The sequence below is a fragment of the Pseudoliparis swirei genome, chromosome 9 (genome assembly GCF_029220125.1).
Source record: "Pseudoliparis swirei isolate HS2019 ecotype Mariana Trench chromosome 9, NWPU_hadal_v1, whole genome shotgun sequence".
Taxonomy (NCBI): domain Eukaryota; kingdom Metazoa; phylum Chordata; class Actinopteri; order Perciformes; family Liparidae; genus Pseudoliparis; species Pseudoliparis swirei.
In genome coordinates this window covers 759644-896694 of record NC_079396.1, presented here as the reverse complement: position 1 = coordinate 896694, position 137051 = coordinate 759644, and the positions used below count along the sequence as shown (strand labels likewise).

At 51.5% G+C, this 137051-nt stretch overlaps 10 protein-coding genes, 2 long non-coding RNA genes and 1 pseudogene across 13 annotated transcripts in view; 2 read left to right on the top strand and 11 right to left on the bottom strand.

Annotated features, from left to right (window-relative positions):
- Positions 1-10536: 10536 nt before the first annotated feature.
- Positions 10537-11942, bottom strand: LOC130200104 (uncharacterized). The gene is made up of 2 exons (XR_008832931.1): positions 11748-11942; positions 10537-11177 (listed from the first exon to the last, which is right to left on the bottom strand). It is a non-coding gene; the product is annotated as an uncharacterized LOC130200104 (long non-coding RNA).
- Positions 11943-17743: 5801 nt separating this feature from the next.
- nppa (natriuretic peptide A) lies at positions 17744-20048 on the bottom strand. Its single transcript, XM_056423326.1, has 3 exons — positions 19932-20048; positions 18102-18414; positions 17744-18018 (listed from the first exon to the last, which is right to left on the bottom strand). The coding sequence occupies exons 1-3, from the start codon at positions 20031-20033 to the stop codon at positions 18014-18016; spliced, it is 420 nt and encodes a 139-aa protein (XP_056279301.1). The 5' UTR covers positions 20034-20048; the 3' UTR covers positions 17744-18013.
- An 11674-nt stretch (positions 20049-31722) lies between these two features.
- nppb (natriuretic peptide B) lies at positions 31723-32727 on the bottom strand. The gene is made up of 3 exons (XM_056422099.1): positions 32559-32727; positions 31993-32239; positions 31723-31900 (listed from the first exon to the last, which is right to left on the bottom strand). The coding sequence occupies exons 1-3, from the start codon at positions 32661-32663 to the stop codon at positions 31884-31886; spliced, it is 369 nt and encodes a 122-aa protein (XP_056278074.1). The 5' UTR covers positions 32664-32727; the 3' UTR covers positions 31723-31883.
- A 2381-nt stretch (positions 32728-35108) lies between these two features.
- nppal (natriuretic peptide A-like) lies at positions 35109-36137 on the bottom strand. 2 transcript variants are annotated; one of them, XM_056422098.1, is made up of 3 exons: positions 35943-36137; positions 35542-35848; positions 35109-35203 (listed from the first exon to the last, which is right to left on the bottom strand). In XM_056422098.1, exons 1-2 carry the CDS (start codon positions 36024-36026, stop codon positions 35552-35554), a joined length of 381 nt encoding a protein of 126 aa, XP_056278073.1. In that variant the 5' UTR covers positions 36027-36137; the 3' UTR covers positions 35109-35203; positions 35542-35551. The 2 variants fall into 2 exon arrangements, with proteins under 2 accessions (XP_056278073.1, XP_056278072.1); XM_056422097.1 differs by having other exon boundaries at positions 35534-35848; positions 35943-36135.
- A 3638-nt stretch (positions 36138-39775) lies between these two features.
- clcn6 (chloride channel 6) lies at positions 39776-55513 on the bottom strand. The gene is made up of 23 exons (XM_056422069.1): positions 54928-55513; positions 54344-54403; positions 53737-53802; positions 53256-53321; positions 52968-53034; positions 52644-52750; positions 52281-52407; positions 51525-51592; positions 51348-51406; positions 50149-50281; positions 49947-50060; positions 49004-49170; positions 48669-48780; positions 48306-48426; positions 47979-48132; positions 47715-47871; positions 46345-46451; positions 44843-45029; positions 43980-44140; positions 43604-43760; positions 41723-41830; positions 41527-41652; positions 39776-41299 (listed from the first exon to the last, which is right to left on the bottom strand). Exons 1-23 carry the CDS (start codon positions 55000-55002, stop codon positions 41219-41221), a joined length of 2580 nt encoding a protein of 859 aa, XP_056278044.1. The 5' UTR covers positions 55003-55513; the 3' UTR covers positions 39776-41218.
- Positions 55514-55897: 384 nt separating this feature from the next.
- mthfr (methylenetetrahydrofolate reductase (NAD(P)H)) lies at positions 55898-83809 on the top strand. Its single transcript, XM_056423403.1, has 12 exons — positions 55898-56043; positions 57530-57788; positions 61351-61589; positions 61676-61786; positions 61850-62043; positions 63355-63605; positions 64916-65050; positions 65136-65316; positions 70525-70588; positions 81333-81436; positions 82942-83232; positions 83529-83809. Exons 2-11 carry the CDS (start codon positions 57544-57546, stop codon positions 83182-83184), a joined length of 1767 nt encoding a protein of 588 aa, XP_056279378.1. The 5' UTR covers positions 55898-56043; positions 57530-57543; the 3' UTR covers positions 83185-83232; positions 83529-83809.
- A 44-nt stretch (positions 83810-83853) lies between these two features.
- Positions 83854-91910, bottom strand: LOC130198954 (solute carrier family 2, facilitated glucose transporter member 1-like). The gene is given in 9 exon segments (XM_056422083.1): positions 83854-84477; positions 84549-84752; positions 84812-84913; positions 84979-85083; positions 85424-85837; positions 86524-86764; positions 89686-89846; positions 90651-90743; positions 91749-91910. Coding segments are annotated over 9 exon segments (1542 nt in total). The 5' UTR covers positions 91767-91910; the 3' UTR covers positions 83854-84273.
- Positions 91911-101165: 9255 nt separating this feature from the next.
- LOC130198957 (solute carrier family 2, facilitated glucose transporter member 1-like) lies at positions 101166-103487 on the bottom strand (annotated as a pseudogene).
- A 3984-nt stretch (positions 103488-107471) lies between these two features.
- Positions 107472-108799, bottom strand: LOC130198967 (uncharacterized). Its single transcript, XR_008832716.1, has 3 exons — positions 108722-108799; positions 107632-107724; positions 107472-107498 (listed from the first exon to the last, which is right to left on the bottom strand). It is a non-coding gene; the product is annotated as an uncharacterized LOC130198967 (long non-coding RNA).
- Positions 108800-108821: 22 nt separating this feature from the next.
- rcc2 (regulator of chromosome condensation 2) lies at positions 108822-116123 on the top strand. The gene is made up of 10 exons (XM_056423390.1): positions 108822-108846; positions 110129-110260; positions 111919-112007; positions 113594-113708; positions 113806-113972; positions 114049-114229; positions 114339-114444; positions 114561-114633; positions 114885-114962; positions 115258-116123. The coding sequence occupies exons 1-10, from the start codon at positions 108822-108824 to the stop codon at positions 115360-115362; spliced, it is 1071 nt and encodes a 356-aa protein (XP_056279365.1). The 3' UTR covers positions 115363-116123.
- Positions 116124-116203: 80 nt separating this feature from the next.
- LOC130198961 (60S ribosomal protein L22) lies at positions 116204-117380 on the bottom strand. The gene is made up of 4 exons (XM_056422096.1): positions 117299-117380; positions 116804-116920; positions 116549-116673; positions 116204-116398 (listed from the first exon to the last, which is right to left on the bottom strand). The coding sequence occupies exons 1-4, from the start codon at positions 117308-117310 to the stop codon at positions 116254-116256; spliced, it is 399 nt and encodes a 132-aa protein (XP_056278071.1). The 5' UTR covers positions 117311-117380; the 3' UTR covers positions 116204-116253.
- Positions 117381-130421: 13041 nt separating this feature from the next.
- Positions 130422-134246, bottom strand: icmt (isoprenylcysteine carboxyl methyltransferase). Its single transcript, XM_056422090.1, has 5 exons — positions 133512-134246; positions 132204-132292; positions 131620-131789; positions 131331-131548; positions 130422-130991 (listed from the first exon to the last, which is right to left on the bottom strand). Exons 1-5 carry the CDS (start codon positions 133728-133730, stop codon positions 130812-130814), a joined length of 876 nt encoding a protein of 291 aa, XP_056278065.1. The 5' UTR covers positions 133731-134246; the 3' UTR covers positions 130422-130811.
- Positions 134247-134331: 85 nt separating this feature from the next.
- rtel1 (regulator of telomere elongation helicase 1) overlaps positions 134332-137051 on the bottom strand; it is a 27129-nt gene continuing 24409 nt past the window's right edge. The window contains 6 exon segments of the mRNA XM_056422068.1: positions 134332-134557; positions 134671-134760; positions 135107-135286; positions 135460-135555; positions 135942-136043; positions 136118-136222. Of these exon segments, the coding sequence (XP_056278043.1) occupies positions 134502-134557; positions 134671-134760; positions 135107-135286; positions 135460-135555; positions 135942-136043; positions 136118-136222 (629 nt within the window). The 3' untranslated portion in view covers positions 134332-134501.

The window sequence follows — 137051 nt, the reverse complement described above, 5'->3', positions numbered from 1 at the left end:
AGAGAGCTTGTAGTACCATATTAACCCACTAGAGAGCTTGTAGTACCATATTACCCCACCAGAGAGCTTGTAGTACCATGTTACCCCACTAGAGAGCTTGTAGTACCATATTACCCCACTAGAGAGCGTGTAGTACCATATTACTCCACTAGAGAGCTTGTAGTACCATGTTACCCCACTAGAGAGCTTGTAGTACCATATTACCCCACTAGAGAGCTTGTAGTACCATGTTACCCCACTAGAGAGCTTGTAGTACCATATTACCCCACTAGAGAGCGTGAAGTACCATATTACTCCACTAGAGAGCTTGTAGTACCACATTGCCCCACTAGAGAGCTTGTAGTACCATGTTACCCCACTAGAGAGCTTGTAGTACCATATTACCCCACTAGAGGCTTGTGTGCCAATTATTACCCCACTAGAGAGCTTGTAGTACCATATTACTCCACTAGAGAGCTTGTAGTACCATATTACCCCACTAGAGAGCTTGTAGTACCATATTACCCCACCAGAGAGCTTGTAGTACCATGTTACACCACTAGAGAGCTTGTAGTACCATATTACCCCATCAGAGAGCTTGTAGTACCATGTTACACCACTAGAGAGCTTGTAGTACCATGTTACCCCACTAGAGCTGTAACATATTACCCCATCAGAGAGCTTGTAGTACCATGTTACACCACTAGAGAGCTTGTAGTACCATATTACCCCACTAGAGGGCGTGTAGTACCATATTACCCCACCAGAGAGCTTGTAGTACCATGTTACCCCACTAGAGAGCTTGTAGTACCATGTTACCCCACTAGAGAGCGTGTAGTACCATATTACCCCACTAGAGAGCTTGTAGTACCATGTTACCCCACTAGAGAGCTTGTAGTACCATATTACCCCACTAGAGAGCTTGTAGTACCATATTACCCCACTAGAGAGCTTGTAGTACCACATTGCCCCACTAGAGAGCTTGTAGTACCATGTTACTCCACTAGAGGGCTTGTAGTACCATGTTACCCCACTAGAGAGCTTGTAGTACCATGTTACCCCACTAGAGAGCTTGTAGTACCATGTTACCCCACTAGAGAGCTTGTAGTACCATATTACTCCACTAGAGAGCTTGTAGTACCATATTGCCCCACTAGAGAGTGTAGTACCATGTTGCCCCACTAGAGAGCTTGTAGTACCATGTTACCCCACTAGAGGGCTTGTAGTACCATATTACCCCACTAGAGAGCTTGTAGTACCATATTACCCCACTAGAGAGCTTGTAGTACCATGTTACACCACTAGAGGGCTTGTAGTACCATATTACCCCACTAGAGAGCTTGTGGTACCATGTTGCCACTAGAGAGCTTGTGGTACCATATTGCCCACTAGAGAGCTTGTAGTACCATGTTACTCCACTAGAGAGCTTGTGGTACCACATTGCCCCACTAGAGAGCTTGGTACCATGTTACCCCACTAGAGAGCTTGTAGTACCATATTACATACCCACTAGAGAGCTTGTAGTACCATGTTGCCCCACTAGAGGCTTGTGGTACCATGTTACCCCACTAGAGAGCTTGTAGTACCATATTACCCCACTAGAGAGCTTAGTAATTAACTAGAGGCTTGTGTTACCCCACTAGAGAGCTTGTAGTACCATGTTACCCCACTAGAGAGCTTGTGGTACCATGTGCCCCACTAGAGGCTTGTAGTACCATGTTACCCCACTAGAGAGCTTGTAGTACCATATTACCCCACTAGAGGCTTGTGGTACCATGTTGCCCCACTAGAGAGCTTGTAGTACCATATTACTCCACTAGAGGGCTTGTAGTACCATATTACCCCACTAGAGAGCTTGTAGTACCATGTTACCCCACCAGAGAGCTTGTAGTACCATATTACTCCACTAGAGGGCTTGTAGTACCATATTACCCCACTAGAGAGCTTGTAGTACCACATTACCCCACTAGAGAGCTTGTAGTACCATATTACCCCACTAGAGAGCTTGTAGTACCACATTGCCCCACTAGAGAGCTTGTAGTACCATATTACTCCACTAGAGAGCTTGTAGTACCATATTACCCCACTAGAGAGCTTGTAGTACCATATTGCCCCACTAGAGAGCTTGTAGTACCATGTTACCCCACTAGAGAGCTTGTAGTACCATATTACCCCACTAGAGAGCTTGTAGTACCATATTACTCCACTAGAGAGCTTGTAGTACCATATTACCCCACTAGAGAGCTTGTAGTACCATATTACCCCACTAGAGAGCTTGTAGTACCATATTACCCCACTAGAGAGCTTGTAGTACCATGTTACCCCACTAGAGAGCTTGTAGTACCATGTTACCCCACTAGAGAGCTTGTAGTACCATATTACCCCACTAGAGAGCGTGTAGTACCACATTGCCCCACTAGAGGTGGTACTCACCCAGAGGTAGCCCTGTGGTAAAGACGTGCTGGCCATGCAAAAGCCCAGCAGGCTGGACTGAGACGGGCTGTGAAGAGCTGCCTCCAGCTGCAGAGGAAGAGACAATAACTCACTTTAAAAATACAAACATTCTGGTCGTTTCCATGACAACAGGTCAAATAGAGGAAGAGTTCAGGCTCCATTGGGATTCAACCAAGAACATGCACATATTTACATAACAAACATGTATTTATTCAATAACTTATTCATCTATATCACGACACGTTCGCCCAGAGCGTCACAGCCAGAAGAGAGGGGTCATTTATAGATTTGTGACTGTCTCAATTTCATCATCTCCTGGTGTCCACAGCTCGTGTTTCTAGAAGACGTTTGCATGTTGACATGCTCACGTGTGATGTAAACAACACGCTACATGTCACTCTTTTGGGATATTAATACTCCTGCGCTCACCTTCAGAGGGTGAGAGCTGGAGGAGAAGACGGGAAGCTGGCAGGTGAACTCAGGACGACTGGAGGGAGCTTTGGTCTGCACGTCTTCTTCTGCACACTCCCGCCCTGGAGAGTTCTCCTGTCCTACACACACACACACACAGTGATGGTGCTCCATTGAACTGAGGGTCAGGGTGACCTCTGACCTCTGCACACAGCTTACTGTGAGCGATCTTGGCGAGGTGGATCCGGTTCTCCCAGGAGATCTTGCTGAGGGGGCTGGGCGTGTTAAAGACCACGATGACGCTCCCTGGACGACCAGACCTGGGGACACACGAGGACGTGGAAGCACGAGGCGCCTCACCTGTAGCCGAGCCCCACTACAGGTGCAGCCTCCTGCCACTCACCTGTCAGGTCTTCCTGGGATGGACAGGCGCAGCCGACACCTGTTGGCGTTCTGGATCTCCTCCACCTTCAGGCGGAGCAGCCTCTGCAGAGCCAGACACCAGTCCTGAGAGACCGTGGGGTTCAGGTTCTGGGAAAGGAAAGATGAGGAAGACATGACTAATGAACTGATGAGGCGTTCTGTGCATTTCATTTAAACACTGAGGCTCCACAGCAGGAAGGAGAGCTGAGTGGGAGGACCCAGGGACAGGTCGTGCTGCAGCTCCTCCAGCTGCTGGTAGAGCCGGGGAGGACCCAGGGACACGTTACCTGCAACACAGGATCCAGCCTCACACCTGAACAACTCGCATGACACTCCAACAGCATGTGATGGGAAGCACAGGTGATTCAGTACCGGTGGCACTGCAGGTGGCGCTGTGGCGTCTGGCTGTGACGTCGCTGCTCTGCTGGCTGTCCGGTCCCACCTCCACCACCTGGGTCTGCAGCAAGGGGGCGCACCACTTCACAGAGTACTTGGGGCCAACGGGAACCAGGCTGCTGATGTCAGGGGCCCCCCTGGTGGACACATATGGTATACACGGTTACTGAGTGAGGAGCTCCATCATCGGTACAGCGTCCCCTCTGAGCGCCACTCCCCAGGACCTGGACCTGAGACCAGGGAACTCCTCGGGTCAGACGGGTTCTCCAGGATCGGATGCTAACTGCTCTTAGAACTCCTACATTCATAGTTCAATCATCACAGAAATAAACATATAGATCGTGAACTCTAAGAGACTCCAGCAAGTGGAGGAACTCACTTCAGGTTGATGTTGGCACAGATCAGGGTGCCGTTGAGGAGGAACAGCTTCCGCTCCTTCGACTTGACCACTTGACCTTTATCTCCGTACACTAGTTCAGTGAGGAGCTCACTCTGAACCAGCTGCTCAGAGTTCAGCATCTGGAAGCACAGAGGAGCTAGAGCCTCACCTGTCACATGACACCTAGAGCCTCACCTGTCACATGACACCTAGAGCCTCACCTGTCACATGACACCTAGAGCCTCACCTGTCGCATGACACCTAGAGCCTCACCTGTCACATGACACCTAGAGCCTCACCTGTCACATGACACCTAGAGCCTCACCTGTCGCATGACACCTAGAGCCTCACCTGTCACATGACACCTAGAGCCTCACCTGTCGTGATGACACCTAGAGCCTCACCTGTCGCATGACACCTAGAGCCTCACCTGTCGCATGACACCTAGAGCCTCACCTGTCGCATGACACCTAGAGCCTCACCTGTCGCATGACACCTAGAGCCTCACCTGTCGCATGACACCTAGAGCCTCACCTGTCGCATGACACCTAGAGCCTCACCTGTCGCATGACACCTAGAGCCTCACCTGTCACATGACACCTAGAGCCTCACCTGTCACATGACACCTAGAGCCTCACCTGTCACATGACACCTAGAGCCTCACCTGTCACATGACACCTAGAGCCTCACCTGTCACATGACACCTAGAGCCTCACCTGTCGCATGACACCTAGAGCCTCACCTGTCGCATGACACCTAGAGCCTCACCTGTCGCATGACACCTAGAGCCTCACCTGTCGCATGACACCTAGAGCCTCACCTGTCGATGACACCTAGAGCCTCACCTGTCGCATGACACCTAGAGCCTCACCTGTCGCATGACACCTAGAGCCTCACCTGTCGGCATGACACCTAGAGCCTCACCTGTCGCATGACACCTAGAGCCTCACCTGTCGCATGACACCTAGAGCCTCACCTGTCGCATGACACCTAGAGCCTCACCTGTCACATGACACCTAGAGCCTCACCTGTCGCATGACACCTAGAGCCTCACCTGTCGCATGACACCTAGAGCCTCACCTGTCACATGACACCTAGAGCCTCACCTGTCACATGACACCTAGAGCCTCACCTGTCACATGACACCTAGAGCCTCACCTGTCACATGACACCTAGACCCTCACCTGTCACATGACACCTAGAGCCTCACCTGTCACATGACACCTAGAGCCTCACCTGTCACATGACACCTAGAGCCTCACCTGTCACATGACACCTAGAGCCTCAACTGTCACATGACATCTATTGTTCATCTGGTCTCATGACATCTATTGATCATCTGGTCACATGACATCTATTGTTCATCTGGTCTCATGACATCTATTGTTCATCTGGTCACATGACATCTATTGTTCATCTGGTCACATGACATCTATTGTTCATCTGGTCACATGACATCTATTGTTCATCTGGTCACATGACATCTATTGTTCATCTAGTCACATGACATCTATTGTTCATCTGGTCACATGACATCTATTGTTCATCTGGTCTCATGACATCTATTGTTCATCTGGTCACATGACATCTATTGTTCATCTGGTCACATGACATCTATTGTTCATCTGGTCTCATGACATCTATTGTTCATCTGGTCACATGACATCTATTGTTCATCTGGTCACATGACATCTATTGTTCATCTGGTCACATGACATCTATTGTTCATCTGGTCACATGACATCTATTGTTCATCTGGTCACATGACATCTATTGTTCACCTAGTCACATGACATCTATTGTTCATCTAGTCACATGACATCTATTGTTCATCTGGTCACATGACATCTATTGTTCATCTGGTCTCATGACATCTATTGTTCATCTGGTCTCATGACATCTATTGTTCATCTGGTCACATGACATCTATTGTTCATCTGGTCACATGACATCTATTGTTCATCTGGTCTCATGACATCTATTGTTCATCTGGTCACATGACATCTATTGTTCATCTAGTCACATGACATCTATTGTTCATCTAGTCACATGACATCTATTGTTCATCTGGTCTCATGACATCTATTGTTCATCTAGTCCAGGGATTCCCAAAGTGTGGTGCGCGCACCCCTGGGGGTGCGCGAGCTGTCTCTAGGGGGTGCGCGAGAGGAAAAATGTAATGGCGGTCTAATGGTGTAATAATTAATATTAAACATTCTCAGGGCTCTCAAGTGTCACGTATTGAGCGTGAGACTCAGTGGCGTCCCTAGGCTAAAAAACATCCGGGGCTTTTTTAATTAGCCCCGAATGTTAATTTTAAAAAAAAGAAAAGATTTGGCACACAAGTGGTTAACACCTCCAGGTCGCACGTGACGTCATTCACCCAAAACAGCGGAGTCAGACTGGCAGCAGGCGCACGTAACAGCAAGCTGCTGTCTGAGAGTGTTTCTATGTCTACAAATTTCGCTGTTTCACTCCTCTGGGCTAAGCCCAGCGCCGCCGCTCCCATAACGCGCATCGCTCTGCCGTGATACGCGCTGACACATCCGCGCACACAGGTGAGCACACTCTCACTCCAACAACTCTTCTCGGAGCAAAAAAAAAAGAAAAAGTGTGTGGGATTGGGGGTGCGTGAACCCGGTCGGGATGCAGAAGGGGGTGCGTGGCCTAAAAAGTTTGGGAACCCCTGAATTCTAGTCACATGACATCTATTGTTCACCTGGTCACATGACATCTATTGTTCATCTGGTCACATGACATCTATTGTTCATCTGGTCACATGACATCTATTGTTCACCTGGTCACATGACATCTAGTGTTCATCTGGTCACATGACATCTATTGTTCATCTGGTCACATGACATCTATTGTTCATCTGGTCACATGACATCTATTGTTCATCTAGTCACATGACATCTATTGTTCACCTGGTCACATGACATCTATTGTTCACCTGGTCTCATGACATCTATTGTTCATCTAGTCACATGACATCTATTGTTCACCTGGTCACATGACATCTATTGTTCACCTGGTCTCATGACATCTAGTGTTCATCTGGTCACATGACATCTATTGTTCATCTGGTCACATGACATCTATTGTTCATCTGGTCTCATGACATCTATTGATCATCTGGTCTCATGACATCTATTGTTCATCTGGTCACATGACATCTATTGATCATCTGGTCTCATGACATCTATTGATCATCAGGTCACATGACATCTATTGATCATCAGGTCACATGACATCTATTGTTCTGTCCATCCTGGAGAGGGATCCTCCTCTGTTCTCTCCTAAAGGGTTCTTACATTTTTTTTCCCTCAAAGGTTTTTTTTCTGTTTCTTGAGAGTTGTTCCTGATCCGATGTGAGGTCAAAGGTCAGTGATGTGTGTGCGTACAGATAGTGAATGTGTGTTCGGGTGCGTGGGGGTCACCTTGCTGAGGTTGCGGTCCCCCACGCTGCGGGCCAGCTGCTGGATCTCGGCCTCCTGGTCGGCCAGAAGCTTCTGCTCGGCCAGAGTCTCCAGCTCAGTGAGCGCCAGCTGCAGGGGCAGCCGGTCACTGTGGCTCTGTGGAGTGTTCTTCAGCATGTCCTGACGCAACAAGACAACAACAACAACACTGTGCTACCAGGAGTGGAGGGTCAAGAGAAACCATGTGAGGTGCCACCTGATGGGAGGAGCTACCATGTGAGGTACCACCTGGTGGGAGGAGCTACCATGTGAGGTACCACCTGTCCATCAGGACTAATGATGACTTCTCATTGGCTCTGTCACGTTTAAGGAGGATAAGCGCATCATCATCGTGCTTGTGTTTGTTTCGTGGTAGCAGGTGTAGAGGGGGAACATTTCAACGGGCTTTCCATTCACCCACAATGCACTGCTGCATCCTTTCACTTCCTCTTCTCAAAAACCAAAGTGTCAGTAAATATAAAGGCCTGGAAATGAAACTGAACGCTCCTCTGAGGGAGGCACTGCTCCTGAGTGAGTATGAAGACAATGTGTGATCAGTGTGTGTGTGTGTGTGTGAGACTCACCTGCAGCAGCAGGATGAACTGAGGGAAGCGTTGGATGGGTTTCACCATCAGGCCGTACAGAGTGATGCGGTTTGGACTGGAGGCCTGCTGCTTCTGGAGGTCACATGGAGGTCACGCTCCAGTGTTTCCATCGGAGCATGGAGAGAGTTACACACACCCTTCACTGGCTGACTGGTCCTTGCTGGACATCAGCTGCCATGATACAGAACATTTCCCGACACGGTGTTCTCGTCACAAAGTGTTAAAGTGTCCAAACTTCCTCTCAGTATTTGCGTAACTGATTTTATTGATTGCTCTTTTATTGTCTAACACTACATTTCTTAAATCAAGTTCAATGTGTGTGATCCAAAGCTCCTCCAACCCATCCAGTCCACTGGTTCTGACCCAATAACTCAGCTGTTCACCTTCAGGAAGTCCAGGAAGGCCAGTTTGGACATGCAGGCCTTCTTGATGAGCGTCAAGGCGTTGGTGAAGTTGTTGATGTAGTCACTGTACACCTCCAGCACCATGGACTTAGAGAACTGAGGAGGACACAGACTCAGGACCCGGGAGCACAGCCAGGTCCACCAGGGATGAGTCCACCGGTTCGGTTCATGCACAATAACTAAACTCTCTGTTTAATGAGAGATTTCAGCTGAAAGTACCATGGAAGCTATGTGTGGTACCAAATGTGAAGAAGACACTCAGAGAGAGAGAGAGTTACTGACACGGGGACGTGGATCCTGAAAGGCTGGTAACCGGGAGAAGGAAAGGAAAGAAGGAATCAGGAAAGGAAGAAGGAGTCAGTGAAGCGGCGCCGTGACTCACCGAGGCGACGAACAGGTCCCCGATGGTCTCGCTGCGGTCCCACTCGGCCACGCGGGACGCCAAGGCGATCTGGAACATGGAGTGGCACTGGTGGATCTCCTGCAGGCGGGAGAAGATGCGCCGCACCTTCTTGGGCTTCAGGATCCCGTTGTCCAGCAGAGGCTTCTGGTACTCCTGCCGACAGAGGGGTCAGCGCGGGGCTCTGGTGTGGGGATGAACATGTGGAGGCTCTCACTCTGCACGATGGAGCTGACCACCTGAAGGACCAAGTGAGTGATGTCATGCTCAGCACTGGTCAGTCGATGCAGGTAGGTGCATGTTCCGGACACGGAGCTGAATCCTAAAAGCTGCTTCCTGAATAAGAAGTCCAGCGAGTGACCTCCAGACTCACCTGCTGGCCGCTGAGCCGTGCTGGAGGATGCTTCAACCACACACGGACACGTCCAGGTACCCGGCGTCGTCCCGACCCTCACCTGCAACAGCAACACGAGCTCCCTATGAATCTGCTCCGGCAGCTCCGTGACAGACACACCTGCTGCATCCTTTGCCACGAAAGAGATTCGACACGTTCTGCACCTGTGGGCTCTTTCTTCTGCAGGAACGCCACCTTGCGAATCATGGCTAACTTTGTCTTTTCTAAGCCGCCCCTGGTGCCGCTCCTCGCCGCCTTCATCAGCTGCTGCACCTGGAAAACACAACACAGGTGTGTAAGCATCCTAACACCAACGCCGGCTCAGTGAGACTCCTCCTACTTCACTGTCAGACTCCTCCTACTTCACTGTCACAGCCCTAGAGACTCAGACTCCTCCTACCTTAGAGTCGCAGCTCTGTCTGATGTGGGCGACGGGGGGCGGAGCCAGACGCACCACCAGCTCCTTCAGCTTCAGCACGTCTGCAGGCAGCTGGAGGCAGAAAAACAGTGTTCAGTAAAACTACAGCTGCACATCCCATCATGAGGCCAGCGGTCCTTCACGGAGTCCGGTGTCGGCCGCCTACCAAGCAGGAGGTACAGATACGGAGGTCTCCAGAACTCGTTTCAGTGCTTTAAGACGACATTTTAAAGACTCTTCTCCACTTCCTGTGGACTCATGTGAACCAACACACCGCTCTAGCTCACGCCTGAGAAGCAAAGACGCGTACCTCGTGTATCAGAGAACCTCCTCATCCTAACTCCTCCACACCGACTCGTGTTCCGCGTCTCTAAACTCACGGAGAGGGAAAGTCCGCTGACGGAGGAACACGAGGTGGCAGAAGCAGAACACCGAAGTGCCGACGGAGGAAAGAATCTTAAATTCTCCTCGCTAGGTATGCTAAATTCTCAATTATCTTTGTCAGAAGTAGCCTTCTTCTTTGCAATCCACATACACACCATATGGAAATAAAACATGACAACTCTGTACATGTTTGTCCCTAGATTCAATTAGTTTTAAGAATTATCCACTGAAATGATAGGCATCATCTGGGTGAATTCACACAGTAATAGGCCTACTTTGACTGACTGTACTTTTATACACATCTCTGTTGTAGTGAAGTTCACCCTGATACAGGAATCAATTAGCAATTGAACACACAGGCATATTAATTATTGTTACAAACATGCATCAATTCTAATATAAATCAGAAAACGCAATAAGACTACAAAACCTCAATGACAACATTTTATTGATAAAATGACTTACATATTAATATAATCTTCCCTTCCCCTCCCACACTCTACAGCAGCCACCCAGTCCCAGGCGGCGCTGCCGTATCAATGTTGCAATGCCACTGCTGGCGTTGTATTGTGATGGCCACAGTGACATGAGTGTGGACTTCAGGCTCACCGGGAGTCATTCAACGCCCTCATGGCTGTGCTGGGCACTGACTGTGACCACGGTTGGGGCCCCGAGATCTCCTGTCTAGTTTTTATTTGTTGGCTTGCCAGCGCCACCTCCTATCGGGTGGTGGCCAGGGCCTTCGACAGGCCCCGGGCTCAGTGCATGATGCCAGGGTCCTGAATAACAGCCCCATCTTCTATGAGCAGGCATACCCTCCACCAGGATACTGTATCCTTGGGGATGGTGGCTCCCCCTGCCTGTCCGCAACCACCTCCAAGCTACAACTGCTGCCTGTCAAAGGCGAGGTGTGTTGTGGAGAGGTCCTTCGGGATACTTAAGACGCGATGGCGGTCCATCTTCTTAAAGGCCCTGGAGGTGGATGTGAGGTTTGTGCCAGAGGTCATTGGAGCCAGATGCAGATGTCGGGAGGGCAGCAGAGGACCAGCACCAGCACCTCCAGGAAACGTCTCTGGGCAGGAAACAGAAATAGGATAGCCATTCAGTGCTCTGTCCCAGACCACGATTACATTTAAATTAATACATACACGACATTAAAAAAACAACACAACGATGATTGAAAGCTACAATTATTTCAAGAAGGACAAGCTTAGATAGCTATCGTAACGGTATTAATTATCGGGCGGCGTGTTGGTAAACGTTCGCGGTGTCATGTTAACCCGTTATTAAACTGAGCATATCCATTGTTAATCCATTATTAAAATTGCTATTTCGATTGTTTAACAGAACAGCCGTTGTTTAACACTGTCCGATGACTGACATAGCTATCTGTCGTCGGACTTGCCGCTGGAGCAAGCGCCTGGAGCCCGCCACCTGCCCCGGCTCGTCAAGCGAAAAGTGTCCGATAAAAGTGCACCTTCGTCGGACTGGCCGGGTGGTGGATTACCCAGCTAGCTTATCATAACTGCCATGCAGATCCAATGGTATCTAATGCTACCTAGGTATGCTCACTAATCTGAGAATGGCATGTTAGTAGTACATTGTAATACCAGTACAATGTGTAACTACCGCTGATACTTACATTACGGTCTGTAGCTTCGTGGTCTACCGCTTGTGCTGTCCGCCATTGTTTTAGAAATAAAATGAAAAGCTGGCGAAAGGGCTCCTCCTCTTCCGCCACGTCGCCAAGATGGCGGCCGCTTAGTGCGAGTAGTGTCCATCGTTTTACACGACATTTTTGGCCCGTTTGCAGTGCACCATCCGGGTACTTTCAGTGCACTGCATTTTGCTGGTTTTCGGTGTGGCTGAGCACTTCGAGCACTGAAAGTCAGTGCTCGAAGTGCTCAAGTGCGCGGTAGTAGACACAGCCCGTGTATTTTCAGTTTTTATCACGTTCATGATTTGCACTCTAAGACACTGTTTGGCTGATGACCTGAATACCATCTGCTTCAGCGGGTGTGTATTCCCCCTTGTCCTTTATCTGTAAAGCACAGTGACCGGGAAGTATCAAAGTTGTATATTCATCACATTGAAGCCATGTTTTCAGCATCTGTGCAGTAACAGAAATAAATAAAACAAGCATAAAACCCATTCAGGCTCAATGCACATTAACATGTCACATTCTTTCCCAATTGGACTCAAATGTAAACTTCCAGTGAAGCTTTACTAGACGTCAGACACATGAACACCATGCAGACCCAGAGAGTCTCTCCTCTGTACCTCGGTGCTGCGGGTCGGAGGAGCCCAGTCGCCGTCGGACAGCTCAAACTCACTGGAGCTCCAGCCGTTGGAGCCGCGGCGGTCCGCTCTCTGGACGTCGTCCACGTCTGGACGAGAGGCCGGCGGAACACACCGTGTGCAGCTTATGTCATAACGCTGGAGTCAGAGGTCCACGATGTTCAGCGCCGGGTGAAGAACAACGACTCACCTTCCACTGGGTGCCGAAGGTTCTCAGCGGGCACGTCGTCGTAGATGACCTCCAGGCCTCTGACCTCCAGCTCTCTGACCTCCAGGCCTCTGACCTCCAGCTCTCTGACCTCCAGGCCTCTGACCTCCAGCTATCTGACCTCCAGGCCTCTGACCTCCAGCTATCTGACCTCCAGGCCTCTGACCTCCAGCCTCCAGCTCTCTGACCTCCAGGCCTCTGACCTCCAGCTCTCTGACCTCCAGGCCTCTGACCTCCAGCTCTCTGACCTCCAGGCCTCTGACCTCCAGCTCTCTGACCTCCAGCTCTCTGACCTCCAGGCCTCTGACCTCCAGGCCTCTGACCTCCAGGCCTCTGACCTCCAGCTCTCTGACCTCCAGGCCTCTGACCTCCAGCTCTCTGACCTCCAGCTCTCTGACCTCCAGGCCTCTGACCTCCAGCTGCGTGGTGGTCCGCCCCCGACCCCCTGTTCTCCGACCGCCCGCTGCCACGACACACGGCTCTGCTCCGAGACAATGGAGCCTCTGGTTCACGCTGCACAGAGGAACCGTTGTTCATGTCACGTACGCTTTGTGTTCAACGCCGTCTGAAACACGCAGAGTGCATTTCAGAGGCCGCTGCCATCGAGTTCACGCGTAGGAGTAAAAACAGTAAACATGCTCATGATCTATCGTAGAACATGGACTCTCCTTGTTGAGATCCACTCAAACACTTCAACACGGCGTCATCCACCCAGTCACACCGTCTGGGGTTAGTTGTCACATGATGGTCATGAGGATCTTCTGACTGGAGGACGACGCTGCTCAACACTAATCAGCATGTTTTAGAATTATATTTCATAAACTGTATTTTATGGAGAAGCCAAAACAACCACAAGTCACGACTTCAATCCTCCACCAATCAGATGCTAGACAGAATGGTGTGTGGGTGAACACACACACACACACAAAGGACAGCGGGATGGAACATGCTAATGCTAACAGCTAGGTGGCGCTGGGAGGATTGAGCTCTATAGTCCAACTCAACAGGGTGCACATGTACATGTATGAAATGAAACGGTGGAACCTCACTGAAACAGCCTCGTACCTTAGCTACAGGCTAGCTCCAGAGCTAACGCTACAGGTGGTGTACCTTAGCTACAGGCTAGCTCCAGAGCTAACGCTACAGGTGGTGTACCTTAGCTACAGGCTAGCTCCAGAGCTAACACTACAGGTGGTGTACCTTAGCTACAGGCTAGCTCCAGAGCTAACACTACAGATGGTGTACCTTAGCTACAGGCTAGCTCCAGAGCTAACGCTACAGGTGGTGTACCTTAGATACAGGCTAGCTCCAGAGCTAACACTACAGGTGGTGTACCTTAGCTACAGGCTAGCTCCAGAGCTAACGCTACAGGTGGTGTACCTTAGCTACAGGCTAGCTCCAGAGCTAATGCTACAGGTGGTGTACCTTAGCTACAGGCTAGCTCCAGAGCTAACACTACAGGTGGTGTACCTTAGCTACAGGCTAGCTCCAGAGCTAACGCTACAGGTGGTGTACCTTAGCTACAGGCTAGCTCCAGAGCTAACGCTACAGGTGGTGTACCTTAGCTACAGGCTAGCTCCAGAGCTAACACTACAGGTGGTGTACCTTAGCTACAGGCTAGCTCCAGAGCTAACGCTACAGGTGGTGTACCTTAGCTACAGGCTAGCTCCAGAGCTAACGCTACAGGTGGTGTACCTTAGCTACAGGCTAGCTCCAGAGCTAATGCTACAGGTGGTGTACCTTAGCTACAGGTAGCTCCAGAGCTAACGCTACAGGTGGTGTACCTTAGCTACAGGCTAGCTCCAGAGCTAACGCTACAGGTGGTGTACCTTAGCTACAGGCTAGCTCCAGAGCTAACGCTACAGGTGGTGTACCTTAGCTACAGGCTAGCTCCAGAGCTAACGCTACAGGTGGTGTACCTTAGCTACAGGCTAGCTCCAGAGCTAACGCTACAGGTGGTGTACCTTAGCTACAGGCTAGCTCCAGAGCTAACGCTACAGGTGGTGTACCTTAGCTACAGGCTAGCTCCAGAGCTAACGCTACAGGTGGTGTACCTTAGCTACAGGCTAGCTCCAGAGCTAACGCTACAGGTGGTGTACCTTAGCTACAGGCTGAGTGAGGACCTAGTGGTCCTGTTGGTGAAGGAGACGTTTGGCCCCGTGAGGATTGAAGACTGAGGTTTGAAGACTGAGGATTGAAGATTGAGTATTGTAGACTAAGGAATGAAGATTGAGGATTGTAGACTGAGGATTGAAGACTGAGGATTGAAGACTGAGGATTGTAAACTAAGGTTTGAAGACTGAGGTTTGAAGACTGAGGATTGAAGACTGAGGATTGTAGACTAAGGTTTGAAGATTGAGTATTGTAGACTAAGGAATGAAGATTGAGGATTGTAGACTGAGGATTGAAGACTGAGGATTGAAGACTGAGGATTGTAAACTAAGGTTTGAAGACTGAGGTTTGAAGACTGAGGATTGAAGACTGAGGATTGTAGACTAAGGTTTGAAGATTGAGTATTGTAGACTAAGGAATGAAGATTGAGGATTGTAGACTGAGGTTTGAAGACTGAGGATTGTAAACTAAGGTTTGAAGACTGAGGTTTGAAGATTGAGGATTGTAAACTAAGGTTTGAAGACTGAGGATTGTAGACCGTCGAGCTAACACAGTAGACTGGATCTGGGCTCACACACATGACCTGCACCTTTCCAGGACTTTAAAGCACATGACCAAACATGTTGTGAAATCTCCGTGTATACATGAGTATAAACCTTCAATGACAAATGAATGAGACGATAGTTTGATTAAAAGAATAAATATGTCTATAAATGTTTATTCTGCTAATCAAACTGTGTAAATGAACATATGAATATAACACTTTTACAGGACTTTTCCAGGCCTGGAAATACATGTTATTAAATTCCAAGACTTGTCCAGGTGTTCCATGTCCGTATGAACCCTGTGTGGAGGACCCAGTGCATGATGGTCATGATGCATGGATCCTGGTTCCGAGGACCAGCACTCAGACAGAGCAAATAAAAGACGTGACGGTGTGGCCTGGTCCACACTGACCCATCAGCATGTCTGGGGACTCGTAGTCAGGAGGGGTCAGGGGGGGTCAGCCTTCCTCTGGTTGGTCGGCAGCATCTCATAACCTCTTGGCAGGTGAACTCTGACATGATGGAATAGTTGTTGCTCATGTCTGCAGGCTGTAGGGCTGTGATGGATCAGGTGTGAGATCAGGTGAGGCCGTGGACTTTGGTTCCTGCAGACAGGTCTGCTGTGTGCATGGAGAACACACCTCGGGGTCACCTGCAGGTCACGTGCATTCACCAACCTGGTGGCGTCACGCAGCTGTCCTGTTGCTGTCACTCATTTCCAGACTCACAGACTCTCTCTGAGCCTGTTTGTAGGTCACGGTGTAGAATGAGGCTGTTCTTACATTAGAACTACTACACTAAGCTGTTTTTAAACCGGGTCTTCACGGATAATCCCCCTGTTCACCGGGTCACTCACCTGCCCTCTGGAGGTCTTCCCCCGGTTCCCGGCGGCGTTACCCGATCAAAGTAGCAGCTCCGCCGGCTCCACCGGCTCACCTCGGGGCGGCGGGAGCTCCAGCCTTTGTTTCCCAGAGAAACTCTTCTTTCCGGGGGTTTCCTCCTCCTCCTCCTCCTCCTCCTCCTCCTCCTCTCGTACTCCCACTTTCCCGCCGCAGCGCGTGAGCTTCACTTCCAACAAGCTGGTTGTGCTTTGGGACGGAGCTTCATCTGAGACCACGCTCCCCTCAATGTGAGCGGCTGAGCTTCATATTCAAATAAATGAATATATATATATTCATATTTATTTGTGTTTTGACAGTTTAATGAAAGAACACTACTAATATTTTCTACATGGGCATAATAGTGAAGCTATTGAAGAACCAGGTCAAAGTTCACCAGCATAAACATGGCGGCGCTGTAACCATGGTAACTAAAGCGTTATTCGCTTAATGAAGTGAAGCGTTTCCGTAGATATTTAACAAACAGAAGCAGTTCGGTCTTTGGTTTGTTTTGCAACAACGACACACGTTTAGGTTACATTTTATTTAAAATTCATTAAACCGTGGCCAGTTGGATGTCTGTCTATCTTTTGGCAGTTGGTTATTAAAACAGTCGATCCGTCCCGATAGATTATTCCAACTTTATCAATAACTACATCAAGTAAGGGATGCGCGCCGTGTTCCTTCACTACACAAGAATGACCGCCAGATGGCGACCGCGGGTCATTTTCTCCCCTGTGGGTGTCGGAGCCGTACCATTGTATTTATGTAATGTGCATTTCCACCACTAGATGGTGCTGTGGGGCAGCCTGCAGTAATGATAACATTGTTTATGTTTCTCAGAGCATTAAACAATGCACCTTTGTCGTGTTTTCTTGTGTAATAAATGAGCTACAACTACATTTATTAAGCAACTCTGTATTTCTACAATACAATATCTTTGCTTTAGAAATAGAAATGATATAATGATCGGCAATAGAATTCAAATATGAATATGAAGAGCTCCACATGAGGGAGCTCTGTGATGAGCGATGATGAGCCACAGCGGGGAGGTAAAATAATAATATTAATAAATAAATACCAACACGTTGAGTGTTGTTTAGATCATGTTTGTGCAATATGGTTGACGATTGTACAACTATTTATATCAATGTTGTCCAGGTTCAGACTCCAGAGGATTAATCATGCTCCACTAATGTTACTGTAATCATCTCCATCCTCCCATAATGCATCTGGGCAGTGTGATGGCAACGTGTCACAACAATAAACACACCATCAGTCATGTACCTGCATGAATCACCTCCTTACACAAGCATTTAGATATTATGATATATTATGAAATCATGATTTTATGATTTTGATTATATATTATGATATTATGATATTAGCTTCAGTCCGCCCATCCGTTTTATTCCTGATTACCCAGCATGCCTTAGTGATGGTTTAAAGACTCCAGAATATCCCATGGAGGATTCTTTATGAACCTTTTCTTCTTTTCTTTTTCCTAACTTGACTTTATTTATCAGCCCTAGAACCACCAAGTCAGTTAAAATGTGTTTCATGAGATTATAGGAAAAATAAAACAACAAAAGAAGAATTCTTGGTTTGAAAAAAGTTTATTTATTTATTTATTTGTTATCAACAATAAACACATCAGTAGTTAAAGCATCTCCTTGAGGTCTTTATTGTTACACAGGGTATAGTGAGAATGTGTTACATAGATATTGATATATTTAGATGTATAGATAGATATTCACACAGCTGAGCTGTGACTCATGTAAAACCACACGTGTGCATCTCAGTGTTGTTCCTTCAGTTGGAGATCAAACTCTAATCCACCTTTGACCTTTGACCTGGAGGCTGGCGGCTACCCTGAAGGGGGACAACACAAACAGGATCAGTTATAGCAGGTCATGTGACCTGGATCGGTCCTCCCCGTGGTCCCGAGGCCTCACCTCTCCCGGTGTTGCAGCCCAGGCCGCTGGCGTTCCCGATGCGGTCCATGCGGGCCCCGAAGCAGCCGGAGGAGGTCTGCCTCCTGGCTGTCAGCAGCAGGTCCTGCAGGCGGCTCCTCTGGCTCAGAGTCCTGCCGCCGAGTCCTGGAGGCGGTTCTGGTCCGGAGGGCTCTCGGTTCCCCTCCGGGTCCAGGGTCCATCCCCTGCCGGCCGGGCTGTCCTCAGGGTCCCGGTTGGTCCCTTCGTAGTCGGCTTCAGAGGCCTCTTCCTGGGCCGCCTGGGCCAGAGAGTCCTCCAAGCGCTCCAGTAGAGCCTGGTGAGGAGACACAGAATACAGTTATGGGATAGTGAATGTAGCTAAGATAGTTCATATAGTTCATATCGTTCATATAGTTCGTATAGTTCATATAGTTCGTATAGTTCGTAATATTCGTATAGTTCGTATAGTTCATATCGTTCGTATAGTTCATATAGTTCGTATAGTTCGTAAAATTCGTATAGTTCGTATAGTTCATATAGTTCGTATAGTTCGTATAGTTCATATAGTTCGTGTAGTTCATATAGTTCGTATAGTTCATATAGTTCATATAGTTCGTGTAGTTCATATAGTTCGTATAGTTCATATAGTTTGTATAGTTCATATAGTTCGTATAGTTCGTAAAGTTCGTATAGTTCGTATAGTTCGTATAGTTCGTACAGTTCATATCGTGATGTCATGACCAGGGAACACTCCCGAGCCTCTAGGGAACTCGGCTCTTGGTCCTGTTGATGGTGGTGAAGAAAGGAATGGTTCGAATAAAATGTTTTTATATTTTACTCAAGGAGCTCCCCCCCCGACTCGAGTCAGAGCTGGAAGTGGACCGACCCGAGGAGCAGCGGGCGCCCCTGAGCCCCCGGACCGGTGCTTTGTACACATGGTCGGCTCCAGCACACCGTTAGCCGGTTGTTGTGTGACGTTCAGGAGCTTCACCGTTAGCCGGTTGTTGTGTGACGTTCAGGTGCTTCACCGTTAGCCGGTTGTTGTGTGACGTTCAGGTGCTTCACCGTTAGTCGGTTGTTGTGTGACGTTCAGGTGCTTCACCGTTAGCCGGTTGTTGTGTGACGTTCAGTTGATTTCATTTCATTGGACGGCAGAATATTTATTTTATTTTATTTATAATATTACCAAAGTGCTGCCCGCTCTCTCTCTGACTTTATGAAGCACCGTATGGTAACTGTTATTAATGTTATCATAACTTGGGTATGAAATGTATTCTGCCCCCCCCCTCCTCTAAACCCACACACACACACATCAACACCTCCTTATCTCCTTCCCTCACTAAACTCTGACCTCCTACTTCTGACTTGTGTCTTGCAATGTAAACATTTAAAAAATATATTAAACAAATAATATTGGACATAAAATCTCTGTCAACATTTCTCAAGTGTTTATCGACATTTTAGATACAATATTTTTAATTAAATACTTTTAATTTGTTTCTGACTTTTGTCTTTCAATAAATAAATAAAAAGTATTGAATAATAAATACTGGATGTAAAATGTGTGTAAACACTTTTTAAATGTTGAGGTTATTAATCTGGTACTGTGAGAGAGGTCGTGACCTCAGTGACCTCAGTGACCTCAGTGGAGCAGAACACCTGAACTAAGAAAACCCCAAATTACTGCGTAGTTAAGAAAACAGTGTTAACTTCCTGAAGAGCTTCTCACATAGCGTACAGAGAGTTCCTGGACTCAACAGCGCCCCCCGCAGGACCCTGAACACACGCCCTGTCTTTAAAGCCGTCTTCACACACACAGGTGAGGTGACCTCAGGTGAGGGGGTGTCCTACCTTGATCTGGGCCAGCTCCCCGGGGGAGGAGCCTCTTCCCAGGACGTGGCTGTGGATCAGGGCGAGTTGGCTCAGCAGGGCCAGCAGGACCACGGTCCTCATGGTATCCTTCTGCTGCTGCTACGGATACAGCAGCCCGGCCGGAGGCCTTTATATACATGGGGCACACACACACACACACACTCACACACACACTCACACACACTCTCACTCACACTCTCACTCACCGTCAGTGTCAGTGGCTCATCGTCTGGTAGCGCGCCTCAAGAGCATTCTGACACCTCAGCTCACGATAACACGGCTGGTCAGATGTCCCTTCAAGTGGCGCTAGGTGTGTGTGTGAGTGTGAGTGTGTGCGTGTGCGTGTGCGTGTGCGTGTGTGTGTGTGCGTGCATGTGAGTGTGTGCGTGCGTGCGAGTGTGTGTGTGTGTGTGTGTGTGTGCGTGCGCGTGTGCGTGTGTGAGCGTGTGCGTGTGTGTGTGCGTGCGTGCGTGCGTGCGAGTGTGTATCATCACGCGTACCAGCAGCAGTGGCATGACCTCAGGACCATCTCGGAGCTCTGAGCTCAGACGAGTGATGGCAGGAATGCAGCGTTCACACAGCGTACCATAGTAGGTAGAGCTGCTGCTGCCGGGTCAAGAGGTCAGGAGAGGAAGAGGAGGAGGAAGAGGAAGGAGGGGAGGGAGGGAGGGAGAGGAAGAAGAGGAGGAAGAGGAAGGAGGGAGAGGAGGAAGAGGAAGGAGGAAGAGGAAGGAGGGAGAGGAAGAGGAAGGAGGGAGAGGAGGAAGAGGAAGGAGGGGAGGGAGGGAGAGGAAGGATGTGAGGGAGTGAGAGGAGGGAGAGGAGGAAGAAGAGGAAGAGGAAGGAGAGGAGGGAGAGGAAGGAGGAGAGGGAGGGAGAGGAAGGAGGGGAGGGAGAGGAGGGAGGGGAAGGAGAGGAAGGAGAGAGAGGAGGGAGAGGAGGAAGAGGAAGGAGGGAGAGGAGGGAGAGGAGGGAGGGGAGGGAGAGGAGGAAGAAGAGGAAGGATGTGAGGGAGTGAGAGGAGGAAGAGGAAGGAGGGGAGGGAGAGGAAGGAGATGAGGGAGAAGAGGGAGAGGAGGAAGAGGAAGGAGGGGAGGGAGGGAGAGGAGGGAGGGAGAGGAAGGAGGGGAGGGAGAGGAAGAAGAGGAAGGAGAGGAGGAAGAGGAAGGAGGGAGAGGAAGGAGAGGAGGGAGGGGAAGGAGAGGAGGAAGAGGAAGGAGGGGAGGGAGAGGAGGGAGATGAAGGAGAGGAGGAAGAGGAAGGAGATGAGGGAGAGGAAGGAGGGGAGGGAGAGGAAGGAGGGGAGGGAGGGAGAGGAAGGAGAGGAGGAAGAGGAGGGAGAGGAGGAAGAGGAAGAGGAGGAAGAGGAAGGAGGGGAGGGAGGGAGAGGAAGGACAGGAGGGAGATGAGGGAGAGGAAGGAGAGGAGGAAGAGGAAGGATGTGAGGGAGTGAGAGGAGGGAGAAGAGGGAGAGGAAGGAGAGGAAGGAGGGGAGGGAGGGAGAGGAGGGAGAGGAAGGAGAGGAGGGAGGGAGAGGAAGGAGGGGGAGGGAGGGAGATGAAGAAGAGGAGGGAGAGGAGGGAGAGGAAGGAGGGGAGGGAGAGGAAGGAGAGGAGGGAGAGGAGGAAGAGGAAGGAGAGGAGGAAGAGGAAGGAGGGGAGGGAGGGAGAGGAGGGAGAGGAGGAAGAGGACGGAGAGGAGGGAGATGAGGGAGGGGAAGGAGAGGAGGGAGAGGAAGGAGAGGAGGGAGATGAAGAAGAGGAAGGAGAGGAGGGAGAGTAAGGAGAGGAAGGAGAGGAGGGAGGGAGAGGAGGAAGAGGAAGGAGAGGAGGAAGAGGAAGGAGGGGAGGGAGGGAGAGGAAGGACAGGAGGGAGATGAGGGAGAGGAAGGAGAGGAGGAAGAGGAAGGATGTGAGGGAGGGAGAGGAAGGAGGGGAGGGAGAGGAGGGAGAAGAGGAAGAGGAAGGAGGGGAGGGAGGGAGATTCAAGATTCAAGATGTTTTATTTGTCACATACACACACAGGGTGTGCAGTGAAATGAAAGTGGCAATGCTCAGCAGGAATGTGCAAGGGCAACAAGTACACACTATTTACAAAAAAAACAACAACACAATATTTACAGTAAGTGTGTGTGTGTGTGTGTGTGTGTGCCTAAGAGGGGCAGTTGTGTGGGTCTATGTGCGGGTCCTGGTGAGGTCGGAGTTCACAATCCTGATGGCCTGAGGAAAGAAACTCCGTCTCAGTCTCTCTGTTCTTGCAGCGTGACTACGGAGGCGCCTGCCTGACCGCAGCAGCTGAAACAGTCTGTTGTTGGGGTGGTGAGGATCCTTCATGATCCTGCCGGCTCTGGTTCTGCACCTCCTGGTGTACAAGTCCTGCAGGGTGGGGAGTGTAGTTCCAATAGTGCGCTCAGCCGAACGCACTACTCTCTGCAGAGCCTTCCTGTCCTGAGCGGAGCAGTTGCCAAACCAGGCTGTGATGCTTCCTGTCAGGACGCCTCTACAGCTCCAGAGTAGAAGGACTGAAGGATCCTCTGGGAAACTTTAAATTTCCTCAGCTGCCTGAGGTGGTAGAGGCGCTGCCTTGCCTTTCTCACCAGAGTGTCTGTGTTTGTTGACCATGTCAGATCCTCGGTGATGTGGACTCCCAGGTATTTATACCCGCTCACCCTCTCCACAGTAGTCCCGTTAATCCCCAGTGGTGAGTACGTCCTCTGTTGTTGTACCCTCCCAAAGTCCACAATCAGCTCCTTAGTTTTGGTGACATTCATGATGAGGCTGTTGTCCTGGCACCAGAGTGACAGATCAGCAACTTCCTCCAGGTAGGCCTTCTCGTTGTCGGAGATCAGGCCCACCACCACTGTGTCATCCGCAAACTTGATGATGGTGTTGAGCTGAACCTGGCCACACAGTCATGTGTGTACAGGAGTACAGTAGGGGCTGAGGACGCAACCCTGGGGGATCCTGTGTTCAGGGTGAGGGATTTGGAGGTGTCTGCCCACCCTGACCACCTGTGGCCTGGCGGTCAGGAAGTCCAGGATCCAAGCACACAGGGGTGTTCAGTCCCAGCTCAATCAGCTTGCCGGCCAGTCTGGAGGGACTATGGTGTTGAAAGCTGAACTATAATCAATGAACAGCAGTCTCACATAGCCCCCTCTGGCTGTCCAGATGAGAGAGTGTGGTGTGCAGTACCTGGGAGACAGCATCATCCGTGGATCTGTTTGGGCGATAAGCAAACTGCAGCGGGTCCATGGAGGAAGGGAGGAATGCGCAGATGTAGTCCTTTATCAGCCTCTCAAAGCATTTCATGACCACCGAGGTGAGGGCCACCGGTCGGTAGTCATTCATACATGCTGGAGAAGCATTCTTGGGCACAGGGACAATAGTGGATCTCTTGAAGCAGGCGGGGACCACGGACTCAGCCAGGGAGAGGTTGAATAGGAAGAGGAAGGAGGGGAGGGAGGGAGAGGAAGGAGAGGAGGGAGAAGAGGGAGAGGAGGGAGAGGAAGAAGAGGAAGGAGGGGAGGGAGAGGAAGGAGAGGAGGGAGAGGAAGGAGGGGAGGGAGAGGAAGGAGATGAGGGAGAGGAAGAAGAGGAAGGAGAGGAGGGAGAGGAGGAAGAGGAAGGAGTTGGCCTCCTCCTGTTGGGGGAGGAGTTTGAAAGACTCAGTGGTCCATCAGCCCCGCGTCGGGTCTCCATGGCAACCGGTCTGGGTGAGAGTCCAGACTGAGCGGTTCCTCTAGGAGCCTTAGAGATAGAGGAAGGAGATGAGGTTCCTCTAGGAGCCTTAGAGATAGAGTAAGGAGATGAGGTTCCTCTAGGAGCCTTAGAGATAGAGTAAGGAGATGAGGTTCCTCTAGGAGCCTTAGAGATAGAGTAAGGAGATGAGGTTCCTCTAGGAGCCTTAGAGATAGAGTAAGGAGATGAGGTTCCTCTAGGAGCCTTAGAGATAGAGGAAGGAGATGAGGTTCCTCTAGGAGCCTTAGAGATAGAGTAAGGAGATGAGGTTCCTCTAGGAGCCTTAGAGATAGAGTAAGGAGATGAGGTTCCTCTGTAGGAGCCTTAGAGATAGAGTAAGGAGATGAGGTTCCTCTAGGAGCCTTAGAGATAGAGTAAGGAGATGAGGTTCCTCTAGGAGCCTTAGAGATAGAGTAAGGAGATGAGGTTCCTCTAGGAGCCTTAGAGATAGAGTAAGGAGATGAGGTTCCTCTAGGAGCCTTAGAGATAGAGTAAGGAGATGAGGTTCCTCTAGGAGCCTTAGAGATAGAGTAAGGAGATGAGGTTCCTCTAGGAGCCTTAGAGATAGAGTAAGGATATGAGGTTCCTCTAGGAGCCTTAGAGATAGAGGAAGGAGATGAGGTTCCTCTAGGAGCCTTAGAGATAGAGGAAGGCGATGAGGTTCCTCTAGGAGCCTTAGAGATAGGGTTAGGAGATGAGGTTCCTCTAGGAGCCTTAGAGATAGAGGAAGGAGATGAGGTTCCTCTAGGAGCCTTAGAGATAGAGGAAGGAGATGAGGTTCCTCTAGGAGCCTTAGAGATAGAGTAAGGAGATGAGGTTCCTCTAGGAGCCTTAGAGATAGAGGAAGGAGATGAGGTTCCTCTAGGAGCCTTAGAGATAGAGTAAGGAGATGAGGTTCCTCTAGGAGCCTTAGAGATAGGGTTAGGAGATGAGGTTCCTCTAGGAGCCTTAGAGATAGAGTAAGGAGATGAGGTTCCTCTAGGAGCCTTAGAGATAGAGGAAGGAGATGAGGTTCCTCTAGGAGCCTTAGAGATAGAGGAAGGAGATGAGGTTCCTCTAGGAGCCTTAGAGATAGAGTAAGGAGATGAGGTTCCTCTAGGAGCCTTAGAGATAGAGGAAGGAGATGAGGTTCCTCTAGGAGCCTTAGAGATAGAGTAAGGAGATGAGGTTCCTCTAGGAGCCTTAGAGATAGAGTAAGGAGATGAGGTTCCTCTAGGAGCCTTAGAGATAGAGGAAGGAGATGAGGTTCCTCTAGGAGCCTTAGAGATAGAGTAAGGAGATGAGGTTCCTCTAGGAGCCTTAGAGATAGAGGAAGGAGATGAGGTTCCTCTAGGAGCCTTAGAGATAGAGGAAGGAGATGAGGTTCCTCTAGGAGCCTTAGAGATAGAGGAAGGAGATGAGGTTCCTCTAGGAGCCTTAGAGATAGAGTAAGGAGATGAGGTTCCTCTAGGAGCCTTAGAGATAGGGTTAGGAGATGAGGTTCCTCTAGGAGCCTTAGAGATAGAGTAAGGAGATGAGGTTCCTCTAGGAGCCTTAGAGATAGAGGAAGGAGATGAGGTTCCTCTAGGAGCCTTAGAGATAGAGTAAGGAGATGAGGTTCCTCTAGGAGCCTTAGAGATAGGGTTAGGAGATGCGGTTCCTCTAGGAGCCTTAGAGATAGAGGAAGGAGATGAGGTTCCTCTAGGAGCCTTAGAGATAGAGGAAGGAGATGAGGTTCCTCTAGGAGCCTTAGAGATAGAGGAAGGAGATGAGGTTCCTCTAGGAGCCTTAGAGATAGAGGAAGAAGATGAGGTTCCTCTAGGAGCCTTAGAGATAGAGTAAGGAGATGAGGTTCTCTTAGCAGAGCTAAGAGCACAGTGGATAAAACATAACACAAATAGCACCAATGGTAAGACTTACTAGACGGAGGAATTAAATGAACATGGAGACAGACTCTAGTGAGCCTTTTACACAGCCAACAGGGGAATGAGGTCACCCTCCAGTGAGGCTTTTTAGAGACAGAATAAACAGTTCAGGTTCCTCAGGTGCCTTACAATCAGATCAATCAGATCAGGTTCCTCTAGGAGCCTTAGTAAATTAGATAGAGTAAGGAGATCTCAACAGGTTCCTCTAGGAGCCTTAGAGATAGAGTAAGGAGATGAGGTTCCTCTAGGAGCCTTAGAGATAGGGTTAGGAGATGAGGTTCCTCTAGGAGCCTTAGAGATAGAGGAAGGAGATGAGGTTCCTCTAGGAGCCTTAGAGATAGAGGAAGGAGATGAGGTTCCTCTAGGAGCCTTAGAGATAGAGTAAGGAGATGAGGTTCCTCTAGGAGCCTTAGAGATAGAGTAAGGAGATGAGGTTCCTCTAGGAGCCTTAGAGATAGAGGAAGGAGATGAGGTTCCTCTAGGAGCCTTAGAGATAGAGGAAGGAGATGAGGTTCCTCTAGGAGCCTTAGAGATAGAGGAAGGAGATGAGGTTCCTCTAGGAGCCTTAGAGATAGAGTAAGGAGATGAGGTTCCTCTACGAGCCTTAGAGATAGAGTAAGGAGATGAGGTTCCTCTAGGAGCCTTAGAGATAGGGGAAGGAGATGAGGTTCCTCTAGGAGCCTTAGAGATAGAGGAAGGAGATGAGGTTCCTCTATGAGCCTTAGAGATAGAGGAAGGAGATGAGGTTCCTCTAGGAGCCTTAGAGATAGAGGAAGGAGATGAGGTTCCTCTAGGAGCCTTAGAGATAGAGGAAGGAGATGAGGTTCCTCTAGGAGCCTTAGAGATAGGGTTAGGAGATGAGGTTCCTCTAGGAGCCTTAGAGATAGAGGAAGGAGATGAGGTTCCTCTAGGAGCCTTAGAGATAGAGGAAGGAGATGAGGTTCCTCTAGGAGCCTTAGAGATAGAGTAAGGAGATGAGGTTCTAGGAGCCTTAGAGATAGAGTAAGGAGATGAGGTTCCTCTAGGAGCCTTAGAGATAGGAAGGAGATGAGGTTCCTCTAGGAGCCTTAGAGATAGAGGAAGGAGATGAGGTTCCTCTAGGAGCCTTAGAGATAGAGGAAGGAGATGAGGTTCCTCTAGGAGCCTTAGAGATAGAGTAAGGAGATGAGGTTCCTCTGAGCCTTAGAGATAGAAGGAGATGAGGTTCCTCTAGGAGCCTTAGAGATAGAGGAAGGAGATGAGGTTCCTCTAGCTTAGAGATAGAGGAAGGAGATGAGGTTCCTCTAGGAGCCTTAGAGATAGAGGAAGGAGATGAGGTTCCTCTAGGAGCCTTAGAGATAGAGTAAGGAGATGAGGTTCTCTAGGAGCCTTAGAGATAGAGGAAGGAGATGAGGTTCCTCTAGGAGCCTTAGAGATAGAGGAAGGAGATGAGGTTCCTCTAGGAGCCTTAGAGATAGAGGAAGGAGATGAGGTTCCTCTAGGAGCCTTAGAGATAGAGGAAGGAGATGAGGTTCCTCTAGGAGCCTTAGAGATAGAGTAAGGAGATGAGGTTCCTCTAGGAGCCTTAGAGATAGAGGAAGGAGATGAGGTTCCTCTAGGAGCCTTAGAGATAGAGGAAGGAGATGAGGTTCTTCTAGGAGCCTTAGAGATAGAGTAAGGAGATGAGGTTCCTCTAGGAGCCTTAGAGATAGAGGAAGGAGATGAGGTTCCTCTAGGAGCCTTAGAGATAGAGTAAGGAGATGAGGTTCCTCTAGGAGCCTTAGAGATAGAGTAAGGAGATGAGGTTCCTCTAGGAGCCTTAGAGATAGAGGAAGGAGATGAGGTTCCTCTAGGAGCCTTAGAGATAGAGTAAGGAGATGAGGTTCCTCTAGGAGCCTTAGAGATAGAGGAAGGAGATGAGGTTCCTCTAGGAGCCTTAGAGATAGAGGAAGGAGATGAGGTTCCTCTAGGAGCCTTAGAGATAGAGGAAGGAGATGAGGTTCCTCTAGGAGCCTTAGAGATAGAGGAAGGAGATGAGGTTCCTCTAGGAGCCTTAGAGATAGAGGAAGGAGATGAGGTTCCTCTAGGAGCCTTAGAGATAGAGGAAGGAGATGAGGTTCCTCTAGGAGCCTTAGAGATAGAGGAAGGAGATGAGGTTCCTCTAGGAGCCTTAGAGATAGAGGAAGGAGATGAGGTTCCTCTAGGAGCCTTAGAGATAGAGGAAGGAGATGAGGTTCCTCTAGGAGCCTTAGAGATAGAGGAAGGAGATGAGGTTCCTCTAGGAGCCTTAGAGATAGAGGAAGGAGATGAGGTTCCTCTAGGAGCCTTAGAGATAGAGGAAGGAGATGAGGTTCCTCTAGGAGCCTTAGAGATAGAGGAAGGAGATGAGGTTCCTCTAGGAGCCTTAGAGATAGAGTAAGGAGATGAGGTTCCTCTAGGAGCCTTAGAGATAGAGGAAGGAGATGAGGTTCCTCTAGGAGCCTTAGAGATGGGGTAAGGAGATGAGGTTCCTCTAGGAGCCTTAGAGATAGAGTAAGGAGATGAGGTTCCTCTAGGAGCCTTAGAGATAGAGGAAGGAGATGAGGTTCCTCTAGGAGCCTTAGAGATAGAGGAAGGAGATGAGGTTCCTCTAGGAGCCTTAGAGATAGAGTAAGGAGATGAGGTTCCTCTAGGAGCCTTAGAGATAGAGGAAGGAGATGAGGTTCCTCTAGGAGCCTTAGAGATAGAGGAAGGAGATGAGGTCTCTAGGAGCCTTAGAGATAGAGGAAGGAGATGAGGTTCCTCTAGGAGCCTTAGAGATAGAGTATGGAGATGAGGTTCTCTAGGAGCCTTAGAGATAGAGGAAGGAGATGAGGTTCCTCTAGGAGCCTTAGAGATAGAGTAAGGAGATGAGGTTCCTCTAGGAGCCTTAGAGATAGAGGAAGGAGATGAGGGTCCTCTAGGAGCCTTAGAGATAGAGGAAGGAGATGAGGTTCCTCTAGGAGCCTTAGAGATAGAGGAAGGAGATGAGGTTCCTCTAGGAGCCTTAGAGATAGAGGAAGGAGATGAGGTTCCTCTAGGAGCCTTAGAGATAGAGGAAGGAGATGAGGTTCCTCTAGGAGCCTTAGAGATAGAGTAAGGAGATGAGGTTCCTCTAGGAGCCTTAGAGATAGAGGAAGGAGATGAGGTTCCTCTAAGAGCCTTAGAGATAGAGGAAGGAGATGAGGTTCCTCTAGGAGCCTTAGAGATAGAGGAAGGAGATGAGGTTCCTCTAGGAGCCTTAGAGATAGAGGAAGGAGATGAGGTTCCTCTAGGAGCCTTAGAGATAGAGGAAGGAGATGAGGTTCCTCTAGGAGCCTTAGAGATAGAGGAAGGAGATGAGGTTCCTCTAGGAGCCTTAGAGATAGAGGAAGGAGATGAGGTTCCTCTAGGAGCCTTAGAGATAGAGGAAGGAGATGAGGTTCCTCTAGGAGCCTTAGAGATAGAGGAAGGAGATGAGGTTCCTCTAGGAGCCTTAGAGATAGAGGAAGGAGATGAGGTTCCTCTAGGAGCCTTAGAGATAGAGTAAGGAGATGAGGTTCCTCTAGGAGCCTTAGAGATAGAGTAAGGAGATGAGGTTCCTCTAGGAGCCTTAGAGATAGAGTAAGGAGATGAGGTTCCTCTAGGAGCCTTAGAGATAGAGTAAGGAGATGAGGTTCCTCTAGGAGCCTTAGAGATAGAGGAAGGAGATGAGGTTCCTCTAGGAGCCTTAGAGATAGAGTAAGGAGATGAGGTTCCTCTAGGAGCCTTAGAGATAGAAGAAGGAGATGAGGTTCCTCTAGGAGCCTTAGAGATAGAGGAAGGAGATGAGGTTCCTCTAGGAGCCTTAGAGATAGAGGAAGGAGATGAGGTTCCTCTAGGAGCCTTAGAGATAGAGGAAGGAGATGAGGTTCCTCTAGGAGCCTTAGAGATAGAGGAAGGAGATGAGGTTCCTCTAGGAGCCTTAGAGATAGAGGAAGGAGATGAGGGTCCTCTAGGAGCCTTAGAGATAGAGTAAGGAGATGAGGTTCCTCTAGCCTTAGAGATAGAGGAAGGAGATGAGGTTCCTCTAGGAGCCTTAGAGATAGAGTAAGGAGATGAGGGTCCTCTAGGAGCCTTAGAGATAGAGGAAGGAGATGAGGTGCCTCTAGGAGCCTTAGAGATAGAGGAAGGAGATGAGGTTCCTCTAGGAGCCTTAGAGATAGGGTAAGGAGATGAGGTTCCTCTAGGAGCCTTAGAGATAGAGTAAGGAGATGAGGGTCCTCTAGGAGCCTTAGAGATAGAGGAAGGAGATGAGGTTCCTCTAGGAGCCTTAGAGATAGAGTAAGGAGATGAGGTTCCTCTAGGAGCCTTAGAGATAGAGGAAGGAGATGAGGTTCCTCTAGGAGCCTTAGAGATAGAGGAAGGAGATGAGGTTCCTCTAGGAGCCTTAGAGATAGAGGAAGGAGATGAGGTTCCTCTAGGAGCCTTAGAGATAGGGTAAGGAGATGAGGTTCCTCTAGGAGCCTTAGAGATAGAGTAAGGAGATGAGGTTCCTCTAGGAGCCTTAGAGATAGAGGAAGGAGATGAGGTTCCTCTAGGAGCCTTAGACATAGAGGAAGGAGATGAGGTTCCTCTAGGAGCCTTAGAGATAGGGTAAGGAGATGAGGTTCCTCTAGGAGCCTTAGAGATAGAGTAAGGAGATGAGGTTCCTCTAGGAGCCTTAGAGATAGGGTAAGGAGATGAGGTTCCTCTAGGAGCCTTAGAGATAGAGTAAGGAGATGAGGTTCCTCTAGGAGCCTTAGAGATAGAGGAAGGAGATGAGGTTCCTCTAGGAGCCTTAGAGATAGAGTAAGGAGATGAGGGTCCTCTAGGAGCCTTAGAGATAGAGGAAGGAGATGAGGTTCCTCTAGGAGCCTTAGAGATAGAGGAAGGAGATGAGGTTCCTCTAGGAGCCTTAGAGATAGGGTAAGGAGATGAGGTTCCTCTAGGAGCCTTAGAGATAGAGTAAGGAGATGAGGTTCCTCTAGGAGCCTTAGAGATAGAGGAAGGAGATGAGGTTCCTCTAGGAGCCTTAGAGATAGGGTTAGGAGATGAGGTTCCTCTAGGAGCCTTAGAGATAGAGTAAGGAGATGAGGTTCCTCTAGGAGCCTTAGAGATAGGGTAAGGAGATGAGGTTCCTCTAGGAGCCTTAGAGATAGAGTAAGGAGATGAGGTTCCTCTAGGAGCCTTAGAGATAGAGGAAGGAGATGAGGTTCCTCTAGGAGCCTTAGAGATAGGGTTAGGAGAGGAGTTTAACCCTATGTTGTGTCTTGGTCTGAGTCGGTGGTTCGATGCCCGACTCCGCTCGCCCATGTCCATGTGTCCTTGAGCAAGGCACTTGTATGACACTGTGGACCTTGGCTCCTCCCATCAGTGTGAATGATGTCATGTCGTGTTAAAGAGCTTTGAGTGGTTCCATTACCCAGAATGCACCTCTGTAGACTGCTCTGAGGATATGGGGTCAGATGCAACTACAGTGAACGTAAGAAGTGCTTCTGATGTAGGGAGGCCTTCAGCTGTGTGTGTTCGTGTGTATGTCTGTGTCTGTGTGTGTCTGTGTGTGTGTCTGTGTGTCTGTGTGTGTCCATAGATCTGTGTGTGTGTAAGTGTGTGTCTGTGTGTGTGTGTGTGTGTACGTGTGTGTTCGTGTGTATGTCTGTGTCTGTGTGTGTCTGTGTGTGTGTCTGTGTGTCTGTGTGTGTCCATAGGTCTGTGTGTGTGTAAGTGTGTGTCTGTGTGTGTGTGTGTGTGTCCATGTGTGTGTGTGTGTGTGTGTGTGTGTATGTGTGTCCATAGGTCTGTGTGTGTGTGTCTGTGTGTGTGTGTGTGAGGTGTGTGTGTGTGTGTGTGTGTGTGTGTGTGAGTGTGTGTGTGTGTGTGTGTGTGAGTGTGTGAGTGTGTGTGTGTGTGTGAGTGTGTGTGTGTGTGTGTGTGTGTGTGAGTGTGTGTGTGTGTGTGTGTGTGAGTGTGTGAGTGAGTGTGTGTCCATAGGTCTGTGTGTGTGTGTAAGTGTGTGTCTGTGTGTGTGAGTGTGTGTGAGTGTGTGTGTGTGTGTGTGTGTGTGTGTGAGTGTGTGAGTGTGTGTCTGTGTGTGTGTGTGTGTGTGTGTGAAGCAACACTGTAGTTCAGAGATGCAGTTGTAAACATTTATTGAAACACTCGACATAAACAACAGTCCATTATAAATAAATAATACTTGTAATCCACCAACAATATTTAATAAATATGATAAATAAATAAGTTCAAATATAAACGGTGAAGCCGCTGCAGCTCCAGGAGTTAGATGGGGCCGATCAGCTCGTCTTCGGATCTGAGGAGCAGAGGAGAGCAGCGGTTATGATGGTGTGAGTTCCTGGTCCCTGAACGCCTCCCCAGGTGAGCCCAGGTGTGCGGCTCGCTCACAGTATCGGCCCACCGGGGTGCAGCCCAGCGAGCTGGAGGAGCCGATGCGGTCCATGCGGCGCCCGAAGCAGCTGGAGGACTTCCTGCTGGAGTCGGACCGGAGGCCCTTCAGGTCACGGGCCCCGAGCAGCGCCCTGATGGAGGCCTCCTCCTCCGGGCCCAGAGCCCGGTCCACTGAGACCCCCCGGTCCACTGAGACCCCCCGGTCCACATCCGGGACGGACTCCTCTAGTATGTGAAGGAGAACCTGCAACACACACACACACACATTAGGGTCATTCTGCTGATTGAAAATAAGGATTCACATCGAGAGGACCGGCCCCCAGACAGAAGCATGGGAAGACCCCGAGGAGCCGGTGGGGCATCATGATGCCCCAGGAGGTCTGAGCTCCGGTTTAACTTCATGGGCCACGTGTGACCCAGAGGCCCCGTGAGTTTCACTCGTGGCCCCAGAGCTCCGGACAGGAAGTGATCATCTCCATCCAGTCTCTGAGAGAAGAGGCTGCAGAGGTCCTCCACAGGGACCCGGGTCCCCCAGAACCCAGAACCCCCACCTGAAGACTCACCTTGAAGAGGTCCAGGTCGGAGTCCGTGAGCCCGGTGCTGACGGGGTGTGAGCTGCACAGCTGCAGCAAAAGCAGGAGGCCCCACAGGGGGGCGCGGGGCCGCATGTTCCTGGGAGATCCTGCTGGGGTCCGAGATGAAGATGCTCCTCTTCCTCTCTCCTCTTCCTCTCTGGGAGCTGTTTGGATGCCGGAGCCTCAGCTGCTCTTTTATAGCCGGACCCACGGAGCGATGCCGGGAACCGGACCGGCATTCCTGACACCTGCTCTGATAACGGAGCTGTCGGAAACGTCTCCTTTTAAAGCGCTGCCTCCTCCAGGAGGAGCGCCGCGTGGGGGGCCAGCCTCCGGACCGCAGGACCTCCATCCAGACCTCCAGGCCTCCAGACCTCCAGGCCTCCAGACATCCAGACCTCCAGGCCTCCAGACATCCAGGCCTCCAGACATCCAGACATCCAGGCCTCCAGACATCCAGGCCTCCAGACCTCCAGACCTCCGGACCTCCAGGCCTCCAGACCTCCAGACATCCAGGCCTCCAGACATCCAGGCCTCCAGACCTCCAGACATCCAGGCCTCCAGACCTCCAGACATCCAGGCCTCCAGACATCCAGGCCTCCAGGCCTCCAGACCTCCAGACCTCCAGACCTCCGGACCTCCAGGCCTCCAGACCTCCAGACATCCAGACCTCCAGACATCCAGGTCTCCAGACCTCCAGACATCCAGACCTCCAGGCCTCCGGACCTCCAGACCTCCAGACATCCAGGCCTCCAGACCTCCAGACATCCAGACCTCCAGGCCTCCGGACCTCCAGACCTCCAGACCTCCAGACATCCAGGCCTCCAGACCTCCAGACATCCAGGCCTCCAGACCTCCAGACCTCCAGACATCCAGGCCTCCGGACCTCCAGACATCCAGGCCTCCAGACCCCCAGACATCCGGACCTCCAGACCTCCAGACCCCCAGACATCCAGGCCTCCAGACCCCCAGACATCCGGACCTCCAGACCCCCAGACATCTGGACCTCCAGACCCCCAGACATCCAGGCCTCCAGACCCCCAGACATCCGGACCTCCAGACCCCCAGACATCCGGACCTCCAGACCTCCAGACCCCCAGACATCCAGGCCTCCAGACCCCCAGACATCCGGACCTCCAGACCCCCAGACATCCAGGCCTCCAGACCCCCAGACATCCAGGCCTCCAGACCCCCAGACATCCAGGCCTCCGGACCTCCAGACCCCCAGACATCCAGGCCTCCAGACCCCCAGACATCCAGGCCTCCAGACCCCCAGACATCCGGACCTCCAGACCCCCAGACATCCGGACCTCCAGACCCCCAGACATCCAGGCCTCCACCCGTCTGCCCACGCAGCGACAGGAAGTAGTGAAGACGTGACGGGTTTCTAAATGAGGGGAAGACGTCACCTCAGAGGAACTCAGACCGCCAGAAGGTCCTGAGAAGGTGGCATGAGCTCCACCAGCTCTCAGGGTGCTGACCTCTGACCTCTGACCCTGAAGACTCTCATCATGAACCTTACAATCATTTGTCTTACTTCTGAGTTTTGGGGCTCAAATTTGATTCTGAACAACCTGAAGAGATGTTCTCAGGTTTTTTATGAAGATCTTAATGTAAACAAATAAACATATAAACATATAAACATGTAAACATATAAACATATAAACATGTAAACACAGCAGTAGGAGGTGTAGGAGGAGCCAGTGGAGGCTGGTCCTCCTCTGGTTGATCTGATTGGCTCGTGCTCCTCCTCCATCACCATGGATACGTGGTCACACACAGCGGGTCTCTTCTGTTGAGGTGTTGCTCAACACTCAGCCTGATTGACAGGCGCAGGACCAGCGAACAGCGCCCCCCAGTGGACACATAGAGGTACATGACCACGTGGTGGCCACGCCCCCTGCTTGACGGACCATCATGAACATTCCGACACGGAGTTCACTTTATTTATCACCAGTTGTTTTTAGTTTGACCCAGTGACGTCAGAGTCCAACACAAACACGTCTCAGAGAGGAAGTGACGTCAGAGTCCAACACAAACACGTCCAGCTACAGTTGAGATGTGAGGAACGTTCCAGACCAGACACGTGACATTACTGACACGTCCACTTGTCACAGGTGGAACGTGGAAACTCATTCATCGTGTATTAACCGTGACGTCACGTGATCATAAACAAGCGTTTAGAGTGGTTCGTGTTTCAGGTCACAATCTGTTCCCAGTGGTTGCCTCAGTCAGCATCACGTGACGTTGACCCGTCGGTCCTCGCCCTCTCTCTGGTGACCCCTGGAACCTCCGTCCTCCAGCCGCGCATGTCTGTCCGTAGTCCAGCAACGCGTGCATGTCTGTCCGTCCTCGAGCCGCGCGTGCATGCCTGGATGAATCACGCGGTTCCGAGCCGGCTGCACTTATTAACGAATGAAAAGCGTTCCCACAACGCACTGCGCGTTCATGTGACGTGCACGTGGCGCACACAGTCATAACGGAGACACAAGAATCTGACTTAGAAATAATCCAACAATAATAAAGAATAAATACAAGTCCAATAAAGTACCATTTAATACATCAAGAGAAACACAGCTGAGCACGTGCATGAGCGCGAGGAGCTGCGCGCGCTCCCGCGGATGGAGATCCAGCTGTTGGAGAACAAAGACACGTGACACACTATTAATGATGTTTATGGATCTTTAAACAATGATCTTTATCTCTGAACCCTTCAGGTCATGAGGCCCCCCCGAGCGCGCGTCGTCAGGCGCGTGCACGAGGCGGGTATTACACATTTAATACCCAGCACGACATGAATCATCTAATAACTGCTCTCACATCTCATATTATAATTATATATATATATACACACATGAAATATACATGTCTCTTCTCTCAAAGCTTCAGGACCACATCGCTTCTCTTCTGATATGAAAAAAATATGTTTTTGTAATCAGCTATTAAGCAGCTGATTAGAATACCTTCAGACCTTCAGACCTTCAGCACCCGAGCCCGCTGAAGGACCCGATCCTCTCGAGCCGGACCCCGAAGCAGCTCCTCAGGCCGCCCTTCTTGTTCCGGCTCCACGAGCGCTTGGAGGTCCTCTGGAGGTCTTTGAAGAGCCGCGCGAGGAGGTTTTCTTTAGCCTCCAGGACCGAGTTGCTGGGGTCGGAGGGGTCCTGGTCCTGGTCCTCTGGAGCCCCGAACCATGACTTGTCTGTGAGTCCATCCTTCTTCTCCTCTGAGGAGGAGTATGGCGCGGGGTGGATCTCCTCTTCCAGAAGCTGCTCCAGGCTCTGAGGAGTTATTAAAGTGTTAGAGAAGCACCTTGAGGAGGCCACTCACTCCTCCTCGTGTCCTCTGACTCCTCCTCGTGTCCTGGTTCCTTACCTGCAGGTCTGGGGGGGTCCTGGCTCCTCCGGCGCGCAGCAGCAGCATCAGAGCGGAGCAGCAGACCAGAGCACGCGCCTTCATTGTGGGATGTGAGGAGCAGCTGCTCGCGCCTCCTTTATAGCGACCTGGTTCTCCTCCTCTGGGCTCGCGCCAGGTGCGCCTCCTTTATGGCGACCTGGTTCCGTCACGAGGCTGCAGGCCAGTTAACGAGCTGTGACTAATGCGCCTCCACGCGGGAGCACCGGAGACCGGACTGTTGGGAAGGGGGGCCGGGCTCTGAGGGGGACTGGACTCTGAGGGGGACTGGACTCTGAGGAGGACTGGACTCTGAGGGGGACTGGACTCTGAGGGGGACTGGACTCTGAGGGGACTGGACTCTGAGGAGGACTGGACTCTGAGGGGGACTGGACTCTGAGGGGGACTGGACTCTGAGGAGGACTGGACTCTGAGGGGGACCGGACTCTGAGGAGGACCGGGCTCTGAGGGGGACTGGACTCTGAGGAGGACTGGACTCTGAGGAGGACTGGGCTCTGAGGGGGACTGGACTCTGAGGAGGACTGGACTCTGAGGAGGACTGGACTCTGAGGAGGACTGGGCTCTGAGGGGGACTGGACTCTGAGGAGGACTGGACTCTGAGGAGGACTGGACTCTGAGGAGGACTGGACTCTGAGGAGGACTGGGCTCTGAGGGGGACCGGAATCTGAGGGGGACCGGGCTCTGAGGAGGACCGGACTCTGAGGGGGACCGGACTTTAAAGGGGGCCGGGCTCTGAGGGGGGCCGGGCTCTGAGGAGGACCGGACTCTGAGGGGGACCGGACTCTGAGGGGGACCGGACTCTGAGGGGGACCGGGCTCTGAGGGGGACCGGACTCTGAGGGGGACCGGACTCTGAGGGGGACCGGGCTCTGATGGGGACCGGACTCTGAGGGGGACCGGGCTCTGAGGAGGACTGGACTCTGAGGGGGACCGGGCTCTGAGGGGGACCGGGCTCTGAGGGGGACTGGACTCTAAAGGGGACCGGGCTCTGAGGAGGACTGGACTCTAAAGGGTGATGAGACTATAGAGTTTAGTCTGGATGCTAAATGATGAGCATCGTGTCTGAGGGACCAGAACCTCAGAACCAGAACCTCAGATTGAAGTCATCGTGTTGTGTAGGAATGCTTTTAGAAGAATGTGTTTCTATTATCAGTTCATCTGTTCACCTCCTCCTCATGAAGAGGGGATGAGCTGCTTCACCTCCTCACATGGACAGGTGGAGACAGGTGACAGGTGACGAGGGGACAGGTGAGGTGAGGTGGGGACAGGTGGGGACAGGTGAGGTGAGGTGGGGACAGGTGAGGTGAGGTGGGGACAGGTGAGGTGGGGACAGGTGAGGAGGGGACAGGTGGGGACAGGTGAGGTGAGGACAGGTGAGGTGAGGAGGGGACAGGTGAGGTGAGGAGGGGACAGGTGAGGTGAGGAGGGGACAGGTGGGGACAGGTGAGGTGAGGTGGGGACAGGTGAGGTGGGGACAGGTGAGGTGAGGTGGGGACAGGTGAGGTGAGGAGGGGACAGGTGAGGTGAGGAGGGGACAGGTGGGGACAGGTGAGGAGGGGACAGGTGAGGAGGGGACAGGTGAGGTGGGGACAGGTGAGGAGGGGACAGGTGAGGTGAGGTGGGGACAGGTGAGGTGAGGAGGGGACAGGTGAGGTGAGGTGGGGACAGGTGAGGTGAGGAGGGGACAGGTGAGGTGGGGACAGGTGAGGTGAGGTGGGGACAGGTGAGGAGGGGACAGGTGAGGTGAGGTGGGGACAGGTGAGGTGGGGACAGGTGAGGTGGGGACAGGTGAGGAGGGGACAGGTGAGGTGAGGTGGGGACAGGTGAGGTGGGGACAGGTGAGGAGGGGACAGGTGAGGTGGGGACAGGTGAGGTGAGGAGGGGACAGGTGAGGTGGGGACAGGTGAGGTGAGGTGGGGACAGGTGAGGAGGGGACAGGTGAGGTGGGGACAGGTGAGGAGGGGACAGGTGAGGTGAGGTGGGGACAGGTGGGGACAGGTGAGGTGGGGACAGGTGAGGTGAGGAGGGGACAGGTGGGGACAGTCTTCTCTCGGGGTCCTGTCGGTCTCTCCTCTCCACTGGGCCGTGCAGCTGACATTTAAATGTCTTCAGCCCTCCATTAAAGAACTGATGAGAACACATCAGTTAAAGGAGAGGAGGAGTTAACCTTGAGAGAGAGGGGGGAGAGAGAGAGGGGAGAGAGAGAGGGGAGAGACAGAGAGAGAGAGAGAGGGGGGAGAGACAGAGAGGGGGGAGAGAGAGGGGAGAGAGACAGAGAGGGAGAGACAGAGAGAGGGGAGAGACAGAGAGAGAGAGAGAGGGGGGAGAGACAGAGAGGGGAGAGAGGGAGAGAGACAGAGAGGAGAGACAGAGAGAGATACAGAGAGGGGAGAGAGAGAGACAGGGAGGGGGGAGAGAGAGACAGAGAGAGGAGAGAGACAGAGAGACAGAGACAGAGAGGGGAGAGAGAGAGACAGGGAGGGGGGGAGAGAGAGACAGAGAGAGGAGAGAGACAGAGAGAGGAGAGAGACAGAGAGAGGAGAGAGACAGAGAGGGGGGAGAGAGAGACAGAGAGGGAGAGACAGAGAGAGGGGGGAGAGAGACAGAGAGGGGGGAGAGAGAGGGGAGAGACAGAGAGAGAGACAGAGAGGGGAGAGAGAGAGACAGGGAGGGGGAGAGAGAGCGAGATGGATGGATGGATGGATTCATGATGAATGGATGGATGGATGGATTCATGATGGATGGATGGATTCATGATGGATGGATGGATGGATGGATGGATTGATTCATGGATGGATGGATGGATGGATTCATGATGGATGGATTCATGATGGATGGATGGATGGAATGTTCTCCTGGATGCAGCGTGGCCATAGCTCACACTGAGACCTTCACCTTCTGAAGGTCACATGGTGCGCTCCACTCTCTGGTGGCTTCACGTTTAAGCTCCTCCCCCTCCTCCACCTCTCCTGGCTGAAGCTCCTCCCCCTTCATGGCGCTCTGTTCCCGTCCCAGATTGCTCCCGGACTCCCACGCCATGACATCATGGCTTCCCGGCGGCGGTGGAAACACGGCGTGCCGAGGCCCTCAGGCCCCTGACCCCGATAAGCTCCTTCATGAGGCTGCTGCATATGGATGAGTCTATTCCTAGCAGAGGTCACGACCCTCACAGGCTGGGCCCACTGGGAGATGTTGTTCTATTACGCTCATAAGTATGGACATTATCACGTATATCAACATGAACCAATGAGCTGCTTCTAACGGGAACTAGAGATTCAACTGACCTTCATCACATGTAACGACTGCCTCCTCTTCTTCATCAGGCCTTCATTCACACGTGATGTTCATGTTTATGGATCGTTCTGGATATTAATCACACCTCAATAATTCTGTTTTTAGAGGAACTAAAGCTCAATAACACATCGACGTGGACCAATGAAGAGCCGGAACACCACCGGCTAACGAACATGAGCATGAGCACCACCGGCTAACGAACATGAACACCACCGGCTAACGAACATGAGCACCCCCCCCCCCCCTCATTGAGTCTTCACAGGACCCTAATGATCCTCATTAGGCTAACGAGGCCGATGTGGACGACAGTGCTGTGGCTACAGGCTTCATCATAACCAGGAGAGACCATGAGGCTCCGCCTCCACGGAGGCCGTGATGAGGTACTACAGGACCGCTTGCTTCTGGTCCTGTGAGGTCAGCTCTTCCGTGTCTCGTCCTCCTCCACCTAATTGGCTGATGGCCCTCAGACGACATCCAGCCCCCTTTATTAACTCACATGAAGACACTTATGAAGGAGCTTTATTAAACAATAAAGCACAGGAGACGTCTCAGACGTCCTGTGACACACGTTGCTTAGCAACACATCGTATACAAAATAATCTCTTATTAACATGAAGCAGAAACATGAACCACACGAGGAATGTTTGATGGGCATCGTGGTCCAATAATCAGAATGATAATAAAACAACAGGCTTCCACTTCCTCGTACTGGCCTTCGTCCCAGTGTTTTAGTCCCTTTAGTCCCTGAAGACCCTCTAGTCCATGAAGAGCCTCTAGGCCCTGAAGAGCCTCTAGTCCATGAAGAGCCTCTAGGCCCTGAAGAGCCTCTAGGCCCTGAAGAGCCTTTAGGGCCCTGAAGACCCTCTAGTCCCTGAAGAGCCTTTAAGGCCCTGAAGACCCAGGACACCGGACCAGGACTAACGTGTCGTATCCAACGTGGTCATCTGATGAGGACCTCCCCCCCAGAGTCCGGTCCCCCTGCTCGGGGCGAGATGAGGACCTCCCCCCCCAGAGTCCGGTCCCCCTGCTCGGGGCGAGATGAGGACCTCCCCCCCCAGAGTCCGGTCCCCCTGCTCGGGGCGAGTCTATATAATTATGTTCCCGTTTCTTACTCGCTAAAAATGGTACACTTACTGGACCTGTGCTGGTCCTCTAACCAATCAAAGCTCTTTAACACCTCATGACATCATTCACACTGATGGGAGGAGCTAACTATCATTCACACCCTGATGGGAGGAGCTAACTATCATTCACACCCTGATGGGAGGAGCTAACTATCATTCACATCCTGATGGGAGGAGCTAACTATCATTCACACCCTGATGGGAGGAGCTAACTATCATTCACACCCTGATGGGAGGAGCCAACATATATTCACACTGGTGGGTGGAGCTAACTATCATTCACACCCTGGTGGGAGGAGCTAACTATCATTCACATCCTGGTGGGAGGAGCTAACTATCATTCACACCATGGTGGGAGGAGCCAACACATATTCACACTGGTGGGTGGAGCTATCTATCATTCACACCCTGATGGGAGGAGCTAACTATCATTCACATCCTGATGGGAGGAGCTAACTATCATTCACACCCTGGTGGGAGGAGCTAACATTCCCTGTGACTCTGCTGCGTGCTCATGAGGCGTCGTGCCATCAGTCCTCTCGATGCTCATGAAGAGTCATCCGGGTCGTTTGGGGATCTCTGTGACGAGTAGAACCTTCTGAACTAATCTGGTTCTGTGAAAGTGTCCCAGTGTGTGAACCCAGTTCTGCCACTAAAGGTTCCTCAACTGTGAAGACAGAAGACTTGAAATGCAACAGAACCGGGTTCCCTGATGCAGAGAATGTGTGCTAGCTTTTAGGAATGGACAGAGACAGAGGCTCAGGATCGGGACCAGAACCAGGAGCGGGCTCAACAGTCTGGGCTGGAAGGTCCAGTCGGGTTAAATAGTGACGCTGTGCTGCCGCAGTTTGGCCACAAGGAACTCGTGGGTTAAATTATGCCTCGTGATGATTCCAACGATCTGAAAGAGACAACATGAACCACATTAGCTGCATTAGCTACATTAGCCTTGTTAGCCACATTAGCCTTGTTAGCCACAATAGTCACATTAGCCTCGTTAGCCACATTAGGCTAATGAGGCATAACATTGCCTTTAATTGGTGTTTCTCGCTTGTGTTTCCTGATCAAACACTTGGACCTGTAGAGTCCAGCTGGAGGACCCAGACCCCCCTGACCCCCAGGACTCACCTCTCCCACGCCGTTGACCACGGGGAGGTGCCTCAGCCCCATGGTCCTGAACAGGTTGAACACCTGGGAGACGTGGCTGCTGGGCGACACGGTGTAGGGACAGGGGTTCATGTAGGGGGCGACGTCCTGGAACACAGGACAGCGTCACACACACACACACACACACGCATCAGAGCGCTCAGGATTCGGACCGTACCACTATCATGCGGGGGTTGAGCAGCCCCAGGTCCAGGTCGTGGATGTCAGGGTACCGGGGGTAGTCCTCAGTCATCTCTGCATAGGACAACCGGGGCTGCGAGGAGCTCTGATTGGACGAGAAAGATCTGGTGAAGAAGTGTGTGTGTGTGTGTGTACCGACTGGCTCTCGGAGTAGCAGTGTGTGTGTGTGTGTGTACCGACTGGCTCTCGGAGTAACAGAGTGTGTGTGTGTGTGTGTGTACCGACTGGCTCTCGGAGTAGCAGAGTGTGTGTGTGTGTGTGTGTGTACCGACTGGCTCTCGGAGTAACAGAGTGTGTGTGTGTGTGTACCGACTGGCTCTCGGAGTAACAGAGTGTGTGTGTGTGTACCGACTGGCTCTCGGAGTAGCAGAGTGTGTGTGTGTGTGTGTGTGTGTGTACCGACTGGCTCTCGGAGTAGCAGAGTGTGTGTGTGTGTGTGTGTGTACCGACTGGCTCTCGGAGTAGCAGTGTGTGTGTGTGTGTGTACCGACTGGCTCTCGGAGTAACAGAGTGTGTGTGTGTGTGTGTGTGTACCGACTGGCTCTCGGAGTAGCAGAGTGTGTGTGTGTGTACCGACTGGCTCTCGGAGTAGCAGAGTGTGTGTGTGTGTGTACCGACTGGCTCTCGGAGTAACAGAGTGTGTGTGTGTGTGTGTGTGTACCGACTGGCTCTCGGAGTAGCAGTGTGTGTGTGTACCGACTGGCTCTCGGAGTAGCAGAGTGTGTGTGTGTGTGTGTGTTTGTGTACCGACTGGCTCTCGGAGTAGCAGTGTGTGTGTGTACCGACTGGCTCTCGGAGTAGCAGAGTGTGTGTGTGTGTGTGTGTACCGACTGGCTCTCGGAGTAGCAGAGTGTGTGTGTGTGTGTGTACCGACTGGCTCTCGGAGTAGCAGTGTGTGTGTGTGTGTGTGTGTGTACCGACTGGCTCTCGGAGTAGCAGAGTGTGTGTGTGTGTGTACCGACTGGCTCTCGGAGTAGCAGTGTGTGTGTGTGTGTGTGTACCGACTGGCTCTCGGAGTAGCAGTGTGTGTGTGTGTGTGTGTACCGACTGGCTCTCGGAGTAGCAGAGTGTGTGTGTGTGTGTGTGTGTGTACCGACTGGCTCTCGGAGTAGCAGTGTGTGTGTGTGTGTGTGTGTGTACCGACTGGCTCTCGGAGTAGCAGAGTGTGTGTGTGTGTGTACCGACTGGCTCTCGGAGTAGCAGTGTGTGTGTGTGTGTGTGTACCGACTGGCTCTCGGAGTAGCAGAGTATGTGTGTGTGTGTGTGTGTGTACCGACTGGCTCTCGGAGTAGCAGTGTGTGTGTGTGTGTGTGTGTACCGACTGGCTCTCGGAGTAGCAGTGTGTGTGTGTGTGTGTGTACCGACTGGCTCTCGGAGTAGCAGAGTGTGTGTGTGTGTGTGTGTGCACCGACTGGCTCTCGAGTAGCAGTGTGTGTGTGTGTGTGTGTGTGGACTGACTGGCTCTCGGAGTAGCAGAGTGTGTGTGTGTGTGTGTGTGTGACTGGCCTCGGAGTGTGTGTGTGTGTGTGTGTACCGACTGGCTCTCGGAGTAGCAGTGTGTGTGTGTGTGTGTGTGTGGACTGACTGGCCTCGGAGTAGCAGAGTGTGTGTGTGTGTGTGTGTACCGACTGGCTCGGAGTAGCAGAGTGTGTGTGTGTGTGTGTGTACCGACTGGCTCTCGGAGTAGCAGAGTGTGTGTGTGTGTGTGTGTGTACCGACTGGCTCTCGGAGTAGCAGAGTGTGTGTGTGTGTGTGTGTACCGACTGGCTTTCGGAGTAGCAGAGTATGTGTGTGTGTGTGTGTGTGTACCGACTGGCTCTCGGAGTAGCAGAGTGTGTGTGTGTGTGTGTGTGTGTACCGACTGGCTCTCGGAGTAGCAGACCCCTCTGATGAGCAGGGTCACCAGCTGTGACCTCAGGATGAGTCCGTGGAAGGCCAGCGGCCTGAAGCGCTCCTCCAGGGTCCAGTCCTCACTGGGGGACTGGTCTGGGTTCAGGTTCGGGTAGGGGGCGTGTCTACACCACCACAACAACAACAACAAATGAACAATGAGTTCCCTCTCATGTCTCACTTTAACCTCTTCGTCTTTCTCCCTTTCAGACTGAATGAATTGAGTCAGTCTCTGCTGCCCTCTGCTGGACAACATGAGAACTCTGAGGAGGAGACAACTCAGACCCAGGACTCCTTCACGAGGACTCCTACCTCCTCTGTCTCCTCCCTCCTCTGTCTCCTACCTCCTCTCTAACATCTGCTGCAGCAGGTCCTCTCCCTCCTCCGCCGGCTCCAGCGCCGCGTTCTGCTCGTCACAGACGTTCCTCAGCTCGCTGGACGGGTACGACTTCATGGACTGGCAGCGGCGCCGCTGCTCGCCGGCCCGGGACACCACGCTGGACTTCTGGAGAGGAGAACACCAGAAGGCTTTGATAACTCACTGATGATTCACCTTCTCTCTGGATGACCTCTCTGATGACCTTCTCTCTGGGTGACCTCTCTAATGACCTTCTCTCTGGGTGACCTCTCTAATGACCTTCTCTCTGGGTGACCTCTCTAATGACCTTCTCTCTGGGTGACCTCTCTAATGACCTTCTCTCTGGGTGACCTCTCTAATGACCTTCTCTCTGGGTGACCTCTCTAATGACCTTCTCTGGGTGACCTCTCTAATGACCTTCTCTGGATGACCTCTGATGACCTTCTCTGGGTGACCTCTAATGACCTTCTCTCTGGGTGACCTCTAATGACCTTCTCTGGTGACCTCTAATGACCTTCTCTCTGGGTGACCTCTCTAATGACCTTCTCTCTGGATGACCTCTCTGATGACCTTCTCTCTGGGTGACCTCTCTAATGACCTTCTCTCTGGGTGACCTCTGATGACCTTCTCTGGGTGACCTCTAATGACCTTCTCTCTGGGTGACCTCTAATGACCTTCTCTCTGGGTGACCTCTAATGACCTTCTCTCTGGGTGACCTCTCTAATGACCTTCTCTCTGGGTGACCTCTCTAATGACCTTCTCTCTGGGTGACCTCTCTAATGACCTTCTCTCTGGATGACCTCTCTAATGACCTTCTCTCTGGGTGACCTGTGATGAGCATCTCTTGACCTTGAAGTGCACGTTGTTGCTGACCAGGATGTTCCCCTTCATGAAGTCGCGTTGGTTCTGCCGGTTCTCGGTGACCACGGGGAAGGCGTGGTGCACCGTGGTGCGCAGGATGCTGACCAGGGACTGGATCCGGGTGTGAGGGTACACATAGGTCAGGTTGGGCTCCATGATGTCACTGGCCGTCAGCCTGGAGGAGACAGCTCATTTTATATATATACACACACACATATATATATATATACATATATGTGTGTGTGTGTATATATACTAGGGCTGTCAGCGTTAACGCGTTAATCTATGAGATTAATTTGGCCGCGTTAACGCACTAAAATATTTTAACGCAATTAACGCAACTTTGTTTACTTCCGGTGTTCGTTTAAGTTGTTTCACTCCTCTGAGTGTCAAGCCGCGGCAGTACGGTTTAACACTGTTTCCGTTTTTAAAACAATTATTTCTCCTCGAAGATAAGGAGCAGAAATCAGTTTAACTCGTGGATGAATCAGTCGGGTTTCCTCCTGCTCCTCCTTCCTCCCGTCTCCCCCTCTGACACACAGAGGAACGGAGGGGCGACGTGTCGGGGGACGCGGCGCGGAAAGAACTCGACACACGAAACCTTCACCGTGATTGGTCAATCCGTTTGTCTGTCAACATTTTGGGGAAAAAACAACCAATGAACACTCAGTAAATCACAAAGGACCTCCCACCTCACAGGTGAGGCTCATTAGCAGCCTGTCAGTCAGAGAGCAGAGAACACGCCACCAGGACAACTGAGCCTCATTGAATAGAGCTGAGATTGTGCTGGAATGTTTGATGTAGAACACGTGGGGGTGTGTCACATGCAAACGCCTTTAAAAGGTGAATTTAATTTTTTTTAATGTATAAAATGCCCCCAGCCTCCAGAGGGTTAACGTGACATATGTGAATGTCAGTCAGTTACCAAGGCCACTGGTTCTGCTGTTCAGTGGTAAAGATGACAGGACCAATGGGGTCTCAATATACTTTTTTTTTTACTAATCTGATGTTTCACTGAAGAAACAATTTATCATCCACGATATTAAATACCTCGCTGGCACTTTATAGGTAGGAGCCTCTTTGAAACACAGCTCTGTGTGAAGTTTGGTCTTTAAAAAGAATGAACTTTTAACTGCGATTAATCGCGATTAATGAATTTCAAAATGTGCGATTAATTAGTTAAATTTTTTTAATCGATTGACAGCCCTAATATATATATATATACACACACACACGTATATATACATATCTAAATCTCAGTAGCCAACTAAATGGGTAAAGTACCTGTAAAGCTCTAACACTGCATGACATCATTCACACATGGTGGGAGGAGCTACGGTGCCACCTGTCCATCAGGAGTGACTAACACACCCTTAGAGCAGCTACAGGAGACGTGTGGGGTTCAGTGCCTTGCTCAAGGACACATCGACATGGACTAGTGGAGTCTAGTGGAGTCTAGTGGAGCACACACCTGTAGAGCCTCAGCCTACCTGTCCATCTCCACCTCCGTCTCCCACTCCAGCAGCGGGACTCCTCTCAGCTGGACGTGGAGGTCGTAGATGCCTCTGTTGAACAGGTCTCCGGTCCACTTGGCCACCTGGTGGCCAACACACGCCGTTACCACGGACACACAACAGGAAGTACATGACCCACAGACACACAACAGGAAGTACATGACCCACAGACACACAACAGGAAGTACATGACCCACAGACACACAACAGGAAGTACATGACCCACAACAGGAAGTACGTGACCCACAGACACACAACAGGAAGTACATGACCCACAACAGGAAGTACATGACCCACAGACACACAACAGGAAGTACATGACCCACAGACACACAACAGGAAGTACATGACCCACAGACACACAACAGGAAGTACATGACCCACAACAGGAAGTACATGACCCACAACAGGAAGTACATGACCCACAACAGGAAGTACATGACCCACAGACACACAACAGGAAGTACATGACCCACAGACACACAACAGGAAGTACATGACCCACAGACACACAACAGGAAGTACATGACCCACAGACACACAACAGGAAGTACATGACCCACAGACACACAACAGGAAGTACATGACCCACGGAAGTACATGACCCACAACAGGAAGTACATGACCCACAGACACACAACAGGAAGTACATGACCCACAACAGGAAGTACATGACCCAGACACACAACAGGAAGTACATGACCCACAACAGGAAGTACATGACCCACAACAGGAAGTACATGACCCACAGACACACAACAGGAAGTACATGACCCACAGACACACAACAGGAAGTACATGACCCACAACAGGAAGTACATGGCCCACAGACACACAACAGGAAGTACATGACCCACAACACAACAGGAAGTACATGACCCACAGACACACAACAGGAAGTACATGACCCACAGACACACAACAGGAAGTACATGACCCAGACACACAACAGGAAGTACATGACCCACAACAGGAAGTACATGACCCACAGACACACAACAGGAAGTACATGACCCACAGGCACACAACAGGAAGTACATGACCCACAGACACACAACAGGAAGTACATGACCCACAGACACACAACAGGAAGTACATGACCCACAACAGGAAGTACATGATCCACAGACACACAACAGGAAGTACATGACACACAACAGGAAGTACATGACCCACAGACAAACAACAGGAAGTGCATGACCCACAGACACACAACAGGAAGTACATGACCCACAGACACACAACAGGAAGTGCATGACCCACAGACACACAACAGGAAGTACATGACCCACAGACACACAACAGGAAGTACATGAGCCCCCCCCACACACGCGCCATGCCGGTACCATGAGCGTGATCATGATGGGCAGCCCGTATGTGATCTCGTTGGTGGATTCAATGAGGATGACGGTCAGGCTGATGGTCATTCTGACCACGCCCCCCAGGAAGGCAGCTGCTCCAATCAGAGCGAAGGTGCCCGAGTAGATGTCCATCCCCAGTTCCCTGATAGGACGGTCAGAACCAGGACAGTCAGAACCAGGACAGTGAAGCATGTCGAGCCAGTGGGAGGCGGGCCGGGCGTCAGAACATGAGCAGAACTCGGGTCTTACACTTTGAGGATGTTGGCGACCAGACGTCCGAACGCCGCCCCGCAGAGGAGGGAGGGCACGAAGAGGCCGCTGGGCACGGAGACGCCGTAGGTCCAGCACGCCAACAGGAAGTAGAGCAGGAAGAAGACGGCCAGGGTCACCGGGCTGAAGCTTCCTGGTGGGAGACCGCGAGAGGCAATCGTCATCCGGTCTGCGTCGTCGTCATGGTTACTGAGCTACGCTGCCTCACTACGAGCGGCTCGGTGCACGTCGCCGACGTCTACGGCGTTTGACTTCACGGAGACAACGACACGACGGAGCACCGGCACCGACCGGGCCGGGCCTCACCGTGCTGGTGGAACAGCTGGTGGATGGCCGCCTCCTGCGGGTTGAAGAGCAGCGTGGCCATGTCGTTGGACGTCTGGTTGGGACAGGAGAAGCGCCGCACGCCGTGCTCACCGCCGGACCGCTGGGAGCAGAGCAGCAGAACCATGGGGACCAGAACCATGAGGACCAGAACCATGAGGACCATGAGGACCAAAACCATGAGGACCAGAACCATGAGAACCAGAACCATGAGGACCAGAACCACACAGCTAGACCCCTGTGCCGGCGTTATTTCACCGTGACACAGAAAAGTTGAGCAAGAAGGACGTCTGAAAAGTGGGCGGGCTTAGAGGGCGTGTCTCAGCCTGCAGGGGGAGGTGTTACCGTGGTGTTTGGGGTGGCGGGCGAGGACAAGTCACGACACTCGCCCAACAGGATGGACGCAGCGAATATCACCACGGTCGTCACCATGGCAACCAGCAGGCTCTCCAGAACTCTGTGAAAAAAGGCATCGGATCAACTTCTGGAACTAGATTCATAATCACAGAGGAACTGTCCATGTGTCACCTGAGGGGCCATGTGTCACCTGAGGGTCCATGTGTCACCTGAGGGTCCATGTGTCCCCTGAGGGTCCATGTGTCACCTGAGGGTCCATGTGTCCCCTGAGGGTCCATGTGTCACCTGAGGGTCCATGTGGCCCCTGAGGGTCCATGTGTCACCTGATGATCTTGGCCTTGGGGTGGAGGTGCTTGATGCGGAGCTTGGCCAGGATCTTGTTCATGCAGTTGAAGAGCGCCCCCAGCAGGCCGCCCACCACCCCCATCAGCACGAAGAAGGCCAGGTCCACCACGGTCCACAGGTGGCACTTCTTATCTCCATCTGAGCACTGAGGAGGAGGAACACCACCAGGGTCAGAGCACCACCAGAGGAACACCACCAGGGTCAGAGCACCACCAGAGGAACACCACCAGGGTCAGAGCACCACCAGAGGAACACCACCAGGGTCAGAGCACCACCAGAGGAGCACCACCAGGGTCAGAGCACCACCAGAGGAACACCACCAGGGTCAGAGCACCACCAGAGGAGCACCACCAGGGTCAGAGCACCACCAGAGGAGCACCACCAGGGTCAGAGCACCACCAGAGGAACACCACCAGGGTCAGAGCACCACCAGAGGAGCACCACCAGGGTCAGAGCACCACCAGAGGAGCACCACCAGGGTCAGAGCACCACCAGAGGAACACCACCAGAGGAACACCACCAGGGTCAGAGCACCACCAGAGGATCAATACCTGATGAGTCATGGATAGCTCCGCCTGCTTTCGGAAGGCATCCCGACCTTCAGACGGTCCTCAGCTCAGTATTCTGCTGGAGGTCTAAATGTCTTTGATCTGAATTAAACTATTCGTATTTAAAATGATTATACTCAGATTAAAACATTCTATTCAACAACCTCTAAATGTGACGCGCTGGCCCTTTAATGACTCGCAAAACCACAGTTTGTTGTTATAACCATCAGACCGTGCGACCAGAGACACCGGTGACCTTGAGGAGGGTCAAAGGTCACCGGAGACGGTGGGTTACGATGAAAAAGGAGACGACGTGCTCCAGGATTACGGAGAGCCGAAGTGGGTTCTGGTTCTGAACTCTCTGAAGGTTTACCTTGAACTCTCCGAAGTCCAGCAGGCCCGGCAGCTGGAAGGAGCCCCACTGGCGGAAGTTGATCCCGGAGCGGAAGAAGTTGAGCGTGAAGGTGGCCGACATGGAGCAGAAGAGCTGCAACGACACGGAGCGTCAGGGCCGCTCCACGGGGAGCTCTGCTGCACGCCGAGGTCCGTCAGAGCAGCACCCCCTGGAGACGCACCACTTTCCAGGTGAGGGCCTGGTTCCAGAAGGAGGAGCCCTCCTCCAGGCTGAACAGGGTTCCTCCGATCGGGGCCCCGAAGGCGGCGGCGACTCCGGCAGCGGCGCCGGCCGACACGAAGTCCCTCTTGTCCCTGGAGAGCAGTGGTCAGCGTGGCCCCGTGGGAGGGGTCATGAGGGGTAAGGAGGGGTCAGGAGGGGTAAGGAGGGGTAAGGAGGGGTAAGGAGGGATAAGGAGGGGTCATGAGGGGTCATGAGGGGTCAGGAGGGGTAAGGAGGGGTAAGGAGGGGTAAGGAGGGGTAAGGAGGGGTAAGGAGGGGTCATGAGGGATAAGGAGGGGTCATGAGGGGTCAGGAGGGGTCATGAGGGATAAGGAGGGGTCATGAGGGATAAGGAGGGGTCATGAGGGGTCAGGAGGGGTCATGAGGGATAAGGAGGGGTCATGAGGGATAAGGAGGGGTCATGAGGGATAAGGAGGGGTCATGAGGGGTAAGGAGGGATCATGAGGGGTCATGAGGGGTCATGAGGGGTAAGGAGGGGTCATGAGGGATAAGGAGGGGTCATGAGGGGTAAGGAGGGATCATGAGGGATCATGAGGGGTCATGAGGGAAAAGGAGGGGTCATGAGGGAAAAGGAGGGGTCATGAGGGGTAAGGAGGGATCATGAGGGATCATGAGGGGTCATGAGGGGCCATGAGGGGCAAGGAGGGGCAAGGAGGGATAAGGAGGGATAAGGAGGGGTCATGAGGGGTCATGAGGGGTAAGGAGGGGTAAGGAGGGGTAAGGAGGGGTAAGGAGGGGTAAGGAGGGGTCATGAGGGGTAAGGAGGGGTCAGGAGGGGTCAGGAGGGGTCAGGAGGGGTAAGGAGGGGTCAGGAGGGGTCAGGAGGGGTCAGGAGGGGTAAGGAGGGGTAAGGAGGGGTAAGGAGGGGTAAGGAGGTGTCATGAGGGATAAGGAGGGGTCATGAGGGGTAAGGAGGGATCATGAGGGGTAAGGAGGGGTCATGAGGGATCATGAGGGGTCAGGAGGGGTCATGAGGGATCATGAGGGATCATGAGGGGTCAGGAGGGGTAAGGAGGGGTAAGGAGGGGTAAGGAGGGGTCAGGAGGGGTAAGGAGGGGTCATGAGGGATCATGAGGGGTAAGGAGGGGTCATGAGGGGTCATGAGGGGTCAGGAGGGGTCATAAGCTCACTTCATACCTGTCGCTGCGGAAGAACGGGAAGTCAAACGAGAGCCTCTGGAAAGAGATGCTCTGAAACTGAGAGAACACGAGGAGCAGCGGGGGTCAGTACGGGGGTCAGGGCCAGGGGAACCAGCACGGGGCGAGACTACCGTGACTCGGGAAGATACACAGGTGAATCAGAGGGGGGGGGTACCTGAGGAAGACCAGCTCCCACGATGGCTCCACAGTGGATCATCGGACCTTCTTTTCCCACGAACAGACCTGAGGACAGAGCAGCAGAACATACATGACACTGAACAGTGGTACTCCCTGTTCCTACTCCCTGTTACTACTTCCTGTTACTACTCCCTGTGAACTACTTCCTGTTACTACTCCCTGTTACTACTTCCTGTGGACTACTTCCTGTTACTACTTCCTGTGGACTACTTCCTGTGTACTACTTATTGTGGACTGCTTCCTGTTACTACTTCCTGTGGACTACTTCCTATGTACTACTTCTTGTGGACTGCTTCCTGTTACTAATTCCTGTGGACTAGTACTACTTCATGTTACTACTTCCTGTGTACTACTTGTGGACCGCTTCCTGTCACTACTTCCTGTGTACTACTTCCTGTGGACTACTTCCTGTGTACTATTTGTGGACTGCTTCCTGTCACTACTTCCGGTCACTACTTCCTGTGGACTGATTTCTGTCACTACTTCCGGTCACTACTTCCTGTGGACTGCTTCCTGTCACTACTTCCTGTGGACTACTTCCTGTGTACTATTTGTGGACTGCTTCCTGTCACTACTTCCGGTCACTACTTCCTGTGGACTGCTTCCTGTCACTACTTCCTGTGTACTACTTCCTGTGGACTACTTCCTGTGTACTATTTGTGGACTGCTTCCTGTCACTACTTCCGGTCACTACTTCCTGTGGACTGCTTCCTGTCACTACTTCCTGTGGTACCTCCAGCCACACTGAACAGGACTCCAGCAGCTTTGCACAGGAACGTTCTCAGACGGACGATTCCAGGAATCTTCACTCCGTTCAGATAACTTTTGATCTCCGGGATCCCCGAACCGGCCGCGACCGGCTGGAGACAGGAAACAGGAAACCAACATGTAGCACGTGTAGCACCAGGACTCAAATATCACACCAGGTCAAACATTGACTGTAATTAGTTAATTTAAATTTCTAATTAAGATGCTGAGGGAACTCTACTGGACCGATGAGCCGGGTTCAGGTCCCACAGCTGAACCGGTCTCTGAGCCGGTCTCTGATCCGGTCTCTGAGCCGGTCTCTGAGCCGGTCTCTGAGCCGGGCTTCTACCTCGATGAGGACCAGCATGCTGGCGATGAAGACGAAGGTCATGTTGAAGGCCAGCAGCTCCAGCAGAGACACCGGGAGGCAGCTGGAGGTACTGCACTGCTCCACAGCTGGAGAGAAGCTAAGGAGGACAACCACAGAGGAGGAGGAGCCTGAGGAGGAGGGGGAGGAGCCTGAGCAGGAGGGAGAGGAGCCTGAGGGGGAGGAGGAGGATCCTGTCTACAGGTGAGACGAGCTGCCCACCTATTGGTGGCTTACTGTAGCAATAAAACATTTAATATAACATATAATATAAACACTGGAGACAAACAGCATGTTAAAGGATACAATCTCCAACCACAGAGAATTTGATCTTGTTGAAGAGGCGCACAAAGAAGTCCACGAACAGGCCCACCTGAGGAGACCAGAAGACCTGGTGACCCCTGAACCTCTAGCAGAAGACCTGGTGACCCCTGAAGACCTGGTGACCCCTGAACCTCTAGCAGAAGACCTGGTGACCCCCGAACCTCTAGCAGAAGACCTGGTGACCCCTGAACCTCTAGCAGAAGACCTGGTGACCCCTGAACCTCTAGCAGAAGACCTGGTGACCCCTGAAGACCTGCTCCCCACACCTACCAGGCCCACTGTGACTCCGATGGCGAACATCATCATCCACCGGACTGCTTCATACTTTTTGGCTTTCTATGAGCAGATGAAGAAAATAATTAATATTAACTTATCAACTTGAGAATTGTAATTGAAATCTAGATTCATCTATATGAATATTTACACTGGTGTTTTTTTTCTTTGTGTCTAAACTAAAATAATTTATTTTTTAATATTGACCTTAAGCTTTGTGTTTAATGTCTAGTTCATTATTCGTAGAAGTTATTACATCTTCAGAAAGAATAAAACACATTATTGCGACACACATAAAATATTAGAAGCGAGTTTCTAAACAAGACAAATGGACTTAAGGAGAATATCTTTAAAATGAACCCCGAGGAACATTTAGTCTTCAGAGGATTCAGACGTGGTGAAGCCTCAGAGCACACGGCCTCCGGCATGACGGCAAACACCTGGGACACGAGTCCAGGACCGGGTCCACCTGTCTCACCTGGTTGTCCGTCCTCTCCAGAACCTCCACATAGGGCTCGTTGATGCAGCGGTCGTAGTCCAAGCTCTGTGAAGCAAAGGCTGAGTCACACCTGGTCCCTGAGTCACACCTGGTCTCTGAGTCACACCTGGTCCCTGAGTCACACCTGGTCTCTGAGTCACACCTGGCCCCTGAGTCACACCTGGTCCCTGAGTCACACCTGGTCCCTGAGTCACACCTGGTCTCTGAGTCACACCTGGTCCCTGAGTCACACCTGGTCTCTGAGTCACACCTAGCCCCTTTGTCACACCTGGTCTCTGAGTCACACCTGGTCCCTGAGTCACACCTGGTCCCTGAGTCACACCTAGCCCCTTTGTCACACCTGGTCCCTGAGTCACACCTGGTCCCTGAGTCACACCTAGCCCCTGAGTCACACCTGGTCCCTGAGTCACACCTAGCCCCTTTGTCACACCTGGTCTCTGAGTCACACCTGGTCCCTGAGTCACACCTGGTCCCAGAGTCACACCTGGTCTCTGAGTCACACCTGGTCCCTGAGTCACACCTAGCCCCTTTGTCACACCTGGTCCCTGAGTCACACCTGGTCACTGAGTCACACCTGGTTTCTCACCTCATAATCTTTCCGGGGAAGGATCTCATCTTCTTCATCTCGGAATTCCCCGAGGATGGTCTGGAGGAAAAAGAGGAACAGAACGTGTATCGTGACGCCTCAACAGGAGAGTAAAGCACCATAACACCAGCAAACAAACCAACAAACCACTAAACAAACCACCACCCCAGCGCCTGTCGTGACGCGTGAGGGACATCCCTCCACACTCAGCTCTAGTTGATCTGAAGTTGAGCTGCTATGAACACTGACAGGTAACCGGCTCAGAACAGGTGTGCTCAGGCCTCAGCTACACTGAGGGGAGAGGACTGCAGGTGGAGCGGGCTCGTGGTCACGCGCATGAACTGAAGACCAGGACCACGAACTACCGTAGCCAGGAGGACTCGAGCCTGGAGGACTCGAGCCCGGTACCAGTTCCCGGTACAGGTTACATGCTCAATGGACTTCAGGTGCACGAGCCTCGGAGCGGCGGGTGGAGCCAGAGGAGCGCACTGTGCTCAGTGGGAATATAAAGACATATAAATACATATCTGACTATTCAATAATAAAGAGTTCCTCGTTTAATGAAGTATGATACATGTATTTACCAGTTCCTCAGGCGTCCGCGTCTCTCCTTCTCTGCAGCAACATTGGCAACAAAAACAGTTCCCGCAACACGCCATCTTCAATGTTGTGTCACGCTGCGTTCAGGGTGTATCGTAAAACTGGCGAGTTGGTCTAAGTTTGAAAGATCAAGATGTCTCCGATAACCTGAAACGCCCATGTGGCGGTAGTAGATCAAACAGCGTGCTTTATAACGAATAAGTAGTCGCTGTGTCCTAACAGAGGATATTTAAATAGTTGTCCATTCTAGTTTCTCGGTTAACCGTTACATTTCCCATGACCGATAAATGCACCATGAGTAATGTCATGTGACGCAAAAGGCGGAGAAGTGCTCAAAAGAGTCAAAGCTGCGTGAACAAGCCGTTACGTTATCATAAACGCATCATATACTCTTGACAGGCAAAAGAAAGCCATGCCATTAGTTAACGAGCTGACTTTGTAATTGTGCATATCATATATTAATATTAATTCTTTAATGTTGCATTGACGCACATAATACTGCGTGGGATTTGTATAGGCCTATGTTATTTTGTGAGACTGAAATATGCGCACGATCGAGTCCTCCATGTTTAGTCGGGGTCAAGTTTCATCAACTGATTTGTATTTTTATGATGTAAAAAGAAATCCTCTTTCCAACTTTTTCACTTGTTAGTGGAGAACCCTAACGCGTTATTATTATTATTATAAAGACAATAATATTTATTGTTATTATTATTGTTATAAAGATAATAATATTTATTATTATTATACGGTCATATTATTATAATAAAGATAATAATATAATAATATTATTATAAAGATAATAATAATAACCCGCGGTGTTTAACCTTGCTTCCAGCAGTGCTCGAGAGGACGCGGCGGGAAAAAACGCAGCACGCGCTCTTCAACGCAGCTCGCGTTCCTCGACGCAGCACGCGCTGGTTCCCGCCCCCACCCGGCGGCCCCGCCCCGGAGTCTCGGTTTGAGGGGTCCCACTCAGCTCATGCTCAGTCGAGGAGGAGGAAGACGGACTGACACCAGGACGCGCAGACTGACACCAGGACGCGCAGACTGACACCAGGACGCGCAGACTGACACCAGGACGCGCAGACAGCCGGCAGGTGGGACACGCGGTCCGTTCCCCCAGCAGGAACACAGCGTACCCGGGGTTAGCTCCAGGCTCGGGGCGGTAGAACGAGCCCCTTATGCCCGGGAGGGGCACCTAGCTAACGTTAGCTGTGCTCGGCCAAGGAGATAGCAGGCTCTAAATAAGTGGAATGCCATACTTTAATGTGCATGTTGCGTGCGCACCAGTGGCGGCTGGTGATTTTTTTTTTGGGGGGGCGCAGTTGGGCGGCGCAGTTTAAATAGCACTCCACAATGAGAAGAAAAGAGGTTTTGAGTAGAATATTGTAACAAAGCTTTATTTCAAGAACACAGTGCTCAACACTGTCCACAACAACGAAACAAACGAAACATTGGATTCAGAAAGAGATGCATCACATTGTACATTGGCCCCACTACTTGTAAAGAAATTTAGCCCGCCTCTCTTTCAAGTTGGCAAACAAAAAAAGATATGCCCGTGCCAAACCATATACACTGCTTTTAAAGTCCAACAGCATTGCTATCATTGCCAAATGTATTGTAATATCTACAAAGTAACAACATATGTTTAGTTTGCCAGCATTAAAAGCAGTTTTCCCTCAAGTTATTTCACTTAGGTCCTAAAATGGCCTTGTGTAATTAGATACAGTATATTATCATAAATAAAATGTGTACGTGCTGATCTGGAGTCAGTTTGGTAGGATTTGGGTATGAATAAATTATTTCATTTAAAATATGGATTTTTATTTAAAGATATTCATGTAATTTGCATGCAAAATAGGTCTACCCGAACCAAGGACAAAAATTCAACCCGCGCAACACTTCAAAAGTGGCCCGATTCCGCAGGAAAACCGCGGACCTGGCAACACTGCTCTATGGGCTGAGGGAACATACGGGTCTCTGATCTGCCGAATAATCCAATCGCGTGCGCACATTTGTGCGCCCCAAGATTCCCGGTTTCATCCGCCAATGTGAAGCCGGTCATTGCCAAAACGACTGAAATGTTGTATCGATGCCGCACACACACGTTAGACCAGCGCCCCGAAAAAGGGGAGGGGCTTCTCTCCATGATAATGGCGATATATTATATTTTTTCACATTAACTTAAGTGGTTGTTGACAGGGGCTTACGGTCTCCCACACACATTTAGCGCGTCAACACGGTATATTTACTATTTAAATGATTTGGCATATGTTTTTTGACAGGATTTTTTTTTCTTCTTTTTTTTTCATCTCCAAATTTTAAGAGGGGCGGCGCACTAGCGCCCCCTATGGACGAGCCGCCACTGGTGCGCACGTGTGCTGTCCATGGGTATAAAAGGAGCGGCTCGTGGCACTTTGCGGGGCCTAAAGTTACCCGCACACACCTCCCAGAGACCCGCCTGTTGACCACTCATGCTGGTTGCAAAGGGACCGTGACGTTCACCGTCATCGGATGTGTATGTGCATGACTCTGACTGCATGACACCCTCTGAGCGGGTCGTAAAGCCCTCTCCCCCCGCAGTGTGAGGGGCCGTCATGGTGAACCAGGTGCTGGGCCAGGTGCTGCCGCGAGGCGACGGGAGCTCGCGGTCGTGCAAGAGTGACTCCAGCGGGGAGAGCTCCAAGGAGAGCTCCCGGTGCTCCACGCCGGTGCTGGAGGCGGACCGCTCGGACCGGCTGCGGGACAAGATGCGCCGGAGGACGGAGTCCGGGGACCGCTGGTTCTCCCTGGAGTTCTTCCCCCCGCGCACAGCCAGCGGAGCCGTGAACCTCATCTCCAGGCACGTGAACGCACACTGACATGCAACCAGACTCCTGAGGCACTCCAAGGGGGAGCAATGACAATAAAGTCTTCTGTTCCTTTGGTCACGTGTTGGCTGTGTTACCAATGTGCATGATGGCAATAAATAAGCCGGGACTATTTGAAGTACATTTGTACTTTCAAATTGTTTTATCCATCAGGGGTTTTAAAAGTTAATCGTCCTGATCACGAAACTGGTGAAATCAAATGAAACGGAACTAAAACCTATCGGGTCCAATGGACCCTCTGAGACGTGGAGTCACAAGGAGGAAGCAGCGTTAACATGTGTGATGGAGAGATGAACATTCATCCATGAGGAGAGAGGAGAGCAGGGTTTTTCCTGGGTCAAAATGGGTCTTCGGTGCTCCCCAAAACAAATGTTGGCACGCAACGCGCGCACGGTCTGTGTCTCAATATCTATTCGCGCACCTCACAGTTGCGTATTGATCAGACAAGAAGACACGCTTATCAACTGGATTACTATTGATCAAAACAGAACAAGGGTTCGGCTGTAGCCGACTTGAAACATACTATTGAGAACTAGAGATGCACTGATCAGGTTTTTTGTGCCGATCACCGATAATACCGATCACTGAAATCAGTATCTGCCGATCCGATAATACCGATCACGGTGTCGATTGAAGCATTCTATTTATTGTGTAGCATTATTGCCTAGGACTATGAGGAAATACATATATAAAGCAACCAGTGGCGGCTGGTGAATTTTTTTTTTGGGGGGGCGCAGTTGGGCGGCGCAGTTTAAATAGCACTCCACAATGAGAAGAAAAGAGGTTTTGAGTAGAATATTGTAACAAAGCTTTATTTCAAGAACACAGTGCTCAACACTGTCCACAACAACGAAACAAACGAAACATTGGATTCAGAAAGAGATGCATCACATTGTACATTGGCCCCACTACTTGTAAAGAAATTTAGCCCGCCTCTCTTTCAAGTTGGCAAACAAAAAAAGATATGCCCGTGCCAAACCATATACACTGCTTTTAAAGTCCAACAGCATTGCTATCATTGCCAAATGTATTGTAATATCTACAAAGTAACAACATATGTTTAGTTTGCCAGCATTAAAAGCAGTTTTCCCTCAAGTTATTTCACCTAGGTCCTAAAATGGCCTTGTGTAATTAGATACAGTATATATATATCGACAAATTTCCCCTTGGGGATTAATAAAGTATATATCTATCTATCTATCTATCTATCTAAATAAAATGTGTGTACGTGCTGATCTGGAGTCAGTTTGGTAGGATTTGGGTATGAATAAATTATTTCATTTAAAATATGGATTTTTATTTAAAGATATTCATGTAATTTGCATGCAAAATAGGTCTACCCGAACCAAGGACACAAAATTCAACCCGCGCAACACTTCAAAAGTGGCCCGATTCCGCAGGAAAACCGCGGACCTGGCAACACTGCTCTATGGGCTGAGGAACATACGGGTCTCTGATCTGCCAATAATCCAATCGCGTGCGCACATTTGTGCGCACCAAGATCAGTTTCATCCGCCAATGTGAAGCCGGTCTTTGCCAAACGACTGAAACGTTGTATCGATGCGACACACACGTTAGACCAGCGCCTCGAAAAGGGAGGGCTTCTCCGTGATAATGGCGATATATTATATTTTTTCACATTAACTTAAGTGGTTGTTGACAGGGGCTTACGGTTTCCCACACACATTTAGCGCGTCAACACGGTATATTTACTATTTAAATGATTTGGCATATGTTTTTCTTCTTCTTCTTTTTTTTTCATCTCCAAATTTTAAGAGGGGCGGCCCACTAGCGCCCCCTATGGACGAGCCGCCACTGAAAGCAACTCAAACATTAAAGAAATTACCGATTTCTTTAAACATTTAGGACTTTTACTTTGAAAAATTTCCTAATTGATACAATAAAATTGATTGATTGCTATTGTAGGGGATTTCAGAACATGTATGGAACACATCTGCATTATTAATTTCCTGGAACTCTTGGGGAAATCTATGTACAGGTCTTTTTTTAACATACAAAAGTCTGACTTATTTTGATCAACTCTTCCTTGGTACAGTAAAACTGTTTTAATGTTAGCATAATTTAAGCTAAATCTCAGAAACGATCTCTAAAGATACAAAATCAGTTCATTGTTTACTTTTATATGCTAGTGTATGATTTGTCGACATCTTATTTTGATAAACGGATGTTGTTTCACGTGGTTCTTTCCGCTAACTTTAAAGCCTTGCGCTCTCCGGTTCGAATGCGTTTACCGTGAGCATCTCTAGGGGCTCAGAGCCGCAGACATGTGAGAGTCGGCTGAGTCGACCCAGAGATTCAACTCGGGGGACGCCTCGGTGGTGAGGATCCCTCTGACCTCTGCGGCCTCGCTGGCGATCGTTCCGCGATGCGCCACGATTGAAACATCTGATAGTTCTCGCAGATGTTACGTCATCTGATCGGCCGTTTTGAGAACGCCGATCAAAACCGATAATGGGAATATTGGCCGATATTCGCTGACATGCACGTGATGAACAGTTTTTTTTTTTTTTTTTGCCTTAGGCGCTTGGGAAAACGGCTTAGGTGCGCGCCCAAATTTTCTCTATGCAGGAAAAACCCTGGGAGAGAGGAGCTCAGTGTATCCTAAGCGTCCATAAGGAGAGAGGAGCTCAGTGTATCCTAAGCGTCCATAAGGAGAGAGGAGAGAGGAGCTCAGTGTATCCTAAATGTCCATAAGGAGAGAGGAGAGAGGAGCTCAGTGTATCCTAAACGTCCATAAGGAGAGAGGAGAGAGGTGCTCAGTGTATCCTAAGCGTCCATAAGGAGAGAGGAGAGGAGCTCAGTGTATCCTAAGCGTCCATAAGGAGAGAGGAGAGGAGCTCAGTGTATCCTAAACGTCCATAAGGAGAGAGGAGAGGAGCTCAGTGTATCCTAAGCGTCCATAAGGAGAGAGGATAGAGGAGCTCAGTGTCTCCTAAGCGTCCATAAGGAGAGAGGAGCTCAGTGTAACCTAAGCGTCCATAAGGAGAGAGGAGAGAGGAGCTCAGTGTATCCTAAGCGTCCATAAGGAGAGAGGAGAGGAGCTCAGTGTATCCTAAGCGTCCATAAGGAGAGAGAGAGGGAGTCGTATCCAAGCGTCCAGTATCCTAAGCTAAGGCCTATAAGGAGAGAGAGAGAGGAGCTCAGTGTATCCTAAGCGTCCATAAGGAGAGAGGAGAGGAGCTCAGTGTCTCCTAAGCGTCCATAAGGAGAGAGGAGCTCAGTGTAACCTAAGCGTCCATAAGGAGAGAGGAGAGAGGAGCTCAGTGTATCCTAAGCGTCCATAAGGAGAGAGGAGAGAGGAGCTCAGTGTATCCTAAGCGTCCATAAGGAGAGAGGAGAGAGGAGCTCAGTGTCTCCTAAGCGTCCATAAGGAGAGAGGAGCTCAGTGTATCCTAAGCGTCCATAAGGAGAGAGGAGAGAGGAGCTCATTGTATCCTAAGCGTCCATAAGGAGAGAGGAGAGAGGAGCTCAGTGTCTCCTCATCGTCGTTACACCTGGGCGTGTGGTCCTCAGGTTCGACCGTATGGGCGCCGGCGGGCCGCTCTTCATCGACATCACCTGGCACCCGGCGGGCGACCCGGGCTCGGACGAGGAGACGTCCTCCGTGATGATCGCCAGCACGGCCGTCAACTACTGCGGCCTGGAGAGCGTCCTGCACCTGACCTGCTGCGGCCAGACCAAGGAGAAGATCAGCGGCTACCTGGCCAAGGCCAAGCACCTGGGCCTCAAGAACATCATGGCGCTGAGGGGAGGTAGGGGGCGTGGCTTGTGTGGATTTAAAAGCTCGCGCTCCGTGGTTTCTCGATCCTCTCACTCTGGTCCTCTGACCCCTCCACAGACCCGATGGGAGCCGACTGGGAGGAAGAGGAGGAAGGCTTCAACTACGCCGCCGACCTGGTGAAGCACATCCGCTCTGAGTTCGAGGACTACTTTGACATCTGCGTTGCTGGTACGTTGTGCTCCTCCAGGTGTGAGTCCACCTGGGGCCTCCGTCAGTGACCTCCACCTGCAGGTTACCCCACCGGCCACCCGGAGGCGGAGAGCTACGAGGAGGACCTCCGCCACCTGAAGGAGAAGGTGGACGCCGGGGCGGACTTCATCATCACGCAGCTGTTCTTCAGGGCCGACACCTTCCTCAAGTTCCTGGCCGACTGCCGCGCCGTCGGCATCACCTGCCCCATCCTGCCGGGCATCTTCCCCATCCAGGTAGAGCAGGAGGCCACGCCCCCAACGGCTCGTCACCGGCTTCAACAAACAGGAAGCAACGTTTCATCATTAGAACTTATTTATTTTATAATTGAAGATGATATTTATTGATTGTTAGTGTATCTGCTTCGTACAGCAGCTCAGAGAGAACACCACTCAGTTCCTCTCCTCTTCCTCTCCTCTTCCTCTCATGTTCCTCTTCCTCTCATCTTCCTCTCATGTTCCTCTCTTCCTCTCCTCTTCCTCTCAAGTTCCTCTCCTCTTCCTCTCCTCTTCCTCTCCTGTTCCTCTCCTCTTCCTCTCCTCCTCTCCTGTTCCTCTCCTCTTCCTCTCCTGTACCTCTCCTCTTCCGCTCCTCCTCCTCTCCTCCTCTTCCTCTCATCTTCCTCTCCTCCTCCTCTCTTGTTCCTCTCCTCCTCCTCTCCTCTCCTGTTCCTCTCCTCCTCTTCCTCCTGTTCCTCTCCTCCTCTCCTTTTCCTCTCCTCTTCCTCTCCCCTCCTCCTCCTCTCCTGTTCCTCCTCTCCTCTTCCTCTCCTCTTCCTCTCATGTTCCTCTCCTCTTCCTCTCCTCTTCCTCTCCTCCTCTCCTGTACCTCTCCTCTTCCTCTCCTCCTCCTCTCCTCCTCTTCCTCTCATCTTCCTCTCCTCCTCCTCCTCCTCTTCCTCTCCCCTCCTCCTCCTCTCTTGTTCCTCTTCCTCTCCTCCCCTCTTCCTCTCCTCCTCCTCCTCTCTTGTTCCTCTCCTCCTCCTCTCCTCTTCCTCTCCTCTCCTGTTCCTCTCCTGTTCCTCTCCTCCTCTTCCTCCTGTTCCTCTCCTCTCCTTTTCCTCTCCTCTTCCTCTCCCCTCCTCCTCCTCTCCTGTACCACCTCTTCCTCCTCTCATCTTCCTCTCCTCCTCCTCTTCCTCTCCCCTCCTCCTCCTCTCTTGTTCCTCTTCCTCTCCTCCTCCTCTCCTCTTCCTCTCCTCCTCCTCCTCTCTTGTTCCTCTCCTCCTCCTCTCCTCTCCTGTTCCTCTCCTGTTCCTCTCCTCCTCTTCCTCCTGTTCCTCTCCTCCTCCTCCTCTCCTCTTCCTCTCCTCCTCTTCCTCTCCTCTTCCTCTCCCCTCCTCCTCTCTTGTTCCTCTTCCTCTCCTCTTCCTCTCCTCCTCCTCCTCTCTTGTTCCTCTCCTCTTCCTCTCCTCTCCTGTTCCTCTTCTCCTCTTCCTCCTGTTCCTCTCCTCTCCTCCTCTCCTTTTCCTCTCCTCTTCCTCTCCCCTCCTCCTCCTCTCCTGTACCTCCTCTTCCTCCTCTCCTCTTCCTCTCCTCTTCCTCCAGGGTTACCAGTCCCTGCGTCAGCTGGTCAAGCTCTCCAAGCTGGAGATCCCCGAGGAGATCACCAGGGTGATCGAGCCCATCAAGGACAACGACGCCGCCATCAGGAACTACGGCGTGCAGCAGGCGGTGGAGATGTGCCGCGTGCTGCTGGACAGCGGCAAGGTGCCCGGCCTCCACTTCTACACCCTGAACCGAGAGGTGGCCATCATGGAGGTGCTGCGGCAGCTGGGCCTGTGGAAGGAGGACCCCAGGTCAGTGCGCCTCCTCTCTGGAGGAGGAGATGAACTTTAAATCAATGACGCCATCGCACAAGCTGCCCTCTGGACCCTGGAGCCTCACGCAGTCAGACTGGAGAGGCGTTCAGGGTCCAGCGACCTCGTAGTCAGATTGGAGAGGCGTTCAGGGTCCGGAGACCTCGTAGTCAGATTAGAGAGGCGTTCAGGGTCCAGAGACCTCGTAGTCAGATTGGAGAGGCGTTCAGGGTCCAGAAACCTCGTAGTCAGATTGGAGAGGCGTTCAGGGTCCAGAGACCTCGTAGTCAGATTGGAGAGGCGTTCAGGGTCCAGAGACCTCGTAGTCATATTAGAGAGGCGTTCAGGGTCCAGAGACCTCGTAGTCAGATTGGAGAGGCGTTCAGGGTCCAGCGACCTCGTAGTCAGATTGGAGAGGCGTTCAGGGTCCAGAGACCTCGTAGTCAGATTGGAGAGGCGTTCAGGGTCCAGAGACCTCGTAGTCAGATTGGAGAGGCGTTCAGGGCCCAGCTACCTCGTAGTCAGATTGGAGAGGCGTTCAGGGTCCAGAGACCTCGTAGTCAGATTGGAGAGGCGTTCAGGGTCCAGCGACCTCGTAGTCAGATTGGAGAGGCGTTCAGGGTCCAGCGACCTCGTAGTCAGATTGGAGAGGCGTTCAGGGTCCAGCGACCTCGTAGTCAGATTGGAGAGGCGTTCAGGGTCCAGCGACCTCGTAGTCAGATTGGAGAGGCGTTCAGGGTCCAGAGACCTCGTAGTCATATTAGAGAGGCGTTCAGGGTCCAGAGACCTCGTAGTCAGATTGGAGAGGCGTTCAGGGTCCAGCGACCTCGTAGTCAGATTGGAGAGGCGTTCAGGGTCCAGAGACCTCGTAGTCAGATTGGAGAGGCGTTCAGGGTCCAGAGACCTCGTAGTCAGATTGGAGAGGCGTTCAGGGCCCAGCTACCTCGTAGTCAGATTGGAGAGGCGTTCAGGGTCCAGAGACCTCGTAGTCAGATTGGAGAGGCGTTCAGGGTCCAGCGACCTCGTAGTCAGATTGGAGAGGCGTTCAGGGTCCAGCGACCTCGTAGTCAGATTGGAGAGGCGTTCAGGGTCCAGCGACCTCGTAGTCAGATTGGAGAGGCGTTCAGGGTCCAGCGACCTCGTAGTCAGATTGGAGAGGCGTTCAGGGTCCAGAGACCTCGTAGTCATATTAGAGAGGCGTTCAGGGTCCAGAGACCTCGTAGTCAGATTGGAGAGGCGTTCAGGGTCCAGCGACCTCGTAGTCAGATTGGAGAGGCGTTCAGGGCCCAGTGTCTCCCTGTCTCCTCCAGGCGGCCTCTTCCCTGGGCGGTGAGTGCTCACCCCAAGCGTAAGGTGGAGGACGTGCGGCCCATCTTCTGGGCCTCCAGGCCCAAGAGCTACATCTACAGGACGCAGGACTGGGACGAGTTCCCCAACGGCCGCTGGTACGACCCCTTCAATGTCCCCCGCCGCGCGAGGTTCGGGTGCCGGTCGGACCGCTAACGCGTGTCCCGTGGGCGATGCCTTCAGGGGGAACTCGTCGTCTCCGGCCTTCGGCGAGCTGAACGACTACTACCTGTTCTACCTGAAGAGCAAGTCCTCCAAAGACGCCCTGCTGCAGATGTGGGGCCACGAGCTGCTGAGCGAGGAGAGCGTCTACGAGGTCTTCACGGCCTACATCACGGCCCGGGAGAACCGCCACGGACACAAGGTGGCCCGCCAGACCGAGACCAGACCGGAGACCAGACCGGGAGACCAGACCGGGAGACCAGACCGGGAGACCGGGAGACCAGACCGGGAGATCAGACCGGGAGACCGGGACCAGACCGGGAGACCAGACCGGGAGACCAGACCGGGAGACCAGACCGGGAGACCAGACCGGGAGACCGGGAGACCAGACCGGGAGACCAGACCGGGAGACCAGACCGGGAGACCAGACCGGGAGACCAGACCGGGAGACCAGACCGGGAGACCAGACCGGGACCAGACCGGAGACCAGACCGGAGACCAGACCGAGATCAGACCGGAGACCAGACGGAGACCAGACCGGGAGACCAGACCGGGAGACCAGACCGGGAGACCGGGAGACCAGACCGGGAGACCAGACCGGGAGATCAGACCGGGAGACCGGGAGACCAGACCGGGAGACCAGACCGGGAGATCAGACCGGGAGACCAGACCGGGAGACCAGACCGGGAGACCAGACCGGGAGACCAGACCGGGAGACCAGACCGGGAGACCAGACCGAGACCAGACCGGGAGACCAGACCGGGAGACCGGGAGACCAGACCGGGAGACCAGACCGGGAGACCAGACCGGGAGACCAGACCGGGAGACCAGACCGGGAGACCAGACCGGGAGACCAGACCGGGAGACCGGGAGACCAGACCGGGAGACCAGACCGGGAGACCAGACCGGGAGACCAGACCGGGAGACCAGGAGACCAGACCGGGAGACCAGACCGGGAGACCAGGAGACCAGACCGGGAGACCAGACCGGGAGACCAGACCGGGAGACCAGACAGGAGACCAGACCGGAGACCAGACCGGAGACCAGACCGGGAGACCAGACAGGAGACCAGACAGACCAGAGACCAGACCAGGAGACCAGACCGGGAGACCAGACCGGGAGACCAGACCGGGAGACCAGACCGGGAGACCAGACCGGGAGACCAGGAGACCAGACCGGGAGACCAGACCGGGAGACCAGACCGGGAGACCAGACCGGGAGACCAGACCGGGAGACCAGACCAGGAGACTAGACCGGGAGACCAGACCGGGAGACCAGACCGGGAGACCAGACCGGGAGACCAGACCGGGAGACCAGACCGAGACCAGACCGGGAGACCAGGAGACCAGACCGAGGAGACCAGACCGAGACCAGGAGACCAGACCGGGAGACCAGACCGAGACCAGACTGAGACCAGACTGAGACCAGACCGAGACCAGACAGGAGACCAGACCGGGAGACCAGACCGGAGACCAGACCGGGAGACCAGACCGGAGACTAGACCGGGAGACCAGACCGGGAGACCAGACCGGGAGACCAGACCGGGAGACCAGACCGGGAGACCGGGAGACCAGACCGGGAGACCAGACCGGGAGACCAGACCGGGAGACCAGACCGGGAGACCAGACCGGGAGACCAGACCGGGAGACCAGAGGGAGACAGACCGGAGACCAGACCGGAGACCAGACCGAGACCAGACCGGGAGACCAGACCGGGACCGGGAGACCAGACCGGGAGACCAGACCGGGAGACCAGACCGGGAGACCAGACCGGGAGACCAGACCGGGAGACCAGACCGGGAGACCAGGAGACCAGACCGGGAGACCAGACCGGGAGACCAGGAGACCAGACCGGGAGACCAGACCGGGAGACCAGACCGGGAGACCAGACCGGGAGACCAGACCGGGAGACCAGACCGGGAGACCAGACCGGGAGACCAGACCGGGAGACCAGACCGGGAGACCGGGAGACCAGACCGGGAGACCAGACCGGGAGACCAGACCGGGAGACCAGGAGACCAGACCGGGAGACCAGACCGGGAGACCAGACCGGGAGACCAGACCGGGAGACCAGACCGGGAGACCAGACCGGGAGACCAGGAGACCAGACCGGGAGACCAGACCGGGAGACCAGACCGGGAGACCAGGAGACCAGACCGGGAGACCAGACCGGGAGACTAGACCGGGAGACCAGACCGGGAGACCAGACCGGGAGACCAGACCGGAGACCAGACCGAGACCAGACCGGGAGACCAGACCGAGACCAGACCGGGACCGAGACCAGACCGAGACCAGACCGGGACCAGACCGGGAGACCAGACCGGAGACCAGACCGGGAGACCAGACCGAGACCAGACCGAGACCGGGAGACCAGACCGAGACCAGACAGACCGAGACCAGACGGGGACCAGACCGGGAGACCAGACCGGAGACCAGACCGGAGACAGACCGAGACCAGACCAGACCGAGACCAGACCGGGAGACCAGACGAGACCAGACCGAGACCAGGAGACCAGACCGGGAGACGAAACCGGGAGACAGGGAGACCAGACCGGGAGACCAGACCGGGAGACCGGGAGACCAGACCGAGACCAGACCGAGACCAGACCGGGAGACCAGGAGACCAGACCGGGAGACCAGACCGAGACCAGACCGGGAGACCAGACCGGGAGACCAGACCGAGACCAGACCGGGAGACCAGACCGGGAGACCAGACCGAGACAGGCAGGAGACCAGACCGGGAGACCAGACCGGGAGACCAGACCGGGAGACCAGACAGAGACCAGACCGAGAGACCGGGACCGAGACCAGACCGGGACCAGACCGGGACCGGGACCAGACCGGGACCAGACCGAGACCAGACCGGACCAGGAGACCAGACCGGAGACAGACGGAGACCAGAGACCAGACCGAGACCAGACCGGGACCGAGACCAGACCGAGACCAGACCGAGACCAGACCGGGACCAGACCGGGACCGGGACCAGACCGGGACCGAGACCAGACCGGGACCGGGACCAGACCGGGAGACCAGACAGGAGACCAGACCGGGAGACCAGACAGGAGACCAGACCGGGAGACCAGACCGAGACCAGACCGGGACCGAGACCAGACCGAGACCAGACCGGGACCAGACCGGGACCAGACCGAGACCAGACCGAGACCAGACCGAGACCAGACCGGGACCGAGACCAGACCGAGACCAGACCGGGACCGGGACCAGACCGGGACCGAGACCAGACCGGGACCGGGACCGAGACCAGACCGGGACCGAGACCAGACCGAGACCAGACCGGGACCGGGACCAGACCGGGACCGAGACCAGACCGAGACCAGACCGGGACCAGACCGGGACCGGGACCAGACCGGGACCGAGACCAGACCGGGACCAGACCGAGACCAGACCGGGACCAGACCGGGACCGAGACCAGACCGGGACCGAGACCAGACCGAGACCAGACCGGGACCGGGACCAGACCGAGACCAGACCGAGACCAGACCGAGACCAGACCGGGACCAGACCGGGACCGGGACCGGGACCAGACCGGGACCGAGACCAGACCGAGACCAGACCGGGACCAGACCGGGACCGGGACCAGACAGGAGACCAGACCGGGAGACCAGACCGAGACCAGACCGGAGACCAGACCGGGAGACCAGACCGGGAGACCAGACCGGAGACCAGACCGAGACCAGACCGGGAGACCGAGACCAGAGACCAGGAGACCGGACCGGAGACCAGGGAGACCGGGAGACCAGACCGGGAGACCAGACCGGGAGACCAGACCGGGAGACCAGACCGGGAGACCAGACCGGGAGACCAGACCGGGAGACCAGACCGGGAGACCAGACCGGGAGACCAGACCGGGAGACCGGGACCGGGAGACCGGGACCGGGAGACCAGACCGGGAGACCAGACCGGGAGACCAGACCGGGAGACCAGACCGGGAGACCGGGACCGGGAGACCAGACCGGGACCGAGACCAGACCGAGACCAGACCGGGACCGGGACCAGACCGGGACCGGGACCAGACCGGGAGATCAGACCGAGACCAGACCGGAGACCAGACCGAGACCAGAGACAGACCGGGAGACCAGACCGGGAGACCAGACCGGGAGACCAGACCGGGAGACCAGACCGGGAGACCGGGACCAGGAGACCAGACCGGGAGACCAGACCAGGAGACCAGACCGAGACCAGACCGGGACCGGGACCAGACTGAGACCAGACCGAGACCAGACCGAGACCAGACCGGGACCGAGACCAGACCGAGACCAGACCGGGAGACCAGACCGGGAGACCAGACCGGGAGACCGGGACCAGGGGACCAGACCGGGAGACCAGACCAGGAGACCAGACCAGGAGACTAGACCAGGAGACCGGGACCAGGAGACTAGACCAGGAGACTAGACCAGGAGACTAGACCAGGAGACCAGACCAGGAGACTAGACCAGGAGACCAGACCAGGAGACCAGACCAGGAGACTAGACCAGGAGACTAGACCGAGACCAGACCGGGAGACCGGGAGACCAGACCGGAGACCAGACCGAGACCAGACAGGAGACCAGACGGGAGACCAGACCGGAGACCGGGACCGGGAGACCAGACAGGAGACCAGACCGGAGAGACGAGACCAGGCAGGACCAGGAGACCAGGACCGGAGACCAGGGACCAGACCAGGAGATCAGACGGAGACCAGACCGGGAGACAGACAGGAGACCAGACCAGGGAGACCAGACCGAGAGACCAGACCAGGGAGACCGGAGACCAGACCGAGTGACCAGACCGGGAGACCAGACCGGGAGACCAGACCGGCAGACCAGACCGGGAGACCGAGAGACCAGACCGGGAGACCAGACAGGAGACCAGACCGGAGACCAGACCGGAGACCGGGACCGGGAGACTGAGACTGGAGACCGGACCGAGACCAGACCGGAGACCGGGACAGGAGACTAGACCGGGAGACCAGACCGGGAGACCAGACCGGGAGACCAGACCAGGAGACCAGACCAGGAGACTAGACCAGGAGACCGGGACCAGGAGACTAGACCAGGAGACCGGGACCAGGACACCAGACCGGGAGACCAGACCGGGAGACCAGACCGGGAGACCAGACCGGGAGACCAGACCAGGAGACCAGACCAGGAGACTAGACCAGGAGACTAGACCAGGAGACCGGGACCAGGAGACTAGACCAGGAGACCGGGACCAGGACACCAGACCAGGAGACTAGACCAGGAGACCGGGACCAGGACACCAGACCAGGAGACCAGACCAGGAGACTAGACCAGGAGACTAGACCAGGAGACCAGACCAGGAGACTAGACCAGGAGACTTGGACCCTTGGTCACTAGACCAGGAGACTTGGACCCTTGGTCCCTACACCAGGAGCTGACCTCTGCCCTCTGCAGGTGCTGTGTCTGCCGTGGAACGACGAGCCTCTGGCCCCGGAGACCAAGCCCGGAGACCAGAGAAGCTGACCGAGAGGAGTCCGAGCTGGAAAGGTGATCAACAGGAGAGGTCCCATCAACCTCCAGCCCAACATCAAGGAAGCCCTGTGGGTGTCTAGAAGGGGGCTGCCCAGGGTGTCTTCAGAAGGTAGGGGGCCCTGGGTGGGTGTTCAGAAGGTAGGGGGCTTTGGGGGGGGGGGGGGTGTTCAGAAGGTAGGGGGCCCTGTGGGGTGCGGTGTTCAGAAGGCCCTGGGGGCCTGTGGGGTGTTCAGAAGGTAGGGGGCCCTGTGGGGGTGTTCAGAAGGTAGGGGGCCCTGTGGGGGGGGTGTTCAGAAGGTAGGGGGCCCTGTGGGAGGTGTTCAGAAGGTAGGAGGCCCTGTGGGGGGTGTTCAGAAGGTGAGTAGGGGCCCTGTGGGGGGTGTTCAGAAGGTAGGGGGCCCTGTGGGGGGGGGTTCAGAAGGTAGGGGGCCCTGTGGGGGGGTGTTCAGAAGGTAGGGGGCCCTGAGGGGGTGTTCAGAGGTGGGGGCCCTGTGGGGTGTTCAGAAGAGGGGCCCTGTGGGGTGTTCAGAAGGTAGGAGGCCCTGTGGGGGTGTTCAGAAGGTAGGGGGCCCTGTGGGGGTGTTCAGAAGGTAGGGGGGTCTGTGGGGGTGTCAGAAGGTAGGGGCCCTGTGGGGGGTGTTCAGAAGGTAGGAGGCCCTGTGGGGGTGTTCAGAGGTGGGGGCCCTGTGGGGTTGTTCAGGTAGGGGCTGTGGGGTTGTTCAGGTAGGAGGGCCCTGTGGGGTTGTTCAGAAGGTAGGGGCCCTGTGGGGGGTGTTCAGAAGGTAGGGGGCCTGTGGGGGGTGTTCAAGTAGGGGGCCTGGGGGTTGTTCAGAAGGTAGGGGGCCCTGTGGGGGTGTTCAGAAGGTAGGGGCCCTGGGGGTGTTCAGAAGGTGGGGGCCCTGGGGGTGTCAGAAGGTAGGGGGCCCTGTGGGGTGTTCAGAAGGTAGGGGCCCTGTGGGTGTTCAGAAGGTAGGGGGCCCTGGTGTTCAGAGGTGGGGCCTGGGGTGTTCAGAAGGTAGGGGCCCTGTGGGGTTCAGAAGTGGGGGGCCTGTGGGGGGGTGTTCAGAAGGTGGGGCCCTGGGGGTGTTCAGGTGGGGACCGTAGGTTCAGGAGGTAGTTGGAGTGCAGAAGGGGGGTGTGGGTGTAGGGGGTAGGGGCCGTGGGGTGAGAGGGGAGGAAGGTAGGGCCTGTGGAGAGAGGTGTTAAAACAGGAGGGCAGTGAGGGGTGTTCAGAGGTAGTTGGAGGTGGTAGCTGGGTAGGCAGTGTTTGTGGTGAGGGGTGGGAGGTAACATGAATGGGTATTGGAGCAGGGGTATTGTTATTGGTTGTATTGAGGTTGTTTTTCATTGTACCAAAGCAAGGCGGTGTCAGCTGTGGTATTGCTAAAGTTGGGCAGTTTATTGGGTTATGGATGTAGGATTGTGTTTTTTTTTTTTAGGGTTGGGGGGTGGATTTGGTTTAATTAAAATTTTTGTTGTTTTTTAAGGATTTTGGTTTATGGGTTTTGGGTTAAGGGTTTTAATTGTTGTTTAGGTTTTTGGGGATTTTAAGAGGGGTTTGTTAAGGGTATTTGTTTTAAAATTGGGAAATTATGTGTTTTTTTCGCTCCCCCCCTATTGGTCCCCCCTTTACCAAAAAGGGAAACTGTTTATTTTTTAAAAATTTTCCCCAATTTTGTGATTTCCTGTTTGGGGAAATTCTTACTTTATCCTTTTTTCTTTTAAACCCCTACCAAATTACCCGGAAAATTGTTGTTTTTGGGTTTTTTTGCTTTCCCGTTTTAAGGAAATTTTGGAGAATTTTTCCTGTTTTTCCCCCGATTTTTCCTTTTTAAAAATTGTCCCTTTTCCTTTTGGTTCATTGCCCAAAGCCAAGGCGGGAAAATCCTTGGGATTTCCCTTTAAAATTTTCCCCCCCCTTCCCCTTTTTTACTTGAGAAAACCTTCTCCTTGGCCTTTTTTGATGTAGTTGTTGATGGTGGGTGTGAGTGGTGTGGGGTGTGGGTGTTGTTAGGGTAGGTGTGTTGTTGAGGTGTGTGGGGTGAGTGGGTGGGGTGTTGAGTGGTGTGGGTTGAGTGGGTGTGTTGTGTGTGTAGGTGGTGTTATTTGTGGGTGTGTGAGTGGTGTGGTGTTGGTGGTGGTATTGGGTTGGTTATATGTTAGTGTTGGGGGAGGTGGGTGTAGTTGTGATGTGTGTGTGTGGGTTTTGTGGTGTAGTGTGGTGTGTTGATGTGTTTTATGTGTGTGTTGTGTTGTTGTGTGTTGTGTGTGTAGTTGATGTGTGTTGTGGTGTGTAGTGTGTTTTGTGTATTGATGAGGGGTGTAGGTGGGTGGTGGTGTTTAGTTGGGGAGTTGAGTGTATTTTTGTAGTGTGAGTATTGGTGTAGTAGTTTTAATGTTATTGTAAGTTAGTTGTTTGTTGTAGTGTAGTGTTGTGTGTGTGTTTTGATGTTTGGTGAGTGTGTTGTGTTGATGTATTGTGTTGGTGTGTTGGTTTTGAGTGTTTGTATAGAGGGGTGTCAGTGGTGGTGATGTTTAGTTGGGTTGGTGTGTTTTATGTGAGGCAGTTGATATTGTTTAGTTTTAATGTTTATTGTAGTTAGTTGATTGTTGTTAAATGGATTGTTAGTTGTTGTTTGAGTTGTTGGTGGGTGTGTTGTGTTGATGATTTGTTGAGGGTGTTGTTTTATGAGTGTATTTGATATGAGGGGTGTAGGTGAGTTGGTATGTGTATGGTGGGTTTGTAGTTGGTGGTGTATGAGTAGTGGGAAGATGGAGTTGTGGGTTTTGGGGTGTGGTTTTTTATTGTGTGTTTTTGTTGCGTTTTGTAGTTTATGTAGTTTATGTGGTTTGTTTTTCGTTATTTTGATGGTGAGGTTGATGTGTGAGAGGATTATTTGGTTGTGTGAGGTGTGATTGGTTTGAGTGGTGAGAGTTAGGTGTTTTTGTTTTTGGTTGGTGGGTGGGTTACTCTCATCACACCACATGGTGTTTCCTGTCCCTACCGGCTTCCTCTTTTATCCCACTGACTTTTGAGTTTCATCTGGGGCTTACCGTTACTCATCCGGTTCAACTTCACATTGTTGTTCTCTACCGTCCCCTGGTTCTTTGGGAGATTTCTTGGGCGAGCTAGGCAGTCCTCCCCATCGAACATGTGAACACGCCCCCGCTCATCCTTCTGGGTGACTTTAACATGTCCAGACAGAGAAGTCATGTGATCTCTTACTCTTACTGTCTTCCTTTAACCTCTCTACTCCAGTCCCTCCCTCCTACTCACAAGCCCGGCAGCAACCACTGACTACATTTTCACAAGAAACTGCTCTACCTCTAACCTCACTGTGACTCTCTCCATGTCTCCTGACCACTTCTTCATCTCTTACTCTCTCTCGCTCTCTGGTACTGACAACCCACCCATGTCTACAGACTCTGCCTTACCTCGCAACATTCGCACCCTCTGCCCCTCCTCTCTGGCCTCCTCCTGTCCTATCTGCTCTCCCCTCAACTGACTGCTTCTCACTCATGCATCCTAACTCCTGCAGACACTCTCCTCTCTTCCCTGTCTTCATCTCTTGATTCTCTTTGATCCTTTAAGACACGACCGGGTTCGGAAATCCTCTCCGACTCAAGGTGGTTGTAGGACTCGGATTAACGTGGGTCGAGAGCCACCCTCGACAGCCCGGTGAGAAAGAAAATGGCGAAATCGAATCAAGCGAAGATTTAATCTTCTATCAATCTCCTCTCCTCCTATCTCTTCCTCTATCTCTGCAGCCAAAGCTCGGTTCTGCCTGACCAAAATTCGGTCTTCCTTCTCTATTACCCCAAAACTCTTACTCTATCTTTTCCAACCTCCGATCCCCCTGTACCCCTCCTCCTTCACCACTTGCTTTTGCCGAAACCACTTTGTGAAACGACTGGCACAAACAAGATAGGCGGGCATGATATACGCCCTCAGCTTTACAAGTCAAATCTTCTATCACCTCACCAACACTAACTTCTTCATCCCCCTATAACCTCTTGCCCTTGTCTCCCAGTCAGGTTCTTGGCTTGGTGACCTCAAGCTCGACTGAACCACCTGCGCCCTTGACCCCGTCCGTCTCCCATTCTCAGGCTATTGCTCCTGACCTACTGACCTTCTCACTTGTATCTTATTAACAGCTCCCTCTCAAACTGGCTGTTTCAAACCCTAACTCTCTGAAGGAGGCGAGGAGTCAACCCTCTGAAGAAACCCACGCATCGACCCGTCTGGAAGTCAGCAACTACAGACCGGTCTCTCTTCTTCCTTTTCTCCAAAACTCTGGAGCGAGCTATCTTGAGCCAAGTGTCCTCCTATCTCCCACAGTAACAACCCTTCTTGACCTCACCAGTCTGGATTCAAGGCCGGCCACTCGACAGAGACTTGGCCCTCCTTGCTGTCTCTGAGCAGCTTCACACACTGCCAGAGCAGCCTCTCTCTCCTCTGTCCCTTATCCTTCTCGACCTTTCTGCAGCATTTGACACCGTGAACCACCAGATCCTGATCTCTTCTCTTCAGGACCTGGGGATCTCCAGGCACTGCACTCAGCTCTTTTCTCTTCCCTACCTTAAAGACCAGCACCTACCCGGGTAACTTGGAGAGGATCTGTGTCTGATCCTTGTCACTCTCACTACTGGGGTTCCTCAAGGCTCCGTCCTGGGTCCCCTCCTCTTCTCTGTATACAAATTCTCTCGGCTCTGTCATTGGCTCGCATGGCTTCTCCTACCATAGCCATGCTGATGACACCTAACTGATCTTCTCGCTTTCCACCGGTCGAAACACAGGTATGCGGTAACGCGAATCTCTGCCTGTCTGACTGACATCCTCTCAGTGGATGTCTGCTCACCACCTGAAGATCAACCCCTGACAGACTGAGCTACTATTCGCTTCCAGGGAAGGCTCCCCCCACCTACCCGACCTGACTATCACCTTCAACAGCTCTGTGTTGGCCCTCTCACCGGACTGCCAGGAACCTCGGTGACACTCGACAGTCAACTCTCCCCTGACTGACGCCAACATCAGCTGCTGACAGCCCAGCGTTCCTGTAGGTACATGCTGCACAAATATCAGGAGAATAAGTCCTCTTCTTACTCAGAAAGGCGCGCGCGGGTTCTGATCCAGGCTCCTGGTCATCGCCTCATACCGACTACTGCAACTCCCTCCTGGCTGGTCTACCTCAAGCTAAGGCCATCCCACCCCTGCCGCTCATCCAGAATGCAGCAGCTCGGCTGCTCTTCAGCCTCCCGAAATCCACCACACCACCGGCTCCTCCGCTCTCCACTGGTTGCGGTGGCTGCTCGTCGCATCCGCTTCAAAACACTGAGTTCCTGGCGTACCGTGCTCTGAGACGGATCGGCCCCGTCCATATCCAGGATATGGTCACACAGGCACACCCGACACGTTAAGCTCAGCTTCCGCCTGCAACAGCCAATCGACTGTGACTACTGCACCTCGAGCTAATGCACTCGAAATCCAGACTGTTTGCTGTCCTGGCTCCTCAGTGGTGGAGCAGGCTCCCCACTGACATCAGGACAGCAGAAAGTCTCTACATCTTCCGTCCGAGACTGAAAACACACCTTTTCCGACTATGTCTGGATTAAAACACAGATTAGCACTTTCAGTGTGGCATAGATAGCACTTACTTTATGGTAATTTTTTGTAGTTCGACTATGTTGAGGAAATGTTACTTCCTGTATTCTTGTTGTTCTTAGTTTGTACCTCCTAGGTTGAAATGCACTTATTGTAGAAATCAGCTTTGGATAAGCGATCTGCTAAAATGACATGTAATGTAATGTGTAATGTGTAGTGTATTGGAATTGTGTAGTCAGGTGTAGTTGATGTTGTAGTGTGTAGTTGTTGGGTGTGTGTGTGTAGTTGTTGATGTGTAGTGTGTGTGTGTGTGTATGATTGATGTGTAGTTGTGGGTGTGTAGTGAAGTAGCTGTTGATGTGTAGTGTGTGTGTAGTTGAGTGTAGTGTGTAATTTGTTGATGGTGTGTAGTTGTGTAGTGTGTGTGTGTAGATTGATATGTAGTGTGTGTGAATTGATGTGTAGTGTGTAGTTATTGAATTGTATAGTTGTGTGTGTGTGATTGATGTATAATAGTGTGAGTGTGTAGTTGATATGTAGTGTGGTAATATAGTTGATGATGTGTAGTTATTAGGTGTGTAAGTGTGTAGTGTGATAATATAGTGATGTATAGTGTGTAGTTAATATGAATTGTTAATTAATAATATGTGTAATTGATATTAGTGTGAATTGTGGGTAGTGATTAGGAGCGTGATGTGTGTGTTAATTGATACTTATGAGTAATAGTTGAATTGATAATAATTAATTATTGATATGTAGTTAATAAATTATGTAGTGTGAAGTTGATAATATAGTGTAGTTGATGTGTGTAGTATGTAATTGATATGTGTGTGTGTGTGTATGAATTGATATGTAGTGTGTGAATTGATAATATGGTGTGTGGGTGTGTAGTTGATGTGTAGTGTGTGTGTGTAGTTGATGTGTAGTGTGTAGTTGTGGGTGTGTAGTGTGTAGTTGATGTGTAGTGTGTAGTTGTTGGTGTGTAGTGTGTAGTTGACGTGTAAGTGTATTATTGTAGTTGTTGATGTGTGGTATATGTATGATTGATGTGTGCAGTTATTGGGCTATGTAGTGTGTAGTTGTTGATGTGTAGTGTGTGTGGATTGATGTGTAGTTATGGGTGTATAGATTAGTTAGTTGTTGATGTGTAGTGTGTGTGTAGTTGATGGATTGATGTGGTTAATGTAGATTATTAGTGCTATAATTAATGTTGATGATATTAGTAGTGTGTGAAGTTATTAGATGTGGGTATGTAGTGTAGTTATTGATGTAGTGTGTGTGTGTAGTGATTGATGTGAAGTTAGATTATGTGGTATATAGTTGGGTGTGTAGTGTGTGAAGTTATTGATATTAGATTATTATTAGTTATTGGGTGTGTAGTATGTGTAGTCGTTATGGATTGATGTGGACTGTTGGTGTGTAGTTGTTGATGTGGTTAGGTGGTGTGTATTAATGATTGATGATGTAGTGTGCTTAGTTGTTATAGGTGTAGTGTGTAGTTGTTGATGTGTAAGTGTGTGTGTGTAGTTGATTATTGGGTGTGTAGTGTCTGGTGGTTGATGATGTGTGAGTGATGTGGTGTGTGTAGTTGATGGTGTGAAGTTGTGGGTGTGTGAGTGTGTAGTTGATGTGTAGTGTGTAGTTATTAGGTGTGTAGTTGAATTGATGTGTAGTTATTAGGTATGTCTTAGATTGTGGGTAGTGTGTAGTTGATGTAGTAGTGTGTAGTTGATTGGGTAGCCAGGTAGTTGATAGTAATAGTTATTAGGTGTGTAGTATGTAGTAGTGTTGGTATGTAGTATTATTATTATGGATTTATGTAGTGTGTGGATGTAGTTGAGGTGTAGTGTGTAGTTGATGTGTAGGTGTGTGTGTGTGTGTATGGATTGATGTGTTGTGGGGTGTTAAGTGTGTATTATTAGATATGTGGATGATGATGTAAGATTGTGGGTGTGTAGTTGATATATGATGTGTGGCGTGTAGTGTGTAGTTATTGATATTCCATAGTGTGTGTGTGTATTGATGTGTAGTTGTGGGTGTGTGTGTGTGATTATTATTGTAGTTGATGTGTAGTTATGTGTGTGTAGTTGATGTGAGTTGTGGTGTTGTAGTTGATGTGTAGTGTGTGTGTGTAGTTGATATGTAGTTGTGGAGTGTGTAGTGTGTGGTTGATGTGTAATTATTATTATATAGTTGATGTGTAATTATTAGATTATTAGGTGTGTGTTAGTTGATGTGTAGTGTATTATTATTAGTGTGTAGTTGTGTAGTGTGTAGTATTAGTTGTGTGAATGTGTAGTATTATTAGTTGATGTGTAGTTGATGTGTAGTGTGTGGAGTTAATGGTAATTATTAGTAGTTGTACGTTGTGTGTGATATATAGTTATTGATAATAGTTGATGTAGTGTGTGTAGTTGATGGTGTGGTGCAGGAAATTGATGTGTAGTGTGTGTGTGTAATTAATGCAGATGTGTAAGTAATATGAACAATAGATGCGTATTAATAGTTATTAGATTATTATAGTATGTGTGTAGTGTGGTCAGGCGTGGTATTGTTGATGTAGATGTGTGTGTAGTTATTGATGTGTAGTGTAGTTAGATTATAGTGGTAGTTATTGATGTGTAGGTGGTGTGTGGATTGTGGGTGTGTGTGTGTAGTTGTAGGTGTGTAGTGGTGTGTAGTTACATTGATGTAGTAGTGTAGTGTGTGTAGTTGATGTGTAGTTGTGGGTGTGTGAGTGTGTAGTTGATGTGTATTAGATTATTAAGTGTAGTAGTTGATGTGGTGTGTGTGTGTGTGGATTGATGTGTGGTTATTGATTGTGTAGTGTGTAGTTGATGTGTAGTGTGTGTGTGTAGTTGATGTGCAGTTGTGGATATGTAGTGTGGCTGATGTGTGGTGTGTGTGTATAGTGTGTAGTTGTTGAGTGTAGATGTGTGTGTGTGTAGTTGATGTGGTTATGGTGTGCAGGAAGTTATTATTAGTTAATTAGGTGTGTAATTAGTTGATGTGTGGTATTATTATAGTTGATGTGTAGTTGTTAGATTATGTGCAATTAATATTAGTTGATGTGTAGTGTGTAGTTATTGGGTGTGTGGTGTGTAGTGTGTGCAGTCAGGTGTATGAATTGATGTGTGGTTATTAGGTGTGTAGTGTGTAGTTGATATTATGTGTGTGTAGTTGATGTAGTGTAGTTAGGTGTGTAGTGTATGAATTGATGTATTAGTTGATGTAGAATGTGTGTAGTTGATGTGTAGTGTGTGTAGTTGATGTGGTTGTGGTAGTGTGTAGTGTGTAGTTGTTGTATAGTGTGTGTGTTGTATGGATTGTAGTTGTTAGATTATGTAGTTGATGTGTAGTTATTAGGTGTGTAGTTAATATGTAAGTAGTGTGTAGTGTAGTTGATGTAGTAGTGTGTGTGTAGTGCAGTTGATGTGTAGTTATTGTGGAATTATGTAGTGTGTGTGTGTGTGGTTGATGTAGTTAAGCGGTGTGTATGATGTAGCTATTGATGTGTAGTGTGTGTGTAGTTGATGTGTAGTTAATGGTGTGCATGTAGTGTAGTTGATGTGCAGTGTGTGTGTGTAGTTGATGTAGTGTAGTTGTAGATTGATGTAGTTGATGTGTGTAGTGTGCAGATTATTAATAGATGTGTAGTGATATATAGTGTGTTGATTATGTAGATTGATGTGTGGTGTAGGTTGATGCAGTGTGTGGGTGTGTAGTGTAGTATGAATATGTAGTTGTGGATGTGTAGTGTGTGTGTGTATGTGCAGTGATGTAGTTGCTGGATGGTGTGTAGTGTGTAATTGATGTAGTTGTTAGGTGTATAGTGTATAGTTGATGTGTTGTTGATGTGTGTAGTGTGTAGTTGTTGATGTGTGTGTATGTGTGTGTAGTTGATGTGTAGTTGTGGAGGTGTGTAGTTGATATATAGTGCAAATTGATGTGTAGTTGTTGATGCAGTGAGTATATGTATAGTGTGTGAATTGATGTTTAGTTATTGTATAGGTGTGTAGTGTGTATGATTGATGATGTGTAATTGTAAATTATGTGTGTGAAACATTATGTAGTTGTTATGATGTTAGGTAGTATGTGGAATTGATGCAGTTGTATGTGGTGTGTAGTTGATGCAGCTGTGGTGTGTAGTAGTTGATGAAGTTAATAGGTGTGGTGTGTGGATTGATGTGTAGTTGTGCAGCTGATGTGGCTAATTAATGTGTGTGATAGTGTAGTTGATAGTAATGTGGATTGATGTGTAGTTTAATGATGCAGTGTGTTAATAATTGATGTGCAGTTGTGGATGTGCATAGTGTGTAGTTATTATAGTATGCAGTGATTGATATTATGATGTGTATGCTTGATGTAGCTGTGATGTGATTATTATAGTGTAGTTGATGATAGTGTGTGTGTGTGTAGTTGATGTGTAGTTAGTTAGATTATATGTAATTGTTGATGTTAGTGTGTGTGTGTGCTATGTAGTTGATGTGGTGTGAATTGTGTGAGTATTATAGCTATGAGTTGATGTGTATGTGTAGCTGTAGTGCAATGTGATATTATTGTAGTGGTTGAAGATGCTGATTATAGTGTGTAGTTGATGGGTAGTATAATAGGTGATCTTATGAATTGATGTGCAGTGAGTGTTAATTAGTTATTGATAGTGTATAGTTGTGTTGATGTGCCAGATGAGTATTATTATTAATTATTATGATGTGTGTAGTTAATAGGATGTGTAGTTGATGTGTGAATTGGTTGATTATTAGCTAATGTAGTGTGTAGATGTAGTGAAATAAATGTGTGTGTGTATGTAGTTGATGTGTATGGTTATGGGTGTGTAGTGTGTGCTTGGTTATTGGGTTATTAATAATTAATGTAGTTGTTGATGATGTATATTATGCTGTGATGTGGTGTAGTTGATTGCAGAAAAAGGGCTTAGATGTGTAGGGTGTGTATTATGTGGTTGATGTGTGGTTAAGTAGATTATTAATATATTATTTGGTTATTAGATTATTAATAATTAGTTGTTGATGTGTAGTGTGTCTGTGTGTAGTTGATGTGTAGTTGTGGGTGTCTGTAGTGGAAGGTGATGTAATTATTATGTGTCCTCTGTGCCGTAACACTGACCAAGCAACTCGAAACATGCAGCCCAACGCTGTGACTTGGGGGATCTTCCCCGGCAGAGAGATCGTGCAGCCCACCGTGGTGGACCCCGACAGCTTCATGTACTGGAAGGTGAGCCGGGACAGGAAGTGCTCTCAACCTGTGGTGCGTTTGAGGTCTGGTCCTACAGGAAGTGCTCTCAACCTGTGGTGCGTTTGAGGTCTGGTCCTACAGGAAGTGCTCTCAACCTGTGGTGTGTTTGAGGTCTGGTCCTACAGGAAGTGCTCTCAACCTGTGGTGCGTTTGAGGTCTGGTCTAAGGAAGTGCTCCAACCTGTGGTGCGTTTGAGGTCTGGTCCTACAGGAAGTGCTCTAACCTGTGGTGCGTTTGAGGTCTGGTCCTACAGGAAGTGCTCTCAACCTGTGGTGTGTTTGAGGTCTGGTCCTACAGGAAGTGCTCTAACCTGTGGTGCGTTTGAGGTCTGGTCCTACAGGAAGTGCTCTAACCTGTGGTGCGTTTGAGGTCTGGTCCTACAGGAAGTGCTCTAACCTGTGGTGCGTTTGAGGTCTGGTCCTACAGGAAGTGCTCTAACCTGTGGTGCGTTTGAGGTCTGGTCCTACAGGAAGTGCTCTAACCTGTGGTGTGTTTGAGGTCTGGTCCTACAGGAAGTGCTCTAACCTGTGGTGTGTTTGAGGTCTGGTCCTACAGGAAGTGCTCTCAACCTGTGGTGTGTTTGAGGTCTGGTCCTACAGGAAGTGCTCTCAACCTGTGGTGTGTTTGAGGTCTGGTCCTACAGGAAGTGCTCTAACCTGTGGTGCGTTTGAGGTCTGGTCCTACAGGAAGTGCTCTAACCTGTGGTGCGTTTGAGGTCTGGTCCTACAGGAAGTGCTCTCAACCTGTGGTGCGTTTGAGGTCTGTTCCTACAGGAAGTGCTCTCAACCTGTGGTGCGTTTGAGGTCTGGTCCTACAGGAAGTGCTCTAACCTGTGGTGCGTTTGAGGTCTGGTCCTACAGGAAGTGCTCTAACCTGTGGTGCGTTTGAGGTCTGGTCCTACAGGAAGTGCTCTCAACCTGTGGTGTGTTTGAGGTCTGGTCCTACAGGAAGTGCTCTAACCTGTGGTGCGTTTGAGGTCTGGTCCTACAGGAAGTGCTCTAACCTGTGGTGCGTTTGAGGTCTGGTCCTACAGGAAGTGCTCTAACCTGTGGTGCGTTTGAGGTCTGGATCTACAGGAAGTGCTAACCTGTAGTGCGTTTGAGGTCTGGTCCTACAGGAAGTGCTCTTGCGTTTGAGGTCTGGTCTACAGGAAGTGCTCTCAACCTGTGGTGTGTTTGAGGTCTGGTCCTACAGGAAGTGCTCTAACCTGTGGTGCGTTTGAGGTCTGGTCCTACAGGAAGTGCTCTAACCTGTGGTGCGTTTGAGGTCTGGTCCTACAGGAAGTGCTCTCAACCTGTGGTGTGTTTGAGGTCTGGTCCTACAGGAAGTGCTCTAACCTGTGGTGCGTTTGAGGTCTGGTCCTACAGGAAGTGCTCTAACCTGTGGTGCGTTTGAGGTCTGGTCCTACAGGAAGTGCTCTAACCTGTGGTGCGTTTGAGGTCTGGTCCTACAGGAAGTGCTCTAACCCTCTGTGTGGCCCCCAGGACGAGGCCTTCGCCCTGTGGATCGAGCAGTGGGCCAAGCTCTACGAGGACGAGTCTCCCTCCAGGATGATCATCAAGTACATCCACGACAACTACTTCCTGGTGAACCTGGTGGACAACGACTTCCCCCTGGACAGCTGCCTGTGGCGGGTGCTGGACGACATGCTCGCCATGCTGGACGCTCCTCCGGGGCCCGAGGACGGGGGGGCGGCCCCCGAGCGAGGGGCCCCTCTGGAACAATGAGCTGCTGCTCTCCAGACGCCTCTCGTGTTTCAGAAGAGCTGAATACAGGTATGGCAGCGTACTGACCTCATGACCCCATGACCTCCAGCAGCGGGGTCACTGAGCTCTCAGCTCTTAACTGACCAGACCACACCAAGCTTTTAAATGTTGTTCAGTGTTTGACAATAGAAGTGATCCAGGTGTTTCACCTCTCTGCCTTAACACGTTTTATATGCAACACATATTTATTTGTTCTACTCTAAAAGCATTAAATTGTTTTTCAATACTGATCAACTTGTTGAGTGTTACTAAGCAACCGATCACGTTATATACAGGTATCAAGCTCCTCCTCTTTTATGAACCAGCTCCAGCTTCAGTCCTGGAGACTCCGCCCCCTCATGTGGACTGAAGACGTTCCTCCTGATGGTCTGATAGTGACACCTGAACCAGGTGAACCTGAGCTCCTCTCTCCTCTTATTCTATCTATTGAACACAATTCAATATACATAACATTTGCCATAAAACTGATTTTATATAATAATATTAAAGCCTTATTTTTTTTTAGATTGTGTCTTTCAATATGATAGAGTATAACTAATATTGTGTTGAATAATATAATAAATAAATATAGAACAGTATAATTCTGTTTATGATCTGTGTGAAGAAATCTTTTGAATATACACAATGTCAGAGTTTCAATATACATATAATATATATATATATATATATGTGTGTGTTTAATTAAAGGGTTGTTACATAGAAATACAGTAAATGAATAGATATGTAAATGTTGGGTATGTAATTATACAAATACAAAGACTACATAAAGTTCTTACTCTAGTTTCAGTTATTATGAATTATTATGAACTCCAGATAATTGTTTCATTGATGTTGAAAATAATATTAATAAAACAAAAACAATTGACATGGAAAAGTAAATAAATAAATAATAACTTAACTACAAAGAGATGTTTCTGCAGAGTTATTAAAATAATGATGTCACACAATGATGTCATCGGTCTCTAATGTGCCCTAACATTCGTTGATGGGATATTTAAAGGTGCGCCAGCTAACGTTGCGGCACGCCAGTGTGTGAATGTGCAGCAGAGGTCAAAGGTCGGGGTCGTCCCCCCGGAGGCTGTTGAACTCCTCGGGGGCCGAGTACTTGTCCCCCTGGCCGGCCGCCCGGCGGAACCCCGCCGCGATCTCGTCGAAGCTCCGCCCCTTGGTCTCCGGGACCTTCAGGTAGGTGAAGGTGAAGAAGCCGAGCAGCAGCACCGCGAAGATGATGAAGACGTACGGGCCGCACAGTTGCTGAGTGACATCACAGAGGTCAGTCACGGAGAGCGTTACCGCGACATGGTGGGAGCGGACGCTCGCCTCACCTCCACGTACGGGAAGCCCATCCCCACCAGGAAGTTGGCCGTCCAGTTGCAGAAGCCGGCGACGGCCACGGCCGCGGGCCGCGGGCCCTGGCCGAACAGCTCGGCCACGAGGAACCAGGGGATGGGCCCGGGCCCGACCTCGAAGAACGCCACGAAGCTGAAGACGGCCACCATGCTGACGTAGGACATCCACCTGAGCCGGTCCTGAGGAGCCCAGAGCGTCACCCCGGCCAGAGCCTCGGGACGGCGAGTCAGACACTTACCAGCAGCGCCATGGCAACCGTCAGGAAGGCGGCGGACACCGCCATGCCCATCAGGCCGGTGAGCTGCAGGGGTCTCCGGCCCACCCGCTCCACCACGAACAGCTGCAGAGGGAGGAGCGTCAGCGCCACACGGAGGTGGAGTCACTGCAGGTCGACGTGTCACTTACAGAAACCACGGTGAAGGCCGTGTTGACCACTCCGGCTCCGATGGTGGCATAGACGGGCTGAGACACACCTGCACGCTCAAAGATCCCCGTCGAGTAGTAAAACACCTGAACACGAGGACAGGAGCATGAGCAGGAGCCACGCCCTCCTCAAGAGGTCCTCAGACAGGTACGGTACCACGTGGTGGGAGGAGCCACCATGTGAGGTACACCTGGTGGGAGGAGCTACCATGTGAGGTACCACCTGGTGGGAGGAGCTACTATGTGAGGTACCACCTGGTGGGAGGAGCTACCACATATCTCTGATTCTGCGTTCCTTGTTGAGTCGGGTCCCTCCAGCAGGACCTCATGTCCCTGGTGACGGAGCAGTGAGGGTGGAGCAGCTTGTGACGTATGCCGCCACTAACCTGTCCCTCTCGTGACCTCGCGGGCTCCTCTGGTGACTTACGGCGTTGATGCCCGACAGCTGCTGCGAGAGGTGCATTATGACGGCCACGCCGACGGCCGGCCGGTGCTCGGGCGAGCGGAGCAGCTGCAGGACGCCTTCATCTCCTGCAGGTCCTCAGACACGTCCTCCGAGCGCGTGTGTGTGTGTGTGTGTGTGTGTGTGTGTGTGTGTGTGTGTGTGTGTGTGTGTGTGTGTGTGTGTGTGTGTGTGTGTGTGTGTGTGTGTGTGTGTGTGTGTGTGTGTGTCCTCACCTGTGTGTGCGCGGCTCTCCTCCCCCAGGTTGATCAGGAGGTATCTGGGGCTCTCCGGGCAGAAGGGCAGCAGGACACACTGCAGCACCGCCGGCAGCACGGTGAAGGCCAGGAGGAGGGGCCACAGGGAGGGGGTCCCCATGAGGGCCTGGGTCCCAAAGACCTGCACACACACACGTGTTCCATGACTCAGAGGAACTCAAGCGTAAACATGCAGTCTGAACATTAAAGCTCCACGTGCATCGTGACGCTTTCAGACCCACACATGAAGACTACGAGGCCGCAGGGCGTGACCTGTGACCTCAGCGACCAGCTCACCTGAGACGGCCGTGAGGATGAGTGTGTTTACTCATCAGCATCATCACGTCGGCACGGTGACAGCGCGGCGGCCCGACTGACATTAAACCTTCATCCCATTATTGGATTATTGTCGCATGTCCACATCCTGATTCACCAGACGCGTCATGTGACCTCACACTGGTGACTGGATATGTACATTATATATGTTATAGATGTTGATATATCTGAGACGGACTGTGACCTGTCCAGGTGACCCTGTCCAGGTGACCCTGTCCAGGTGACCCTGTCCAGGTGACCCTGCCTTCGCCCTCATGAGGATGAGTGGTTTGGATGATGTAATGTTGACATGTATGTTTTCTATCCAGCCTTTTCGTTGGCTTGTTAGCTCTTCCTGCACCGTGATATTAATGCATCTCTATTATGTTTGTATGTTTTTGAATTGTATTGCTTGAATTGTGCAAATAGATGAACCTACACATCCCCGTTTGTAGGCGTTGGTTAGTCCCGCCCCCAAACAGGAAGAGGCCAATCGTAGCGTCCGGGTCTCACCTGCGCCATGAGGATCCCGACCACCACGCCCAGTTGGTGCAGAGTCCCTAAAGCTCCTCGGAGAGCCGTGGGGGAGATCTCCTCCACGTACAGGGGCACGAAGCCGGTGCTGAGGCCGGAGTACACGCCCACGACGAAGCGGCCCACGATCAGCATCTCAAAGGAGGCGGCCATCTTGGACAAGCCCATGAACGCAGCCGCAACGAAGGCCAGCACGTTGGCCACCAGCATGGAGTTCTTCCTTTAGAGGAGACACCAGCATGGAGTTCTTCCTTTAGAGAAGACACCAGCATGGAGTTCTTCCTTTAGAGAAGACACCAGCATGGAGTTCTTCCTTTAGAGAGGAGACACCAGCATGGAGTTCTTCCTTTAGAGGAGACACCAGCATGGAGTTCTTCCTTTAGAGGAGACACCAGCATGGGTTCTTCCTTTAGAGAGGAGACACCAGCATGGGTTCTTCCTTTGGAGGAGACACCAGCATGGAGTTCTTCCAGCAGAAGACACCAGCATGGAGTTCTTCCTTTAGAGAAGACACCAGCATGGAGTTCTTCCTTTAGAGAGGAGACACCAGCATGGAGTTCTTCCTTTAGAGGAGACACCAACATGGGTTCTTCCTTTAGAGGAGACACCAGCATGGAGTTCTTCCTTTGAGAGGAGACACCAACATGGAGTTCTTCCTTAGAGGAGACACCAGCATGGAGTTCTTCCTTTAGAGAGGAGACACCAGCATGGAGTTCTTCCTTTAGAGAGGAGACACCAGCATGGAGTTCTTCCTTTAGAGAAGACACCAGCATGGAGTTCTTCCTGAGAGAGACACCAGCATGGAACATGGGTTCTTCCTTTGAGGAGACACCAGCATGGGTTCTTCCTTTAGAGAGAACACCAGCATGGGTTCTTCCTTTAGAAGACACCAGCATGGAGTTCTTCCTAGAGGAGACACCAGCATGGAGTTCTTCCTGAGAGGAGACACCAGCATGGGTTCTTCTTCCTTTGAGGAGACACCAGCATGGGTTCTTCCTTTAGGACACCAGCATGGAGTTCTTCCTTTAGAGGAGACACCAGCATGGAGTTCTTCCTTTAGAGGAGACACCAGCATGGAGTTCTTCCTTTAGAGGAGACACCAGCATGGGTTCTTCCTTTGGGAGAGACACCAGCATGGAGTTCTTCCTTTAGAGAAGACACCAGCATGGAGTTCTTCCATTAGAGAAGACACCAGCATGGAGTTCTTCCTTTAGAGGAGACACCAGCATGGAGTTCTTCCTTTAGAGAAGACACCAGCATGGAGTTCTTCCTTTAGAGAGGAGACACCAGCATGGAGTTCTTCCTTTAGAGAAGACACCAGCATGGAGTTCTTCCTTTAGAGAAGACACCAGCATGGAGTTCTTCCTTTAGAGGAGACACCAGCATGGAGTTCTTCCTTTAGAGAGGAGACACCAGCATGAAGTTCTTCCTTTAGAGAAGACACCAGCATGGAGTTCTTCCTTTAGAGAAGACACCAGCATGGAGTTCTTCCTTTAGAGGAGACACCAGCATGGAGTTCTTCCTTTAGAGGAGACACCAGCATGGAGTTCTTCCTTTAGAGAAGACACCAGCATGGAGTTCTTCCTTTAGAGAAGACACCAGCATGGAGTTCTTCCTTTAGAGGGAGACACCAGCATGGAGTTCTTCCTTTAGAGAAGACACCAGCATGGAGTTCTTCCTTTAGAGAAGACACCAGCATGGAGTTCTTCCTTTAGAGGAGACACCAGCATGGAGTTCTTCCTTTAGAGAGACACCAGCATGGAGTTCTTCCTTTAGAGAAGACACCAGCATGGAGTTCTTCCTTTAGAGAAGACACCAGCATGGAGTTCTTCCTTTAGAGAGGAGACACCAGCATGGAGTTCTTCCTTTAGAGGAGACACCAGCATGGAGTTCTTCCTTTAGAGGAGACACCAGCATGGAGTTCTTCCTTTAGAGGAGACACCAGCATGGAGTTCTTCCTTTAGAGAAGACACCAGCATGGAGTTCTTCCTTTAGAGGAGACACCAGCATGGAGTTCTTCCTTTAGAGGAGACACCAGCATGGAGTTCTTCCTTTAGAGGAGACACCAGCATGGAGTTCTTCCTTTAGAGAGGAGACACCAGCATGGAGTTCTTCCTTTAGAGGAGACACCAGCATGGAGTTCTTCCTTTAGAGAGACACCAGCATGGGTTCTTCCTTTAGAGAGGAGACACCAGCATGGGTTCTTCCTTTGAGAGGAGACACCAGCATGGGTTCTTCCTTTAGAGGAGACACCAGCATGGAGTTCTTCCTTTAGAGGAGACACCAGCATGGAGTTCTTCCTTTAGAGGAGACACCAGCATGGAGTTCTTCCTTTAGAGGAGACACCAGCATGGAGTTCTTCCTTTAGAGACACCAGCATGGGTTCTTCCTTTGGAGAGAGGAGACACCAGCATGGGTCTTCCTTTAGAGGAGACACCAGCATGGAGTTCTTCCTTTAGAGAGACACCAGCATGGGTTCTTCCTTTAGAAGACACCAGCATGGGTTCTTCCTTTAGAAGACACCAGCATGGAGTTCTTCCTTTAGAGAAGACACCAGCATGGAGTTCTTCCATTAGAGAAGACACCAGCATGGAGTTCTTCCTTTAGAGAAGACACCAGCATGGGTTCCATGGAGTTCTTCCTTTAGAAGACACCAGCATGGAGTTCTTCCTTTGAGAGGAGACACCAGCATGGGTTCTTCCTTTAGAGAGGAGACACCAGCATGGAGTTCTTCCTTTAGAAGACACCAGCATGGAGTTCTTCCTTCAGAGAAGACACCAGCATGGGTTCTTCCTAGAAGACACCAGCATGGAGTTCTTCCTTTAGAGAGGAGACACCAGCATGGAGTTCTTCCTTTAGAGAAGACACCAGCATGGAGTTCTTCCTTTAGAGGAGACACCAGCATGGAGTTCTTCCTTTAGAGAGGAGACACCAGCATGGAGTTCTTCCTTTAGAGAAGACACCAGCATGGAGTTCTTCCTTTAGAGGAGACACCAGCATGGAGTTCTTCCTTTAGAGAGGAGACACCAGCATGGAGTTCTTCCTTTAGAGGAGACACCAGCATGGAGTTCTTCCTTTAGAGAGGAGACACCAGCATGGAGTTCTTCCTTTAGAGCGTGTTATGGATAAAGGAAGTCGTACCTGCCGAAGCGGTTGACGAAGAGGCCGACGGAGAAGGAGCCGCACATCCCCCCCACGGAGAAGATGGCCACCGAGAGCGCCCACAGGCCCGTGAGCGTGCTCCTGGGGATGGGCTCGGAGAACCTGGCGCTCCACGTGTCGTTGTAGAAGCTCTCGATGATCTACGGCGTGAACAGAAACCTCGTCACTCGCTCCATCAGCACCACTCAGGGATCCTGGAGCTCCATCCTCCCGTTGCCGTGACGAGGTGACCTGCTCTCAGAGGTCGTTGGAGTTAAGAGACCTTTCCAAAACAAGACTTAAAACTCCCACGTAAACATATTATTCAAAATAAAATATCCCAGTAAGAAGATGGAACATTTGGAGGAACCTCAACCCACACTAGTCATCATGACCTTTAGAGGTCACATGAGGTCAGGGAGTGACCAGGTAACCCGGTGCTTACAGATGGGCTCCTCAACCCTTTAGGCCTCTGACTAACCGACTCATCTCATGAACCTGTTCCTCGCCCCACGGACCTTCAGGACAAAGGTTCTCCACCTGAAGGCTCACGGAGGAACAGATGAGCCTGAACGCGACGCAGGATGAATCCCGTTGGGTCCTGAATCACACACTAAGTGAAGACCTCCTGTGTGAGAGCACATGGATCAGATCCTCGTGGTCAATGTTCTCTGTCTCTACGACGAGGTCCTGAGGTCCCGTTGGACCGCAGAGGAGTGGGCGGGTCCTTGACCCCACCGGCCAATCAGAGGCTGCAGTCCGCCTCTCCTGGACCGACGCGCTGCTCTCGCTGTGAAGGCAGTGAACGCACCGCCTGGATTCTGCTTTACCAAAACACCTGCAGTATTTATTCTTATAATATATACATATATATATTTCTTTATTTCTATATTTTCTTCATATTTCTTCATCCTTCTATCTCACTCATCCCTCACACAACTACAATAAATATAATACATTCTCACATTCTGAGGAGCGTTGATGACGCCGGTGTTGTAGCCAAACTGGAGGGAGCCAATCACAGCGGTCCCCACAGCCATCATCAGCTGGGGGGTCACCTGTTGGTATGACCCAGAGACACAGGTACAGGTGTTTAACAAGTCACCTGTTGGTATGACCCAGAGACACAGGTACAGGTGTTTAACAAGTCACCTGTTGGTATGACCCAGAGACACAGGTACAGATGATACACGTGGTGAAGGTCTGAGTTTCAAAGCTTCTGTTTAAACTTTCACTTCCTAGAGCAGAGATCTAACAGGCCTGTTAGCCCCGTTAGCCTCGTTAGCCCAGTTAGCCACATTAACCCAGTTAGCCCTGTTAGCCTCGTTAGCCCTTTGCCCTGTTAGCCCAGTTAGCCACATTAACCCAGTTAGCCCCGTTAGCCCAGTTAGCCCTGTTAGCCCAGTTAGCCACATTAACCCAGTTAGCCCTGTTAGCCCTGTTAGCTACCAGCTGCCCACTCATCCTCTGCCATGTTGAGAGCCGTGTGGAGTCAATCCCACTTGCTTTGCATTTGGAATCACCTTTATATACATTTAGCTGATAATACTTCCTTATTGTACTTGTACGTAGTACTTTTAGATAATACATTATAGCTACTTTCATGAAAATAATAGGCAGGATTGTTTACCACTGCAAAGGTATGCCGACTAGAAACATGTCCGTCTGCACTGTGTGCGTGTGCGTGTGTGTGTGTGTGTGTGTGTGTTGTCAAAGCTTCCTGATGTCTTTATCCTACAGTGGTGTGCTGGACCCCACTGTCTCTACACCACGAGTCTGTTTATAACATTATATCATATATAACAGGTGGTATAGCCCAGTGATGACTTTACACTATAGTGAGTCTACTAGTCTGTCTATAACATTATATATATATATTACAGGTGGTATAGCCCAGTGATGACTTTACACTATAGTGAGTCTACTAGTCTGTCTATAACATTATATATATATATTACAGGTGGTATAGCCCAGTGGTGACTTTACATACTGGGTCTACTAGTCTGTCTATAACATTATATAATATTACAGGTGGTATAGCCCAGTGGTGACGCAGCCGTTACCTGGCTGCTGCACTCCATCCTGATTGGATCGCTCACAGAGTCCACTCAGAAATATCCAGATCGATAACTCGTCTATTTCCTCCTAAAACCAGTCATGGTGATGCGTGTTCACTCCGTCCAGCCAGGTGCACACGCGTGTGGCCGCTCACCTGCTGCCTAAGCAGCTTAATGACGACACGGCTAAGTGGGTCTTAACGAGCTGCAGGGCCACGCTCTGATTGGCCGAGAGGAAACACAGAGAGGTAAACTGACTCATTAACTCAGGATTAATATCATCAGATTCATAATCCTGTGTTAAAGAGAACATATAATATAGAGGGAGGGAGAGAGAGAGGGAGAGAGAGGGGAGAGGAGGGAGAGAGAGGGACAGAGAGGGAGGGAGAGAGGGGGGGAGGGAGAGAGGGAGGGAGAGTGAGAGAGACAGAGAGGGAGGGAGAGACAGAGAGGGAGGGGGAGAGAGACAGAGAGGGAGGAGGAGGGACAGATGGGAGGGAGGAGAGAGGGAGGGAGAGAGAGGGGGAGAGGGGAGGGACAGAGAGGGAGAGAGAGAGAGGGAGAGACAGAGAGGGAGAGGGGAGGGAGAGAGAGAGACATAGAGGGAGGGAGGGAGAGACAGAGAGGGAGGGGGAGAGGGAGAGAGAGGGAGGGAGAGGGAGAGAGACAGAGAGGGAGGGAGAGAGAGAGAGAGGAGAGAGGGAGGGGAGAGGGAGGAGAGAGGGAGGAGAGAGGGAGAGGGAGGAGAGAGGGAGGAGGAGAGAGACAGAGAGAGGGGAGAGGAGGGAGAGAGAGGGACAGAGAGGGAGGGAGAGAGACAGAGAGGGAGGGAGAGAGAGAGACAGAGAGGGAGGGGAGGGAGGGAGAGACAGAGGGAGGGGGAGAGAGAGAGAGACAGAGAGGGAGGAGGGACAGATGGGGAGAGGGGGAGAGAGAGAGGAGAGAGGGAGAGGGGAGGGAGGAGAGAGGACAGAGAGGGAGAGAGGAGCAGAGAGGAGAGAGAGGGAGGGAGAGAGAGGGGGAGAGGGGAGGGAGAGAGAGGGACAGAGAGGGAGAGAGGAGCAGAGAGGGAGAGGGAGGGAGAGAGAGACAGAGAGAGGAGGAGGGAGGGACAGATGGGGGAGAGGGAGGAGAGAGGGGAGAGGGAGGAGAGAGAGAGGGACAGAGAGGGGAGAGAGGAGAGGGAGAGACAGAGGGAGGGAGAGAGAGACAGGAGGGAGGAGAGAGGAGGGAGGAGAGAGAGGAGACAGAGAGGGAGGGGAGAGAGAGACAGAGAGGGAGAGAGAGAGACAGAGAGGGAGGGAGGGAGAGAGGGAGGGGGAGAGAGACAGAGAGGGAAGGAGAGAGAGAGACAGAGAGGGAGGAGGGAGGAATGGAGGAGAGAGAGAGACAGAGAGGAGGGAGGGAGAGATAGATGGAGGAGAGAGAGGGAGGGAGAGAGAGGAGGAGAGAGACAGAGAGGGAGGGAGGGACAGAGATGTAATTCTCTAGTTCCTGTGAGTGTGTGGTTGTAGTGTGTAGTTGTGTGTGTGTAGCTGATGTGTGAGTTGATGTGTCTATTCTCCAGGCTGTGTAGTTGATAGTCTGTGGTGTGTCACCCATCTTATTAACAGTCTCAGTGGCTGTTTTAGTTGATGTGAAGGAGGCGTGTCAACCCTCTAGTTGTGTGTGTGTCTGTGTGGTCAGCAACTACAGTTGTGGGTGTGTAGTGTTCCTTTTGATGTGCCAAAACTCTGGGCGAGCTATCTTGAGCCAAGTGTGTGTATCTCCAGTTGACACCTTCTTGATGTGTAGTCTGGATTCAAGGCCGGCCACTGACAGTGTAGTGATGCTGTCTCTGTGTGCAGCTTCACACTGCCAGAGCAGCCTCTCTCTTGTTATCCTTCTCGGTGTGTTCTGAGCATTTGACAGTGAACCACCAGATTGATCTCTTCTGTTCAGGACCTGGGATCTCAGGCACTGCACTCGCTCTTTTCTCTTCCTACCTTAGGATTATGGTAACTTGGAGAGGATCTGTGTCTGATCCTTGTGTGTACTACTGGGGTTCCTCAAGGTAGTCCTGGGTCCCCTCTCTTCTCTGTATACATTCTCTAGGTCTGTCATTCGTTCATGGTGTAGCCATAGTGTGATGTTGATGACACCAACTGTGGTGTGTTTAGTTGATGTCAGGTGTGCTGTAGTCTCTGTGTCTGACTGACATGTCTCAGTGGATGTCTGCTCACCACCTGAGATTGTGAGCTACTATTCCTTCCAGGTGTGTAGTTGGACTATCACCTTCAACAGCTCTGTGTTGGTAGGACTGCCAGGAACCTCGTGTGGTGACACTGTGTACAGTTCTCCTGGCCAAGTTGATGTGTAGTGTGCAGTTGATGTGTCCTGTGGGTGTACATGCTGCACAACATCAGTTGAGAATGTTCTTCTTACTCAGAAGGCGGTGTGTAGTTCTGATAGGCTCTGGTCATTTCAGACTACTGCAACTTGTGGTGTACCTGCTAAGGCCATCCGATCAGCTCATCCAGAATGCAGTAGCTCGACTGGTCTTCAGTGAGATTCACCCACCACTGTAGTTCCGCTCTCCACTGGTTAGGTGTGTAGCTGTGCATGTCTTCAAAAACTGGTTCTGGCGTGTGTGCTCTGAGCGGATCGGGCCCGTCTATCCGGGATATGGTCACACGTACACCGTTGTGTAGTTGGTGCAACAGCCAATCGACTGTGATACTGCACCTCGAGGTGTAATCTCAGACTGTTTGCTGTCCTGGCTCCTCAGTGGTGGGAATGTGCTATGACATCAGGACAGCAGAAGTCTCTACATCTTCCGTGGAGACTGTATTTTAGACTATATCTGGATTAAAACACAGATTAGTGTACTTCAGTGTAGCATAGATAGCACTTACTTATGGTACTTTTGTAGTTCGACTATGTTGAGGAAATGTACTTCCTGTATTCTTGTTGTTGTGTAGTTTGTACTAGGTTGAAATGCACTTATGTGTAGTGTTTGGATAAAAGCGTCTGCTAAATGACATGTAATGTAATGTAATGTGTAGTTGTGGGTGTGTAGTGTGTAGTTGATGTGTAGTGTGTAGTTGTGGGTGTGTAGTGTGTAGTTGTTGATGTGTAGTGTGTGTGTGTGTAGTTGATGTGTAGTTGTGGGTGTGTAGTGTGTAGTTGTTGATGTGTAGTGTGTGTGTAGTTGGTGTAGTGTGTAGTTGTTGATGTGTAGTGTGTGTGTGTGTAGTTGATGTGTAGTGTGTGTAGTTGATGTGTAGTGTGTAGTTGTTGGTGTGTAGTGTGTGTGTGTAGTTGATGTGTAGTGTGTGTAGTTGATGTGTAGTGTGTAGTTGTTGATGTGTAGTTGTGGGTGTGTAGTGTGTAGTTGATGTGTAGTTGATGTGGTGTGGTGTTAATTAATGTTGATGTGTAGTTGTGTAGTGTGTAGTGTGTAGTTGTTGATGTGTAGTGTTGTGTGTGTGTAGTTGATGTGTGGTTGTAGTTGATTAATTGGTGTGTAGTTGTTGATTGTGTAGTGTGTTGTGTAGTGTTTGAGTGATGTAGTGTGTAGTTGTTGATGTGTGTGGTAGTTGGGTGTGGTGTGTAGTTGATGTGTAGTGTGTGTGTGTGGTTGATTGATAGTGTGTAGTTGTGGTGTAGTTTGGTGTGGTGTGTAGTTGTTGATGTGTAGTGTGTTGTGTGTGTGTGTGTAGTTGTGATTGTGGTGTGTGTAGTGTGTGTGTTATGTGGTGTGTAGTGTGTAGTTGACATGTGTGTGTAGTTGTTGAGTTAGTTAGTGTGGGCAGTTTGTAGTGTGTGGTACAGGAAGTGTGTAGTTGTGATGTTTGAGGTCTGTCCTACAGTTGATGTGTAACCTGTGGTGCGTTTGAGGTGTAGTTGGATGTGTAGTGTGTGTGTGTAGTTGAGGTCTGGTGGGTGTGTAACCTGTGGTGCGTGTGAGGTCTGTGTAGGTGTGCTCTAACCTGTGGTGCGTTTGAGGTCTGGTCCTACAGGAAGTGTGTATGTGTGTGTTTGAGGTCTGTCCTAGTTGATGTGTTCAACCTGTGTGTGTGTGGTTGAGGTCTGGTCCTGGAAGTGCTCTAACCTGTGGTGTTGTTGGTCTGGTCCTACAGGAAGTGTAATGTGGTGTTGAGGTCTGGTCCTAGTTGATGGAAGTTGTTGGTGTGTGGTGCATTTGAGTGTGTGGTCCTACAGTTGATGTGTAATGTGTGCGTAGTTGAGGTCTGGTCCTGTGTAGTGTAATGTGGTGTGTTTAGTTGTGGGTCTGTAGTGTGTGTGCTTGATGTAACCTGTGTGTGTGTGTAGTTGATGTCTGGTTGTACAGTGTGTAGTGCTCTAGTTGTGGTGTAGTGTGTAGTTGTGGTGTGTAGGTTGATGTGTAGTTATGTGGTGTAGTTGTGGTCTGGTAGTTACAGGAAGTGTAATGTGGTGCGTAGTTATTGGGTCTGGTTAGTGAAGTGCTCTAGTTGTGGTGTGTGTTTGAGGTCTGGTTGATGGAAGTGTAACCTGTGGTGTGTAGTGTGTGGTCTGTGTAGGAAGTGCTCTAACCTGTGGGTGCGTTTGTGGTCTGGTTTACAGAAGTGCTCTAATGTGGTGCTGTTTGAGGTGGTTGTGAAGTGTGTAGTTGATGTGAGTGTGAGGTGTTAGTTATGCTGATGTGTGTGTGTGTGTGTGTAGTTGATGTGTAGTTGTGGGTGTGTAGTGTGTAGTTGATGTGTAGTGTGTGTGTGTAGTTGATGTGTAGTTGTGGGTGTGTAGTGTGTAGTTGATGTGTAGTGTGTGTGTGTAGTTGATGTGTAGTTGTGGGTGTAACTGTGGTGATGTGTAGTCTGTGTGTGAAGTGTGAGTTATTGGTTGTGTGTGCGTGTGAGTTGATGTGTTTGAGTGTCTAATAGTGTGTGGTGTGTTTGAGGTCTGGTTACAGGAGTGTGTATTAAGTTGATGTGTAGTTGTGAGGTCTGTAGTGTGTAGGAAGTGTATGTAACCTGTGGTGTGTTTGAGGTGTGTGTAGGAATGTGCTCTAACCTGGTGCGTTTGAAGTTGGTGTAGTGTAATATGTTGTTGTGGTGTGTTTGTGTGTAGACAGGTGTGTTAGTGTGTGTGTTGTTGATGTATTGGTCCTATTATTATTAACTAGTTGATGTTTGAGTCTGGTTAGTAGTGTGTAGTTTGATTAATGTGGTGTAGATTGATGTGTAGTTAGGTGTAGTTGATGTGGTAGTTGTGGTGTGTAGTGTAGTTGATGTGTGAGTGTGTAGTTGTGGGGGTGTAGTGTTGAGTTATTGATGTAGTGTGTGTGTGTGTGCGTTTGATGTGTAGTTGTGGGTGTGTAGTGTGTAATTGATGTGTGTGTAGTTGTAGTGTGTAGTTGATGTAATGTGGTGTGTATGATTGTGTGTTAGAGTGTGTGTGTAGTTGATGTGTGTAGTTGTGAGTGTGTGGTTGTAGTTGTTGATTATTAGTGTGTGTGTGTGGTGTGATTAAGGTAAGTGTGTGTAGTTGTGTGTAGTGTGTTTGATGTGTGGTTATACAGAGTGTTAGTTGATGTGTAGTTGTGTGTGTGTGTGTTAGTTGATGTGTTAATTAATAGTTGATGTGTGGTTATGGAAGTGTCTAACCTGTGGTTAGTTGATGTGTAAGTGTGTAGTTAGTGCAACCTGTGGTGCGTGTGTGTGTGTTGTTATTAATGTGTGGTTATTGGGTGTGTTTGAGTTGATGTATAGGTGAAGTGTAGTTGATGTGTAGTTGTGGAGGTCTGGTTGGAGTGTTGAACCTGTGGTGGTTTGTAGTCTGGTACAGTGAGTGATCTAATGTGTGTGCGTTGAGTGTGGTTACAGGAGTGCTCTAATTGTAGTTAGGTGTGGGTGTGTAGTGTGGATGACAGTGTGTGTGTGTGTAGAGATGTGTAGTTGTGATTATGTAACAATAGTTGATGTGTAGTTCCTGGTGTGTATGTATGGTGGATTTGTGTGTGTAGTTATTGATGGTAGTGTGTGTGTGTGCATATGTGCCATGTGGGTTGGGTGGGGTGTAGTTGTGGGTGTGTGAGTGCCTTATTGATGTGTGTGTGTGTCTGAGTTGAGTGTAGTGTTTGTAAGTTGTTGAATTAGTGTGTGGGTAGGTTGGTGAAGTGGTGTGGCGTGTGATGTGATTAGTTGTTATGTGTGCAGTGTCACTGTGTGCTCAGTGTGTTGAGTAGATGTGTGTGTGTATTGATTGATGTGAATAGGTGTGTAGGTGTCTCTGATTAAGTGTGTATTGTAGTTGTGTAATTCTATGTAGTTGAGGTGTGATGTGTAGTTGTTTGATATATTGTGGGTGTGTTGTGTAGTTGTTGATGTGTGTGTGTGTGTGTATGTGTAGTTGTGGGTGATCCTGATGGTGTGTGTGACAGTGTGGTTACAACCTGTAGTTGTATTTGAGGTCTGGTCCTACAGGAAGTGCTGCAACCTGTGGGTGTGTTTGAGGTCTGGTCCCTACAGGAAGTGCTAACCTATTGAGTGCGTTTGAGTCTGGTCACACAGGAAGTACTCTAACCTGTGGTGCGTTTGATCTGGTCCTACAGGAGTGCTCTCAACCTGTGGTGCGTTTGAGGTCTGTTCCTACAGGAAATTATATCAACCTGTGATGCGTTGAGGTCTGGTCACACAGGAGTGCTCTAACCGCTGGTCGTTTGAGGTCTGGTCCCACAGGAAGTGCTCTAACCTATTAGTGCGTTTGAGGTCTGGTCCTACAGGAAATTGCTCTCAACCTGTGGTGTGTTTGAGGTCTGGTCCTACAGGAAGTACTCCTAACCTGTGGTCGTTGGTCTGGTCCTACAGGGAAATTGCTCTAACCTGTAGTGCGTTTGAGGTCTGGTCCTACAGGAAGTGCTCTAACCTGTGGTGCGTTTGAGTCTGGTCCTACAGGAGGTGCTCCTAACCTGTAGTGCGTTTGAGGTCTGGTCCTACAGGAAGTGCTCTCAACACATGGTGTGTTTGAGGTCTGGTCCTACAGGAAGTACTCTCAACCTGGTGTGTTTGAGGTCTGGTCCTACAGGAAGTGCTCTCAACCTGTGGTGTGTTTGGTCTGTCCTACAGGAGTGCTCTAACCTGTGGTGCGTTTGAGGTCTGGTCCTGGGAGTGCTCCTAACCTGTGGTGTGTTTGGTCTGGTCTACAGGAAGTGCTCTCAACCTGGTGTTTTTTGAGGTCTGGTCACACAGGAAGTGCTCTAACCTGTAGTGCGTTTGAGGTCTAGTCCTACAGAGTGCTCTAACCTGTGTAGTGCGCGTTTGAGGTCTGGTCCTACAGGAAGTGCTCCTAACCTGTGGTGCGTTTGAGGTCTGGTCCTACAGGAAGTACTCTCAACCTGTGGTGTGTTTGAGGTCTGGTCCCAGGAGTGCTCTAACCTGTGTAGTGTGTTTGAGGTCTAGTCCTACAGGAAGTGCTCTAACCTGTGGTGCATTTGAGGTCTGGTCCTACAGGAAGTGCTCTAACCTGTGGTGCGCTTTGAGGTCTCGCTGGTCCTACAGGAAGTGCTTCCCAACCTGTGGTGATAGTTTTGAGAATTCTGGTCTTACAAGGAGAGTGCTCTCAACCTGTGGTGTGTTTGAGGTCTGGGTCCTACAGGAAGTGCTCTCAACCTGGGTAATTGCGTTTGAGGGTCTGGTCCTACAGGAAAGTGCTTTCTCAACCTGTGGTGTGTTTGAGGTCTGGTCCCACAGGAAGTGCTCTCAACCTGTGGTGCGTTTGAGGTCTGTTCCTACAGGAAGTGCTCTAACCTGTAGTGCGTTTGATCGTTTGAGGTCTGGTCCTACAGGAAGTGCTCTAACTGCTGGAGGTCTGTGGCCCTTACAGGACGAGGCCCCTTCGCCCTGTGGGTCGAGCAGTCTGGCCAAAACTCTCTGAGGGCAGGTCTCCTCAGGATGATCATCAAGTACATCGACAACTACTTCTAGTGAACCTGGTGGACAACGACTTCCCCCTGGACAGCTGCCTGTGGCGGGTGCTGGACGACATGCTCGCCATGCTGGACGCTCCTCCGGGGCCCGAGGACGGGGGGGCGGCCCCCGAGCGAGGGGCCCCTCTGGAACAATGAGCTGCTGCTCTCCAGACGCCTCTCGTGTTTCAGAAGAGCTGAATACAGGTATGGCAGATTGACCTCATGACCCCACAGACCTCCAGCAGCGGGGTCACTGAGCTCTCAGCTCTAATCATCCAGACCACACCAAGCTTTTAAATGTTGTTCAGTGTTTGACAATAGCGGATCCAGGTGTTTCACCTCTCCGCCTTAACACCGTTTTATATGCAACACATATTTATTTGTTCTACTCTAAAGCATTAGAATTGTTTTTCAATACTGATCAACTTGTTGAGTGTTACTAAGCAACCCATGATCACGCTATACAGAGTATCAAGCTCCCTCCTCTTTTATGAACCAGCTCCAGCTTCAGTCCTGGAACTCCCGCCCCTCCCATGTGGACTAAAGACGCTCACTCCTGATGGTCTGATAGTGACACACCTGAACCAGGTGAATTGAGCTCCTCTCTCCTCTTATTCTATCTATTGAACACAATTCAATATACATAACATTTGCCATAAAACTGATTTTATATAATAATATTAAAGCCTTATTTTTTTTTAGATTGTGTCTTTCAATATGATAGAGTATAACTAATATTGTGTTGAATAATATAATAAATAAATATAGAACAGTATAATTCTGTTTATGATCTGTGTGAAGAAATCTTTTGAATATACACAATGTCAGAGTTTCAATATACATATAATATATATATATATATATATGTGTGTGTTTAATTAAAGGGTTGTTACATAGAAATACAGTAAATGAATAGATATGTAAATGTTGGGTATGTAATTATACAAATACAAAGACTACATAAAGTTCTTACCTCTAGTTTCAGTTATTATGGAATGTATTATGAACTCCAGATAATTGTTTCATTGATGTTGAAAATAATATTAATAAAACAAAAAACAATTGACATGGAAAATGATAAATAAATAACACAACTTAACTACAAAGAGATGTTTCTGCAGAGTTATTAAAATAATGATGTCACACAACATGTCATCGGTCTCTAATGTGCCCTAACATTCGGTTGATGGGATATTTAAGGTGCGCCTAGCCAAACGTTGCAGCACGCCAGTGTGTGAATGTGTGCAGCAGAGGGTCAAAGGTCGGGGTCGTCCCTCGGAGGCTGTTGAACTCCTCGGGGGCCGAGTACTTGTCCCCTGGCCCACCGCCGCCCGGGCGGAGACCCCGCCGCACGATCTCGTCGAAGCTCCGCCCCGCAGTCTCGGACCTTCAGGTAGGTGAAGGTGAAGAAGCCGAGCAGCAGCAACTGCGCGAAGATGATGAAGAAAACGACGGGCCGCACTTTGGTTGCTGGTGACATCACAGAGGTCAGTCACGGAGAGCGTTACCGCGACATGGTGGGAGCGGACGCTCGCCTCACCTCCACGTACGGGAAGCCCATCCCCACCAGGAAGTTGGCCGTCCAGTTGCAGGAGCCGGCGGCGGCCACGTGGCCGCGGGCTGCGGGCCCTGGCCGAACAGCTCGGCCACACGAGGGAACCAGGGATGGGCCGGGCCCGACCTCGAAGAACGCCACGAAGCTGAAGACGGCCACCATGCTGACGTAGGACATCCACCTGAGCCGGTCCTGAGGAGCCCAGAGCGTCACCCCGGCCAGAGCCTCGGGACGGCGAGTCAGACACTTACCAGCAGCGCCATGGCAACCGTCAGGAAGGCGGCGGACACCGCCATGCCCATCAGGCCGGTGAGCTGCAGGGGTCTCCGGCCCACCCGCTCCACCACGAACAGCTGCAGAGGGAGGAGCGTCAGCGCCACACGGAGGTGGAGTCACTGCAGGTCGACGTGTCACTTACAGAAACCACGGTGAAGGCCGTGTTGACCACTCCGGCTCCGATGGTGGCATAGACGGGCTGAGACACACCTGCACGCTCAAAGATCCCCGTCGAGTAGTAAAACACCTGAACACGAGGACAGGAGCATGAGCAGGAGCCACGCCCTCCTCAAGAGGTCCTCAGACAGGTACGGTACCACGTGGTGGGAGGAGCCACCATGTGAGGTACACCTGGTGGGAGGAGCTACCATGTGAGGTACCACCTGGTGGGAGGAGCTACTATGTGAGGTACCACCTGGTGGGAGGAGCTACCACATATCTCTGATTCTGCGTTCCTTGTTGAGTCGGGTCCCTCCAGCAGGACCTCATGTCCCTGGTGACGGAGCAGTGAGGGTGGAGCAGCTTGTGACGTATGCCGCCACTAACCTGTCCCTCTCGTGACCTCGCGGGCTCCTCTGGTGACTTACGGCGTTGATGCCCGACAGCTGCTGCGAGAGGTGCATTATGACGGCCACGCCGACGGCCGGCCGGTGCTCGGGCGGCGGAGCAACTGCAGACGCGCTCCTCCTTCATCTCCTGCAGGTCCTCAGACACGTCCTCCGAGCCGCGCAGCGCCACGAGGGCTGAGGGGAGAGGTGTGTGTGTGTGTGTGTGTGTGTGTGTGTGTGTGTGTGTGTGTGTGTGTGTGTGTGTGTGTGTGTGTGTCCTCACCTGTGTGTGCGCGGCTCTCCTCCCCCAGGTTGATCAGGAGGTATCTGGGGCTCTCCGGGCAGAAGGGCAGCAGGACACACTGCAGCACCGCCGGCAGCACGGTGAAGGCCAGGAGGAGGGGCCACAGGGAGGGGGTCCCCATGAGGGCCTGGGTCCCAAAGACCTGCACACACACACGTGTTCCATGACTCAGAGGAACTCAAGCGTAAACATGCAGTCTGAACATTAAAGCTCCACGTGCATCGTGACGCTTTCAGACCCACACATGAAGACTACGAGGCCGCAGGGCGTGACCTGTGACCTCAGCGACCAGCTCACCTGAGACGGCCGTGAGGATGAGTGTGTTTACTCATCAGCATCATCACGTCGGCACGGTGACAGCGCGGCGGCCCGACTGACATTAAACCTTCATCCCATTATTGGATTATTGTCGCATGTCCACATCCTGATTCACCAGGCAGGCGTCATGTGACCTCACACTGGTGACTGGATATGTACATTATATATGTTATAGATGTTGATATATCTGAGACGGACTGTGACCTGTCCAGGTGACCCTGTCCAGGTGACCCTGTCCAGGTGACCCTGTCCAGGTGACCCTGCCTTCGCCCTCATGAGGATGAGTGGTTTGGATGATGTAATGTTGACATGTATGTTTTCTATCCAGCCTTTTCGTTGGCTTGTTAGCTCTTCCTGCACCGTGATATTAATGCATCTCTATTATGTTTGTATGTTTTTGAATTGTATTGCTTGAATTGTGCAAATAGATGAACCTACACATCCCCGTTTGTAGGCGTTGGTTAGTCCCGCCCCCAAACAGGAAGGCCAATCGTAGCGTCCGGGTCTCACCTGCGCCATGAGGATCCCGACCACCACGCCCAGTTGGTGCAGAGTCCCTAAAGCTCCTCGGAGAGCCGTGGGGGAGATCTCCTCCACGTACAGGGGCACGAAGCCGGTGCTGAGGCCGGAGTACACGCCCACGACGAAGCGGCCCACGATCAGCATCTCAAAGGAGGCGGCCATCTTGGACAAGCCCATGAACGCAGCCGCAACGAAGGCCAGCACGTTGGCCACCAGCATGGAGTTCTTCCTTTAGAGGAGACACCAGCATGGAGTTCTTCCTTTAGAGAAGACACCAGCATGGAGTTCTTCCTTTAGAGAAGACACCAGCATGGAGTTCTTCCTTTAGAGAAGACACCAGCATGGAGTTCTTCCTTTAGAGGAGACACCAGCATGGAGTTCTTCCTTTAGAGGAGACACCAGCATGGAGTTCTTCCTTTAGAGAGGAGACACCAGCATGGAGTTCTTCCTTTAGAGGAGACACCAGCATGGAGTTCTTCGCTTTAGAGAGGAGACACCAGCATGGAGTCCTTCCTTTAGAGAAGACACCAGCATGGAGTTCTTCCTTCCTTAGAGAGAGAGACACCAGCATGGAGTTCTTCCTTTAGAGGAGACACCAGCATGGAGTTCTTCCTTTAGAGGAGACACCAGCATGGAGTTCTTCCTTTAGAGAGGAGACACCAGCATGGAGTTCTTCCTTTAGAGGAGACACCAGCATGGAGTTCTTCCTTTAGAGAGGAGACACCAGCATGGAGTTCTTCCTTTAGAGAGGAGACACCAGCATGGAGTTCTTCCTTTAGAGAAGACACCAGCATGGAGTTCTTCCTTTAGAGAAGACACCAGCATGGAGTTCTTCCTTTAGAGGAGACACTGCATGGAGTTCTTCCTTTAGAGAAGACACCAGCATGGAGTTCTTCCTTTAGAGAAGACACCAGCATGGAGTTCTTCCTTTAGAGGAGACACCAGCATGGAGTTCTTCCTTTAGAGAGGAGACACCAGCATGGAGTTCTTCCTTTAGAGAGGAGACACCAGCATGGAGTTCTTCCTTTAGAGGAGACACCAGCATGGAGTTCTTCCTTTAGAGAGGAGACACCAGCATGGAGTTCTTCCTTTAGAGGAGACACCAGCATGGAGTTCTTCCTTTAGAGAGGAGACACCAGCATGGGTTCTTCCTTTAGAGAGAGGAGACACCAGCATGGAGTTCTTCCTTTAGAGAAGACACCAGCATGGAGTTCTTCCATTAGAGAAGACACCAGCATGGAGTTCTTCCTTTAGAGGAGACACCAGCATGGAGTTCTTCCTTTAGAGAAGACACCAGCATGGAGTTCTTCCTTTAGAGAGGAGACACCAGCATGGGTTCTTCCTTTAGAGAAGACACCAGCATGGAGTTCTTCCTTTAGAAGACACCAGCATGGAGTTCTTCCTTTAGAGGAGACACCTCAGCATGGAGTTCTTCCTTTAGAGGAGACACCAGCATGGAGTTCTTCCTTCCCAGAAGACACCAGCATGGAGTTCTTCCTTTAGGAGAAGACACCAGCATGGAGTTCTTCCTTTAGAGAGAGACACCAGCATGGAGTTCTTCCTTAGAGAACACCAGCATGGAGTTCTTCCTTTGAGAAGAACACCAGCATGGGAGTTCTTCCTTTGAGAGAGGAGATTTACCAACATGGAGTTCTTCCTTTGAGAGGAGACACCAGCATGGGAGTTCTTCCTTAGAGAGAGCACCAGCATGGAGTTCTTCCACTTTAGCAGAGAGAACACCTGTAGCATGGAGTTCTTCCTTTAGAGGAGACACCATGGTAAGGTTCTTCCTTTAGAGAGAGACACCACTGCATGGAGTTCTTCCTTTAGAGAAGACACCAGCATGGAGTTCTTCCTTTAGAGAAGACACCAGCATGAGGTTCTTTCCTTTTAGAGAGGAGACACCAGCATGGGAGTTCTTCCTTTAGAGGAGACACCCAGCATGGAGTTCTTCCTTTAGAGGAGACACCAGCATGGAGTTCTTCTTCCTTTAGAGAAGACACCAGCATGGAGTTCTTCCTTTAGAGAAGACACCAGCATGGGAGTTCTTCCTTTGAGAGGAGACACTGTATGGAGTTCTTCCTTTAGCCCAGTGAGACCGCATGAGTCTTCCTTTAGAGAGACACCAGCATGGAGTTCTTCCTTTAGAGAGGACACCAGCATGGAGTTCTTCCTTTGAGAGGAGGAACACCAGCATGGAGTTCTTTCCTTTTAGAGGAGGAGACACCAGCATGGAGTTCTTCCTTTAGAGGAGACACTTTCAGCATGGAGTTCCCTTCCTTTTAGAGAGGAGAACACCACCAGCATGGAGTTCTTCCTTTAGAGAAGACTTACCAGCATGGAGTTCTTCCTTCCAGAGGAGACACCAGCATGGAGTTCTTCGCTTAGAGAGGAGACACCAACATGGAGTTCTTTCCTTTTAGAGGAAGACACCAGCATGGAGTTCTTCGCTAGGTGAGGAGACACCCAGCATGGAGTTCTTCCTTTTAGGAGAGGAGACACCAGCATGTGGAGTTCTCTTCCTTTAGAGGAGACACTGTGCATGGAGTTCTTCCTTTAGAGGAGACACCAGCATGGAGTTCTTCCTTTAGAGGAGACACCAGCATGGAGTTCTTCCTTTGAGGGGAGAGGAGACACCAGCATGGAGTTCAGCTTCCTAGGAGAGGAGACACCAGCATGGAGTTCTTCCTTTAGAGAAGAACACCAGCATGGAGTTCTTCCTTTAGAGAAGACACCAAAACATGGAGTTCTTCCCTTTAGAGAAGACACCAGCATGGAGTTCTTCCTTTGGAGTGAGACACCAGCATGGAGTTCTTCCTTTAGAGAGGAGACACTTTCAGCATGGAGTTCTTCCTTAGGAGAGGACACGCATTACCAGCATGAGTTCTTCCTTTAGAGAGGACTTACCAGCATGGAGTTCTTTCCTTTAAGAGGAGACACCAGCATGGAGTTCTTTTCCTTTAGAGAGAGGAGACACCAGCATGGAGTTCTTCGCTTTGAGAAGACACCTGCATGGAGTTTCCTTTCTTCCTTTAGAGAAGACACCAGCATGGAGTTCTTCCTTTAGAGAGGAGACACCAGCATGGAGTTCTTCCTTTTAGAGAGAAGACAATCAGCATGGAGTTCTTCCTTTAGAGGAGACACCAGCATGGAGTTGCTTTTCCTTTAGAGGAGACTTACCAAAGCATGGAGTTCTTCCTTTAGAGAGAGAACACCAAAGCATGGAGTTCTTCCTTTAGAGGAGACACCAGCATGGAGTACTTCCTTTAGAGAGGAGACACCAGCATGGAGTTCTTCCTTTAGAGAGAGAGACACCAGCATGGAGTTCTTCCTTTAGGAGAGGAGACACCAGCATGGAGTTCTTCCTTTGTTTTATAACATGGGTTCTTCCTTTGGAGCGTGTTAGTGGATAAAGGAAGTCGATTTCGCCGCTGGCGGTTGACGGCGGCGAACGGAGAAGGAGCCGCACATCCCCCGCAGGAGAAGATGTGTCACCGAGGCGCCCACAGGCCCGTGAGCTGCTCCTGGGGGATGGGCTCGGGAGAACTACTGGCGCTCCACGTGTCGGTTGGCCAGAAGCCTCGAGTGATCCACGGCGAACAGAAACCTCACACTCGCTCCATCAGGCACCACTCAGGGATCCTGGAGCTCCATCCTCCGTTGTCAGTGACGAGGTGACCTGCTCTCAGAGGTCGTTCGGAGTTAAGAGACCTTTTCAAAACAAGACTTAAAACTCCTAATGAAACATATTATTCAAAAATAAAATATCCCAGTAAGAAGATGGAACATCGGAGGAACCTCAACTCCACACACTAGTCATCATGACCTCCTAGAGGTCACATGAGGGTCAGGAGTGACTCCAGGTAACCCGTGCTAACACAGATGGGCTCTCACCCTTTAGGGCCTCTGACCCAACCGGGACTCATCTCAAGGAACCTGTTCCTCCTTCCCCAATGGGACCTTCAGGATAGGGTTTCACTCCACCTGAAAGGCTCACGGAGTAGTCAGATGAGCCTGAACAGCGATCGCCAGGATGAATCTCATTGGGTCCTGGAATCACACACTAAGTGAAGACTCTCCCAATGAGAGCACATGGATCAGATCCTCGTGACTGGATAGTCAATGCGTTCTCTCTGTCTCACGACGAGGTCCTGAGGTCCCGTTGGACCAAGCAGAGGAGTGGGCGGTCCATGACCCCACCGGCCAATCAGAGGCTACAGATCCCGCCTCTCCTGGACCGACGCTACGCTTCCCGCTGTGAAGGCAGTGAACGACGCGCCTGGATTCTGCTTTACCAAAACACCTGCAGTATTTATTCTTATAATATATACATATATATATTTCTTTATTTCTATATATTTTCTTCATATTTCTTCTTCATCCTTCTATCTCACTCATCCTCACACAACTACAATAAATATAATACATTCTCACACATTCTGAGGAGCGTTGATGACGCCGGTGTTGTAGCCAAACTGGAGGGAGCCAATCACAGCGGTCCCCACAGCCATCATCAGCTGGGGGGTCACCTGTTGGTATGACCCAGAGACACAGGTACAGGTGTTCTTTCAAGGTCACCCAGTTGGTATGACCTAGAGACACAGGTTTTACAGGTGTTTAACAAGTCTACCTGTTGGTATGACCCAGAGACACAGGTACAGATGATACATTGCAGTGAAGGTCTGAGTTTCAAAGCTTCTGTTTAAACTTTCACTTCCTAGAGCAGAGATCTAACAGGCCTGTTAGCCCCGTTAGCCTCGTTAGCCCAGTTAGCCACATTAACCCAGTTAGCCTCGTTAGCCCTTTGCCCTGTTAGCCCAGTTAGCCACATTAACCCAGTTAGCCCCGTTAGCCCAGTTAGCCCTGTTAGCCCAGTTAGCCACATTAACCCAGTTAGCCCTGTTAGCCCTGTTAGCTACCAGCTGCCCACTCATCCTCTGCCATGTTGAGAGCCGTGTGGAGTCAATCCCACTTGCTTTGCATTTGGAATCACCTTTATATACATTTAGCTGATAATACTTCCTTATTGTACTTGTACGTAGTACTTTTAGATAATACATTATAGCTACTTTCATGAAAATAATAGGCAGGATTGTTTACCACTGCAAAGGTATGCCGACTAGAAACATAAACTGTCTGCACCAAAAAGTGTAGCGTGTGTGTGTGTGTGTGTTGTCAAAGTTTCCTGATGTCTTTATCCTACAGTGGTGTGGTTGACCTCACTGTCTCTACACCACGTAGTCTGTTTATAACATTATATCATATATAACAGGTGGTATAGCCCAGTGATGACTGCACTATAGTGAGTCTACTAGTCTGTCTATAACATTATATATATATATTACAGGTGGTATAGCCCAGTGATGACTTTACACTATAGTGAGTCTACTAGTCTGTCTATGTTATTACATATATATATTACAGGTGGAATGGTCCAGTGGAGACTTTATTATCGGGTCTACTAGTCTGTCTATGTTACTATATAATATTACAGGTGGTATAGCCCAGTGGTGACGCAGCCGTTACCTGGCTGCTGCACTCCATCCTGATTGGATCGCTCACAGAGTCCACTCAGAAATATCCAGATCGATAACTCGCTTACTTCCTCCCAAACCAGTTTATGGTGATGCTGCACCACCCGCTCCAGCCAGGCACACGCTGCGGTGGTCAACGCCGCCCAAGCAGCTTAATGACGACACGGCTAAGTGGGTCTTAACGAGCTGCAGGGCCACGCTCTGATTGGCCGAGAGGAAACACAGAGAGGTAAACTGACTCATTAACTCAGGATTAATATCATCAGATTCATAATCCTGTGTTAAAGAGAACATATAATATAGAGGGAGGGAGAGAGAGAGGGAGAGAGAGGGGAGAGGAGGGAGAGAGAGGGACAGAGAGGGAGGGAGAGAGAGGAGGGGAGGGAGAGTGAGAGAGACAGAGAGGGAGGGAGAGACAGAGAGGGAGGGGGAGAGAGAGAGACAGAGAGGGAGGGGAGGGAGGGACAGATGGGGAGAGGGAGGGAGAGAGAGGGAGGGAGAGGAGAGGGAGGAACAGAGAGGGAGAGAGAGAGGAGAGACAGAGGGAGAGGGAGGAGAGAGAGACACAGAGGGAGTGGAGGGAGACAGAGAGAGGAGGGGAGAGGGAGAGAGATGGAGAGGGAGAGAGACAGAGAGGGAGGGAGGGAGAGATGGAGGGGGAGAGAGACAGAGAGGGAGGGAGAGAGAGACAGAGAGAGGGAGGGAGAGAGAGAGACAGAGAGGGAGGGAGAGAGAGAGAGACAGAGAGGGAGGGAGGGAGAGACAGAGAGGGAGGGAGAGAGAGAGAGAGACAGAGAGAGAGGGAGGGAGAGAGGGAGGGAGAGAGAGAGACAGAGAGGGAGGGGGAGAGAGAGACGGAGAGGGAGGGAGAGAGATAGAGAGAGGGGGAGGGGAGGGAGAGAGAGAGAGAGGGAGAGAGAGAGACAGAGAGGGAGAGAGAGAGACAGAGAGGGAGGGAGAGAGAGAGAGACAGAGAGGGAGGGGAGGGAGGGAGAGGGGGAGAGAGAGGGAGAGGGACAGAGAGGGAGGGAGAGGGAGGGAGAGAGAGAGACAGGGAGGGAGAGAGGGGGAGAGAGGGAGGGGGAGAGAGAGAGAGACAGAGAGGGAGGGGAGGGAGGGACAGATGGGGAGAGGGAGGGAGAGAGGGGGAGGGAGGGAGAGAGAGAGGGACAGAGAGGGAGAGAGGGAGAGGGAGAGACAGAGAGGGAGAGAGAGAGAGACAGGGAGGGAGGGAGAGGGAGGGAGAGAGAGAGAGAGAGAGGAGGGAGAGAGAGACAGAGAGGGAGGGAGGGAGAGAGGGAGGGAGAGAGAGAGAGACAGAGAGGGAGGGAGGGAGAGAGGAGGAGAGAGAGAGAGGGAAGGAGAGAGACAGAGAGGAGGGAGGGCTGCCGTCCCCCAGGTCGGAACGATAAAGGTCAGCTGGGTCACGGAGACACCAAGAGGCTGGAGGCCCCGAAGCTCATCGAGGCTCTGGCGGAGCACGCCGTCGTGGCCGCCGCCTGCGGCCGCAACCACACCCTGGCACTCACAGGCAAGTGTGTGTGTGTACACTACCGTTCAAAAGTTTGGGATCACTTAGAAATGACTTTATTTTTCAAAGAAAAGCATTGTTTTTTTCAATGAAGATAACATTAAATCAATCAGAAATACACTCTCTACATTGTTAATGTGGTAAATGAGTATTCTAGGTGGAAACGTCTGGTTTCTAATGAAATATCTCCAGGTGTATAGAGGCCCATTTCATCATTACTCCAGTGTTCTAATGGTACATTGTGTTTGCTAATCGCCTTAGAAGACTAATGGATGATTAGAAAACCCTTGAAAACCCTTGTGCAATTATGTTAGCACAGCTGAAAACTGTTTTGCTGAAGAGAGAAGCTATAAAACTGGCCTTCCTTTGAGCTAGTTGATTATCTGGAGCATCACATTTGTGGGTTCGATAACTCTCAAAATGGCCAGAAAAAAAGAAGTTTCATGTGAAACTCGCCAGTCTATTCTTGTTCTTAGAAATGAAGGCTATTCCATGCGAAATTGCAAAGAAACTGAAAATGTCCTCCAGCGGTGTGTACTACTCCTTCAGAGAACAGCACAAGCGGGCTCTAACCAGAGCAGAAAGAAGTGGGAGGCCCGGTGCACAACTCAGCAAGAAGACAAGTACATTAGAGTCTCTAGTTTGAGAAACAGGCGCCTACAGGTCCTCAACTGGCAGCTTCTTTAAATGGTACCAAAAGCGCCAGTGTCAGCGTCGACAGTGAAGGCGACTCCGGGATGCTGGCCTTCTAGGCAGAGTGGCAAAGAAAAGCCATATCTGAGACTGGCCAATGAAAAGAAAAGATTGGTATGGGCAAAGAACACAGGCATTGGACAGAGGAAGATTGGAAAAAGGTGTTCTGGACAGATGAATCCAAGTTTGAGGTGTTTGGATCACACAGAAGAACATTTGTGAGGCAGAACAGGTGAAAAGATGCTGGAAGAGTGCCTGACACCATCTGTCAAGCATGGTGGAGGTCATGTGATGGTCTGGGGCTGCTTTGGTGCTGGTAAAGTGGGACATTTGGACCAGGTAAAAGGGATTTTAAATAAGGAAGGCTATCACTCCATTTTGCAACGCCATGCCATACCCTGTGGGCAGCGCTTGATTGGAGCCAATGTCCTCCTCCAACAGGACAATGACCCAAAGCACACCTCCACATTGTGCAAGAACTCTTGAGGGAAGAAGCAGGCAGCTTGCTGTCTGTAATGGAGTGGCCAGTCACCAGATCTCAACCATTGAGCTGTTGTGGGAGCAGCTTGACCGTATGGTCCGCAAGAAGTGCCCATCAAGCCAATCCAACTGGTGGAGGTGCTTCAGGAAGCGTGGGGTGACATTTCAACAGATTACCTCAACAAATTAACAGCTAGAATGCCAAAGGTCTGCAATGCTGTAATTGCTGCAAAAGGAGCATTCTTTGATGAAAGCAAAGTTTGAAGAAAAAAAGTAATACTTCAAATACAAATCATTATTTCTAACCTTGTCAATGTCTTGACTATATTTTCTATACATTTTGCAACTTATTTGATAAATAAAAGTGTGAGTTTTCATGGAAAACACGAAATTGTCTGGGTGATCCCAAACGTAGTAAATATATATATGTGTATGTGTGTGTATATCTGCCGTTCTGTGTGCGTGACGTCTCGGTTCCTCCTCAGACGACGGCACTGCGTTTTCTTTCGGTGAGAACAAGCTGGGTCAGCTGGGTCAAGGCAACCAGACCGACGCCGTCCTCAGCCCGGCTCCGGTAAGTGTGTGTGTGTGTGTCTCTAGCATGGGATCCAGACTCCTGCTTCTCTAGTGGTTACTTCTTGTGAAAATGATAACCGTTTCTACAGAGATAAGCCACGCCCCCTCTAAGGCACGACTGAACCACGAATAGTCACGCAAGGTTTCTGTGTTTGTTGTGAACGCAGAGTTAGCATAACAATAGGTATCACGACACTAGGTATCACGACAATAGGTATCACGACACTAGGTATCACGACACTAGGTATCACGACACTAGGTATCACGGCACTAGGTATCACGACAATAGGTATCACGACACTAGGTATCACGACACTAGGTGTCACGACACTAGGTGTCACGACACTAGGTATCACGGCACTAGGTATCACGACACTAGGTATCACGACACTAGGTATCACGACAATAGGTATCACGACACTAGGTATCACGACACTAGGTATCACGACACTAGGTATCACGACACTAGGTGTCACGGCACTAGGTGTCACGACACTAGGTGTCACGACACTAGGTGTCACGACAATAGGTGTCACGACACTAGGTGTCACGACAATAGGTGTCACGACACTAGGTGTCACGACACTAGGTGTCACGACACTAGGTGTCACGACACTAGGTGTCACGACAATAGGTGTCACGACACTAGGTATCACGACAATAGGTATCACGACACTAGGTATCACGACAATAGGTGTCACGACACTAGGTGTCACGACACTAGGTGTCACGACAATAGGTGTCACGACAATAGGTGTCACGACAATAGGTGTCACGACACTAGGTGTCACGACAATAGGTGTCACGACACTAGGTGTCACGACAATAGGTGTCACGACACTAGGTGTCACGACACTAGGTGTCACGACACTAGATGTCACGACAATAGGTGTCACGACACTAGGTGTCACGACAATAGGTGTCACGACACTAGGTGTCACGACAATAGGTGTCACGACACTAGGTGTCACGACACTAGGTGTCACGACAATAGGTGTCACGACACTAGGTGTCACGACAATAGGTATCACGACACTAGGTATCACGACACTAGGTATCACGACAATAGGTATCACGACACTAGGTGTCACGACACTAGGTGTCACGACACTAGGTGTCACGACAATAGGTGTCACGACAATAGATGTCACGACAATAGGTGTCACGACACTAGGTGTCACGACACTAGGTGTCACGACACTAGGTGTCACGACAATAGGTGTCGCGACACTAGGTGTCGCGACAATAGGTGTCGCGACAATAGGTGTCGCGACAATAGGTGTCACGACACTAGGTATCACGACAATAGGTATCACGACACTAGGTATCACGACACTAGGTATCACGACACTAGGTATCACGACAATAGGTATCACGACACTAGGTGTGTTGCTACCAGCTGGCGCTCCAGGCCTCCAGATGAGAGCAGCCTTCTCACCGTGCTCCTCAGCTCTGGCATCGATACACAGACCTCCATCCTTAACGGAGGAACAGACGTTGGTCCTTGAAGACCTTCCAGGAGCTTCTGGTGGTCCTCATGGTCCGGCTCTCTGGTGGTCCTCATGGTCCGGCTCTCTCCTCCAGATCTCCTACAACGGCCAGCCGCTGGTGAAGGTGGCCTGTGGAGCCGAGTTCAGCATGGTGGTGGACTGCAAGGGGAACCTGTACTCCTTCGGCTGCCCGGAGTATGGACAGCTGGGTACGCTCGCCGCACGGCGTCATTCTCACCGTGTCCACCAGGGGGCACCGAAGTAACCTTTAATAACCTCGTGGGTGGTGTGTCTCCTCTCATTCAGGTCACAACAGCGACGGCAAGTTCATCGCCCGCGCTCAGCGCATCGAGTTCGACTGCGAGCTCATCGCCCGCCGCGTCGCCATCTTCATCGAGAAGTCCAAGGACGGGCAGGTCATGCCGGTGCCCAACGTGGTGGTCCGGGACGTGGCCTGCGGGTCTAACCACACGGTGAGCGGCGGGCGCCGTGACGTCATCTGATGGTGTTCCACGGTTCCCATGGTTACCTAACGTGTGTGTGTGTCAGCTGGTGCTGGACTCCCAGAAGCGGGTGTTCAGCTGGGGCTTCGGGGGTTACGGCCGGCTGGGCCACACGGAGCAGAAGGACGAGATGGTGCCTCGCCTCGTGAAGCTGTTCGACTTCCCCGGACGCGGAGCCAGTCAGATCTGCTCAGGATACCAGTGCTCCTTCGCCATCAGTGAGATGGGTAAGAGGAGGAGCAGCGGGCTCCTGGAGGAGGAGGAGCAGGCCTCTGGTCTCCTCCTGGAGGAGGAGGAGCAGGCCTCTGGTCCCGGTCTCATGGCGTTGTGTTGCAGGCGGTCTGTTCTTCTGGGGCGTGACCAACACCTCCAGAGAGTCCACCATGTACCCCAAAGTGGTGCAGGACCTGTGCGGCTGGAAGGTCCGTAGTCTGTCATGTGGGTGAGTGTCCGGTCCTGAGGAGGTCCAGAGAGTCCTCCTTCCCTCCTTCTCTCCTTCCCTCCTCTCCTTCTCGTGGCTCCGCTGCAGCAGAGTGACGCCGTGTTTGTCCTCAACAGGAAGAGCAGCATCATCGTGGCGGCTGACGAGAGCACCATCAGCTGGGGGCCCTCGCCCACGTTTGGAGAGCTGGTAAGACCTGGTCCCCGTGACGTGGTCCCCGTGACGTGGTCCCCGTGACGTGGTCCCCGTGACGTGGTCCCCGTGACGTGGTCCCCGTGACGTGGTCCCCGTGACGTGGTCCCCGTGACGTGGTCCCCGTGACGTGGTCCCCGTGACGTGGTCCCCGTGACGTGGTCCCCGTGACGTGGTCCCCGTGACGTGGTCCCCGTGACGTGGTCCCCGTGACGTGGTCCCGGAGCTGAGTGTCTTCTGTCCTTCAGGGTTACGGAGACAACAAACCCAAATCCTCCACCACCGCCCAGGAGGTCAAGACCTTGGACGGCGTCTACGTGGAGCAGGTAAATGGACTTAAAGGTTCTGATTGGCCCCTAGTGGAGGAAAAGATCATTACATCATACAACACGTGGAGCTCCATGCTGCTGGGTCATCACCTCAGTCAGCTGACGACTCGCTAGAGCTGCAGCTATTGGTCAGATCTAAAGTGATGATGATGAGTCACAAGTTATTCATCCTTCATGCAAACATGACTGTTGAACCATTTCACTCAACGCCCCCTGGTGGGCGCCGGTGGACTCGGTCCTCGTCGCCCCCTGGTGGGCGGCGCTGCAGTGAGGTGACCGGCTGTCGTTGCAGGTGGTGATGGGCTACTGCCACTCGCTGGTGATCGCCAGGCAGGAGACGGAGCAGGAGCAAGAGAGACTGAAGAAGCTGCCCGAGTACAACCCCCGTACCATCTGACCTCGGCGAGACCGGCTCATCGGGAACACCTGGTCCGCCCGCTGGGGCCAGAGGGCGAGTTCAGGGGAGGCGCCACACATCTCAGCCACCAGCCAACAATTTGGACTAATCGCAGCCGAGCCGTTGTGGGGTCCAGGTACCTCCACCTGAGTGAACCTGCAACTGTTTGCTCCAGCACTTCAGCCCTCTAGAGGCGTGCTTCCCATTTTCTACTCAGCCAAACATCCATGTTCTGTTGTTCTTTGTTGCAGTCGGTAAAACTACGTCACATTTACGGGTGCTACGACGGACCCTCGGTCTTTTCCTACTGAGGGCTTTTCAGAGACCAATGCTCCATATCTGTGCCTTTTTCTACGTGTGTCCAGGATGTGGAGGTGTGTGTTCAGAGGGTCGAAGGCCCTCCAGAAGCTCAGCCCATCCTCCGAGGGGTCAGCCGACCTCCTGGAGGACCGGCCGCTCCTCGTTACAATCAGGATCTGAATGTGAGATTCACTCGACGGTTACATTCCTTCTCTTCTCCAGGCGGAGTCGGCTCGCCACTATTCCAGCGCTCAAAGCGGTTCCTCTGAACCTCTAGAACCGGTAGATGCACTCGCTCCATATCTCTCCGGTGCTGGAGCTGAAGGCACGTTCTTGTTTTAAAAACAGCACGGGTGTTTCCTCCCCCCTGTTCTGCCTTCTTTTTTATGGTGAAACTTCTCTGGGTTACTTTGTTTAGTTTTGTTCATTGAAATGGTCAAATAAAGATTCATGTGAGTTTACGTTGTGTCCTCGTTCACTTCTCCACCTTCTGGTCTCACGTGAAGCTCCGCTGTGGGAGAATGAGCCACGGAGACGCTCCTTTACTGGGAAACAACATTTATTTAGATGTACAAAATGTGACTGGTTGCTTTAATCTTCGTCCTCCTCCTCCTCCTCGTCCTGGTTGATCTGGAAGTAGCGCAGCTCGTAGCTCTCCTTGGTGTTGGCCACCACGCGCAGCCAGTCCCGCAGGTTGTTCTTCTTCAGGTACTTCTTGGTCAGGTACTTCAGGTACCTGAGGACCACCAGAACCAGAAGCATGAGGCAACACACTGAAGAAGCTGACGGCAGCGTGTCGGTAAGACAGAATCCTGAGGGACTCAAAGTACCGTCAGACGCTCTAAAGGCTGGGTGACAGCTTAAAGGTCAACAACAGGCGACTGACCTCTTGGAGAAGGGCACCTCGGAGGAGACGGTGATCTTGCTCTTGCTCCTCTCGATGGAGACCACGCCGTTACCAAGGTTACCGGCCTTCCCGTTCACCTTGATGCGCTCCTGAAGGAACTGCTCCTGAAACGCCAAAAACAAGACTTTACAAAAACACTCAGACACGTTATAAAAGCATAAACAGCCCAAAACATCTTGTGTTCTGACGCCCTCGGGTTGACTGCAGTCGGTCGCGTTCTGCTGGAGGACGTACGAAGTTGGCGGCGTCCATGATGCCGTCCTCTACGGGGTGAGTGCAGTCCAGAGTGAACTTCAGGACCTGCTTCTTCTTCTTGCCTTTACCGCCTTTACCGGGGTTCTGCTTCTTCTGCTGAGGACAGACCGGCACGGTGAACACACAGGGTGAAACATGTTTAATACACATTAACTAGACGGTAGTTATTAAACACATTAACTAGACAGTATTAAATACAGTAACTAGACAGTATTAAACACATTAACTCGACAGTGGTTATTAAAACCCATTAGCTTGTCATGTAGCATCGTGTTAGCCTCCCATTAAGCTTAGCGGCTAACTGTCGGCCGCAGACCAAACTGAACCCGCTATGCTCATAAAAACACTTCAGACCGGAACCAGAACCCGAACCCGGTGTTTCCCGCCCTGTCTTCTAACCCCTCCGGTTCCCTCTGACTGTAACAGGGACTTCTGTCCTTATCGTGGGTTCTGTTAGCGCGCGACTTCACTCACAGTGGGCGCCATGGCGGAGGAGCTAGCAGAGAGAAAGGACAGGCAGTGCGCATGCGTCACATGGAGTAATCGAACGCCAAACTGTCGATTGGATCCATGATTCCGGGATTGATTAAGCACTGCCTTTCTGTCCGCTTTGAGCTTTGGGCTTCTCTCCCGGTGTGAATGTCCGAGAGCCGTGGAGCACCGACATGTTTACAGGTGAGCCCGCGAGCATCAATACATTACAGTGGCGGGCCGTCAGGGCCAGCAAGGCCTTCTCTGCTGGCCTAAACATCAGAATATATATTTTTTTCAAAATATATTTCCCCACAAATATGAATTCAATTATTTCCCAGAGTAAGAGTTATTCTCTTAATTTCATAGCGTTCCTCTTGGTTGCGCTGCTGCCAGCGCCAGGTTGAGATTTTGAGGGCTGGTCTTTATGTTAGATCTTTTATCCAATCATATTCAGCCATCGTGTGTTGCCAGGGGGCTAAAATCTGCCCTTAGGCCTTCAGAATCAACATTGCGGGCGCTGGTAGCTTCAAGTGAATGGGAATGACAATGTTGTGTCAACCAATCAGCTTTAGAGTTGGCTCCTCTAGGCCTTCTAGAAGGCCCCGGAACCGGCACAGGAGCCAGCTAGCAGGCGGAGTGCTGCATGTCTTTTGATTGGATAACCAATATTGAGAGGCGGGTCCTATGGGCAGGTATATGCAGAACCTCAGAACTAGGAAACTGAATTTGATAAAGGAATTAATTCGCGGACTACAAAGCTGTTTTTTCAACCCGCAATGGCGGAAGGAGGAGAAGATGTCGATTTGGTCGAGCATATACTTGGAATCTGCTTTGGGTGCGACAATGCCCTGTTTAGTGAACAAACGAGTGCAAGTGACTTTTTTCTTCTTCTTTTTCTCCGTCCCGATGCGCGCATTCTGCAGCGCGCGAGACGGAGAGCCGAGAGAAATGACATGCTGTTGTGTAGATACGATCAACATCAGACGGCTGTTTAGTTTAATAAATGAACAAAGACGTGCTATAGAGAAAATGACGGGGCGGGCCAATTTTTTTTAATGTCATGCGATCTACCAATACTACGCCGCGATCGACGTATTGAGCAGCCCTGGTCTAGAGCCATGGCATCATAATGAGAGGAATAAGAGGTGGATTAATTCGGGTGGGACTGTAGGACCTCACTGAAGGCCCAGGCCCCAGGCCCACGGCCCGCCACTGATACATTACAACTAAACAACTAAACTTATTACTGCCTCCGCTGGCCCCGCCCACGGCCTCCAGCTGGCCCCGCCCACTGTCTCACGCCGTGTTTATGCTGCTCATAAACACACAGCTCGTTGTTGAATCGCATCTTCACAATGAGAAGAGAACAGATAATGTATTAAATAACTACATAATTACCTTGTTTCAAGCCATGTTGAGACGATCTTCTTTGAGAGTAACACGATGTTTATTCCAACATGAAGAATGGTGACGTAAACAGGACAACAACCAGCGGATTATCTTAAACCCTGTATCCCGGGTTAGTAATCCTGAGTGGGATTAGCCGTTAGCTCCGGGACGTGTCGGGATAGCAGCTAGCATGCTGAATGCTACATTAAAGATAACGCGGTGCAGACCCAAGTCCTTCAGGTCCAGACCAGCTGGGAGTCCCTCATCCCCGGGCCTTCAGGTCGGAACCACTTCAGACCGCTGAGCACAGGAAGTAGAACACTTACCTGGATGTACCTCTAGTTCTCATGTGAGGAGGAGCGATGAGGTGATGACATGAACCCAGGTGAGGAGGAACTAGGAGCTATGAGGAGGTGACATGAACCCAGGTGAGGAGGACCTAAGAGCTATGAGGAGGTGACATGAACCCAGGTGAGGAGGACCTAGGAGCTATGAGGAGGTGACATGAACCCAGGTGAGGAGGAACTAGGAGCTATGAGGAGGTGACATGAACCCAGGTGAGGAGGACCTAGGAGCTATGAGGAGGTGACATGAACCCAGGTGAGGAGGAACTAGGAGCTATGAGGAGGTGACATGAACCCAGGTGAGGAGGACCTAGGAGCTATGAGGAGGTGACATGAACCCAGGTGAGGAGGAACTAGGAGCTATGAGGAGGTGACATGAACCCAGGTGAGGAGGAACTAGGAGCTATGAGGAGGTGACATGAACCCAGGTGAGGAGGAACTAAGAGCTATGAGGAGGTGACATGAACCCAGGTGAGGAGGACCTAGGAGCTATGAGGAGGTGACATGAACCCAGGTGAGGAGGAACTAGGAGCTATGAGGAGGTGACATGAACCCAGGTGAGGAGGAACTAGGAGCTATGAGGTGATGACATGAACCCAGGTGAGGAGGAACTAGGAGCTATGAGGAGGTGACATGAACCCAGGTGAGGAGGAACTAGGAGCTATGAGGTGATGACATGAACCCAGGTGAGGAGGAACTAGGAGCTATGAGGAGGTGACATGAACCCAGGTGAGGAGGAACTAGGAGCTATGAGGTGATGACATGAACCCAGGTGAGGAGGAACTAGGAGCTATGAGGAGGTGACATGAACCCAGGTGAGGAGGAACTAGGAGCTATGAGGAGGTGACATGAACCCAGGTGAGGAGGAACTAGGAGCTATGAGGAGGTGACATGAACCCAGGTGAGGAGGAACTAGGAGCTATGAGGAGGTGACATGAACCCAGGTGAGGAGGAACTAGGAGCTATGAGGAGGTGACATGAACCCAGGTGAGGAGGAACTAGGAGCTATGAGGTGATGACATGAACCCAGGTGAGGAGGACCTAGGAGCTATGAGGAGGTGACATGAACCCAGGTGAGGAGGAACTAGGAGCTATGAGGAGGTGACATGAACCCAGGTGAGGAGGAACTAGGAGCTATGAGGAGGTGACATGAACCCAGGTGAGGAGGACCTAGGAGCTATGAGGAGGTGACATGAACCCAGGTGAGGAGGAACTAGGAGCTATGAGGAGGTGACATGAACCCAGGTGAGGAGGAACTAGGAGCTATGAGGAGGTGACATGAACCCAGGTGAGGAGGAACTAGGAGCTATGAGGAGGTGACATGAACCCAGGTGAGGAGGAACTAGGAGCTATGAGGAGGTGACATGAACCCAGGTGAGGACCTAGGAGCTATGAGGAGGTGACATGAACCCAGGTGAGGACCTAGGAGCTATGAGGAGGTGACATGAACCCAGGTGAGGAGGAACTAGGAGCTATGAGGAGGTGACATGAACCCAGGTGAGGAGGAACTAGGAGCTATGAGGAGGTGACATGAACCCAGGTGAGGAGGAACTAGGAGCTATGAGGAGGTGACATGAACCCAGGTGAGGAGGAACTAGGAGCTATGAGGAGGTGACATGAACCCAGGTGAGGAGGAACTAGGAGCTATGAGGAGGTGACATGAACCCAGGTGAGGAGGAACTAGGAGCTATGAGGAGGTGACATGAACCCAGGTGAGGAGGACCTAGGAGCTATGAGGAGGTGACATGAACCCAGGTGAGGAGGACCTAGGAGCTATGAGGAGGTGACATGAACCCAGGTGAGGAGGAACTAGGAGCTATGAGGAGGTGACATGAACCCAGGTGAGGAGGAACTAGGAGCTATGAGGTGGTGACATGAACCCAGGTGAGGAGGAACTAGGAGCTATGAGGAGGTGACATGAACCCAGGTGAGGAGGAACTAGGAGCTATGAGGAGGTGACATGAACCCAGGTGAGGAGGAACTAGGAGCTATGAGGAGGTGACATGAACCCAGGTGAGGAGGAACTAGGAGCTATGAGGAGGTGACATGAACCCAGGTGAGGAGGAACTAGGAGCTATGAGGAGGTGACATGAACCCAGGTGAGGAGGAACTAGGAGCTATGAGGAGGTGACATGAACCCAGGTGAGGAGGAACTAGGAGCTATGAGGAGGTGACATGAACCCAGGTGAGGAGGAACTAGGAGCTATGAGGAGGTGACATGAACCCAGGTGAGGAGGAACTAGGAGCTATGAGGAGGTGACATGAACCCAGGTGAGGAGGAACTAGGAGCTATGAGGAGGTGACATGAACCCAGGTGAGGAGGAACTAGGAGCTATGAGGAGGTGACATGAACCCAGGTGAGGAGGAACTAGGAGCTATGAGGTGACATGAACCCAGGTGAGGAGGACCTAGGAGCTATGAGGAGGTGACATGAACCCAGGTGAGGAGGAACTAGGAGCTATGAGGAGGTGACATGAACCCAGGTGAGGAGGAACTAGGAGCTATGAGGAGGTGACATGAACCCAGGTGAGGAGGAACTAGGAGCTATGAGGAGGTGACATGAACCCAGGTGAGGAGGAACTAGGAGCTATGAGGAGGTGACATGAACCCAGGTGAGGAGGAACTAGGAGCTATGAGGAGGTGACATGAACCCAGGTGAGGAGGAACTAGGAGCTATGAGGAGGTGACATGAACCCAGGTGAGGAGGAACTAGGAGCTATGAGGAGGTGACATGAACCCAGGTGAGGAGGAACTAGGAGCTATGAGGAGGTGACATGAACCCAGGTGAGGAGGAACTAGGAGCTATGAGGAGGTGACATGAACCCAGGTGAGGAGGAACTAGGAGCTATGAGGAGGTGACATGAACCCAGGTGAGGAGGAACTAGGAGCTATGAGGAGGTGACATGAACCCAGGTGAGGAGGAACTAGGAGCTATGAGGAGGTGACATGAACCCAGGTGAGGAGGAACTAGGAGCTATGAGGAGGTGACATGAACCCAGGTGAGGAGGAACTAGGAGCTATGAGGAGGTGACATGAACCCAGGTGAGGAGGAACTAGGAGCTATGAGGAGGTGACATGAACCCAGGTGAGGAGGAACTAGGAGCTATGAGGAGGTGACATGAACCCAGGTGAGGAGGAACTAGGAGCTATGAGGAGGTGACATGAACCCAGGTGAGGAGGAACTAGGAGCTATGAGGAGGTGACATGAACCCAGGTGAGGAGGAACTAGGAGCTATGAGGAGGTGACATGAACCCAGGTGAGGAGGAACTAGGAGCTATGAGGAGGTGACATGAACCCAGGTGAGGAGGAACTAGGAGCTATGAGGAGGTGACATGAACCCAGGTGAGGAGGAACTAGGAGCTATGAGGAGGTGACATGAACCCAGGTGAGGAGGAACTAGGAGCTATGAGGAGGTGACATGAACCCAGGTGAGGAGGAACTAGGAGCTATGAGGAGGTGACATGAACCCAGGTGAGGAGGAACTAGGAGCTATGAGGAGGTGACATGAACCCAGGTGAGGAGGAACTAGGAGCTATGAGGAGGTGACATGAACCCAGGTGAGGAGGAACTAGGAGCTATGAGGAGGTGACATGAACCCAGGTGAGGAGGAACTAGGAGCTGAGGAGGTGACATGAACCCAGGTGAGGAGGAACTAGGAGCTATGAGGAGGTGACATGAACCCAGGTGAGGAGGAACTAGGAGCTATGAGGAGGTGACATGAACCCAGGTGAGGAGGAACTAGGAGCTATGAGGAGGTGACATGAACCCAGGTGAGGAGGAACTAGGAGCTATGAGGAGGTGACATGAACCCAGGTGAGGAGGAACTAGGAGCTATGAGGAGGTGACATGAACCCAGGTGAGGAGGAACTAGGAGCTATGAGGAGGTGACATGAACCCAGGTGAGGAGGAACTAGGAGCTATGAGGAGGTGACATGAACCCAGGTGAGGAGGAACTAGGAGCTATGAGGAGGTGACATGAACCCAGGTGAGGAGGAACTAGGAGCTATGAGGAGGTGACATGAACCCAGGTGAGGAGGAACTAGGAGCTATGAGGAGGTGACATGAACCCAGGTGAGGAGGAACTAGGAGCTATGAGGAGGTGACATGAACCCAGGTGAGGACCTAGGAGCTATGAGGAGGTGACATGAACCCAGGTGAGGAGGAACTAGGAGCTATGAGGAGGTGACATGAACCCAGGTGAGGAGGAACTAGGAGCTATGAGGAGGTGACATGAACCCAGGTGAGGAGGAACTAGGAGCTATGAGGAGGTGACATGAACCCAGGTGAGGAGGAACTAGGAGCTATGAGGAGGTGACATGAACCCAGGTGAGGAGGACCTAGGAGCTATGAGGAGGTGACATGAACCCAGGTGAGGAGGAACTAGGAGCTATGAGGAGGTGACATGAACCCAGGTGAGGAGGAACTAGGAGCTATGAGGAGGTGACATGAACCCAGGTGAGGAGGAACTAGGAGCTATGAGGAGGTGACATGAACCCAGGTGAGGAGGACCAGGATGAGGGTGACATGAACCCAGGTGAGGAGGAACTAGGAGCTATGAGGAGGTGACATGAACCCAGGTGAGGAGGAACTAGGAGCTATGAGGAGGTGACATGAACCCAGGTGAGGAGGAACTAGGAGCTATGAGGAGGTGACATGAACCCAGGTGAGGAGGAACTAGGAGCTATGAGGAGGTGACATGAACCCAGGTGAGGAGGAACTAGGAGCTATGAGGAGGTGACATGAACCCAGGTGAGGAGGAACTAGGAGCTATGAGGAGGTGACATGAACCCAGGTGAGGAGGACCTAGGAGCTATGAGGAGGTGACATGAACCCAGGTGAGGAGGAACTAGGAGCTATGAGGAGGTGACATGAACCCAGGTGAGGAGGAACTAGGAGCTATGAGGAGGTGACATGAACCCAGGTGAGGAGGAACTAGGAGCTATGAGGAGGTGACATGAACCCAGGTGAGGAGGAACTAGGAGCTATGAGGAGGTGACATGAACCCAGGTGAGGAGGAACTAGGAGCTATGAGGAGGTGACATGAACCCAGGTGAGGAGGACCTAGGAGCTATGAGGAGGTGACATGAACCCAGGTGAGGAGGAACTAGGAGCTATGAGGAGGTGACATGAACCCAGGTGAGGAGGAACTAGGAGCTATGAGGAGGTGACATGAACCCAGGTGAGGAGGAACTAGGAGCTATGAGGAGGTGACATGAACCCAGGTGAGGAGGAACTAGGAGCTATGAGGAGGTGACATGAACCCAGGTGAGGAGGAACTAGGAGCTATGAGGAGGTGACATGAACCCAGGTGAGGAGGAACTAGGAGCTATGAGGAGGTGACATGAACCCAGGTGAGGAGGAACTAGGAGCTATGAGGAGGTGACATGAACCCAGGTGAGGAGGAACTAGGAGCTATGAGGAGGTGACATGAACCCAGGTGAGGAGGACCTAGGAGCTATGAGGAGGTGACATGAACCCAGGTGAGGAGGAACTAGGAGCTATGAGGAGGTGACATGAACCCAGGTGAGGAGGAACTAGGAGCTATGAGGAGGTGACATGAACCCAGGTGAGGAGGAACTAGGAGCTATGAGGTGACATGAACCCAGGTGAGGAGGAACTAGGAGCTATGAGGAGGTGACATGAACCCAGGTGAGGAGGAACTAGGAGCTATGAGGAGGTGACATGAACCCAGGTGAGGAGGAACTAGGAGCTATGAGGAGGTGACATGAACCCAGGTGAGGAGGAACTAGGAGCTATGAGGAGGTGACATGAACCCAGGTGAGGAGGAACTAGGAGCTATGAGGAGGTGACATGAACCCAGGTGAGGAGGAACTAGGAGCTATGAGGAGGTGACATGAACCCAGGTGAGGAGGAACTAGGAGCTATGAGGAGGTGACATGAACCCAGGTGAGGAGAACCAAGGAGCTATGAGGAGGTGACATGAACCCAGGTGAGGAGGACCTAGGAGCTATGAGGAGGTGACATGAACCCAGGTGAGGAGGAACTAGGAGCTATGAGGAGGTGACATGAACCCAGGTGAGGAGGAACTAGGAGCTATGAGGAGGTGACATGAACCCAGGTGAGGAGGAACTAGGAGCTATGAGGAGGTGACATGAACCCAGGTGAGGAGGACCTAGGAGCTATGAGGAGGTGACATGAACCCAGGTGAGGAGGAACTAGGAGCTATGAGGAGGTGACATGAACCCAGGTGAGGAGGAACTAGGAGCTATGAGGAGGTGACATGAACCCAGGTGAGGAGGAACTAGGAGCTATGAGGAGGTGACATGAACCCAGGTGAGGAGGAACTAGGAGCTATGAGGAGGTGACATGAACCCAGGTGAGGAGGAACTAGGAGCTATGAGGAGGTGACATGAACCCAGGTGAGGAGGAACTAGGAGCTATGAGGAGGTGACATGAACCCAGGTGAGGAGGAACTAGGAGCTATGAGGAGGTGACATGAACCCAGGTGAGGAGGAACTAGGAGCTATGAGGAGGTGACATGAACCCAGGTGAGGAGGAACTAGGAGCTATGAGGAGGTGACATGAACCCAGGTGAGGAGGAACCTAGGAGCAATGAGGAGGTGACATGAACCCAGGTGAGGAGGAACTAGGAGCTATGAGGAGGTGACATGAACCCAGGTGAGGAGGAACTAGGAGCTATGAGGAGGTGACATGAACCCAGGTGAGGAGGAACTAGGAGCTATGAGGAGGTGACATGAACCCAGGTGAGGAGGAACTAGGAGCTATGAGGAGGTGACATGAACCCAGGTGAGGAGGAACTAGGAGCTATGAGGAGGTGACATGAACCCAGGTGAGGAGGAACTAGGAGCTATGAGGAGGTGACATGAACCCAGGTGAGGAGGAACTAGGAGCTATGAGGAGGTGACATGAACCCAGGTGAGGAGGAACTAGGAGCTATGAGGAGGTGACATGAACCCAGGTGAGGAGGAACTAGGAGCTATGAGGAGGTGACATGAACCCAGGTGAGGAGGAACTAGGAGCTATGAGGAGGTGACATGAACCCAAGTGAGGAGGACCCAGGAGCTATGAGGAGGTGACATGAACCCAGGTGAGGAGGAACTAGGAGCTATGAGGAGGTGACATGAACCCAGGTGAGGAGGAACTAGGAGCTATGAGGAGGTGACATGAACCCAGGTGAGGAGGAACTAGGAGCTATGAGGAGGTGACATGAACCCAGGTGAGGAGGAACTAGGAGCTATGAGGAGGTGACATGAACCCAGGTGAGGAGGAACTAGGAGCTATGAGGAGGTGACATGAACCCAGGTGAGGAGGACCTAGGAGCTATGAGGAGGTGACATGAACCCAGGTGAGGAGGAACTAGGAGCTATGAGGAGGTGACATGAACCCAGGTGAGGAGGAACTAGGAGCTATGAGGAGGTGACATGAACCCAGGTGAGGAGGAACTAGGAGCTATGAGGAGGTGACATGAACCCAGGTGAGGAGGAACTAGGAGCTATGAGGAGGTGACATGAACCCAGGTGAGGAGGAACTAGGAGCTATGAGGAGGTGACATGAACCCAGGTGAGGAGGAACTAGGAGCTATGAGGAGGTGACATGAACCCAGGTGAGGAGGACCTAGGAGCTATGAGGAGGTGACATGAACCCAGGTGAGGAGGAACTAGGAGCTATGAGGAGGTGACATGAACCCAGGTGAGGAGGAACTAGGAGCTATGAGGAGGTGACATGAACCCAGGTGAGGAGGAACTAGGAGCTATGAGGAGGTGACATGAACCCAGGTGAGGAGGAACTAGGAGCTATGAGGTGACATGAACCCAGGTGAGGAGGAACTAGGAGCTATGAGGAGGTGACATGAACCCAGGTGAGGAGGAACTAGGAGCTATGAGGAGGTGACATGAACCCAGGTGAGGAGGAACTAGGAGCTATGAGGAGGTGACATGAACCCAGGTGAGGAGGAACTAGGAGCTATGAGGAGGTGACATGAACCCAGGTGAGGAGGAACTAGGAGCTATGAGGAGGTGACATGAACCCAGGTGAGGAGGACCTAGGAGCTATGAGGAGGTGACATGAACCCAGGTGAGGACCTAGGAGCTATGAGGAGGTGACATGAACCCAGGTGAGGAGGAACTAGGAGCTATGAGGAGGTGACATGAACCCAGGTGAGGAGGAACTAGGAGCTATGAGGAGGTGACATGAACCCAGGTGAGGAGGAACTAGGAGCTATGAGGAGGTGACATGAACCCAGGTGAGGAGGAACTAGGAGCTATGAGGAGGTGACATGAACCCAGGTGAGGAGGAACTAGGAGCTATGAGGAGGTGACATGAACCCAGGTGAGGAGGAACTAGGAGCTATGAGGAGGTGACATGAACCCAGGTGAGGAGGAACTAGGAGCTATGAGGAGGTGACATGAACCCAGGTGAGGAGGAACTAGGAGCTATGAGGAGGTGACATGAACCCAGGTGAGGAGGAACTAGGAGCTATGAGGAGGTGACATGAACCCAGGTGAGGAGGACCTAGGAGCTATGAGGAGGTGACATGAACCCAGGTGAGGAGGAACTAGGAGCTATGAGGAGGTGACATGAACCCAGGTGAGGAGGACTAGGAGCTATGAGGAGGTGACATGAACCCAGGTGAGGAGGGACTAGGAGCTATGAGGAGGTGACATGAACCCAGGTGAGGAGGAACTAGGAGCTATGAGGAGGTGACATGAACCCAGGTGAGGAGGAACTAGGAGCTATGAGGAGGTGACATGAACCCAGGTGAGGAGGAACTAGGAGCTATGAGGAGGTGACATGAACCCAGGTGAGGAGGACCTAGGAGCTATGAGGAGGTGACATGAACCCAGGTGAGGAGGAACTAGGAGCTATGAGGAGGTGACATGAACCCAGGTGAGGAGGAACTAGGAGCTATGAGGAGGTGACATGAACCCAGGTGAGGAGGAACTAGGAGCTATGAGGAGGTGACATGAACCCAGGTGAGGAGGAACTAGGAGCTATGAGGAGGTGACATGAACCCAGGTGAGGAGGAACTAGGAGCTATGAGGAGGTGACATGAACCCAGGTGAGGAGGAACTAGGAGCTATGAGGAGGTGACATGAACCCAGGTGAGGAGGAACTAGGAGCTATGAGGAGGTGACATGAACCCAGGTGAGGAGGAACTAGGAGCTATGAGGAGGTGACATGAACCCAGGTGAGGAGGAACTAGGAGCTATGAGGAGGTGACATGAACCCAGGTGAGGAGGAACTAGGAGCTATGAGGAGGTGACATGAACCCAGGTGAGGAGGAACTAGGAGCTATGAGGAGGTGACATGAACCCAGGTGAGGAGGAACTAGGAGCTATGAGGAGGTGACATGAACCCAGGTGAGGAGGAACTAGGAGCTATGAGGAGGTGACATGAACCCAGGTGAGGAGGAACTAGGAGCTATGAGGAGGTGACATGAACCCAGGTGAGGAGGAACTAGGAGCTATGAGGAGGTGACATGAACCCAGGTGAGGAGGAACTAGGAGCTATGAGGAGGTGACATGAACCCAGGTGAGGAGGAACTAGGAGCTATGAGGAGGTGACATGAACCCAGGTGAGGAGGAACTAGGAGCTATGAGGAGGTGACATGAACCCAGGTGAGGAGGAACTAGGAGCTATGAGGAGGTGACATGAACCCAGGTGAGGAGGAACTAGGAGCTATGAGGAGGTGACATGAACCCAGGTGAGGAGGAACTAGGAGCTATGAGGAGGTGACATGAACCCAGGTGAGGAGGAACTAGGAGCTATGAGGAGGTGACATGAACCCAGGTGAGGAGGAACTAGGAGCTATGAGGAGGTGACATGAACCCAGGTGAGGAGGAACTAGGAGCTATGAGGAGGTGACATGAACCCAGGTGAGGAGGAACTAGGAGCTATGAGGAGGTGACATGAACCCAGGTGAGGAGGAACTAGGAGCTATGAGGAGGTGACATGAACCCAGGTGAGGAGGAACTAGGAGCTATGAGGAGGTGACATGAACCCAGGTGAGGAGGAACTAGGAGCTATGAGGAGGTGACATGAACCCAGGTGAGGAGGAACTAGGAGCTATGAGGAGGTGACATGAACCCAGGTGAGGAGGAACTAGGAGCTATGAGGAGGTGACATGAACCCAGGTGAGGAGGACCCAGAAGCTATGAGGAGGTGACATGAACCCAGGTGAGGAGGAACTAGGAGCTATGAGGAGGTGACATGAACCCAGGTGAGGAGGAACTAGGAGCTATGAGGAGGTGACATGAACCCAGGTGAGGAGGAACTAGGAGCTATGAGGAGGTGACATGAACCCAGGTGAGGAGGAACTAGGAGCTATGAGGAGGTGACATGAACCCAGGTGAGGAGGAACTAGGAGCTATGAGGAGGTGACATGAACCCAGGTGAGGAGGAACTAGGAGCTATGAGGAGGTGACATGAACCCAGGTGAGGAGGAACTAGGAGCTATGAGGAGGTGACATGAACCCAGGTGAGGAGGAACTAGGAGCTATGAGGAGGTGACATGAACCCAGGTGAGGAGGAACTAGGAGCTATGAGGAGGTGACATGAACCCAGGTGAGGAGGAACTAGGAGCTATGAGGAGGTGACATGAACCCAGGTGAGGAGGAACTAGGAGCTATGAGGAGGTGACATGAACCCAGGTGAGGAGGAACTAGGAGCTATGAGGAGGTGACATGAACCCAGGTGAGGAGGAACTAGGAGCTATGAGGAGGTGACATGAACCCAGGTGAGGAGGAACTAGGAGCTATGAGGAGGTGACATGAACCCAGGTGAGGAGGACCTAGGAGCTATGAGGAGGTGACATGAACCCAGGTGAGGAGGAACTAGGAGCTATGAGGAGGTGACATGAACCCAGGTGAGGAGGAACTAGGAGCTGTGGAGTATTCAGTAGTCGGACAGGTTTCTTTGGGTATTGGGCTCATTGGCTGTGGTGACCTCTGTGGTGACCTCTGTGGTGACCTCTGTGAATCCAGATGTTAGTGTCCCCCCCTGAAGGAGTCCAGCCTTCAGACACCTTTAAAGACGACAGGTACGAGGTCTGCACCCGAGAGCTGTGGGGATCCTCCACCTGACGAGCTCAACGAGCTCAACGAGCAACTAAAACTACTAAACACTTTTTCCAGATGTAAACCAGTGTATTGTAGAAGAGCCCAGATATTCTAGTGCAAAGTATTTTAATTCTACATATTTATTTTACATTGAAAAAAAATTATATATGTATACACATATATTATATATATATATAAATATATATTATATTCAATATATATTATATTTATAATATATAAATATCATACATATAATATTTAAATATATATATTGATAATAATATATAAATAAATATATTATATATATTTATACATATAATATAAATACATAAATGCCAACTGTGCTACCGTTTGAAACTCTGCTTTTGAAATTTATTTGAACCATTTACTGATCAATTTAATTCCAAGGGCTCTCCAGGTATATATATATATATATATTCTCTCAGGTCATTATTACAAAAACCAAACAAAAAGAGTTCCAAAATGTCCCAGAGGATCCAAACCGTCTCTGGTACGATTGGTTGTTGATTATCTCGGTGGAGCCACTCGGTGACGCATGCAGAGACAGACGCCGGCTGAGGGACGACATGTGGCGGCCTGGAAGTTAAGGTAGAAAAGCAGCAGCTGTCTCTGTCTTTGAGCTGCAGGGTCTCCCTCTGGGGGCAGACCCCCCTGGTCTGACCCCCCAGTCTGACCCCTCAGGGCTTCTAGTCTGTAACGTCCTGCCTCCAGCTGCTGGACTAGTTGACCCGGATCCCTGAGATGAAGGGCAGCCCGGTGGGGACCCTCTTCTTGTACTCCACATAGTCCTCAGCAAAGAAGTGGATGAGGGAGAGCTCCTCCTCCTCGATCCGCTCCCGGAAGAACCTCCAGCTGGCTATCGTGTAGACCAGGATGCACACGGGGTTACACAGCATGATCTGCAGAGCACAGCACTCAGGAGCATGAAGACTCTGGATGCTCATGAAAGAGTTCAAGATCCACCAGAGATCTCTGGATGGACCTGGTTGTGGTCTGGTGGTCTGGTGGTCTCTTGGTCTGGTGGTCTGGTGGTCTAGTGGTCTCTTGGTCTGGTGGTCTCTTGGTCTGGTGGTCTTGTGGTCTGGTGGTCTGGTGGTCTCTTGGTCTCTTGGTCTGGTGGTCTGGTGGTCTGGTGGTCTCTTGGTCTGGTGGTCTCTTGGTCTGGTGGTCTCTTGGTCTGGTGGTCTGGTGGTCTCTTGGTCTGGTGGTCTCTTGGTCTGGTGGTCTGGTGGTCTCACCTGGGTCCCCGTGCTCCAGTAGAACCAGCCCACGTAGGAGGGGTGCCTGCAGTAGGCGTACACGCCGCTGGTCACCAGCACGTGGCTCCGGGCCTTCTCGTTCTGCACGATGTGGTTGAAGTTGGACCCGGCCGTCAACATGGCCGCCTTCCGCAGGCAGTCGCCGAACATCACGAGGACGAGGCCGACGGTGCTCAGCCAGCTCAGCTGCTTCAGCTCTGCGGAGCAGCGAGGGTTAAACCAAGGGACCCGCGGGTCAACGGCGTGACCTCGCAGGAGCCCCGCCCACCTGGGACGCTCAGCTTCTCCACGGTGAACTCCAGCCAGGAGGAGGCGGCGGCCAGCGAGTACTCCACGCTGTGGTTCAGCAGGAAGGAGTCCAGGGACAGGCTGCGGGGGTTAATGATGGCCGTCACCAGGTACTCAGAGTAGTGGAAGAAGGACAGCGAGCACATGTACCTGCAGAGACACGCCATGAGGTCACAGGCTGGGGGCGGAGCTACCAACCACACTGAACACAAGAGTTTACCTCATTCTGATCATTTACAGTTCAACATGTTTTACTTTCATCTGAGCAGACGTCACCTGGTTGTTTACCTACCAATCCTTAAAGGGCCAGCGTCATCCCTCTGCCCTTTAACAACCACACGGCCCATCGAGGTCACTGAGGTCACTGAGCCTGCTCTAAAAGCTCGTCTTACAGCTCTTCCCTCAGTCGACATTAGAGGTTATTGTTGTCGTCGTTTTCTTGGTTCTAGAACACTCAGCTTCTGTTTTTAAATGTGCTTCTACATTTGGGATCCATGATACAAGGTCAAGGCCGTCAAAGGTCACGTCATATCGATGCAGCGTGTGAGGAGCATGAAGGCCTACCATCCAAAGTGAGTCCAGCTGGTGTCCGAGAAGCTGATGACGAGTCCACAGCCGAAGGTCACGCCCAGGAAGCAGGCCCTCACGGCCACCTGGGGACACGGCCGTCAGCGGGAGCCTCACAGGCTCCTGAGGGCCCTCAGTGACACCCAGAGGTCACGTGACACGAGCACCCAGAGGTCATGTGACACTGAGGTCACGTGACACGAGCACCCAGAGGTCATGTGACACTGAGGTCACGTGACACGAGCACCCAGAGGTCATGTGACACTGAGGTCACGTGACACGAGCACCCAGAGGTCATGTGACACGAGCACCCAGAGGTCATGTGACACTGAGGTCACGTGACACGAGCACCCAGAGGTCATGTGACACTGAGGTCACGTGACACGAGCACCCAGAGGTCATGTGACACAGGTCATGTGACACTGAGGTCACGTGACACGAGCACCCAGAGGTCATGTGACACGAGCACCCAGAGGTCATGTGACACTGAGGTCACATGACACGAGCACCCAGAGGTCATGTGACACTGAGGTCACGTGACACGAGCACCCAGAGGTCATGTGACACTGAGGTCACGTGACACGAGCACCCAGAGGTCATGTGACACTGAGGTCATGTGTGGACCGATGACATCACTCGTATTTATTGCCAAGGTTTCAACACATTTAACACGTCTAATGCTAAGAACACATCTTACATTATATCTAAATTGTAGTTTTAGTTATAAAATATTTAAATATGGATAAGTCACATTTATGGTTCACCTCCTCAGTGTGACGTATGTCACAGGATCAATAGTATTGATCTGCTCATTGATGATCAGATGATGTCGTATTGATGTTCTGTCACTAAACCAGATTACATTTATTCTAGTGTTCTAGTCTCAATGTCACGTGGATTATACACAATGAGCGGGAACATGATGTCCCATGTGGGTCCTGGAGGTCCTCGTGGGACCGGGTCTGGGTCTCTGGGGAACCATCAGGACCTCAAACTGGACCAAGAGACTTTCAGCCACTCAGAGCACCTGGAGAGGTGAGACAGACTGGGACCAGCAGCCGGACCCTGTCCCCGGGACCAGCAGCCGGACCCTGTCCCCGGGACCCTGACACAGGGACCGCGTACCCGGGACCGCCGGCTCGGATGCGGTTCATCTCGTTAAGGCGCTTAGAGGCATTAGCGAGCTGCAGCTAGCATGAGCTAGCGCTAGCTAGCTGGCGCTGGAGCTCGTTGCTGCTACACCGAGAACCGGAGCGCGAGCAGCCGGAGCCGGAGCCCGGTCCCGGGGGGGGGGGACCGGCTTACCTTGTACAGAGGACCCCGGTAGACCAGCAGCAGCAGGCCGTTGACCGCCGCGACGTGGAGGCTGATCACGATCTTCCCCGAGGTCTCCGTCAGGTGGTCGAAGACCCAGTCCACATGGCCGAACCACGTCCTGACCAGCGGGACCAGAACCACGCTGAGCCCGAGGACGAAGGTCTGGACACTGACTCTCCCCTCCAGCACCAACTTCCTGCCTGCCATGATGGAAGTGCTGTGCGGCCGCAAGTATCGCGAGACCTGCAGGAAACCACGTGATGTCCACAGAGCTCGGGAGCGGGATTTGCGTCAGCAGCCATGGAGGACGGGTTGTGTCTTAATACACAAACAAAGGTGGAACCAGGGGCGGCCCTCGCACATGTGGCGCTCTGGGCGAGCTTCACTCGTGGCGCCCCCCCAAAATAAAATAAAAACGATTTTGCATGTAAACGGAATTGCAACTTTCAAACGCTATTTTGCCCTGCAAGACTGAGTTTCTTTCAAATAAACAGAACAACGATCGCAACAATGAACAAACATTAAATAAAGAACAAAATCCCTGAGAAAATGTCACATCTGTGCTGAACTCCGCTCCGGCCACGCCCCCCTGATCAAAGGTGCACATTCACTCCCTCGTCGCCTGCGAATAATGGTTTTTTTATACCGCCTGCAGGAAAAACCGCCCCTGGGTGGAACAGTTCTGGTTCATCGGTCATGATGTGTTCGTTCAGCTTATGGAACTAGAAGATGTTCAAGAAAAACATTTACTGTCAAAATAAACCCGCCACAGCTCTTCTGTCCTGAAGAGAGAGGCCAGGAGGCAGGAGACGTCTGTCATCAGTTTAATGAGCTCAAATAAATATAAAAACATCAGCAGCATCCTCTGGACCACGTGCAGAGGAACTGGCTGCTCAGTGAGAGGGGGGGGGGCTCCAGGAACACCAGGACCTGGACCTCTGGACCTGGACCTGGACCTCAGGACCTGGACCTCAGGACCTACAGCTTTTTGAAGGGAATCTTGCTTTGAGTCTTGAAAGGCAGCGACGACGGAACTGGAAAAAACAAGCACAAGTCACACCGGCGTCTCACCGCACCAGGCCATGGCCACCAGGTGGCGCTGTCCTCCAGGAGGAGGATAGAACTAGAGCACAGCGCTGGTCTTCACCTGGTGGCCGCTGGTGGTCAGCACCGGTCAGAGCGCCCAGCAGCTCCTGGTACCTCCTCCTGTGGCGGGCGGGGATGAACCGGCCGAACCCTGAGGGCAGAGGAGGAGGAGGAGGAGCTGAGAGAGGAGGAGGAGCTGAGAGCAGAGGAGGAGGAGGAGCTGAGGGCAGAGGAGGAGGAGGAGGAGCTGAGAGAGGAGGAGGAGCTGAGAGCAGAGGAGGAGCTGAGAGCAGAGGAGGAGGAGGAGCTGAGGGCAGAGGAGGAGGAGCTGGGGGAGGAGGAGGAGCTGAGAGAGGAGGAGGAGCTGAGGGCAGAGGAGGAGGAGCTGAGCGAGGAGGAGGAGCTGAGGGCAGAGGAGGAGGAGGAGGAGCTGGGGGAGGAGGAGGAGCTGAGAGCTGAGCCTCCTGCGGGGGCGTGTCGAGGTGGGAGGAGCTTACGGGCGAGCAGCGTGAAGTCCTGGTCCCTCTCCGTCAGCAGGCTCACGGCGGTCGCCTCCAGGGCCTCGTAGCCGTCCGTCCTCCTGAAGGTCTGGAGGGCCCGGAACAGGACGGACGACTTCTCCGCTCCGATGGCGCTCCTCACGTCGGCCAGGAAGGCGTGGACACCGGGCGCCGAGCCTGCAGCGGGACAACGGAGACTAACGGTGATGTCATGAGCAGCTGGTCATGTGACCAGAGGGACGGAGGATACATGAGACAGCTGAACACGAGGTCACATGGTCCATGAGTCATCGGAGAGCCAGATACACGTTAGATATGGAGCAGGAGGAGGCGGAGAGCCGGGGTCCTACCGGCCTGAGGGTCTCCTGGTCCCTGCTGGTTCAGGTGGGGGCCCCCTTGGTTCAGCTGCTGTGTGTCCAGCTGGCTGCAGGAGGCGGAGCTACTGGCTGCAGCGGGGGGAAGGAACATGTCCGTGGTTATGAGTCACGGTCAGGAAGCAGCTAGGGACACACGGCCCTCACAGAGCCCTCACAGAGCCCTCACAGGGCCCTCACAGAGCCCTCACAGAGCCCTCACAGGGCCCTCACAGAGCCCTCACAGAGCCCTCACACGGCCCTCACAGAGCCCTCACAGAGCCCTCACAGGGCCCTCACAGGGCCCTCACACGGCCCTCACAGAGCCCTCACAGGGCCCTCCAGCTGAGGGAAGAGTCTCAAGGAGCTCCTCCTCTCAAACTAACTTATCATTTAAATGTAAAGGTGGAGATGACTGAAGCTCTCAGTTCATCTGGGAGACGAGGAGGGGCCACAGGAGGAGAGAGATGGGGTCCTACCGGCCTGAGGGTCTCCTGGTCCCTGCTGGTTCAGGTGGGGGCCCCCTTGGTTCAGCTGCTGTGTGTCCAGCTGGCTGCAGGAGGCGGAGCTACTGGAGGCCGCTGGAAGGAAAGACAAGGCTTTAAAAAACTGAAGAAGAAGGAGATGAAGATGAAGACGAAGAAGGAGAACCCACCAGGCAGTGCGTGGCTGGCCCGGTAGCCGCAGCCCAGCCCCGTCAGCTGCTGGCAGCGCTCATCAAACATGCTCTTGTGATGAGGCCGGATGAACTGGTAGAGGCCTGAGACACAAACAAACAAACAGTTAGAGGCCTGAGACACAAACAACAAACAAACAAACAGTTAGAGGCCTGAGACACAAACAAACAGTTAGAGGCCTGAGACACAAACAACAAACAAACAAACAGTTAGAGGCCTGAGACACAAACAAACAGAGGCCTGAGACACAAACAAACAACAAACAAACAGTTAGAGGCCTGAGACACAAACAAACAGTTAGAGGCCTGAGACACAAACAAACAACAAACAAACAGTTAGAGGCCTGAGACACAAACAAACAAACAGTTAGAGGCCTGAGACACAAACAAACAACAAACAATTAGAGGCCTGAGACACAAACAAACAAACAGTTAGAGGCCTGAGACTCAAACAAACAAACAGTTAGAGGCCTGAGACACAAACAAACAAACAGTTAGAGGCCTGAGACTCAAACAAACAAACAAACAGTTAGAGGCCTGAGACACAAACAAACAAACAGTTAGACGCCTGAGACACAAACAAACAAACAGTTAGAGGCCTGAGACACAAACAAACAAACAGTTAGAGGCCTGAGACTCAAACAAACAAACAGTTAGAGGCCTGAGACACAAACAAACAAACAGTTAGAGGCCTGAGACACAAACAAACAGTTAGAGGCCTGAGACACAAACAAACAAACAGTTAGAGGCCTGAGACTCAAACAAACAAACAGTTAGAGGCCTGAGACACAAACAAACAAACAACAAACAGTTAGAGGCCTGAGACTCAAACAAACAAACAGTTAGAGGCCTGAGACACAAACAAACAAACAACACTTATAGGCCAGAGACAGAGGGTTGTTTATGACAGCGA

What these genes read in the sequence shown, in the direction of transcription:
- nppa (XM_056423326.1), bottom strand. Translation starts at nt 20,033, where the DNA reads ATGAGGACCGTGGTCCTGCTGGCCCTGCTGAGCCAACTCGCCCTGATC. An exon ending in GGGAGCTGGCCCAGATCAAG is followed by an intron (nt 18,415 to 19,931) that starts GTAGGACACCCC and finishes TCTCCTCACCAG; the next exon opens with GCTCTACTGGAGCGCTTGGA.
- rcc2 (XM_056423390.1), top strand. Translation starts at nt 108,822, where the DNA reads ATGCTGCACCACCCGCTCCAGCCAG. An exon ending in CCACACCCTGGCACTCACAG is followed by an intron (nt 110,261 to 111,918) that starts GCAAGTGTGTGT and finishes GTTCCTCCTCAG; the next exon opens with ACGACGGCACTGCGTTTTCT. An exon ending in CCGTCCTCAGCCCGGCTCCG is followed by an intron (nt 112,008 to 113,593) that starts GTAAGTGTGTGT and finishes TCTCTCCTCCAG; the next exon opens with ATCTCCTACAACGGCCAGCC.
- nppal (XM_056422098.1), bottom strand. Translation starts at nt 36,026, where the DNA reads ATGAAGGCGCGTGCTCTGGTCTGCTGCTCCGCTCTGATGCTGCTGCTG. An exon ending in GGACCCCCCCAGACCTGCAG is followed by an intron (nt 35,849 to 35,942) that starts GTAAGGAACCAG and finishes ATAACTCCTCAG; the next exon opens with AGCCTGGAGCAGCTTCTGGA.
- icmt (XM_056422090.1), bottom strand. Translation starts at nt 133,730, where the DNA reads ATGGCAGGCAGGAAGTTGGTGCTGGAGGGGAGAGTCAGTGTCCAGACC. An exon ending in GGAGAAGCTGAGCGTCCCAG is followed by an intron (nt 131,549 to 131,619) that starts GTGGGCGGGGCT and finishes GCTGCTCCGCAG; the next exon opens with AGCTGAAGCAGCTGAGCTGG. An exon ending in ACTGGAGCACGGGGACCCAG is followed by an intron (nt 130,992 to 131,330) that starts GTGAGACCACCA and finishes TGTGCTCTGCAG; the next exon opens with ATCATGCTGTGTAACCCCGT.
- mthfr (XM_056423403.1), top strand. Translation starts at nt 57,544, where the DNA reads ATGGTGAACCAGGTGCTGGGCCAGGTGCTGCCGCGAGGCGACGGGAGC. An exon ending in AGAACCGCCACGGACACAAG is followed by an intron (nt 65,317 to 70,524) that starts GTGGCCCGCCAG and finishes TGCCCTCTGCAG; the next exon opens with GTGCTGTGTCTGCCGTGGAA. An exon ending in ACAGCTTCATGTACTGGAAG is followed by an intron (nt 81,437 to 82,941) that starts GTGAGCCGGGAC and finishes TGTGGCCCCCAG; the next exon opens with GACGAGGCCTTCGCCCTGTG.
- nppb (XM_056422099.1), bottom strand. Translation starts at nt 32,663, where the DNA reads ATGCGGCCCCGCGCCCCCCTGTGGGGCCTCCTGCTTTTGCTGCAGCTG. An exon ending in CCGACCTGGACCTCTTCAAG is followed by an intron (nt 32,240 to 32,558) that starts GTGAGTCTTCAG and finishes TGTGTGTTGCAG; the next exon opens with GTTCTCCTTCACATACTAGA.
- LOC130198961 (XM_056422096.1), bottom strand. An exon ending in TCATGGACGCCGCCAACTTC is followed by an intron (nt 116,674 to 116,803) that starts GTACGTCCTCCA and finishes TTGGCGTTTCAG; the next exon opens with GAGCAGTTCCTTCAGGAGCG. An exon ending in GAGGTGCCCTTCTCCAAGAG is followed by an intron (nt 116,399 to 116,548) that starts GTCAGTCGCCTG and finishes GGTGGTCCTCAG; the next exon opens with GTACCTGAAGTACCTGACCA.
- clcn6 (XM_056422069.1), bottom strand. Translation starts at nt 55,002, where the DNA reads ATGGCGTGTTGCGGGAACTGTTTTTGTTGCCAATGTTGCTGCAGAGAA. An exon ending in CCTGTTCAGTGTGGCTGGAG is followed by an intron (nt 51,593 to 52,280) that starts GTACCACAGGAA and finishes CTCTGTCCTCAG; the next exon opens with GTCTGTTCGTGGGAAAAGAA. An exon ending in ACGGAGGTGGAGATGGACAG is followed by an intron (nt 45,030 to 46,344) that starts GTAGGCTGAGGC and finishes TGTCTCCTCCAG; the next exon opens with GCTGACGGCCAGTGACATCA.